This window comes from Ornithorhynchus anatinus, chromosome 11, assembly GCF_004115215.2.
Source record: "Ornithorhynchus anatinus isolate Pmale09 chromosome 11, mOrnAna1.pri.v4, whole genome shotgun sequence".
Classification (NCBI taxonomy): domain Eukaryota; kingdom Metazoa; phylum Chordata; class Mammalia; order Monotremata; family Ornithorhynchidae; genus Ornithorhynchus; species Ornithorhynchus anatinus.
Genome location: NC_041738.1, coordinates 2,048,839 through 2,162,223, shown reverse-complemented (window position 1 = coordinate 2,162,223; position 113,385 = coordinate 2,048,839). Strand labels below are relative to the sequence as shown.

General features: G+C 54.4%; 6 protein-coding genes across 12 annotated transcripts; 4 read left to right on the top strand and 2 right to left on the bottom strand.

Annotated features, from left to right (window-relative positions):
- Window positions 1–3,157: 3,157 nt before the first annotated feature.
- Window positions 3,158–18,401, bottom strand: UBE2D4 (ubiquitin conjugating enzyme E2 D4 (putative)). Of its 4 annotated transcripts, none has more exons than XM_039913456.1 (9): window positions 18,274–18,401; window positions 13,380–13,443; window positions 12,327–12,358; window positions 12,131–12,208; window positions 11,761–11,866; window positions 10,760–10,853; window positions 8,775–8,834; window positions 7,689–8,171; window positions 3,158–4,783 (listed from the first exon to the last, which is right to left on the bottom strand). In XM_039913456.1, exons 1-8 carry the CDS (start codon window positions 18,295–18,297, stop codon window positions 8,126–8,128), a joined length of 504 nt encoding a protein of 167 aa, XP_039769390.1. In that variant the 5' UTR covers window positions 18,298–18,401; the 3' UTR covers window positions 3,158–4,783; window positions 7,689–8,125. The 4 variants fall into 4 exon arrangements, with proteins under 4 accessions (XP_039769390.1, XP_028931221.1, XP_028931222.1 ...); XM_029075388.2 differs by having other exon boundaries at window positions 3,158–3,307; XM_029075389.2 differs by lacking the exon at window positions 8,775–8,834 and having other exon boundaries at window positions 3,158–3,307; window positions 18,274–18,399.
- LOC100075609 (upregulator of cell proliferation) lies at window positions 18,220–33,337 on the top strand. The gene is given in 8 exon segments (XM_029075392.2): window positions 18,220–18,320; window positions 20,918–21,018; window positions 24,640–24,732; window positions 26,364–26,422; window positions 28,141–28,200; window positions 28,496–28,552; window positions 29,252–30,539; window positions 30,541–33,337. Coding segments are annotated over 6 exon segments (2,829 nt in total). The 5' UTR covers window positions 18,220–18,320; window positions 20,918–21,018; window positions 24,640–24,715; the 3' UTR covers window positions 31,889–33,337.
- Window positions 33,338–40,008: 6,671 nt separating this feature from the next.
- MRPS24 (mitochondrial ribosomal protein S24) lies at window positions 40,009–43,420 on the top strand. Its single transcript, XM_029075391.2, has 4 exons — window positions 40,009–40,271; window positions 40,344–40,391; window positions 41,569–41,680; window positions 42,994–43,420. The coding sequence occupies exons 1-4, from the start codon at window positions 40,233–40,235 to the stop codon at window positions 43,275–43,277; spliced, it is 483 nt and encodes a 160-aa protein (XP_028931224.1). The 5' UTR covers window positions 40,009–40,232; the 3' UTR covers window positions 43,278–43,420.
- Window positions 43,421–55,394: 11,974 nt separating this feature from the next.
- Window positions 55,395–68,671, top strand: SLC20A1 (solute carrier family 20 member 1). The gene is made up of 11 exons (XM_029075343.2): window positions 55,395–55,570; window positions 56,018–56,618; window positions 56,916–57,056; window positions 57,692–57,777; window positions 60,374–60,470; window positions 63,261–63,380; window positions 64,882–65,145; window positions 65,270–65,828; window positions 66,033–66,218; window positions 66,857–66,941; window positions 67,470–68,671. Exons 2-11 carry the CDS (start codon window positions 56,279–56,281, stop codon window positions 67,629–67,631), a joined length of 2,040 nt encoding a protein of 679 aa, XP_028931176.1. The 5' UTR covers window positions 55,395–55,570; window positions 56,018–56,278; the 3' UTR covers window positions 67,632–68,671.
- Window positions 68,672–81,668: 12,997 nt separating this feature from the next.
- On the top strand, window positions 81,669–88,241 carry LOC100084371 (cytosolic purine 5'-nucleotidase). 2 transcript variants are annotated; one of them, XM_039913530.1, is made up of 14 exons: window positions 81,669–81,720; window positions 81,923–82,016; window positions 82,198–82,251; window positions 82,399–82,482; window positions 82,813–82,854; window positions 83,374–83,481; window positions 83,681–83,747; window positions 83,916–84,086; window positions 84,481–84,532; window positions 84,864–84,918; window positions 86,110–86,286; window positions 86,426–86,530; window positions 87,130–87,214; window positions 87,816–88,241. In XM_039913530.1, the coding sequence occupies exons 2-14, from the start codon at window positions 81,957–81,959 to the stop codon at window positions 87,833–87,835; spliced, it is 1,080 nt and encodes a 359-aa protein (XP_039769464.1). In that variant the 5' UTR covers window positions 81,669–81,720; window positions 81,923–81,956; the 3' UTR covers window positions 87,836–88,241. The 2 variants fall into 2 exon arrangements, with proteins under 2 accessions (XP_039769464.1, XP_028931732.2); XM_029075899.2 differs by having other exon boundaries at window positions 84,858–84,918.
- Window positions 88,242–88,600: 359 nt separating this feature from the next.
- On the bottom strand, window positions 88,601–103,597 carry CKAP2L (cytoskeleton associated protein 2 like). 3 transcript variants are annotated; one of them, XM_029075896.1, is made up of 9 exons: window positions 103,547–103,597; window positions 101,213–101,279; window positions 99,397–99,448; window positions 96,919–97,907; window positions 94,908–95,115; window positions 94,112–94,267; window positions 92,422–92,485; window positions 91,132–91,303; window positions 88,601–89,331 (listed from the first exon to the last, which is right to left on the bottom strand). In XM_029075896.1, exons 1-9 carry the CDS (start codon window positions 103,578–103,580, stop codon window positions 89,100–89,102), a joined length of 1,974 nt encoding a protein of 657 aa, XP_028931729.1. In that variant the 5' UTR covers window positions 103,581–103,597; the 3' UTR covers window positions 88,601–89,099. The 3 variants fall into 3 exon arrangements, with proteins under 3 accessions (XP_028931729.1, XP_028931730.1, XP_028931731.1); XM_029075897.1 differs by having other exon boundaries at window positions 88,601–89,328; XM_029075898.2 differs by lacking the exon at window positions 103,547–103,597 and adding an exon at window positions 103,076–103,199.
- Window positions 103,598–113,385: the final 9,788 nt, after the last annotated feature.

The following is a 113,385-nucleotide window of genomic DNA, read 5'->3' as shown; positions in this document are numbered from 1 at the left end:
TCATGTGGGACAACCTGATTACCCTGTATCTACCCCAGCGCTTAGAACAGTGCTCTGCACAGAGTAAGCGCTTAACAAATACCAACATCATCATCATCACGGTTAATCCCCATTTTCCAGATGAGGTCACTGAGGCACAGAGAAGTGCAGTGATAATGTTGGTATTGGTTAAGCGCTTAATCTGTGCAGAGCACCGTTCTAAGCGCTGGGGGAGATCCGGGGTCATCAGGTGGTCCCAAGGGAGGCTCACGGTTAATCCCCATTTTCCAGATGAGGTCACTGAGGCACAGAGAAGTGCAGTGATAATGTTGGTATTGGTTAAGCGCTTATTCTGTGCAGAGCACCGTTCTAAGCGCTGGGGGAGATCCGGGGTCATCAGGTCGTCCCACGGGAGGCTCACGGTTAATCCCCATTTTCCAGATGAGGTAAATGAGGCCCAGAGAAGTGAAGTGACTTGCCCACAGTCACACAGCTGACAAGTGTGTGGCTCAGTGGAAAGAGCACGGGCTTTGGAGTCAGGGCTCATGAGTTCGAATCCCAGCTCTGCCACTTGTCGGCTGTGTGACTGTGGGCAAGTCACTTCACTTCTCTGGGCCTCAGTTCCCTCATCTGTAAAATGGGGATGAAGACTGTGAGCCCCACGTGGGACAACCTGATTCCCCTATGTCTACCCCAGCGCTTAGAACAGTGCTCGGCACATAGTAAGCGCTTAACAAATACCAACATTATTATTATTATTATTATTAAGTGGCCGAGCCGGGAGTCGAACCCATGACCTCTGACTCCCAAGCCCGGGCTCTTTCCACTGAGCCACGCCGCTTCATTCATTCAGTAGTATTTATGGCGCGCTTACTATGTGCAGAGCACTGGACTAAGCGCTCGGAACAGACGGTTCGAATGATGGTATTTGATAAGCACTTACTAGGTGCAGAGCGCCATTCTAAGCGCGGGGGGAGATACCGGGTCATCAGGTGAGGCTCCCAGTCTTCAACCCCATTTGACAGATGAGGGAACTGAGGCACAGAGAAGGGAAGGGACTTGCCCACAGTCACACAGCTGACAAGGGGCAGAGCCCGGGATTCAAACCCGTGGCCCCTGACTCCCAAGCCTGGGCTCTTGCCACTGAGCCACGGTAATAATCATGGTGGTATTTGTGAAGCGCTTACTATGTACGGTGCGCCGTTCTAAGCTCTGGGGGATAGAAGGTCATCGGGTTGTCCCCCGTGGGGCTCACAGTTTTCATCCCCGTTTGACAGATGACGGAACTGAGGCTCAGAGCAGTGAAGTGGCTTGCCCAAAGTCACACAGCAGGCAAGTGGAGGAGCCGAAGTTAGAACCCACATCCTCTGACTCCCAAGCCCGGGCTCTTGCCACTAAGCCACACGGCTTCTCTCATTATTATTATTATTATTGTTACGGTATTTATTAAGGGCTTACTATGTGCCAGGCATTGGACTAAGCGCTGAGGTGGATACGAGCAAATTGAGTCGGACACAGTGGTACTGGCTGAGCGCTTACTATATGCCAGGCAGTGGACTAAGCGCCGGGGCAAGCAAATTGGGTTGGACGCAGTCTCCGTCCCACTTGGGGTCCACAGTCTCGCTCCCCATTTTACAGGTGAGGGAACTGAGGTGCAGAGAAGTGAAGTGCCTTGCCCAAGGTCCCTGTGGGACCTGATTACCTGGTGCTTACCCCAGCTCTTAGTACAGTGCTTGGCACATAGTAATGCTTCACAAATACCACCCCCAAAAAAAATAAATTCAAATCGCAGTGGCCTCGCTAGGGCAGAGTGGCCTCATCCGAGGTGCCGAGCCCCATCCCACTCCCTCACCCGCTACCCGGTGGCAACTAGCTGTAGAAGATGGGTCTCCCTCTATCACACATTTATCCAGCCCCTTGCTGGAGTGGGGAAACTCTCCCCTCATAATCCACTACCCCAGGACTCTCTCGTTCCCTCGCCGAAAAATAATAATTGTGGTATTTCTTGAGCGGTTCCTATGTGGCAGGACCTGTATTGAGTGCTGAGTACAAGGTGATTGGGTGGGACACAGTCCCCGTCCCACATACGGCTCAGTCTCATTCTCCATTTTGCGGTTGAGGTAACAGGTGTGGAGACTTGCCCAAGGTCACACAGCAGACCAGTGTGATTTATTATATCTGTAATTTATTTCAATTAAGGTCTGTCTCCCCCTCTAGACCTCGTGTGGGCAGGGGATGTTTCTGTTTATCGTTGTACTCTCCCAAGCGCTTAATACAGTGCTCTGCACAGGGTAAGCGCTCCATAAATACGAAAGAGCGAATGAACGGGATCAGAACCGAGATCCTACTGACTCCCAGGCCCGCGCTCTATCCACCAGGCCACACTGCTTCTCTCAAGCCTGAACGGGTCCTGCTCCTCACGCTATCGCTCCTCTGGATTAAGGAAACGTCGTCTCCACATGACACGGCCACAGGCAGCGGGAAGACGGCGACAGCAGGCCGTCCGGCCTGGCGTGTCACCATCAGGAGAGAGGCTGCTCTCCTCAAGCAGAGGCTTCAAGAACAGGCGGACACTACTAGTAGAATCTTCTCTGTGTACGGAAATCTTGCCGTAGCTGCCCTTCCTACTTGAAGAGGTCACTCGAGGATGAAATTGGGGCAAGGATCCCTGTGTAACGAGAAAGTCCGGTGAGGGACACACGCCTATGTCCACGCTTCCCTGCCTGTGGGTCTCCTCCGCCTGGAGTCAGGGCACAAGTCCCAAATACTCCCCATCGTTAACCGTGCCACTTTCTTACATCTTTCCACCCCGCCGTCTCCCGACCTTTTCAACCCCTATGCAAGCTGTTCCATCCCCTTGACTGTCCTGGTTGCCCTCCTTCCTACCTCCCGAACAGCTCTATTGTGTCCTTCCTTCGACGTGACAGCCAGAACCAGCCCTGGTATCTCAGGGGGAGGACTCGGGTCTTAGATTTTCTATCTTTAGATTCTCCCCCTTCCTATTTTCTCCCCAACCCCGCTTCTTGGGGCTATTCCTTCCATCTGGAGCTCAACTTGGCAGGCTCCACTCTCTCCCGTGTGTTCCCAAGCCCGGACTCCCAAAGGCCTCCGCTCCCGGGAAGCCCGCCACGCTGAGGGAGCACGCGGAGGCTTGGGCCGAAAGGCGAGACGAAGCGGCTACGAAAGGATCACCGTTTATTTCATTTATGCACCAACAGAAGATTCACAGTTAGCGAGAACATGATTTTGGAGGTGGCCGCCAGGATGAAGTTCCCCCGCTGGAGCCGTCGAGTGACCACGGTCCCACAGAGGCCACGCCCTTCCTGCCCTACAAAGGAAACACACTCGCGTGGCCAACGGTGCGGTAAACAGATTCTTCACATCTTGAGGGAAGATGGAAACCGTCACAGTAAGGGACTGGCTGGGTTTCGGGGCGGGGGGCTGAGCCGGGCGACGGGGAGGCCGGGAGCGGAAACAGACTTAAACTTCCCACCTGCCCCTGGAAGAAGGCTCGCCTGCAGGCTGGCCCGCGGCCACCCTGGAGACCACCGGGTTGGGTCTGGAGGGCCAGCTGTGTCGGTGCAGAAGGTGCATTCTGGGGGGAGGGGGGCCCCAAACCAGTCGGCAAAAAAGGGGTCCGGAGTCCCTCAACTCTCTCAGGCAAGGGCCTCGTTTGCCTCAACACAATCCCGTGGGTGCCCAGCTCCTCCACGTATCCTCCGAATGCCCACCTGCCTAAGGGAGGGAAGCTGGGTGGCCCGAGAGCGTTCGGTAAGGAGACGGGTGAACCCAAAGGGGGCCCGAAGCGGGCGACGAACGTGGGAGCCGAAGACCTTCGAACCCAAAGTTCCGAGGAACTCCTGACCTCTTTTGAAGCCGGGAGCAAGCTACACGGGCCTGGGCTTTTCCTCGAGCCGGGCCGTTACTTTTTCCATTTTCAGGACTTGGGGTCTGGAGGGGCAGTCCGGTAACCAAAGCGGCGGGGCCACAAACCTCCCTTGGGAGGTAGCCCTGATCTGTTTTCTGCTGGCCCATCTCGGTGAGCCTCCCAGTCCCCACTTCTATGGCCCTCTCTCACCAAAGCCTTCTCGTCCCAAAATGTTATCGCTCCTCAGGTGCGCAAGACACCATCCCCCACCTCGTCCTTGCAGAAGCAGGGCCGAGAGGAAGAGCCGGGAGATGAAGAGCCCCTTGAGGGCAGGAACCGTGGCTTTTGCTCCTGTTTTACTCTCTCAAGTGCTTGGTTTAGCGTTCTGCACACAGTAGCCGCTCAGACTGTAGGGTGTCCTCTCTCCGGGTCAGCTGGGTTCCCGGCCTTGCCCATCCCATGTTTCCGATGAGACCCGAGAGTTTCCAATTAGGGCTGAAAAGAGCCAAAATGGACCCATCCCTGCCTCCCCACTGGCACCTCCTGCTTGACTGACTAGGAGGCGGGCGGGAGGTGGCGAACAGGAAGGGGTCGATCGATAACTGGCCCGCTGAAGACTTTAGACTTCCTCTAGATTAAGTTTCTTGTGGCCAGGGAACACGTGCTACCAACTCTGTTTTACTGTTCTCTCCCAAGCGCTTAGTACAGCACTCTGCACACAGTAAGCGCTCAACAAATACCACTGATTGAGGACCCCCTACCCGTCCCAGACAAGACCCACATTTCCAGAGGCCCGAGGAAGCCACAACAGACAGGAAGTCTGACCAGTGCTCTGACCTGCTCACTGTTCCTGGGCGAGCCAGGCGGCCGGAAGGTGCCCGGGGGGCAGCCCAGACCCCGGGGCTGGCCGTCTCGGTGGCACGGTCCCTTCGGAGCCTGGGGGGGGGGGGGGGAGCCAGTCAGCCCATGCGGAGGAGGAGTACGGGGCCTCCGGGAGCCCCCAGCCTCGCCCTCTGCCCCGAATGCTACTTGGGAGTCTGTGTCCAGCCCGAATCCTGCCAGGGGTCAGCCTGTTCACTCCTATAGGGGAGGATGGGAGACCTGGGGAAACACGACTGGCCGCTGGCCAGACACAAACGAGCTCAGTAGGAGGAGGGGTCCACAGCCTCGCATTCTGCGAACAGCCTGGCCTTCCTCCATTTGGTGTTGGCACGGCTCCGGGTTGGGGGTGAGCAGGTCGGCCCCGCAGCACCTTATCGGCCACGGGAACGGGCTTGCCGGTGACTCTGAAGAGTGTGTGGGGGGGGAGCGGAGGAGGATAGAGGTAGGGCCTCTGCCCTTAGGAAAGGAAAATGAGGTAGCCTGAAGCAAAACTGCATTGGTGTCAGCTTTAGAGGAGGGTGGCAGGGTGGGGGACAAAAGGGAAGGGTGTCCAATGACAAGGTTGGACTCAAACACCGACCCTCGACCTCTCCTCCAACAGGAGGTGGCTCACGTCATCACCGCCCAGGTTGAAACCCGGAGCGAGGCCCAGCCCGAGCCACAGGGCGGCCGGACCGTACCCACCCTGGCATCTGGAGCCGGGGAAGTCGGGGGCAGCCAACGGGGCTACCTGCACCCGAGATAACGGGCACGCCCCGCGGTCTCTGAGGCTCCCGGGAGTTCCCGGACTCCAGCGAGCACGTTCGCCCAGCTTCCCTTGCTGCGCTAACGCTCCCGGCTTTAGGCTCGGCTGAGAACGCGACGGGCCCTTCTGAATCAAGGTGAAAGAAGGTGGTGCAGGTCTCGCCCTGAAGACCTCCGAGCTCCGGCTTCCAGCCAGCAGGAAAACACCGCGGGGTCCGGCCTGGCATCCGGCTCCTGCCCCGGTCACCCACCCGCCAAGGAGAGCAGATGCGAGCCCGCCCTTTTCCCGGATGGATCCCCCACTGATCCCGCTATAACGGGCCCGATTCCCTCTCCGTTCCTACCGGCCCAGGCGACAGGGCAGCCCGAGGAACTAGCGAGACAGCCGACGGGATACCGAATGGCAGGTGCACCTCTATAGCTGAGTTTACACAATCTTGCAAATAGCTACCAGCCCAGGGGGTGCGGCGCCTCCCCCTAGGTACACAGAGGAATGGCCGGTTTGGTTTATGGCCAGTAAACATTCCGGACTCGCCCCGGTGAGCCCAGGATCCCGGCTGGAAACCCGTGGACCTGCGAGGAATGGGTCTCCATCCAGTCCAGTCTCTGCTTAGCTGGGTGACAAGTCTGCCCCTCTACAGTCCCGGGCTCACTTCGGCCCCTCCCCTGGCGGCATTCTCCTTGAGTTGTAACTGTAAAGTGCGTTGTGATCCGCGGATGCCCAAGGCTGGGTAATGAAACACAGGAGCACCAAAGCACCGTGTGCTAGATTATTGCCTCTTACCAGCTCTTTACATTGATTTTTCTCACTCTACACAGCAAGGCCTTATTAATAGCAGGCTGTGGTCTTAACACTCGATATGTTAAGGGGTTTTTTCTGTTTCCTTTCTTTCAAAAGAATAAAAAGGGGGGAGGGGGGAGGGGGTGAGATCAAAGGGTAAGACCTCTCCCCAGATAAAGGGTGGAGGGCACAACTTTTTCACCGGGGGAAGGGCCAGGGAGGACCGAACCCCACCTGCCTCGGAGGGATGCTTAAGGGGCATTTTTCCTCACAGCAGAAATGGAAAAGGCCATGTCCGGCTGCTTTTCCTTCGGGAATAAACGACCTTTTGTTTTCCTTCCGAGAAATCCCCAGCCAACTCATCGGCGGCAGCTGAGCTCGTGGATCTTTGAGCCAATTGCTTGCCACCCTCCAGGCCCGCGGTTTCGCCCGCCGGGCAACGTTTTTGATTTTTAGTTGAGGGGGGCGCTCGGGACGGCCTCATCCGCACCGTCGACGGCTGCTCCGCCCCCTCCCCTTCCCTGGCCTCAGCACCTGCAGGGGCCTCAACACGGGTCGGGCACAGCCACCGGACCGGTGCCGGGGTCGGGGGGGGGGAGGGGGGCGAGCCGTCGCCAGCCTCTGGGTCCACTCAGTGGAGATCCAGCCTGACGCCATCGCCGTCTCTCCTTCCCGCCCGGCTCCGGCGCCCCCCACCTCTGCGGCACGCCAGAGGCTACCCGCGCCCCCCCTCCCCCTCAAGTCCTCGGCGTCGGCACCCGAGAGCCTAACGGCCGTCACCCCTCCGCGCCGCCTCCCTCCTACCTCGGCTTCGCAAGCTGGCAATCCCCACGCCTCGCCTGCCGTGACGCCCGTGGCCCCGAAAGCCGAGAAACCTTCTCGAGAGATGAACAAACCCGTTTCCGGCGGGCCGGGGGAGGGGGAGGGCTACCATTTTTATTTACAACAAGGGTCGCTCCCTTCAAAGTGCCGTCTGTGCCCTCGGCCCCTCTCCGCCATCCCTGAATGCGCTTAAGAACCCTTCCCCTTTCTCCTGCCCGCTTTGCGAACGCTCAGGAAGGGGAAGAGGGGGCGGGGTAGCCACTCTGTGGAAGCCACAAAACCTGAAGATACTCTAGGATTCGGGGTTCTCTCTCCACGGGGCAGGGCAGCCCAAGCCGGGGAGCGATGCCGGGTTTGGGGTGCGGGCTCCCCAGGGGCTGAACGTCTCCCATCGTGCCTCTGAAGCGGGGCGATCCCCCCCCGGGGTGGAGGGAGGCGGACCCACCGCCCCTCCCCGCCCTCTGCTATTTACGGGGGCCCCCCTCCCGCTTCACCACCCTGCCGGCCTACTTCCTCGGGCCGGTCGAGGGGCTCCGCCTGAGGCAGCAGGCCGAGGACTGTGGGAAACGTTGCCGGTCCTTCCCGGGGACGCCTCAGACTATTGCTACTTACTCGGTTCTGCCAGGCCCGGGCCGATGCGTCGGGGCACCCAGCCAGGTCCTCCTGGGCAGCATTAAGGACACGAGCGGGCACCGTGAGGCAGTGAGGCTGGAGCCGGGGATGCCCGTGTTTGGGGGTGAGGCCCGGCGGGCCTGAGAAGAGGGGCCGGTTCCAGTCTTCTCCGGACGGCTGGAGCCCTCAGCGAACGGTGGCGCCTGGCTGATCCTGGCTTCCCGGCCACGACGCTGACGGGATCCGGGGGACGGCAGGGGAGCGTCGGGGGAGGGGGCTAAAAACCGGTGGGAGACCAGTGTCCGTCCGGAGTAGGAGAGCCTTCGTGAATGGCACAAGCCGCGGAGGAGACGGAAGACGGCCAAGAACTTCAGCGAGGGGATGTCGTCGGCCGGTAAACTTCGGATCCAAATGCTTCCCTGGCGATCTTTGGGCACTCACATAGCGTATTTCTGTGTCCATTCTCTGGCTAATCTGTTGTACCTGGAAGAGAGGTTGTAGAGTCAAGAGAAGAGCTCCGAGGCGAGGGGCAAAAATCACGGAGGTCCCAAGTCCCGGAGTATGAGACCAGTACTCTCCCATGTATTTGGTACAGTGCTCCGCACACGGTAAACCCTCGATTCTTCTGACTGACTCCTGAGCGGTGTCACTACTGGATCACAGCCACGGTCCAGCCCGTCCACGACTCTGCCTCCGACAGCAGCACCGGGATGCTTAGAGGAACTGGGTGCCGGTTGCCCCTCCTATACACCCACCCTCAGGGTTAGGGAATGGACCCTCCGACAATCCTGACTCTCCCCCAGTGACCCAGCACAGGTCATCTAACACCCCTGCCTCTCCTCCGGTGACCCGGCACGGACCGCCGGACGCCCCCGATTCTCCCCCCGGGGCCCAGCACGCACCAACCGACACCCCCGAAACTCCCCCGGGCACCCAGCACGGACCGTCCGACACCCCTGACTCTCCCCTCTCCGACCCTGACTCTTCCCCCGGGGACCCAGCATGGATCTCTGGTCCATGATCTCTCCAAACCCCTCTGGACCCTGCCGATATGCTTGTGGATATGGAGTCCCCGTGTGGGCTCACTCCCCGGCGAGGTGATCAAGTATCTCTTTTTGTATTGAATCTTCTGCCTTCAAGCATGACCTAGTGGAAAGAGCAAGGGACTGGGAGTCAGGAGACCAGGGTTCTATTTCCAGCTCTGCCACCGGTCTGATTTGTGACCTCGGGCAAGTCGCTTAACCTCTCTGGGCCCCATTTTCCCTAGCCGTAAAATGGGGATGAGATGCTTGCTCTCCCTAAGGCTTAGGTTCTGAGCCCCATGGGGGACGATGACTGCGTCCGATCTGATTACCTCGCGCTCCCCACGGTGCTTAGCTGCCACTAAGTGCAGAAGGCCCATAACCAACTCAGTGGGTGACCCAAATCCTCGTGCTGACGGATCGGGTTAGGCTGTTTTTTCTCCCCAACACTCGCTACCCGGCCTCTCTCTCATTTGCCCGTTCGCTAAGGCTCTCGCCCCGGCGGCCCCCTTCCCTCCGGGAAGGGCAGGCCCCCGTGTGGAGGATCAGTCGGCCAAGGAGTCTTGATTTCCACCCCAACCCTCATCCCGGGGACGTTAGAGGAGAACGGGATGGGGCGTCACTTCCATAGCCAAGTGGAAAGAGCCCAGATCTGGAAGTCAGAGGATCTGGAGTCTAAATGGGTTCTAAATCTGCCTCTGCCACTTGCCTGCCACATGATCTGGGGCAAGTCACTTCACTTCTTGGCCCCCCCAGTTTCCTCATCTCTAAAAAGGGGATTCACTACCCGTTTTCCCTTCCACTTACACTATGAGCCTCATGGGGGAAGGGACTGTGTCTTTCTGATTACCTGATATCTACCCCAGGTAATAGGAATACCACAATTATTATTATTATTGTCTTTCCCAGCCCAAGTTTCAGAGCCAGTGTGGGAATCACCCACTAGAACCTCCGTGTTTCCCAAATCCCTAACGATGCTGTTTCTGCTTCTCTCATTTCCCCCAGATCCCAGTGTTTACAGAGAAGTGTTCACCCACACGGCGCTGGGCCAGAAGGGCGGGAGCTGGGGCTCTCTCTCGACAGAGAGGGGAAACAAGAGACCACAATAGGGAAGAGACTCTGCCAAAGAAGAACTCTGCCAGGGCCGAACTCTACCCGCTGACCACTCGCCCCATGCTTCTGGGCCCACGCTCCTCCCAGGACTCCCAACAAAGACCCTAAGGGTTTGTGTGCGTGCGTGTCTGTAACGCGGGGAGAGAGGAGAAGAGGAGGAAGTCTGGACCACAGTCCCCTCTGGCCCGGCCTGACTCGAGCCTGGACAGGGTTTCTGCCTCCTCACCACAGATCAAGAGAAGGGGACCACGCCATTAGGTGTCTTTGCTGCCAGGCTGGGGAGACCACTGCTGACCCAGGCCACCCTGTTGTGTCAAACTCTGCATCTCTCTCCACACTCGCAGATCACACCCCCGTTTCTGGGGATGCCGGCTCCAGGAGAAAGTGATTCTCCCTCAGAGATCCAAATCTCACTGATGACTCCCGTAGGGTCAAGAAGCCCACCCACCTCACCCTCAGGTTTGGGCCGGTAGAGGCTCGGCCTCCAAAGAGTAGCTCAACATTCCTGTGCCCGGGAAGCTGCCTGGGGCTCTGAGCCAGATGCCCATATGGGGAGGTGCGGGTGGGCCTTTGTTCTTCTCCCGCCCCCGTGCTGGAGCAAGAAGACCAGGGGGACCTGACTTCCTGCCACGCGGACGGGGTTTCCCTCTAGACCTCTCACGGAGCTGGGGTCCGGCTGGGGAGTTTGGCTGCTCCAGGACCCCTTGGTGGGCGGCCCTCGGGGGTGCCACTCCGCTCGGCCCACCCCGCTCGGCTCCAGCTAGGGATTGGGGAGCTGCTCGCTCTGGGCCGGCCAGGAACCTGCCCTGGCTGCTCAGGCCCTCTTAGGACGCGATGGCTTAGGATGCGATGCTGGGGGGGTGGGGGGGGCCCGTCCCCTGTGCCGAGGGCCCTCGGGCCAACCCCCGCTGAGCCCCGGGAACGCGGCGGGCTCACTTCTCTCTGTCTGCCTTGTAGGTGTGGGCAATCTCCGGCACCAGAGGGTCGTCCGGGTTGGGGTCGCAGAGCAGGGAACAGATGGACAGGAGGACTGCGAGGCAAAGAAAGGACAGATTAGCTTCGAGACCGGGGACGACCAGTCCCTCGACCAAGGATCGTCATCGTCAACATCATCGTGGTCTTTGTGAAGCGCTTACTATGCGCCAAGCACGGTCCTGAGGCGCTCGGGCAGGTACCAGACCATCACGTTGGACACAGTCCCTGTCCCACAAGGGGTCCACAATCTAGTTGATAGCGAACAGTATTTCCTCCCCAGTTACGGATGAGGAAAGAGGAACGCCTGCTAGGCACAGAGCCCTGGACTAAGCGCTTGGGAGAGAACACCGGCATTAGCAGACACGATTCCGCCCCCGAGGAGCTTAGAGTCTAGCCGGGGTAGGCAGACACTAAAATAAATTGGAGATAGGAGGAAGGAGGAGAAAGATATACATCAGTAATTAATCGTTGTGTTTGTTAAGCGCTTCCGATACGCCAAGCACTGTACTACGCACCGAGGTAGATAATCAGGTCCCGCCTGAGTCTCACTGCTTAAATAGAAGGGAGAACAAATATTGAATCTGCACTTTTGCAGAAGAAGGAAATGAGACCCAATGAAGTGACTTGCCCAAGGTCACACAGCAGGTAAGTGGTGGAGCCGGGATTAGAACCCACGTCCTCCTGACTCCCAGGCCCGTGCTCTTTCCATGAGGCCACGCTGCTCCAAGGTATGAATCTTAAGAGCTACGGAAGGTTGTGAGTTCCCAAGGGTTTGGATGTCACGTGGGACACCTGGCCCTCTCGCTGGGCTGGTGGACTGGGCGGCCCGAGCGCCCGAATGCCCGATCCGCTCCTCCGCTCTCCCCCAGGTCCTGGACGGGGGGCGGGGGGATCCCCCCCAAGACCCGGCCTGGGCGGTCTGCCGGAGGCGGACGAAGCCAACGCTTCATCCTCAGTCCTACCTTTCGAAACCGTCAGCGCCGGAGACCACTGGGACCTCAGGATGTCGAGGCAGATGCTGCCGTTGCTGTTGATGTTGGGGTGATAGATTTTGGTGGTGAAAGCGACCTGCGGGGCAGGGGGGCCAGGGGGAGGGTTATTATTGTTCCCGCTTAGTGAAAGAGGGAAGTGAAAGGCCTGAGAGGGGAACTGATTTGGCCCGGGGCCCCGGCCCAAACCGCACGGTAGGAACACGGTTGGGCCTGAATGCAGACGCGTTCTCGGGAGCCCCGGAGGCCCCTGCTCAGGGAGACCCCCCCACTTCAGGGATGAATCTGGGCACCCGGTCCCCGACACGCTGGGAACCCCCGGGGGACCCCCGGCCGGCCTCACCTTTGGGGGCTTGAAAGGGTAATCTGTTGGGAAGTGGATGGTCAGGAAGAAGACGCCACCTTGGTACGGGCTGTCGTTCTGGAAGGACAAAACGCCGGATTAACGGAGGGTGGTGGCGGCCAAAACTGAGATGTGAAAGGAAACGGGATAGGGGCGAGGGGGGTCGCCGAGGTGGCCGAGGTGGGACGCTACGTACCGGACCCATGATGGTGGCCTGCCAGTGGAACACTGAAAGACACAACGGGGAGCGGAAATGTGGGAAATGCAGGAAACGAGGGAAAAGCCAGGCGACCAACCCACCCCGAAAGGACCTGCTCCCCCAAGAATGCTTCCCGCTGCCCGGTCCTTCCTCACCAGGACAGTCCACCTCGTCTACCACCCACTGACCCCAGACCCCATTTCTCCCTTGCTTCCTTCCCCCGGTTCTCCAGAGCTGACTGGAGGCTCCCTGAGGGCGGGGGCCAGATGCTCGGGGGCCAGTTTGCCCCAGACTCCTCATCTGGGGCAGCGGACCCTCTCCCCCGCCCCCTATGGCAGTTTGCGACTCCCCGGTCGGCTGTCCCGGAGAGGAGGACGGAGGGGAGGACGGAGAGGAGGGTGGAAGGAAGGTTGGAGACGAGGACAGAGGGAGGAAGCCCCATCCCCTGCAGGTACGGGAGCAGTTCCTTCCCAAACCACTTCTCCGGCCTGCTGTGGAGGAGTAGAGGGCGGTACCGGGGGGCCAGCTCCTCACGACCTTTGCGCCTCAGACCCCGGCACCGCCGGCGGCCACGGAGAGGCTGGAGAAGACTGGGACGGGGGAAACGGCCTTTCCCATCTCCATTCCAAACCCACTCAATTCCATTCCATTCCAATTCCACTGTCCACTCAGCTCTGGTCCCTCGCAAGGCCTCCACAATCAGCCAATCCCTCATCAGTACTGACGGGGCAGCTAATGGGTGCACAGCACTGTATTAAGTGCTCGGGGGAGTCCAGTGTCATCAGTAGCGCTGACCTCTGCCCCCAAGCTTTCCCGGAGGCCGGCAGTTGTCCCCTACAAACGGCCCCCTATGCCCTCCCGGCCTGGCGAAGGCTCATCTGCCCGTCAGGGACCGGCAGCGGCTCGGGTCCCGGGATAAGGTTGGGAAGGTGCCATCTGGGACCCCGTTACACCTGGACACCCCCTGGCTGAGGCAAGCACTGGCTGAGCACGGGGTGGGAGGCGTGGGGGCGGGCATCCTCTCCGCCCGTGGGAGGAAGCGTTACTTACGGTCGTCCCCGACGGGCCCGGCGGAACACTGGGCCGGGGGGTCCCTTTGCAGGTCCGTTAACTCCTGCGAACACGAGAAGGGGAGTTCAGGGCCTGGCGGGCCCAGCCCGCCGGCGGCCAGCCTCCTCAGCCTCTGGCTGGCTCCTCCTCCCATCCAGGAAATTTTCCACAACGTACGGACCGCTGTCTCCATCCCTGGGCTCAGTGTGGTGAATGGGGGAGTGGGGGGGCGGGGGTGGAGCGGGAGCGGGACGCTTTGGCTCTGGGGGGACTCGGCCACTGCAGGCAACGGGTGCGGACGGATCGGGGTTGGGGAGGTAAGGGAAGGGGCGGCCCGGAGCAGGGGAGCAGTGACGGTCTGACGCTCCAGGCTCCGCCCGCTTCTGCGCTGCCCCCGGGACCATCCCCCCTCTCACGCGCCCTCGCTCTCTCCGCCTGGTGCCCCCTGGCAGGGCCCTCCCTGAGCCGGTCCCGCAGCTGTAACAGCGCCTCCAAAGAGGTCCTTGTCACGGCCACCGAGCTGGGCGGGAGCCATCCGAAGGAGTCCTTTCCAGAGAAGGCCAGACGCAGCCCGTTCCGAGGGCGAGACCCTCTTCCGAGCTACCCTGGGCCCACGCCTCCGACGCCTGGCCGCCGGGCTTCTGAACCTCGAGCCGAGCACCACCGCCCAAGGGAGACACTCGCTCCGGTGAGGAACCCAAGCCGGGGGACGGTTCTGCTCCCAGAAAAACGCAATACGATGGTGTCGGCTCTGACCGGAGTCTCCTGCTGCGGCAAGCCACCGTTCAGTCGCATTTATTGAGTGCTACTATGGGCGGAGCACCGTACGAGGCGCTTGGGAGGGTACAGTACAACAGAATTAGCAGACACCTTCCCTGCCCATGAAGAGCTTACAGTCTAGAGGAACTTATTAGCGTCACGGAGCAGGCCAGGGGCAGAGCCAGGTCTAAAACCCAAGGATTCACACATTCCTTCATCCTTCAAATCTCACCGCTTCCCTGGAATCAGTCATCAACATGTCTCTCAAAGCCGCCCGGCAACCTGGGGTTGACCCTGATGGGGAATGGTCTATATCCGATAAGTATCAGAAGACGATTATCTAGTCAGTCAGTCAATCGTATTTACTGAGCACTTACTGCACTAGGCGTTTGGGAGAGTACAATGTAACAATCTCAAAGACGCATTCCCTGCCCACAACGAGCTTATAGTCTAGAGCGGGAGACAGAGGTTGATATAAATAAATTAAATTACAGATAGGTACCTAAGTGCGGGGGGAGCTGGGGAGCGGGGGATGAGCAGAGGGAGCAAGTCAGGGTGACGAAGGAGGGAGTGGAAGACGAGGAAAGGAGGGCTTAGTCAGGGAAGGCCTCTTGGAGGAGGTGGGCCTTCAATAAGGCTTTGAAGGTGGGGAGAGTAAGTGTCTGTCGGATATGAAGAGGGAAGGCGTTCCAGGCCAGAGGCAGGAGGTGGGCGAAAGGTCAGTGAGAAGGTTAGTATTTGAAGAGGAAAGTGTGGGGGCTGGAATTAGAACACAGGTCCTCAGACTCCCTTATCCCCGGCACCTTCCAAGTTGCCTCTCACCCTTCCAGCCACCTCTAGCATTTAGACATTTATTTATACTGCCCTCAGCATCTGCGAACCTTTACAAATGTTCGATTCTTGATTCTGATATTTCTTTCTAGCGTACCAATTCAACTCTCAGACCCCTTTTCTTCCTACTGCTTCCACGATTTCCAAGAAAACCGCACGCCACAGAACCCTTCTGCACAGACGCAGCTCAAAACGGCAAGTCACCCGGAGAAGTTAATCCGCAAGGAAGGAGACCCCAAAGGCCACGGCACAGAGGGCTTCGAGAAAGAAATATTATCATTACGGCATTTAAGTGCTTACTAGGGGTCAAACACTGTCCTGAGCGCTGGGGTAGGTGGAACTCGATGAGACCAGACGCAGGCCCCATCCCACACGGGACTCACAATCTAAGTAGGAGGGAGAACGGGCACTGAATCCCCATTTTACAGATGAGGTTAAAGTACTGAGAAGTTAAGTGACTTCCCCAAGGTCACCCAGCAAGCAAATGAGAGCCGGGACTGAAAAGCAGGTCCTCTGACTCCCGGGCTGGTGCTCTTTCCACCAAGAAAGAGCAGCTCCTACTCCTCTGTCACCAACAGTACATAATGGGCGCAGAGCACTGTACTAGACGCTTGGGGGGGGGTCAAACAAGAAGGATAAGCTATGATCCTTGCCCGCAAGGGGCTTAAATCTGAGGAACAGTAGCAATCTCAAATTTTCCAGATAGCGGAGTTGAACAGGTGAGAGAGGACGTAAAGTGCCCGGCCTAATGGCAAGAACACGGGGTTGGGAGTCGGAGGGCGTAGGTTCTAATCCCGACTCTGCCGCTTAATAACACTAATAATGTTGGCATTTGTTAAGCGCTTACTATGCGCAGAGCACTTTCTAAGCGCTGGGGCAGATACAGGGTAATCAGGTTGTCCCACGTGAGGCTCACAGTCTTCAACCCCATTTTACACAAGACGTCACTGAGGCCCAGGGAAGTGAAGTGACTTGCCCAAAGGCACACAGCTGGCAAGCGGCGGAGCCGGGATTAGAACCCACGACCTCCGACTCCCAAGTCCGGCTCTTTCCACTGAGCCACGCTGCTTGTCTGCTGCGTGACCTTGGGCAAGTTCATTCATTCATTCAATAGTATTTATTGAGCGCTTACTATGGGCAGAGCACTGTACTAAGCGCTTGGAATGGACAATTCGGCAACAGAGACAAGTCAATTTGCTTCTCTGGGCCTCAGTTACCTCCTCTGTAAAATGGGATCGGGACTGTGACCAACCTGATTATCTTGGGTCTACCCCAGCGTTTAGAACGGTGGTGGGCACACAGTAGGTGCTTAACAAATACCATAATTTAGTATCAGGAAAGGGGAGAAAAGAGTTGAGAAGCACCAGAAGAACGCTGGGGTGACCGGGGTGGGGGAATTAGTCCGGGAAGGCCTCCTGGGGCAGGAAACTTTTCTCCGTGAGGGGCCGAGGAGAAGGGGCGGGAGTCTGGACCAGGAGGTGAGGGAAAAGGCGGGGAGGAGGCTGAGGGGAAACCACGATTCTGCCTGGGGTGGGAATAATAAGGACGGCATCCATTAAGCGCTTACTATGCGCCGAGCACTGTTCTAAGCGCTGGTGGGGGGAAACAAGGTCATCAGGTTGTCCCACGTGGGGCTCACAGTCTTCATCCCCCAGAAGAGGCCCAGAGAAGTGAAGTGAGTGGCCTAAAGTCGCTCAGCTGATAGGTGGTGGAGGCGGGATTAGAACCCACGACCTCTGACTCCCAAGCCCCTCTTTCCACTGAGGCACGGGGGGCCTCGGGGCAGGTCAGAGAGGCGGAAGTGGTCAGCCTGGGGAGGTCGAGCGAAGGTGACTGGATTTGGGGAGGGGGGTCCTCATCCCCAGGGAAACGCCAGCACGCACCCCCGTCCCCCTTCCTGGGACCCCCACGGAAGCAGCGTGGCTCAGTGGCAAGAGTCCGGGCTTGGGAGTCAGAGGTCATGGGTTCGAATCCCCGCTCTGCCCCTTGTCAGCTGTGTGACTGTGGGCAAGCCACTTCACTGCTCTGTGCCTCAGTTCCCTCCTCTGTCAAATGGGGATGAAGCCTGTGGGCCCCACAGGGGACCGCCCGATGACCCTGTATCTCCCCCAGAGCTTGGAACAGTGCTCTGCACATAGTAGCAGCGTGGCTCAGTGGAAAGAGCCTGGGCTTGGGAGTCAGAGGTCATGAGTTCGACTCCCGGCTCTGCCACTCCTCAGCCGTGTGACTGTGGACAAGTCACTTCACTTCTCTGCGCCTCACTTCCCTCATCTGTAAAATGGGGATTAACTGTGAGCCTCACGTGGGACAACCTGATGACCCCGCATCTCCCCCAGCGCTTAGAACAGTGCTCTGCACGTAGTCAGCGCTTAACAAATACCAACATTATTATAATAAGCGCTTAACAAATACCAACATTATTATAGTAAATGCTTAACAAATAATAATAATGTTGGTATTTGTTAAGCGCTTACTATGTGCCGAGCACTGTTCTAAGCACTGGGGTAGACACAGGGGAATCAGGTTGTCCCACGTGGGGCTCCCAGTCTTAATCCCCATTTGACAGATGAGGTCACTGAGGCACCGAGAAGTGAAGTGACTCGCCCAAAGTCACCCAGCTGACAAGGGGCCGAGCCGGGATTCGAACCCCTGACCTCTGACTCCAAAGCCCGCGCTCTTTCCACTGAGCCACGCTGCTTCTCTAAATACCAACATTATTATAGTAAGCGCTGAACAAATACCAACATTATTATAGTGGGCGCTTAACAAATACCAACATTATAGTAAGCGCTTAACAAATACCAACATTATCAGTATAATTATGCGAGAGGGTGTGTGTGTGTCACTCAATGGTATTTCCTGGGCAGCTAAGTGTGTGCAGAGCACTGTGCTGAGCGCTTGGAAGGGACGATTCGGCAACAGATGGTCGGGGGGCGCCGGCGCGGGAGAGCGCCCCCAAGAGGCCGCTGGAAGCTTGACACCTCCCTCCGGGTGACGCGCCCCGCCCCCCCCCGCCCTCCCCTGGCTCGCGCGCGCGCCTCCCACGTGACCGCCGCCTCCCCTCCGCGCGCGCACCCCGCCCCGCGCGCCGCGGCTCTTCCCTTTTAAGGCAGCGGCGCGCGGAGGCGCCGCCTCGCGCTTTGGCAGGTGCCCCGGCCTCCTCCCCCCCCCGTCCCCCCCCCCCGCGTTCTGCGCCTGCGCCCGCCGCCCCGCCTCGGCTCGCTATGCGGCGGCGGCGGCGGCGCCGGGCCCCGCCGCTCTCCCGGCCGCGGACGGCGAGCGACGGGGTGGGCGGGAGATTTACCTTCTGGATCCGCTTCAACGCCATCCTTCTCCCGCCGCGGGAGGCCGGTACGGCCCGGGCCGGGGGGCGGCCACGGGCGAGCGCAGCCGGACTCGGCCGCCGCACAGCTCTGCAAGGGGAGGAGAGCGGCCGTCTGCGCAGGCGCGGCGCCGAGCCGCCGCTAGGCATGCTGGGGGTTGTAGTTTCGGGCCGCCCCGGGGGCCTCCATTGCCCCAGGCCCGGCCCGACCCTCGGCCCGGGGATCCGGTGGCCTCCGAGGGACCAGCCCGACCAGGGGGCCCGGCCAGGACCGGAGGGAGTCGTGCCTTGCCCCCGGCGACCGTCCTGCCCCCGTCCCCCGCGCGGGTTCCCTCCGCTTTGCTCCCCCCGACCCCTGAGCCTCGAGGTGACAGGTGCGAAGGGATCCCAAATACCAATAATCGGGGTGTTGGCTCTGTACTGAGCGCCGGGGAGGGGTGCGCAAAAGCCGGTGGGGCCGGACCCAGTCCCTGTCCCGCAGGAGACTCCCAGCTCCCCATTTTGTTCATTCATTTTTCAGAGAAGCAGCGCGGCTCGGTGGAAAGAGCCCGGGCTTTGGAGGCAGAGGTCGTGGGCTCGAATCCCAGCTCTGCCCCTTGTCAGCTGGGGGACTGTGGGCAAGTCACTTCACTTCGCTGGGCCTCCGTGACCTCATCTGGAAAATGGGGATGAAGACTGGGAGCCTCATGGGGGACCACCTGATGACCCTGTGTCTACCCCAGCGCTTAGAACAGTGCTCGGCACATAGTAAGCGCTTAACAAATACCAACCTTATTATTATTATTCACTTAATAGTATTTATGGAGCGCTTATAACGTGCAGAGCACCGCACGGAGCGCTTGGAATATAGTGGGCGGCATGGCTCAGTGGGAAGAGCACGGGCTTGGGAGTCAGAGGTCGGGGGTTCGAATCCCAGCTCTGCCACTTGTCAGCTGGGGGACTGTGGGTGAGTCACTTCACTTCTCTGGGCCTCAGTGGCCTCAGCTGTAAAATGGGGATGAAGACTGGGAGCCCCACGTGGGACAACCTGATTACCTGTATCGACCCCAGCGCTTGGAACAGCGCTCTGCACATAGGAAGCGCTTAACAAATACCAACATTAAATAGACAATTCGGCAACAGGTAGAGACCATCCCTGCCCAGTGACGGGCTTACAGTTTTAGGGATGAGGCAACTTGAGTCGAAGGGACGTCAAGTAATAATAATATAATGTTGGTTGGTAGTTGTTAAGCACTTACTAGGTGCCAAGCTCTGTTCTAAGCGCTGGGGGAGATACGGGGTAGTCAGGTTGGCCCACGTGAGGCTCACGGTCTTCATCCCCATTTTACTGATGAGGTAACAGGTTGAAGAGACGTCCAGTAATAATAATAATGTCGGTTGGTATGTTTTAAGCATTTACTTGGTGCCGAGCACTGTTCTGAGCGCTGGGGTAGATACAGGGTAATCAGGTTGACCCACCTGAGACTCACGGTCTTCATCCTCATTTTATAGATGAAGGAACTGAGGCACCGAGAAGTGTTCCAAGTCACACAGGTGGCAGTGGGGATTAGAACCCATGACCCCTGACTCCTAAGCCCGTGCTCTTTCCACTGAACCATGCTGTCGAGTGACTTGCCCAAGGTCACACAGCTAAGGGAAAGAACCGGGATTAGAACCCATGACGTGCTGACTCCCAGGCCCGTGCTCCATCAGTGCTTAGAACAGTGCCTGGCACATAGTAAGCGCTTAACAAATACCCTCATCATTGTCCTCGTCATCATCGCTACTCCATGCTTCTTTTGCAAAATGGGAGGGGGGGAATTGGGGTTAGGAGGAAGGCAAAGTGGAAAAGACAGAGACAGGAATGGAGAAGGAGGGGGAGAAGCGAGGGGAGAGCTGGGGGAAACAGCAAGAAGGGAAGAGAGGGGGAAACGGGGCCGGGGGGAGCTGGAGGCAGAAATAAAAGAGATGGGGGGGACTGTTGGCTCTGCATTCCGCTTCCCCGGCTGCTTCTCCCGGCTCCTCACTGCCAATTCAGAGAGGCAGATGCACAAGAACATTCTTCAGACACTCCTTCGTGGGGAGCTTGGGGAAAAAAAAAATTAAGATCTGATAAGACGCTTCCTGCTGCTTAACTGCTGCTATAACCCTGTCAGGGATTTGAAATATCACTCCCTCCCCACCTTCTTCCGGACCTCTGCTGGGCCCTCGGTAATGCCCCCCCTCCCCCCCTTCAGCCCTGGGTCCGTTTATCCCGGGATTCTGTCTCTAACAGCGACACCGGGAAAGTTGGGGGGAATTGTGTCCATCCCTGACTTCCTTCCCGGCTTGGGATGGACCATCATCCAACCCTCCTGACTCTGTCTTCTCCATCCCTGACTCCCCCTCATCACAGACCTCCAGGCCCTCTTGAATTGGTTGATATTCAAAGTCCAGCTTGGGACCGAGCCGGACCAGAAACGAGTCCCAGCGGCACCGGTAGGGCCCAGATCTCGTTTCTCGGCACCCGTTGCTCAGGGCCGCCGGGCGTTATAGTCCCACCTGCCCAGGAGACAACTGAACCCGGGCAAGGTCACCCACCTGTTTGATAGCACGCCCCAGGAATGAGGCCTGTCTCCCTTTGTCTCAAGCCAGGCTTCTCTTTCAGCCTGTCATCACTCCAGTTGCTGTACCGCCCAGTTCAAAAGAGTTAGGAAGGTGGGCCTGCAGGGGCAGCTGAGGAAGTATCCGAACCCAGCCGAAACACAAGTAAGTTTATCTTTGCGTCCACCTGATCGGACCGCAAGGGCTGGGGATTTGAGGGCCCGGACCAGACCAGGCAGGACGCTATAGAATCGCTTTGGCCAACTCACGTCACCCCCTGTTGATCTGAAAATGTTAGGATGGGAGATCAGGGAGCCAGTCGGTCGTAGAGTTTCCTCACGTGTGGATCCGGGTTGATCCAGGAGTTCACACGATTGACAGCTGATGTCTGGGTGCTGGCCGTTCCGTCCTGCTTCCCATACTTTCCACCATCCCGGCGATCGGTAGAAATAATAGTAATAGCTGTTGTTGATGTAAGTGCAGAATAAAGAAATGACATATTCTTTCTTTCTTTTTTCTTTCGGTATTAGGCACTTAGTAGGTGCCAGGCACTGTAAAAAGCACTGGGGTCAGTGCAAGCGAGTCAGGTTGGGCACAGTCCAGATCCCACGTGGGGCTTACAGTCGATTCCCATTTTACCGATGATGTAGCCGAAGCACAGAAAAGTTAAATGACTTCCCCAAGGTCAAACAGCGGACCGGCGGAGTCAGGATAAGAACCCAGGTCCTCCTGACCCCGCCGCATCCCCAGTCCTGTGCTCTATCCACTAGACCACACTGCTTCTCAAGCAGGGACACAGTCCTCCATCCGTTTGGATACCGTCTGCTACGACTGATTCTCCCTCCTATAGGCCTAGGATTGTGAGGGCGATGTCTGGATCTTGGTGGCGGTTGCTTCCTGGCTTCACGGAGAAGCGGCGTGGCCTAGTAGATAGAGCACGGGCCTGGGAGTCAGAAGGATCTGGTTTCTAATCCTGACTCTGCCACCAAGCGCTTAGTACAGTGCTCTGCACATAGTAAGTGCTCAAAAAATACTATTGAATGAATTTGTCAGCTGTGTGACCTTGGGCAAGTGGCTTCAATTCCCCGTGCCTCGGTTCCCTCATCTGTAAAATCGGGGATTAAGACCGTGAGCCCAATGTGGGCCGGGGACCGTGCCCAACCCGGTAACTTATATCTGCCCTGGTGCCTGGCACATAGTAAGTGCTTAATAAATGCCACAATTATTATTTTTATTCCCTTAATTCAAGGAAAACTAGAAAAATTCACCCTGGGCCTGAAGTGCCCCATGGTGGTACCTAGTAGTTATTGCAGGAGGCCCGAGTTGCAATAACTTGGCAAACAGAGCCTTCTAATAATGTTGGTATTTATTAAGCGCTTACTAGGTGCCGAGCACTGTTCTAAGCGCTGGGGGAGATACAGGGTAATCAGGTGTCCCACATGGGGCTCACACACTTTAATCCCCATTTTACAGATGAGGGAACTGAGGCACAGAGAAGTTAAGTGACTCGCCCACAGTCACCCAGCTGACAAGTGGCGGAGCCGGGAGTCGAACTCATGACCTCTGACTCCGAAGCCCAGGCTATTTCCACTGAGCCACGCTGCTGCTTCTAGGGATGTTGGCGAATCGTTTCAGGCCGGGGGTCGGTCCCCCTAGATTTGGGACTTCGATAAAGAATTCTCCTATAACGGAGGGCCCTCTTGGCCTCGAAGGACCTCATGTTATGGGAAAACTCTGTAATAGTGACCATTGGTTCAGTGGGAATTCACCGGTTGGGGGGCAGACGGTTCAAAAATACTCCCGTACGTGAACACGGGCGCCGAGGATGGATAGCAGTCGATCGGTCCATCGTCTCGGTATTTTATAAATAACACCTCCGCGCCAGAGGCAGCTGTAGGTTTCGCGTGACTCGGAGGGAGGGAAATCTATAGGGCTGTTGGAGGAGGTGAGCGGCTGAAGGTAGGGTAAGGCTAAGGACCGGCAGGTTTAAGGTGGGGGTCCTAGGCCAGCCTGTCTGTGAGCCCGTCACTGGGCAGGGATTGTCTCTATCTGTCACCGAATTGTACGTTCCAAGTGCTTAGTACAGGGCTCTGCACGTAGTGAGCGCTCCATAAATACTATTGAGTGAACGGATGAACGGAAGGGATCGGAGACAGGTGAGACGAGAGCGGGGTACAGTTCGGAGGAGCGAAGAGTGCGGACTGGGGAGTCGTAGGGGAAGAGAGCTGTGTGTAAAATGGGAAGAGCTGCTTTCTGAAAATCTGGAGTTTTTGTTGATGTGGTGATAAGCAAGGATTGGAAGTTTTGGAGTGTGTGCCAAGCAAGCTTTCGGGAAAGTCAATCAAGTAATGGTACTTATTATGCTCTTAGCGAGGGTGGAACACTCTAGTGAGCTCTTGGGAGAAGACAATAGTGTCGGTAGGCCCAATCCCTGATCTCAAGGAGTTGTCAGTCTAGTGGAAGGTGATTCAAGCAACCTTGAGGAGCCCGTATTGAAGGGGGAGTGACTGGAGGTGGGGATCCAGTGAGGATAAAGACAAAATAAGGACCGGATCGGGAGTAGCAGTGTGGCTTAGTGGAAAGAGCGCGGGCTTGGGAGTCAGAGGTGGTGGGTTCTAATCCCGACTCCGCCGCTTATCCGCTGTGTGACTTTGGACAAGTCGCCTCACTTCGCTGTGCCTCAGTTACCTCGTCTGTAAAATGGGGATGAAGATCGTGCAACCCAAGTGGGACAACTTGATAACCTTGCATCTTTCCCAGCGCTTAGAACGGTGCTTGGCACATAGTAAGCGCTTAAGAAATACTGTCGTCGTTATTATTACGTAAGGATGAAAAGTCAGACTAAATAATTGGATGTGCAATTGAGTATGCAGTAAGGGCTGTATATCGAATAAATGCTAGGGGCAGTTGTCGGGTTGGCACAGTTCAGAGGGTTGGAAAAGAATTGGGAAAGCCCTTCTAGAGGAGCTGGGATGAGAGAGTCTGTGGAGATACACACTGTGGCCTAGTGGATAGAGCACGGGCCTGGCGGTCAGAAGGACCTGAGTTCTCATCCCGGCGCTGCCACTCATCTGCTGTATATGACCTTGGGCAAGTCACTTAACTTCTCTGTGCCTCAGTTCCTCTACTTGTACAGTGGGGATTGGGAGACCGGGAGCCCCATGTGGGACGTTGTGTCCAGCCTGATTACCCTTTAGACCAGCACCTGCCATATAGTAAGCGCTTAACAGCGACCAAAAAACATGTTTTAAAAAGTTCCCCAGATGGTCGCATCCCTTATATTAGGCATGTAGGGTGCTCAGGAGCCTTGCCCGCGCCCACGTTCTGCTGTGTGACGGAGGTAAGAATGTCTCCATTGGCCCATGGCCATGCGTGATTGACAGCCGCTCCCCAAAGATTCTGAAACTGCCGATTCTCCTCGCCGCCCCCTCACCCTGCACCGGTCCCCAACCGCCAGTCCCGCCGGACTTCGGGATCTGCTCTGGGGTCCCCCCCGGGGACAGCAGTGGGAGAGGATAAGCTAACGTCACTCTTGCGGGTTTTGGGTCAGGAGGAGGGCACCCCAGGGCCTCGCGGAGCAGAACGGGCCGACGGTCGTCCGAGCCGGCAGCCTGTAGGTGTGGGAGAGGCAAGGCCAGGGCACGGGAGCGGGGGGCCGAGTACCCTGGGAGCCACGCAGAGAAGGCCCCGTGCCGCTCGTGGCAGCCAGCCTTCCTGGAGTAGTGCCCGTTGAGCAATCCCTAGTTATCTTGGGGGTCAAACTCCACCCAATGGTTTTCCTTTCAGAGACAGAGTGACTCACCCTCTCGGCCAGGAGGAAATCAGAGCAGCCCAGGCCAGAGCCTTGCCTCGCCTGGTTCCGATGGAGGCTCCTCCCGGGTGAGTCCCGTCCTTTCTCCTCCCCGATCGCCCGTTTCTGCTTCCCTCCCCCCCCGGGGTCGGGGCCCGGCGGGGCCCGGATGGAGAGGCCCGGCGGCCTGCTGAGGGGCGGGAATGCTCGGGTGAAGGGCTCTGGTTTGCGTTAGCCGTTGAGGGGAATTTAATCCCGCCGGAGATTTCCGAATCCTCAGCTGGAAGAGCCTGAGAACGTCCGGTGATTTTAACTGTTTTCCTGCTGGGGAGCGGGTCGCGGCTGGGCGAAGAGGCTGCCCCAGTGACGCTCCGCCCTCTCCCCGCTACACACCCGGGCACCCTGCCAGCTGTTTGGTCTCGGGGGCGGGGGGCACGCCGACTTTCTACAGCCTGGGCTTTTGGGGGGCCCAGGTTGGTGGCCGGAAAGTCAGTCCCGGGGTCAAAGTAGGGCAAGGAGCCAGAGGCTTCTGGCGCCCGAGGAACTGAGGTGGGATGGGGGCCTCCCCTACCGGACGATGCCGTCAGGATTGAGGTCTCCTGTCCGGGGTCCCCTCAGGCAGATCCACATTGCCAGTTCCACGCGCGACCCTTTTAACCGGGAGCCGAGGTGATTTCTGTCCCCGAGACTGATTACTGACAAGGAAAGTTCTCATGGGTAAGGGCGCTGATGGCCTCTCGTGGGCACCTTATCGTTTGACCTTGAACCGATCCCTTCCCTACTCTGGGCCTGGACTCCCCGTGGAGAAGGAGCGTCGTTCAAGTGCGGACTGTCAGCGGGACCCTGTGACCACCACCCCCGTGGGGAACGCTCACCTCGGCCCCGACATCCTTTCCGGAGCCGTGCCTGGGAGAGGAGGGGATGGGGCCCGGGGGAGAGGTCAGAGGTCTCACTGGACACCCGTCCCCCTGACCGTTTGCCTAGGAAATAAAGCCCAGGGTTCTGAAGGGGGTGGGGGAGGGGGCAGCCCCTTTCTTGGGCTCATTCTTCGTAACCGCCCTGGCTCTTCTGTGCCACGGGAAGGGGAAGGGAGGTCCTCACCACGGGACACCCACTGTCCTAACCCCCTTCCCTCCAAAAGGCTTCAGCTTCCAGGCTCTCCGCCAACCGTTCCCCCCCTTAGTCACGGCTCCGTTCTCCCAGTCTGGCCCGGCTCCTTCTCTGTGCTCCTCCCCAGTGCATCATCTAATTCTTCCTCATTTGCGACTCTCATCTCCAAATCACTGCTCACCCTCTTTCCCTGCCTGGAACTCCCCCTGCCAACAAATCTGCCAACCACGTTCCTCCCTCCCTCTACGCCCCTTAGAATAAACCCACCTCCTCCATGACGTCTTCCTTAACTGACCCCCAACCCCCAACCATGGCCCCGGTCCATCCTACCCCATCAGCCACCTCAGCACCCTCAGCGTACCGCCGGGGTCGAGGGATTGCAACATCGGCTTACAGATGGTCCCGATCGGTGATGCCATGCCTCCATTCGGTCCGCCCCGCCCACGCCTGCCTCATCATCTGTGGTGTTTTTTGAGCACTTATTGTGTGCCGAGAACTGTACTGAGCGCTTGGGAGAGGCCTCGTCCTCTGGAGCAGCGTGTGACCCGGCCCCGGGCTGGGAATCTGTCCTCCCAATCCTGATGTCATCTGCTTTCTCATATTGTTTCAGACCCTCGGCCCCAGCAGACGAGACCTCTGAGGCGGCGCGGGCGGCGGAGGAAAATGCAGGTAGAGCAGACGATCTGAGAGGGGCTCCGACCCACCGGTCTTCCCCCGAACACCCCCTCCCCCGCCCCCCGCTGGGCCCGTCTCTTGCTCCCTGACCTCCTTCATCTCCCTTATGCCAGGGCTTTCTGGGCTGAGATGAGAACAAAGCCCACCTAGACCCCTAATTACACCCCAGGTCTCTTGACTCAAACTCTTAGTACAGTGCTCTGCACACAGTAAGAGCTCAGAAAATATCCTTGAGTGATGGATTGACTCCCAGACTCATGCTCAAGACCCTCAATCTATTGTGTGCACTCTACTGAGTGCAGAGCACTGTACTAAGAGTTTGAGAAAATACAGAGAGTTAAAAGACATGTGCCCTGCCCACAAAGAACTTACGCTCTAGCATTTCAAATTTTTTCCTGTAATAACCCCTCATGGACTCTCATCCACGAGGCAGCGTGAACCTTTCCTGAGCCTTGTTGCATCCTAATTCTCACCCCTGAATTTGTCCAAATTTGTCTTGAACCTGTTGATATTCTCCACTTGCACAGTGTCTCATGGTAGGGAATTCCATCTGCTGCGTTCCAAAGTTCTTTTATTGGTTTTTGAACCCACTCCTCCCTCTGTATGCTTACTTAGCCCATGAGCCTGGGTAGGACAGGGACTGGGTCCAATCTGATTATCTTGTGTCGACCTCGGGATTTAATAATAAAGTGAAGCCAAGGCAAATAGTAAGTGCTTAAGAGATATCACAATTATCATTATCATTATTAGTGTCATCATCATCACTCCCTAGGAGAAGGTCTGATGAAAACAAATGTAATGGTCTGATCGCTGTTTGCAAAGTTGTTGTTATCTTTTCCCCTTTCTGGGGAATTCTTTCCCCTGGCCAAATGGGGAGGAGGAGCCATTGAACACTGTCTGCTGTGTGACCTCAGGCAAGTCACTTAAGTTCTCTGTGCTTCATCTATTACCTCATCTGTACAATGGGCATTAAGACTGGGAGCCCTAAATGGGGATTATTTTATTTTGTGATTATCCTGTTTCTACCCAGTGCTTAGTACAGTGCCTGGCACACGATAAGGGCTTAATAAATACCTAAAAGAAAAAAGGGTGGGGGCTGAGACCTATTCATCTGGGGAGGAAATCTTGGAGACTCTTGTTTCACGATATTTTCCTTCTTCACCTAAAAATAAGTTTCTCACCCCATAGTTAGAAGCAGACTCGCAACACTGATTTCTATTGCATTTTAGTTTGGGGGTCTCCTCAACCAATCCGGCGAATCATGGTATTTCCCGAGTGCCTTCTGAGTGGACTGAGCACTGAATTGAGCACTTAGGAGAGTTTAATTGAAGAAGATGACAATATCCGTACCCTCAAGTCGCTTACAGCCTAGCGGGGAAGACAGACAAGAAAATCTATTACGGATTGGAGGAAGAAAGGAAAAGGGGACCCGTACCTGATGGTGCTTAAGTAATAGGGTACTTTGTGCCAAGGTCGGGCTGGTCTCTGGTTTCACTGTCTGTCGCTCCACATGTCCGTTCCTGGATTAGAACTTCTCAGAACCGGGAAAACAGATCCATCCACTTGGGAGGAAGGGCCGGCGGCCTGGGGGACGCATTTAGCTTTGACCTGTAGCGTCAGCTCCACCAGGAGCAGAGACTCAGGCTGTCCCGAGGACCCTGTCATTTAGCCGTAACCGAGAATTCCCTCGCTTCCCCCTGCTTCCCCCGCAGATGGGACGGATCGACTTCTTCAGGGGACTAGAGGGCCAAAGGAGTCGGACCGCCTCTCAGGTACAGCCTTTAATGATAATCATAATAGTGACTGTAATAACTGCGATATTTGTCAGGTGCTTATGTCCTGAGGGCTGAACTCATCTTCTGGGTTAGGTAATGAGATCGCCGGGTTGGACCCAGATTGGGAGGCAGATATCGATTCCCCGTTTTCCGGATGAGGAAACTGAGGCCCGGAGAGGTGAAGTGACTTGCAGCGTCAGCTCCACCAGGAGGAGGGACCCGGGCCGTCCCGAGAACCCTTCATTTAATTAGACCTGAGAACTCACTTGCTTCCCCTCTGCTTCCTCCACAGACGGGACGGATCAGCTTCAGGAGACCAGAGAGCCAAAGGAGTCAGACCTTCTCTCAGGTACGACCTTCAGGAATAACGATGATGATGATAAAATGATAATAAAGGTACTTGCTGAGCGCTGACTACGTGCCAGGCGCTGAACTAAGCTGCTGGCTCTACACAGACTGGGAGACCCATCTGGGAGAACAGACGGAGAGAGAACAGATATTGAGTCCCCGTATTCCAGATGAGGAAACTGAGGCTCAGAGAGGGGAAATGACTTGCCTGAGATCACCCGGCAGGCAAGTGGTGGAGTCGGGATTAGACCTCGGGTCCGCCAACTCCCAGGTCCTGTGCTGTACTAAGCGTTCTGTTTTTTAATGGTATCTGTTAAGCGCTTACTAAGTGCCAGGCACTGAACCAGACGCTGAAGTAGACGGAAGATGATCAGGTTGGACACTGTCCCTGTCCTACGTAGGGTTCTCAACCTTAACCCCCATTTCACATCTGAGATAACTGAGGCACAGAGAAGCGAAGTGACTGGCCTGAGTTTACGCACCAGCCGGGTCGCAGAGCTGGGATTAGGACCCAGATCCTCTGACCCTCCCCGGCCAGGCCTGTGCTCTTTCCACTAGGCCACGCTGCCTCTCTCTCTCTCTCACTTGGGAGATACCACAGAATCCCGGGACACGTTTCCTGACCGCCGAGGGAAGAGACAGAGGCCGGGTTGTTCTCTGCTTCGCAGGTGTGTGCTCACGGCTTCTCTGCTCCCCACAGAGGCCAGCCACAGGCTCCAGAGCCTCCTGTCGCTCGTGGGCCTGGAGTCCCGGCGGGACCGGAAGCTCGGCCTCCAGGACGTCCGCCGGATCAGCTCCGGCAGCATAAGGAGCTGGGCTCCCCAGGGACCCAAAGACCTGCCCTGGAGCTTCCTGCGGAGGCTGCTGGCTCTGGACGGGTCGGCCAGGGACACCACCGTGATGCCCGGGTCGCCCCTGGGAGCCGGCGCCGGCGGGGGCCCGCCCGCTGCCGGGGAAGAGGAGGGCCTGGCGGGCGATGATGACATTTACTCGTTCTCGGAGCTGGCCGTCCCCGAGGTCCCGCTGAGCCCCCTGGACCTCCTGTGCGTCGTGCTGCTCTGCTCGGACAGTCTCCTGCAGCAGGAGATCCTCCTAAAGATGGCCCTGTGCCAGTTTGCCCTGCCCCTGGTGGTTCCGGACGCAGAAGGTGGCAAGCCCACCTTCTTGCTGTGGGCCATGAGGGACGTGGTGAAGGCGTGGGGCCCTCCCGCTGGAAGAGAAGCCGGGGGCCGCAGGGAAGAGAGCGTGGTCCGCGCCAGGATGCCGACCATCTCCTTCGTGCGGATGGAAATCAGCAGCCACTCCAAGTCCCAGATCCTCAACGCCGTCCTCGGGCCCGGACAGCCGCCCCACGACACCTTCGTCCACCGGGACATGGCCCTGGGGGGGATCTCCCGGGATATCTCGGAAGGGTTGGTGGAGATCTCCTGGTACCTTCCCAGCGGGAAGGGGGCCCAGGACATCTTCCCGGAGCCCCTCGCGGTCACCAACCTCCGGGGGGACGTCGGAAGCCACTGGCCACAGTTCCGGCTCCTGACCGAGGTCTCCTCGGCCGTGTTCATCCTGACGGACAACGTCGGGGTCCAGGAGTACGAGCTGCTGAGCTCGCTGAAGGAGTCTCCCCCTAACTGCTACTTCATCCTCAGCCCCTACCGGGGACGGCGCCACGCCAACCTGCGCTTCCTTGGCAAACTGATGTCCGAGCTGAAGATCGACTACTCCCACGTCCTGGTGAAGGTCAGCGGCACCGACCGGGCGGGCTTCGTGCGGAGGCTGCGGTCGGTCATCAGGGGCGTCGTGGGGGCCCCGGGCGTCCGGCGGGCGTCCTTGGAAGACATGGCCCGGGCCGCCCGCCAGCTGGGGATGTGCGTGGACGAGGACGGAGCGGAGTGTCAGAGGGCCCGAGAGTTGGCCGAAAGAGCCACCGGGGGAAGCGGAGGCCGGGGGCCGCCCCCCGGGGAATCGCCGGAGCTGCCGGGAGGACCCCGGAGGCGGGGGGGCGGGCAAGGGGCTGGGGCCGGCCGGCCCGCGGGGGCCCGGGGAAGACCCCCCCGGGGGGCAGAAGTCCGAGCCGGGCCAAGGGCCGGCGGCCGGCCGGACGCAGCGGGACCCGAGGGGGCTGCCGGGAGACCTGCCGGGGTTTCTCAAGGGGCTGGCGGACACCTCCCCGAGGGTTAGGGGTTATTTTCTCAAATGGCTGAGTTACGGACCGGGCCGCCCGACCCCGGGACATCTGACCGAACTGCGAGCGGCAGCTTCTCCGCCCCCCGGGCCTAACCCCGGTGGGCTGGAGGCGCTGGGCCAACCCCGGGCGGCCTCTTCCTTGGGGGCGGGGCCCCTCCTCAGAGAGATGGGGCGGCTTTACGAGGCCGAAAGCGGCCCCGGGAAGGCGGGGAAGGTGCCGGGGCCCCGGGGGCCATCTGCCCACTTCCCAAGACTGGCCGCCGAGCTGCTCCTGGCCGGGTTTCCCCTGGGGCTGGCAGACGGGGACGCCGGCGGCCTCCCCCTGCGGTGGGTGGCGGGGGTCCTGACGGCCCTCCAGGCCCGGCTGCGGGGGAGGTGCCGCCTGCTGGTGCTCTCGGTGCTGGGAGCCCGGGGCGTGGGGAAATCCACCCTCCTCAACACCATGTTCGGGCTGCAGTTCGCCACCGGCGGCGGCCGGGCCCGGGGAGACGTCCTGCAGCTCGTCGAAGTGGCGGAGCCCTTCAGCCGGGACCTGGGCTGGGACTTCCTCCTGGCCATAGACTCGGAGGGCCTGGCGGGCCGGGGCCGGGCGGCTCCGGAGGGCGGGGAGGAGGGCGACGTGGACGAGCGGGACGTGGCCCGGGCCACGCTGGCGGTGGGGTTGAGCCACGTCGTCCTGGTCAGCGTGACGGACGCCGCGGACGTGCCACCCGCCGTGCCGCGGGCCTTTCTCCGGATGGAGCGGTTGGGGCATAGGCCGAGCTGCCAGCTGCTGCTGCACCAGGGCCCCGGGAGCCCGGCCGCTGCCCCCTGGGACCCGGCGGAGGGGGCGGGCCCCTTGGGGCAGCGGAGCGTTGCCGCGGCGGGGTTGGAGAAGCGAGGACCGGGGCGGACACCTGGCCAGGCGGCCTTCCTCCCCACCAGGGGCCACACCTGGCACATTCCCGGGCTGTGGCACGGCACGCCCCCCATGGCCCCGGCCAGCCTGGCCTACAGCGAGGCCGCCTTGGAGGTGAAGCGCTGCCTGATCGAGAACTTGCGCAACGGCCCGCCCGACCCCGACCGAAGCATCTCGCAGCTGATCGAGCGGGTGAGGCGCCTGGGAGCGCCAGGGAGCAGTAAGGCGTCAGCCCACGTGGGACCGCTGTCCTGAGGGAGAGGCCGCTGAGAGTCGCCCCCCCCCCCCGAGCGTTGGGAGAGGAAGCGGCCATCCTCCGGGGCATTGTCTTGGGGTCGGGGCCCGCGCCCGGCCCGGCTCTCGGGGAGAGGCCCGTAGAAGGCCCGGTGGAAGAGAGGAGCCGGAATCTCCTGACGGGCAGCAGGGAGGCCCGGGCACCCAATTTCCCCACGCCCCCGGAGGCGGAGGTGGTCTTATCGGGCAGAGACAGAGAGAGTTTCAGGCACAGCTGGTCTAAGGAGGTCTAAGGAGGTCTTCGGGGCCCCAGGCGGCTTCTCAAGCATCTTTAAGCCCCTGAAATCCCATCCCAAGCCAAGCGCTCCCGGAGCGGAGTGCGGCGGTCCCAGATCCCTCTCCGAGAGGGCTTCCGGGACCCGAGGGAGAGGGGATGCTAGAGGCAGGGAGTCGGAATGTTGCACTGGAAGGGAGCCGGGGTCAGGGGTCGTCGCTCCCGTTAGCATCGCGGACCCTCCCGGGCCCCGGCGTTAAATCCCGCTGAGCGTTCGCAGGCCGGTGGCCCTGGACCGTGGGCCTAGAGTTCGTGTCGACGCTGGTTCTCGGTTTACCCTGGGCAGGTCTTTGCTTCTAGGCTGCGGTTTCCCACCCTCCCGAGGGATTTCAGGAATGGAGTTTCCCGGGGAGCGTGAACAAAAGTCAACCAGCAGTAGAGCAAACTCCCCAACCCCCAGCCCTCGAGAAGCCACCCACCGTGCCCCACTCCTGGCTCATGAGGGCCTGATGTTGGGGGAGCTTAATGTTCCTTAACCCTTCACCCCGGGATTCAGTCCCACGACCAAGTCAGGCCCCTCTAGAAGTCAGAGGTTTGGGGAGCATCTCTGGTAGCAAAGAAGCTTGGGGATCTCCACGTCGCCGCTCCCCTTGCGGGGCCCGCCCCATCTCCGCTCAGTTCCCGTTCGGGTCGCACCTGGGAAGGGCACCATAAAAATGTCACTTTATGGGGGCCAAGGGTCGTTTTCCTCCCCAGACTGTTCTCGGGAGGATGGGTAAAGAGTAGCTTGAGCGCACTTTAATACCCGTTGCACGGCAAGCAGCTGAAGTCAGTAAATGCCCGGGTCAGCAGAGGCCCGGAGGGTGGGACTCCAGGCCCGGCGCTAGGCCTAGAGGGGCCTCCAAAAGATCGGAGCCCTGGGCCCCCAGACCTGGCGATTTCTGGGGTCACACGGGCTCTCTCCCTCCCACGGCACCTCCTGGGGTCTTTGCGCTCAAAGAGGCCTTTCAACTGTTTTAGAAACTAGATCTCCGCAGGCTCAAAAAAGCCCTGCCCTCACACCACCACAAACAGAAGCTTGTACTGTGGAGGTTGAAGGAGTCAGAACCGTCTCAACTTCCCACTAAGGCATGTGTGGGAAGTTCAGCTCTTCCATTAGAGTGGAAGCTCCTCGTGGGCAGGCAGCATGTCTTGTACTCTGTACCTTCCCAAGCATTTAGTACAGTGCACCACGCTCAGACGGTGCTCAATAAATGCCATTTCTCCTATCACTAGTATTATTTTTACTGCTGCTTCTCCTAGAGGGACCCTCCCCTCGGGCCAGGATACGAGCGGCAGTTTCCCAGAGGGAAGGGGGATAGAAAAGAACAAGGCTTTCCTTTTTCCAACTGCAGGACCTTCTCGTTCCTAGAATCGGCAGCTGGAGACCAACAGAGAGAAGTGACCAAACTGTTCTTTACGTTCATACAAATCAGGAAGAAATAAGATTCCATTAGCCCAATTTTTTAATTCGGAAGGATCCTGGGGGAAGCCACGTATAGAAATTGAATACTGTATCCTACTTTTAACTGCCCTTCTCTACAGAAGCAGCGTGGGAAAGACCCCAGGCCTGGGAGTCAGAAGACCCGGGTTCTAATCCCGGTTTCGCCACCAGCCTTCTGTGTGACCTTAGGCAGATCACTTAGCTTCTTTGTGGCTCAGTTCTCTCATCTGTAAAATGGGCATTAGATAGATGCCTGCTCTCCTTCCTAGAATGCGAACCCCTAAGCAGCGTGGCTCAGTGGAAAAAGCCAGGGCTTAGGAGACAGAGGTCATGGGTTCTAATCCCCGGCTCCGCCAGCTGTCAGCTGTGTGACTTTGGGCAAGTCACAACTTCTCGGTGCCTCAGTTACCTCATCTGTAAAATGGGGATTAATAATAATAAATAATAGTGATGGCATTTGTTAAGCGCTTACTATGTGCCAAGCACTGTTCTATGCGCTGGGGAGATACAAGGTGATCAGATTGTCCCACGTGGGGCTCACAGTCTTGGCACAGTGCTTGGCACATAGTAAGTGCTTTACAAATACCAACATTATTACTGGGGACTGTGCCTGAGCTGCATATTCTGTACCCCAATGCACTGCTTAAAAGAGTGCTTGTCACATGGTAAGTGTTTAACAGATACCGCCGTTATCAAGCCCTCCAAAGAGCAAACAATCTAGAAGGGGGACGTAGACCCCAAAATTCATACCAGATAGAAGCAAGAAGGAAAAGAGGATATGGTTATTAGTGCTTAGGTAACGGAGTAGGTAGGGTATGTACATAAATGCTACTGGACTTCCTTGTTCATCCTTCAATAGTATTTATTGCGTGCTTACTGTGTGCAGAGCACTGTACTAAGCGCTTGGAATGGACAATTCGGCAACAGATAGAGACGATCCCTGCCCACTGACGGGCTTACAGTCCAGTTGAGGGAGACGGACAAAAACAAGACAACTTAATAGCAATAAATAGAATCAAGGGGATGGATACCTCATTAACAAAATAAATAGGGTAATCAAAATATATACAAATGAGCCCAGTGCTGGGGGCGGGGAGGGAGGGAGAGGGGAGGAGCAGAGGGAAAGGGGAAAGGGGGCTTAGCTGAGGCCCTGATTCCTGATTCCTGCTTGCCCTCAAGTCATGCTGTGGTCGCTCTTTGAGCCTCAGTCTCTCCATCTGGGAAATGGGGCTAATACCAGGATGACCACGGGTCTGGGGGCTCAGGAAGGATATAAATTTAGCTTCTTTTTCAGACAGGAAAAGGACACAGCTCAGGCCCACCTCTGATTCCCATCTTGAAACCTCGATCCTATCTTCTTTAGGAGGGCACGGAAGCCATTAACTTCCCCCAGTGCCTCAGAAACCCTCGGTTACAAATGCAGCCAATCAATCAGTCGTATCTGTTGCGTGCTTATCTCGTGCAGAACACTATTAAGCTCTTAGGAGTACAGTATAACCTTATGCCCAGTTGGGAGGCAGGATTTATAGACTGTAAGATTATTGGTGGGCAGGAAATGCGTCTGTTTATTATTGTATCATGCTCTCCTAAGTGCTTAGTACAGTGCTCTGCACACAGTAAGTGCTCGATAAATACGATGGGCTGACTGATTGACTTGTCAGGGCACCCGTGAGCGACCCATCTGAAGAAACCGACCGAACCGGGGACCGCCAGCCCAGAGAATCCACCGAGATGGCCTGTTTAGAGACTTGATACGGCAGCCTTCTCCTGCCTGCCGTTCCCCCGTGCTGATAACTTCCCTGTCCGACATCTTTGACTGCTCTGACATTCGCTCCTTTCCGGCCATTCATCACCAACTCCTGCCAGGTCTTCCCCGGAGCTCTTCAGTCGGTCGGTCAGTCGGGGGTATTTATTGAGCGCTTACTTTGTGCAGAGCGCTGTACTGAGCGCTTGGGAGAATACAACAATTAACAGACACATTCCCTGCCCACTGTGAGCCCACCGTCTAGAAGGGGAGGCGGATGTTAATATAAATATATGTGACAGATAGATACATAAGTACTGTGGTGCTTGGAGGGAGATGAATAAGGGGAGCAAGTCAGGGCGACGCAGAAGGGAGTAGGAGAAGAGGAGGGCTTAGTCAGGGAAGGCCTCTTGGAGGAGTTGTGCCTTCAATGAATAATAATAAATAATATTGTTGGTATTAAGCACTTACTATGTACAGAGCACCGTTCTAAGCGCTGGGGTAGATACGGGGTAATCAGGTCGGCCCACGTGAGGCTCACAGATAATCCCCATTTAACAGATGAGGTAACAGAGGCACAGAGAAGTGAAGTGACTTGCCCACAGTCACACAGCTGACAAGTGGCAGCGCTGGGATTGGAACCCATAACCTCTGACTCCCAAGCCCGGGCTCTTTCCACTGAGCCAGGCTGCTTCTCAAGCTTTGAAGTGGGGGAGAGTCATTGTCATTTCATGGCTTTGCCCATTCCTGTCTGCTCCTCAGCCCCCGCCCCGCCGCAGAGATCAAGTCCTAATAATCTCATGCGCAAATTACTGCAAGTGCCTTTTGTGCATCTTCCTGCCTCCAGTCTCTGCCTGATCCTGCCTCGTTTACCCACCACAGTCAAAATTGCTTTTTCAATTGACGATAATAGCTGTGGCGTTTAAGCACTTACTATGGGCCAAGCACTCTTCTAAGCATCGGCGGAGATAGGAGTTAATCAGGTTGGACCCAGTTCCCGTCCCACACGGGGCTCGAGACCAGATGTTGAATCCCCATTTTACAGATGAGGCACAGAGAGGCAAATCACTTAAGCCAAGGTCGTACAGGTCAATCTGATGTCATTGCCCTTCTCAAAACGAGGGCTTTCTAAGCAAATTAAAATTCCTTATCACGGGCTTCAAGGCTCTTGCCTCCACTTGGATCCTCCTTACCCAACTGCCCTCTTTTATTGACCCTGCCCCGGTGCCAGTGCCATTGACCCCACCCAAGTAAAACCAATCAATCAGTAATATCCACTCCATGTCCACTGTGCGCAGACTACAGTACCGAGCCCATGGGGAGGGTTCGATAAAATTAATGGACAGGATCACTGATCTCTATCAGGAGTATTTATTGGATGCCTACTGGGTGCAGAGCATTGTACTAAGTACTTGGGAGAGGACACTGAAGCAGCGTGGCTCAGTGGAAAGAGAATGGGCTTTGGAGTCAGGGCTCATGAGTTCGAATCCCAGCTCTGCCACTTGTCGGCTGTGTGACTGTGGGCAAGTCACTTCACTTCTCTGTGCCTCAGTTCCCTCATCTGTAAAATGGGGATTAAGACTGTGAGCCCCAGGTGGGACAACCTGATTCCCCTATGTCTACCCCAGTGCTTAGAACAGTGCTCGGCACATAGTAAGCGCTTAACAAATACCATTATTATTAGATACAAACTCTGCCCTCGAGGGGTTTCCAGTCTAGCGGAGCAGCTTGTGGAATAGCCTCCCTCCTCTGCTTCTCCAATCCAGGTATCTCTTCCCCCTTCAAAGCACTCCTAAAAACCCACGTTTTCCAGAAATCTTCCCAGATAACCGCTTCCCCACCCTCAGGCCCCATTTCACTTTAGCCACTTATGTATAGCTTTGGAGATCCTAACAATATTTATTTCTTGTTAAAATTTCTTGTTGCATAAATTTTATGCAATTGATATTTGTATTTTTTTTTATTTAATTTAAGAAATGCTTTCCTGCTTGTCTTCTTTCCCTCCACTAGATTTTAAATCCTTGAAGACTGCTTCCGCTGTCTTCTCTTTTGCAATTCTCCAGAGTGTTTAACACAGAACTCTATTCACTGCAGGGGTTTAACAAATATTGTCCCTATTGCTGTGCAATTTGTGACAGTGGGGAAGTGGGATTATCTGAGAAAATACTTCCAGGATGTTTTAGATGTCACTTCCTCCTTCCATAAATTCTTTTCCAGTTGAAGGAATAAATTCACATTTTTAAAATAGCAATAATCTCAAGTCTTTCCATAGCTAGGAATCTTCAAAGAAGATTTCTCCCCAGCATGCAGCGAGATCCTAAATTAGAGAAGCAGCGTGGCTCAGTGGAAAGAGCATGGGCTTGGGAGTCAGAGGTCATGGGTTCGAATCCCAGCTCTGCCACCTGTCAGCTGTGTGACTGTGGGCAAGTCACTTAACTTCTCTGTGCCTCAGTTACCTCATCTGTAAAATGGGGATTAACTGTGAGCCTCACTTGGGATGAACTGCTTACCCTGTATCTACCCCAGCGCTTAGAACAGTGCTCTGCACATAGTAAGCGCTTGACAAATACCAACATTATTATTGAGGGTTGTAGGGGGATGGGAGGGGAGGTGTGAGGATCTGTGTGTGTCCTCAGACTTCCCTGGTGGGGAAGGGCTAGGATAGGAACTAAATCTTCCATTTTATGGTTATCACTTGCCAATCCTCTTTACATTCCCCCGGGTCTTCTCTAGGGAGGGGTGATTGCTCTCACGGTCTGTAACTGCCAAAAAATTCATTAGATTAAAAAAACAAACAAGGTCGCAAGTGATAAAATCAAAAGGGAAATATTTAAAAGCCAGGCATACAGATGGGCCCTAAAATGGCTGATAAGGTGGCATAAACAGGAAGGGGTGGGGAGGGGGAAGGCAGCGGGGCCTAGTGGAAAGAGCAGGGGCCTGGGAGTCAGAGGACCTGGGTTCTAATTCTGACTCTCCCATTTGCTGGCTGTGTGACCTCGGGCAAGTCACTTAACTTCTCTGTGGCGCCTCAGTTTCCTTAACTGTAAAATGGAGATTCAATACCTGTTCTCCCTCCTTCTTACACCTTGAGCCCCATGTGGAACAAGGACTGCGTCCAACCTAATTAACTTGTGCCCACCCCAGAGCTTAGAACAGTGTTGATGCATAGTAAGCACTTCACAAAAACCATTTAAAAAAATGAGGTCACTGAGATACAGAGAAGGGACCTGTCCAAGGTCACGCAGCAGACGAGTGGCAGAGGTGGAATTAGAACCCAGGTCCTACGGACTCATAACAGAGTGCCAACAGTGCTCTGCACACAGTAAGCGCTCAATAAATACGCCTGAATGACGCCCAGGCCCGGTTTCTGTCCTCTAGATCACGCTGCCTCTACAAATATTCCTACCCAAATAGTTAGGCGAGGCATCAGAGGCATCGTTTAGACTGTGCACCTGTCGTTGAGCAGGGATTGTCTCTATCTGTTGCTCAATTGTCCATTCCAAGTGCTTAGTATAGTGCTCTGCACATAGTAAGTGCTCAATAAATACGAAGAAATGAATGGAATAGGGGTAGTCAGGGCTTAGTCAGGGAAGGCATCTGGAGTCCAACTGCTAAAATGAGCTCTCCCTCTTGGGCAAAAAGCTTATTGTCTCCGGGGCCTTGTTAGCCGAAGGGACATAGGATGCGCGCCATGGGCCTTTCTTGCTCTTCCTTGGTGCCCCTTCTTCCCTCCCTTCTTTTCTTCAGAAGCAGTTTGGCTTAGTGGAAAGAGCCCGGGCTTGGGAGTCAGAGGTCATGGGTTCGAATCCCTGCTCTGCCACTTGTCAGCTGTGTGACTGTGGGCAAGTCACTTCCCTTCTCTGAGCCTCAGTTCCCTCATCTGTAAAATGGGGATTAACTGTGAGCCTCACGTGGGATGACCTGATCACCCTGTATCTCCCCCAGTGCTTAGAACAGTGCTCTACACATAGTAAGTGCTTTTGAGTTCAAATCCCAGCTCTGCCACTTGTCAGCTGTGTGACTGTGGGCAAGTCACTTAACTTCTCTGTGCCTCAGTTCCCTCATCTGTAAAATGGGGATTAAGACTGTGAGCCCCACGTGGGACAACCTGATTCCCCTGTGTCTACCCCAGCGCTTAGAACAGTGCTCGGCACATAGTAAGCGCTTAACAAATACCAACATTATTATTACGTGTCAGCTGTGTGACTGTGGGCAAGTCACTTCCCTTCTCTGTGCCTCAGTTCCCTCATCTGTCAAATGGGGATGAAGACTGTGACCCTCACGGGGGATGACCTGATCACCCTATTTCTCCCCCAGCGCTTAGAACAGTGCCCTGCACATAATAAATGCTTAACAAATACCAACATTATTATTACTTGTCAGTGTGTGACTGTGGGCAAGTCACTTCCCTTCTCTGTGCCTCAGTTCCCTCATCTGGAAAATGGGGATGAAGACTGTGAGCTTCACGGGGGACCACCTGATGACCCTGCATCTCCCCCAGCGCTCTGCACATAGTAAGCGCTTAACAAACACCAACATTATTATTTTCCTCTCCCCATCCTTCCCCCCCTTTTTTCCGAATTTGGTCTCGCCCTCAGGGCTCTCCCGCCTAACACTGGACCGTACCTAGTAGCGGGCCGGGGAGGTGAACCTAAGCGACGGCCGGGCCACCCGAATTCTCCCTAGAGATTCGACGGGCGGACATTCCCCGGATCGCTTCCCTCGTCAAGCTCTTCACGATCCACACCCTCTCCCTGAGTAGAAGAAGTCAGGGACGGGAGCTGGGTTTCCTTTCCTTCGGGCCCCTGTGGTGGTACAGTCCTTAGGGTCCCCCTCCCGCCTTTTTCGCGTGGAGTGGCCCAAGATGGCGGCGGTCCTGAGGAGAATTCGCCTCAGCCTGAGGGTGAGCGAGGTGGAGGGGGTGGAGGGGGCTGTCAGTGGGGCTTTATGTGACATCTTTCTCCTTCCCCTTCAGGTGCTGTCCGCCTCCCGCTCCATCCACACCACTGCGGCCTGCTCCAAGGTAGTAGAGGCCGGGACTGGGCGCCATTGCTCCCCCCCCCCCCCCCCACTGATGTCAAGACCGAACTCCCAGCATCCTTCACTCAGGGCCTCCGACCAGGCCCAGGACTTCCAGTAATAATAATCATGTTGGTATCTGTTAAGCGCTGACTATGTGCAGAGCGCTGTTCTAAGCGCAGGGGGGGGGAGGCAGAGGAGTAGCGTGGCTCAGTGGAAAGAGCACGGGCTTTGGAGTCAGAGGTCATGAGTTCGAATCCCAGCTCTGCCACTTGTCAGCTGTGTGACTGTGGGCAAGTCACTTCACTTCTCTGTGCCTCAGTTCCCTCATCTGTAAAATGGGGATTAAGACTGTGGGCCCCAAGTGGGACAACCTGATTCCCCTGTGTCTACCCCAGCGCTTAGAACATTGCTCTGCACATAGTAAGCACTTAACAATAACCAACATTATTATTATTATTATTATACAGGGTCATCGGGTGAGGCTCACAGTCTTCATCCCCATTTGACAGATGAGGGAACTGAGGCCCAGTGAAGTGACTTGCCCACCGTCCATCAGCTGACAAGTGACAGAGTCGGGATTCGAACCCGTGATCTCTGACTCCCAAGCCCGGGCTAGAAGCAGCGTGGCTCAGTGGAAAGAGCCCGGGCTTGGGAGTCAGAGGTCACGGGTTCAAATTCCGGCTCTGCCACTCGTCAGCTGGGTGACTGTGGGCAAGTCACTTCACTTCTCTGTGCCTCAGGTACCTCATCTGGAAAATGGGGATGGAGACTGTGAGCCCCACGGGGGACAACCTGATGACCTTGTATCTACCCCAGCGCTTAGAACAGTGCTTGGCACATAGTAAGCACTTAACAAATACCAACATTATTATTATTATTAAGGGCCTTGCCCGACATCACACAGTTATCAGGTGGCCAAGCCGGGATTAGAACTCATGACCTTCTAAGTCCCAGGCCCATGCTCTGTCCGTTAGGTCACGCCGCGTCCCCAGGGGTCTCTTGGGGGTGGGGGCTGGGGGAGAAGCCGCATCGGGGTCTGACTGTAAGCTCGTCGTGGTCAGTGATTGCGTCTGTTGTGGTGTTGGTCTCTCCCAAGCGCTTAGTACAGTGCTCTGCAAACGGTTATTGCTCCATAAATGCCATTGAAAGAATGAATGAATGGCCTTGCTGTCCCACAGAACCGGGCAGCCCGTGTCCGCGTGGGGAAAGGAAACAAACCGGTGACCTATGAGGAGGCGCATCCCCCCCACTACATCGCCCACCGCAAGGGTTGGCTGTCTCATCACACAAGTGAGTGGCGCTGCCCCTGGACCTTGCCTTTCCTTCTGCCAGGGGTTTGTGGTTCAGTTCCTTCGGATAATAATAATTATAGCATTTGTTAAGCGCTTACTCTGTGCCGGGGACTGTACTAAGCACCGAGGTGGATCTAAGCAAATCCGGTGGGACACGTGAGACTCACAGTCTCAATCCCCATTTTACAGACGAGGTAACCGAGGCACAGAAAAGTGAAGTGACCCTCCCAAGGTCACACAGCAGATAAGTGGCAGAGCCGGGATTAAAACCCAAAACGTTCCGTCTCCCATGCTGCTTTAATCCTCTGAATGGAGCCCGTGACCGCTGCTGAGGTTGCCAGGGCTCCCACGAGCTCTGCCCCAGGTGATCTGAGGCCTCTGGAAAGGAAAATGGTGTCCTTGGGCCTGGAGCTCGTTGCGGGCAGGGAATGCGTCTGTTTCTTAATTGTTGTATTGCACTCTCCCGAGCGCTTAGTACAGTGCTCTGCACACGGTAAGCGCTCAATAAATATGATTCAGTGAATGAATGAAGTTGCTCGTGGGGGGCCCAGGTTGAACCTCATGACCACCAGGAACCTTCAGGCTTCAGGGAAACCCCCTTGGGCTACCGATACCCCCGGTGTCAATTTGGCTGAGTGGAAGGAGCAGGGCTGGGGAGGCGGATGATTCGGGTGTTCATCCTGGTCTGCCCCTGGCCCCGCTTAGCTAAGTCACTTTGCTTCCCTGTGCCCCGTTTCCTCCTCTGGGTAATGACAGTCTTAATACTTGGTGCTCCCTACCTTACAGGGGTGGTGAGTGGATTCAGTGAAATAATTCAGGTAGCACTGCTTTGGAAAAACCAAAAGGGCTCTAAAAATTCAAGGCGTGACCCCAGTTCAGGAATTCTGATGGGTAGCTGGGGCAGTCCAGTATTCTGCTCACTTCACCCCTCTTTGGGGTCCCAGAGAGGACTGGACCAAGGCAAGAGACATTTGGTTGGATCTGTACCCTTTAAGCACTTGATATTCCCCTCACCCACAGCCCTCATGTACGTATCCTGAATTGATTTTAACGCCTGGCTCCTCTAGCCTGTAAGCTGTTTGTGGGCAGGGAACGTTTCTACCAGCTCTGCTGTATTCTCCCGAGTGCTTATTACAGTGTGCGGCACAGAGTAAGCAGCAAATACCATTGATTGACTCAGTCCAGGTGGACCCCCACTAAGGTGCCTGGAGCGGGTCCCCTGAAGTTCCCTCCAGAGCGTGGCGGAGCAGGCGACCAGCAAGAAAAATGTTGTGGGCAACTGGGATGTTGACCGTCCTCTGCCCCTTACAGGCAACCTGGATGGCGAGGGCGGGGTGGCGGAGCGGACCGTGGAAGACGTCTTCCTGCGCAAGTTCATGCTGGGCACCTTCCCGGGTTGTCTGGCCGACCAGCTGGTCCTGAAGCGCCGGGCCAACCAGCTGTTGATTTGTGCCCTGCTGCTGCAGCGGCTGCCCCCTCACAAGCTCTACTTCCTGGTGGGCTACAGCGAGGCTCTGCTGTCGGCTTTCTACAAGTGTCCCGTCCGCCTGCACCTTCAAACCTTGCCAGCCAAGGTGGTCTACAAGTACATCTAGCGTGGCGCCCCAGACCGGGGCTCAGGACGCGGCGGGAAGGTGGAGCAGGGCCTCTGAACAGGTTTGGGGGAGCTCTACCCCTCGGGACTGGTGGGCACCGCCTCTGGGGCACTAGCCAATAAAGAACTCTGGCTAGCGCCTGCCGTCCTGCTTGATGCTTCCGGATCTCTGAGGAGAAAAGGTCAGCCGAACAGGGCAGAGGGCTGGCCACTTGGCTCCCCGCCAGCCCTTCTGGGTGGGAAGGGTGGGATTTCCACTCCTCGACCACCGCCTCCCTCGGTCCTCTTCCACGGGTCCCGCCGACGGGTGGACGGCTGGCGGTGTACCTGCCCGCCCCGATCGCCGGCTCTGGGTTAGGGCAAGCTCGGGGTTTCTAAATGGTGCTGGGGGGAGGCAGGGAGAAATGAGGAAGGGTTCTGGGACCAAGGGTTGGGTTGGTGCCACCCCTCAGCATTCCTCCGTCCCATTCAATGGTTGTTGAGAGAGGGCTGAGTTTCTGAAAGAGATAAAGACTCGTTCCAAGAGTGAGATATGTATTGTGGACAGGTGTCCAGTTGAGGGTCGACATCGTTTTCTCCAGACTCCTAGCTGCTGGACTCCCAGCAGGATTATTCTCCTTTTACTGGTCCTTCCCCCATACCCCTTTCCGTATAGAAACCAGCCATAACTCCCACCCTTCCCCGTAGAGGGTTCCCTAGTGCAGGGAGTTGACTTGTTTCATTCAGTAGTATTTATTGAGCGCTCACTATGTGCAGAGCACTGTACTAAGCGCTTGGAATGTACAGATCGGTAACAGAGACAGTCCCTGCCCTTTGACGGGCGCACAGTCTAATCGGGGGAGATGGACAGACAAGAACAATAGCAATAAATAGAATCAAGAGCAATAAATAGAAACAAGTTTCCTTTCCATCCTTGCCATCTGGGGTCAGTTGGAGGGCCTTCCCCCCTTCATGTCCATCAAAGGGTGAACGCAACACCGGTGCGAGGAAAACAGGATGAGCCAAGCACCTCAAAGGGGGCTTTGTGTTCCTCATCGGGTTCTGGAACTGGATCAGCTCTGCCCAGACGGACGGTCGGTTCTGTTTCCCTGCTGCCTCCGGTATATGAACTTTCCTCCCAGTTCCCTAGGGAGCTTGTCCCTCCCCATCGCAAGCCTGTTTGCCTTGAGGTTCCTGTCCTTGTCCCCCCACCCCGGGTGGCCGGCCGTTGAGTAAGCAGGCCACCGAGAGCCGTGGAAACGTTAATCAGTTGTGAAGGCTTCAGCCTCCCACCGCAAAGCAGACCCGATTACTTCACTCACCCCCGGTCCATCTGGGGGAAGGCAGGCGGCCCTAGGAGATGGACACTCCCTCTCTGGAGTGAATCACTGCTTCTGGGAAAAGCCTGTGGGCAGCCCGGCCCCCGCTGGCAGCCCCCTCCCTTCCTATTGCTTTTTCCAGTGGTTGTTGCCACTTCCTATTCCAGGTCTTCACCCCAGTCCCATGGTGGGGAACTTTTCCAGCTCCTTTTCTCCTTGCTTGGAGTAAAGCAGGGCAGCTGGGGGCCCGAGGGTTGTGTGTGTGTCCCCAGGGGTCCCCTCGTGTCCCCCCTTACCCCAACCCCGCCACAGGCATCGCTGGGGCAGCCTTGATCCTCTCTGCCTCTCCATCCAGCGGGAAAATATTCCTCAGTCCAACGGTGTGACTTCATTTTGAGAGCCAAAACAAGTGGTAGGGATTTTAGGGGGAGTAGAGATCGATGGGCAGAGGGGAGGACAGAGTTCAAAGAGCTAGCAGGTCAGAAAGCCACCATTTTGGGGCTCTTGTAAGAAGCCTGGGAGGAGCAAGGGGGGGACCCCTGCTCAAATCTCACTCCTGCGGCCCGGGTGCCAGGGCCTTTGGACCTCGCCAGCCTCATAAATAAACTTTCGTCCAAACCAAGTGGCCAGTCAGCTCTGTTGCTGGCCAGCTCTGTGAAACATGGCTGCTCGGACACTGGGGGCATGGTGGGACAGGCTGAGATTTGGAAGTTCCTTGGGGTAGGGAGTGAGGCTGGAGGCTACCCTGGTGGGCCCCTCGTTTGGGTTTTGACCTAAAATGGAAAAAGATTTTTAAATCTCCTCGCTCCCTCCTCCAAATTCCAGAAATGCCTCAAGACTGGGAGGCTACACCTAAAACATTCAGAGCCTGAAAGTGGAAGAGGGGCCAGGTGGCAGGTCCTCTGAGGGGGGTGGGGTCCTTTGTCAACTAATGGCAATGATAATGGTTTTTCTAAAGACCTTATGACATGCCAAGTCCTCTACTAGATACGAGATAATTAGATCAATAATAATAATAATAATGTTGGTATTTGTTAAGCGCTTACTATGTGCCGAGCACTGTTCTAAGCGCTGGGGTAGACATAGGGGAATCAGGTTGTCCCACGTGGGGCTCACAGTCTTAATCCCCATTTTACAGATGAGGGAACTGAGGCACCGAGAAGTTAAGTGACTTGCCCAAAGTCACACAGCTGGCAAGTGGCAAGATCAGACCCAATCCCTGCCATCATGGGGCTCACAGTCCAAGTAGGAGAGAGAACGGATGATTAATCCCCATTTTACAGATGAGGGAACTGAGGCCCAGAGAAGTGAAGCATCTTGCCCAAAATCACTCAGCAGGCAAGTGGCGGAGTCAGGATCAGAACCCAGTTCCACTGACTTCCAGGCCCAGACTCTTTCAGAGAAGCAGCGTGGCTCAGAGGAAAGAGCACGGGGTGGGGAGTCAGAGATCATGGGTTCAAATCCCGGCTCCGACGCTTGTCAGCTGTGTGCCTTTGGGCCAGTCACCTCCGTGCCCCAGTTACCTCATCTGTAAAATGGGCATTAAGACTGTGAGCCCCCCTTGGGACAACCTGATCACCTTGGATCCTCCCCAGCGCTTAGAACAGTGCTTTGCACATTAGTAAGCGCTTAACAGATGCCATCATCATTATTATTATGATGATTTCCACTGGGCCATGCTGCTTCCCACCTGACAGGGGGTACCACGCTCCTGCCATCCCCGCTCCGCTGTGGCGCTGGGAGTCCTAGCCGGTGGAAACACCTGACTGGAGCACCTGATCTCGGCTGCAGAGCCAGCTGGGCCGAGGTGTGACGAGGAGGTGTCTGGGCCAGCCGCTGTCACTGAACTCAGGTCTCCCCCTCCTCCTGGGCCCCCTCTTCTTCACCTCAGAAAGACCGGGGCACCTCCAGGCCCCGCTCTGTGCCCACCCTCCCTATCCCCTCGGGTGTGACTGGTAGCTCAGAGGCCTCTCTGTGACTGCAGTGGGATTAGTGGGAGGGTCAGGCTAAAGTTTCCAGATGAGATCATCCCTTTCCGTCTTTGCCGGCCGCTCTCCACACCCCAAACCGTTCCGCCTTGGATCGGCACCTGGGAGCAGTGAGCAGAACTTGCCCGAAGGACTGAGAATGTCATCGGGCCCCGATCCCCCGGGCAGGCGGACACAGAGCTGGGCCTGTCTGAGGGCTCCAAGCATAACCAGACACAGGATGTGGACACGCGGAGGGACTCATGGGCGGGGGGAGAGGCTGAGGGAAAGTGAGTAATGCCAGGGAGAAGAAAGTAAGGAGGGATTTAGTCATCGGTCGTCTTTGCTGTGGGCAGGGAAGTCAGATTTCTCGAAAAAAAAATCCGGATACTTGAGTTTGGCAGTCGCTCCCTAGCCTCCCCCTTCCCCTTGCTCTCAGCCTGTAGCCCCTGGCCATGCCAGCGTATCCCCTCCCTTCCCCCCGGAGGTGTTGGTGCACTAATTTTATTAATCGATCATATTTATTAAGCACTTGCCTGGGGCAGAGCACTGTACTAAGCATTTGGGAGAGTAGGATATAACAGTTACTCAAATTTTTCCCTTTGCAAAACAGATCTGGCTGCAAGAGCGGCAGATCTGGGACCTCCAGACTCCTGTCTGGATTGGGGAGGGGGTGGGATATACAGCACATGGGCAGGAGGGGTTCTTGGAGGGCAGAGCGGGGTAGGGTGTGGCAGGCCTGGGGTTGCTCTGAACAGAATGAGCCCTGGCCTGGAAAGTGGCTTCTTTCCCGTCGGGGAAGCCAGAGACGGGGCATAAATGCAAACAGCAAATAGCCCCGGCAGCCCTAACCCAAACGGCTGGAATGGTTGATGCCTTTCTCCCACTGTTGCTTTAATCCATTTCCCGGCGTCTCTCCGGGCTCTGAGACAGACCACCAAAACCAGCCCGTCCAGGAACCCTCGCCCCAAGTTCCAGAAAAACTTCTTGTAGATGTTCGAGTCCTACATTTCCTAACTTCAAGAGCTAAAGCTGAGGCCCTAAAAACTCATGGCATCCACTACAGTGCCATGATCAAGTCCCTGATGACAATGCCAGTTGAGCAAGAAACTCAGTATGCAATAAGGTGCAGGTAGAGGCCGAGGAGCGAGGCCCACAGCGAACTGCAGACCGTGCATGTGAGGGTGAGCGTCAGTTACTGTGAGGCACTTAAAGCTGCCCTTCGCCCAGCATTGCCATGTAGAGTCAGGCCAGATCAGGGTTGGCAGTGCCAGACAGAGTGCCACTCGGTCGATGCCCGTGACCCCATTGAAAGGCAAGCACTGGAGCAAGGCAACGGAAAGGCACCGTGGCCTAATGGAAGGAGCCCAGGCCTGGTAGTCAATCAATCAATCAGTGGTATTTATTGAGTGCTTACTATGTGGAGAGAGCACTAAGCACCTGGGAGAGTACAATACAACAGAAATGGGGATACGTACACTCCCCTTAATAAGCTTAGACTCTAGAGGGAGATACCAACATTAAAATAAATCGTTTATAACGTATAATTTTAAAATACGTACACAAGTGCTGTGGGGTTGGTGATGGGGTGAATATCAAATGTCCAAACGTCAAAGTTCGATCTCGCCTGTCTCGCCGACGTCGACCCCTGGCCCACGTCCTGCCTCTGGTCTGGAACGTCCCTCCCTCCTCAAGTGCACTAAACAATCACTCTTCCCTCCTTCAAAGCTCTACTGAAGGTGCACCTCCTCCAAGAGGCCTTCCCAGACTAAGCCCCCTTTTCCTCAGCTCCCCCTCCCTTCCGCGTCACCTCGACTCCCTCCCTTTGCTCGCCCCCCCGCCCCACTGTACTTATGTATATATCTATAATTCTACTAATTTATATTGATGTGTGTTTACTTATTGTGATATCTGTCCACCCCCGTCCCCGCCCTAGACTTTAAGCCCGGTGTGGGCAGGGATTGTGTCTACTGCTGAATTGTACTTTCTAAGCGCTAGTACAGTGCTCTGCACACATTAAGTGCTCAATAAATACGATTGAATGAATGAATGAAGGATCCATGGGCATAGACAACGAAGAAGGGAGAGCGAGCCGGGGCAAAGGGCTTAATTGGGAAAGGTGTCTTGGAAGACGGGACCTTAATAATACTCTGAAGGTGGAGAGAGTGGTGGTTTGGCACATATAGAACAGAGGGACTAGGGAGAGGACATGGAAAGAGGTCAGCAGAGAGATAGATGAGATTGGGGCATAGTGAGTAAGGCAGTCAGTTGCGTTTATTGAGTGCTTACTTTGAGCAGAGCACTGTAGTAAGTGCTTGGGAGAGTAATATAGTAGTAATAAACAAACACATTCTCTGTCCAAAACGAGTTTACAGTCTAGAGGGGGAGTCAGACATTAATATAAATAAATTACAGATATGTACATATGTACATATGTATGATGTGGGGCTGGGAGTGGGGGTGAATAAAGGGAGCAAGTCAGGACGTTGCAGAAAGGAGTGGAGAAGAGGATTAATAATTGTGATATTTGTTAAGCCTTTACTATGGGCCAGGGACTCTACGAAGCTCTGGGGTGGATTCAAGCAAATCAGATTTGGCACAGTCACTGTCCCACGGGGCTCACAGATGTAATCCCCATTTTATAGATGAGGTAACTGAGGTGCAGAGAACTGAAGTGACTTGCCCAGGGACACGCAGCGGATAAGTGGTGGAGCTGGGATTAATGGGAGAAGAGGAGACAAGGGGACAGCGAGACGCTGATGGAACATAAGCTCACTGTGGCCAGGGAACGTGTCTACCAACTTTATTGTACCCTCCCAAGCGTCTAGCACAGTAAATGCTCAATAAATACTACTGATTGATCGATCAATTGACCGCTTCCCCATCGAACCTCCTCTTGGGGCCAGCTCCGGCCCAGCCCCAGCTCAGGAAAGGGAAGGAAGTTAGGTTGCCAAGAAGCTTCAATCTAATTAGGAGCCATGGAAGGAGTGGAAGAGGGGGCAGATTTCTCAACTCAGGAGTGGGGAAAGAATTTCCAAGGAGGAGGAACTGCAAGTTCCCCTCCCAATTGGGCCCCTAGGTCACTGTTGGGCTGGGTCAGGGGTCACCGACTGCCCCCACAGTCGACATCCCACTGCCTCGGTGCCCTGACCCACTTCTTGGGAAGACGTGGGCCCGCCGACCTCCATGTGCTAATTTTTTCCTTTTCACCGAGATCCCCGATGCTTCCGTTTTCCTGTCTTCCCTCCCTCCTTCCTGCCTTGCAGAAGAGAAGAGGGTCACAAGATTCCTTCGGGACCCTTGACAGGGGATGCCGGTGGCCAGGGAAGGGAGCTCCAGGGAGGAAACAGACTGGAGAAGGAAGGAAGAGGCTTTGAGGCTGACCCGGTTTCTCGAAACCGAGCGGAATGAGTACATACAATAAATACGACTGACTGACTACCGGAGGGAGCGCGGACTCCCTTATCAGACAGCCCAGAGACAAGGGAATAGAGAGCAGCACCATCGAGAAGCAGCGTGGTGTAGTGGATAGAGCCTGGGAGTCAGAAGACCATGGGTTCTCATCTCGGCTCTGCCGCTTGTCTGCTGTGTGACCTTGGGCAAGTCACTTTACTTCCTCTCTGCCTCAGTTACCTCATCTTTAAAATGGGGATTGAGACTGTGAGCCCTTCATTGGACAGTGACTGTGCCCCATCTGATTTACTTGTACCCACCCAAGCGCTTAGTTCAGTGCCTGGCACATGGTAAGCGCGTCACAAATACCGTAATTATTATTACTATCAGCTGGGATCAACCGATCAATTATTGAGCGGTTACTGTGTGCTTAAGCGCTTGGAAGAGTACAATATAACAGAGTTGAGATGTTTGCTCTTCACTTGCACTGGAGTGGGGAGGGTAATCAAAACTGCCGGCATAACCTGGTGACGGTTTGAGAATTTAGCTTCAACCTAGACTCAAGTTCAACAGAGCCACATTGCTGACCACCCTCCTGGAAGGGGCCCAGTCTCGGACCCGCCACAGACCCCAGCCGAGCCAATCCCCTACTCAAGACTCATTTGGGCATTTGATACTTGCCCCATCCACAATCGCTCAGCACTTTTTTATATATCTGTTCAATACTTATTTACGTTAACGTCTGTCTCCCCCTCTAGACTGTAAGCTCGTTGTGGGCAGGGAACGTGTCTGCTAATTCTGTCATATTGTACTCTCTCAAGCACATAGCACTGAATCTATACCATTGAGTGATTGACTGATCGATCAAGATCTGACCACCCTTCAACCCAGCTTCCCTGAGGGAGGCGAGGGAGAATGGATGACGGCAGGCTCCCCGAACGATTGCTCGAAGGTGAACTGAAATGAGGCGACCCTTTAAAGAGGCTGTGAAACGTGGTCTCGGCCAACACGACGTGACAGATGGATGCCGGGAGACAATGGCGCCGGGCACATCAGCCTCTCGTGCTGCGACGAGGACAGGATTGGATTGGAGGAGCGCTTCGAACCGAAGCTCCAGAGGATCGCGGGATTAAAGAGTGAAATGGCAAATGGCACCAGGCACCAGCGAGCGTGTCGGCACAACAGGGGCCGTCAGTCCGTCGGTCATCCATGAGCCTTTTAAGCCACTCCTGCACCCATGGGTAAAATTCACCCCCGATGGCGTCATCCTTGAATACGAAGGACAAATAAATATAGAGTTACCTGCCGGCAAGGCCCTTCGATCCTTTGAGAGCTCTCTCGTGCTAAATGGTACAGCTCTTAAGCCTTAGAGCTACTGGTAGAGCCAGAGCTCTCGACTTGGTGCCAAGCCCAACCGGGGTCTCAAATCAAAACACTTTCTTGCCCATTCCCCTTTTCACTTCCTCACGTTTTAACCGGCCAGAAAGGACAGTCATGAGAAGCAACGTGGCCTAATGGTCAGAGCACGGGCCTGGGAGTCAGAAGGACCGTGGTTCTAATCCTGGCTCGGCCACATGTCTGCCCTGTGACCTTGGGTAAGTCATTTAACTTCGCTGGGCCTCAGTTGCTTCAGCTGTAAAATGGGGATTAAGAGTGTAAGCTTCATGTGGGACAGGGACTGTGTCCAACCTGATCAATTTGTATCCACCCCAGCATTTAGGACAGTGCTTGGCACATAGCAAGCGCTTAACAAGTACCATAATTATTACTATTTTGATTCCCCAGAAAAGGCTTCCATGGGCTCCGCAGTTCAATATTTAGCAGTCTTCTCTGGCTGGTGACTTGCTTCTGACCTCTTATCTCTCAAACTGCAGCTTAGAAACCCATCTCTAGGCGCCCCACCTCCCCGTCGGCAGATTCTGCAGAATTCTGATGTCGAGGCGGCAGTTCCTGGTTAAAGAGGACCCAGGGTGAATTGGATGGAGATGGGACAAAAGGGAAAGTTGAGTGTTATCCACTCACAACTCCCCGTATATGGTAATTGAATAATAATAATAAAAATTACAGTATCTATTAAGCCCTTACTCTGATCCAGGCACTATACTAAGCATTGGGATAGATAGATACAGCCATAGCTCTGCACCCTCAAAATCTTGGAAGGGAGAAGGAGTTGTTTTCTCCATTTTACTACTGAGGAGATCCGGGCTTAATGAAGGGGGACTTTCATCAGTGGAATTTACGGAGCGTCTCTGAGATGCTGAGAGAGTGGCAGACGATCAGGCCGCAGTCCTTGCACTTGAGAGGTTTACGGTGTAATGAGAGGAAGAGGACAAACCAAGAAACATAAGCATACATAAAAGCCATACGAAATCAGGCAGCTGTCACCCAGATGACTGAAACGTGCACTTAGCACCGATATATTTATATCTATCCTCAGGACTTAGAAATAGGCAATTATGAATCCGATTTTGGCATTCATCCTCCTCCCCACTGTCCTCTCATTCTTCCTCTCGCTCCCTCAGTTTGTGAATAATTTAAGTCCGACGGTTTGCGTTAGATGGCGAGCTGCTGGAGGGCAGGGAATGTGTGCTGGCTTCTGTCGGTCAGTAAATATCCTGGTCCTTCCAGAGTGGCCTGAACATCTACTTCAGACACAAACCTGAAGATTCCTGCTGCGGGGGAAGCTGGGGAAGGAAGTCTGACCTTGCCTCCCCAAGGACACAGCTGGACTGGGCACTGTCCTCTGAGTGTGACACTCTAATCCCTGCTTCCAGGGAAGTATCGCATGACTCCAGGGACATGATCTCAAACTGAACTTCCTCTTCCCTCTCCCTGCTTCTGCTGGGAGGTGCCAGCATTCCAAGGTACAGAGGCCAGAGAGTGGGCAACAGGGCCTTGGGAAGGCCCCCCCCCCCCCCCAGTCTGGTCTTCTCCAAAATTAGAATATTAATAGCGATATTTGTTAAGCCCTGACGATATGCCAAGTATGTACTAAGCCTGGGGTAGAGACAAGATAATCAGGTCAGATCAGGTCCCTGTCTCTGATGGGGCTCAGAGTCTAAGGGGTGGAAGAACAGATAATTTAATCTCCATTTTCTAAATGAGGAAACTGAGGCACAGGAAAGTGAAGTGATTTGCTGAAGGTCATCCAGCGGGCAAGTGGGAGAGCTGGGATTAGAATTCAGGTTTCCCGTCTCCCAGGCCTAGGTTCTCTCTACTAGGCAAAACTGCTTCTCCGAGGACATTTATAGAGAGGGGTTGGAGTGGGGGGCCGCCTCCTCCCATCCCCCCAATCCAGGTAGTGCCTTGGGAGAGAGGTAGTGTGGTCTAGTGGAAAGATCATGGCCTGGGAGTCAGGAGACCCCGGTTCCGCCATGCGTCTGCTTTGCCTGACCTTGGGCAAATCACTTCACTTCTCTGGCCCTCAATTTCTTCATCTGTAAAATGGGAATTAAATACCTGTTCTCCCTCCTCCTTAGACTGTGAGTCCCATGTAGGACGAGGGCTATGTCCTACCTGATTATTTTGTATCCACCCCAGTGCTTAGTACAGAGTAAGTGCTTAACGAATCCATCAATCGGTGTTATTTATTTAATGCTTACTGTGTGCAGAGCATTCATTCAGTCATATTTATTGAGCACTTACTGTGCGCAGAGCACTGTACTAAGCGCTTGGAAAGTACAATTCGGCAACAGATAGAGACAATCCCTACCCAACAACGGGCTCACTTCACTCAGTGCTTGGGAGAGTAGAATATAACAGAGCTGGTTGACATGTTTCCTGCCCACAACGAAGTTACAGTCTAGACGGGGAGACAGACATAACTAATGCTATATACTAATATTATACTAATATAAATAATTTACGGTTATGTACGTAAGTGGCAAGAAAGTAGCCTGGGCCTAGTGGAAAGAGCATAGGCCTGGGAGTAAGAAGGACCCGGGCCACTTGTCTGCTGTGTGACCTGTGTGACCTGGGGCAAGTCACCTTAACTTCTCTGGGCCTTGGTTACTCTAAATTGTGATATTTATTAAGTGCTTACAATGTGCCAAGTACTATACTAAGTGCTGGGGTAGAACAAGATAATGGGCCTCACAGCCCAAGTAGGAAGGAGCACAGGGATTGAATCCCTATTTTGCCTATGAGGGAACTGAGGCACAGAGAAGTTAAGCGATTTGCCCAAGGTCACACAGCAGGTAAGTGGTGGAGCTGGGATTAGAACCCAAGCCCGTGTTCTTTCCACTAGGCCACACTGCTTCCTTCATCTGTAAAAGGGGGGTTAAGACTATGTCCCAGGTAGGACATGGACTGTGTTCAACCTGATTAACTTGTATCTACCCCATAGCTTAATAATAATAATAATTATTATTATAATGGTATTTGTTAAGTGCTTACTATGTGCCAAACACTCTACTAAGCCCTGGGGTACGTACGTGATAATCAGGTCCTTCTTGGGGCGCACAGTCTAAGTAGGAGGGAAAGCAGGTATTGAGTCCACATTTGGAAGATGAGGTAACTGAGGCCCATAGAAGTGAAGTAACTCGCCCAAGATTACTCAGCAGACAAGTGGTGGAGCAGGAATTGGAACCCAGCTCCTTCTGACTCCCAGGGTCGTGTTCTTTACACTAGGCCATGCTGCTCCTCAGTGTGTAGCACATAGTAAGCACTTAATAAATGCTATTTATTGATTAATTAATTAATTTTTTTTTTTTTAAAGTGCTGTGAGGCTGAGGGTGGGTTGAAAAGCCCAAGTGCCCGGGTGTCCATGAGAGATTGGGGGTCGGGGAAAAGAGGAGCGGTGTCGTCTTAATCACCTTTATTATTACTACCAATATTAAGATTCATTCATTCAATCGTATTTATTGAGTGCAGACTGTGTGCAGAGCGCTGTGCTAAGCGCTTGCAATGTGACAATCCCTGCCCGACGACGGGCTCCCAGTCTGAAAGGGGGAGATGGGCAGCGGAACAAAACAGTAGCGTCAAAATAGATTATTATTATTAATAATGATAAATAGAATCATAGCTGCATACAAGTCACTTTACTTCTCTGTGCCTCAGTTACCTCGTCTGTAAAATGGGGATCAACGGCGAGCCTCACGTGGGACAACCTGATGACCCTGTTTCTCCCCCAGCGCTTAGAACAGTGCTTGGCACATAGTAAGCAATTAACAAATACCAACGTTATTATTATCATTAATAAAATAGAGTAATAAATGATATATGGAGATGTACAGGAGTGCCGTGGGGCGGGGCGATGGGGAGGGCTGGGCGGGAATTCCGCGACGCCCCGGAAAGCGAGGCTCCGAGGACCTCCGGAAGGGGGCGCTAAAGCGATGCCGCCGGCGCGCAGGCGCGTTGGAGGGCGGGGCCGATCCCGCGGGCCAATCGGAGGACTCGAGAGGGAGGCCGTCACGTGACCGGGCGGGGGCCGGGCGCGCTCCTGGGCCAATAAAAGGGCTCCCGGGGCGGGCGGCGTGGCGCGCATCTGCAGCTGACGGAGCTGTCTTTGGGGGGCTGAGAAAGGAGGAGGCCGCTGGACCCCTTTTGTCGCCGGCTTGGGTGCGCGGGGAGGAAGAAGAGAAAGCCCCAGCGGGTCCGTCAGGCCGCCTCCGCAGCCTTCGCTCCTCTTCCTCTTGGTGAGTCCGGCCGCCCCCGATGGCCTTTTTTTTTAAAAAAAAAAATAGAGCGAGGAGGGCGCGCGACCCCCAGGCCGCCGCCCTCGGGCCCTCGCCTCTTCCCGCCGCGGGGAGGGAGGGAGGGAGTCTTTTGGCGCGCGCGCGCGCGCGCGGGCAGGACCGTTTTCCGGAAGTGGAGCGGGGTTGCGGGGAGCCCGCGCGCGGGAGGGCGAACAACGGCCCGCGCGCCGGGGTGGGGGGGGGGGCGCGTGCGAGGGCGCGCGACGCCGCCGGCCCCGCGCGCGCCCTCCATCCCCCCTCCATCCACCCCGCCCTTGGCGCGCATGCGCGTCCCTTCCTTTGGGCCTCCATGTGCCCGGGCCCCGCGCCTCAGGGCGTCGCAGGAAAGGGGGGAGGCGTCGAGGCTTCCCCCTCCTCACCTTTGTCGTCGTCTTCTCTCCCCCACAGGATGAACCCCTCCTTTCTGGGCTCCGCCATGGGATTCCTCGCGCCGCTTCCAGCCCCCCGGAGCCAAAGAAACTGGAGACCAGAGCTGCCCATACGCAGCGTATAGCAGTAACCCCCTCCTCAGCCCCCCCCTTCCTCGTCGTAGTTTACAGTATTTAATTTTATACAGTATATTATTTATTACCGCGCCCTCATACCTCACGTCCCGTTTACACATCCCGAGAGGCCGCCCGCGTCATCGGCGGGGAAAGCGCCGAGGCAATGGAAGCGACGACGGCGCTGGCGACGGGCGCGCTGGCCGCCCGGCCGCCCGGTCCGCTGGTGGACTTCCTGTGGATGCTCGTCCTGGGCTTCGTCATCGCCTTCGTCCTGGCCTTCTCCGTCGGGGCCAACGACGTGGCCAACTCGTTCGGCACGGCGGTGGGCTCCGGGGTGGTGACCCTGCGGCAGGCCTGCGTCCTCGCCAGCGTCTTCGAGACCGTGGGCTCCGTCCTGCTGGGGGCCAAAGTCAGCGAAACCATCCGGAAGGGCCTCATCGACGTGGAGACGTACAACGCCACCCAGGAGCTGCTGATGGCCGGCTCGGTCAGCGCCATGTTCGGTACGCCGCCGGCTCGGAGCAGAGGGAGGTCCAGCCGCGGGCCGGTCGCCCTCTTCGGAGCGGGGGGAAGGTGACCGTGGCACGCCGGAGGTCGAGGCGCGGTCAGTTACGTCGGCCAATCTGGTGACCCCGCGTCCACCCCAGCGCTCGGAACGGGGCCGTGCACGTAGTAAGCGCTTCGCGGATGCCAACGTTATTATTAGATTGGGGGAGGCACGTTGCGCCGCCGCTGCACGAGGTGAGTCACCTGCAAAGCTTGCACGAGGTAAGTCACTTTCTCCAAAACTCGCCTTTCAGGTTCCGCCGTGTGGCAGCTAGCGGCTTCGTTTTTGAAGCTTCCTATTTCGGGGACCCACTGCATCGTGGGCGCGACCATTGGCTTCTCCCTGGTGGCTAAAGGACAAGAAGGCGTCAAGTGGTCAGAGCTGCTAAAAATCGGTAGGTAGGCGTCGACGCAAACGCTCTGCGGGTTGGCGACTGCGTAGGTACATTCTCTGGCTGCTGTAGAAAACGGGCTCGGGGGAATGTTGGGACGGGCTTTTCCACCTTAATAATAGTGATGATGGCATCTGTTAAAGCGCTTACTATGTGCAAAGCACTGTTCTAAGCGCTGGGGTAGATACAGGGTCGTCAGGATGTCCCACGTGGGGCTCACAGTCTTCATCCCCATTTTATATATGGCACATATCTCTGAGGCACAGAGAATAATAATAATAATAATGTTGGTATTTAAGTGCTTACTATGTGCAGAGCACTGTTCTAAGCGCTGGGGTAGATACAGGGTCGTCAGGATGTCCCACGTGAGGCTCACAGTCTTCATCCCCATTTTACAGGTGGGTTAACTGAGGCACAGAGAAATGAAGTGACTTGCCCAAAGTCACACAGCTGACAGGTGGCCGAGCGGGGATTTGTACCCGCGACCTCTGACTCCCAAGCCCGGGCTCTTTCCACTGAGCCACGCTGCTTCGCAACTGCACCTTGACAGTTGGACTGTGATACCTTGTATCATAGACTCACCTGCATAACCTTGCTGAGTTGTGTTTTCTTTTTTTATTTTTCTTTCCCCCACCCAGTGTTGTCTTGGTTCATCTCTCCTCTTCTTTCTGGAATCATGTCTGCAATTTTGTTCTTCCTTGTCAGCACATTTATCCTTCACAAGGTAAGCACCACATTGCTGGTGTCATCTTTCAGTTTACTTTTTGAAGGGGGCTGTACCAGTGCCGAGCACAAAATGAACCAAAACATTCCAAATTTTTAAAGCTCTAATGTGGTGGGAGAGAATAGTGAAATTTTCTGTCGCTCTGTTTCTGCATGACTCCTGACCAAAACCCATTTTCTTGCCTTGGAAAGGGTCTCAAAGTAAGAATCAGCTAGGACAGAGATGTTTGGAAGCGCGCTCAGAGATTTAAATGCTTGAAGTTTATGGCTTTTGTAGCCTGTCCACGTCTTTGAGGCTACCAGTGACCTAAAAGAAATTGGGGTTATGATGTTCCTCCCCCTCGACACTCTTTATCCTTAGAATGATTGCCTCCAGTTGCCCAGAACTGGGGGGAGGTAGCTTCTGCTAGTGAACACTGAAGCAACCATTTTGTTTTCTAAACTGAGAAGTCTTTGGAAGAACCTGAGGGAAAATAGGGTAGGATTCTGATGTAGCGCAGTTACAGTGCCCAGGTAAAAGTGTGCGTGCCCTGCCATACTACCCAAATGCCACCTTATCTTGTTTCGAGGTGAATGCTTCTTAGGGCTCCATTGTAGGGCTCCAAAGCAAAGGAAATCAGAGATGGAAAAATCCTTATTAGGTCATCTAGTCCCAGAGGCAGGAATGGAACCGCTTCCTGCCTTTAATGTTTTGTTCTTTGTCCAGTCTGGTTCAAAATGTCTCTAGGGAAGGATCCTCTCTCCTTTCCCTCGTGAATTTTTCCCCCCCGCGCCATTTCCCCCATCCCCCCCCCCCGGTCAAGCTACATTTGGTAGCTGTGACTTTATTTCCTGCATCTGTATGCGTAGGATGGTGTAGAATTGCCAGATATGGTACTGACCAACTTAATACCAGTATACTCAGGTTAGCCCTCTTAAGTGGTCCCATGAAAGTTTTACCAGAAAGCACTGAGGTTTAGTCTCCTAGGAATATGTAAAGAAAGTGTGGTTTCCCAAATGCAAAACAAAGTGAATTCATTCAATAATGATTTCAAAAATAACGCTCAACTAGCAAAATATGTACCAATATTGAAAGATTTCTTTAGAGTACTTGTGTGATCCATATCCTGTTCAAAAAAAGCACATCGCAGCTTTTATGTGGGACAGGCATTTTCTCTAACCTGATTATCTTGTGTCTGTACTAATCTTAGTATAGTACACAGCACATAGTAAGTGCTTAAACTGTATTATTTTCAGGTCTACCATTATGAAATGGGCTTGAATCACTCTACTTTTCCACTCTACTTCTCTACTACTTCTCTACTTCCCTTCCCACCCCCACCCCCCCCTTGTAAGTTGGAGTTTGGCTGGAAATGTGAAAATTCGGTAATGGAAGATTCGGCTGCACTGCAGAGCTACTAAACCTCGGGAAAAACTAATGCATTTTCATAAATGTCTCCTTCCTACAGCCAGCCATCTGACCGTAGTAAACGATGAGCCACTAAGCAGTCCCTGGTGACTCTTTAAGCTCAGAGAATGGGCTAGAGTTTTCCCCCTGAGTTTCTTCCCCTAGAATCAGGGGTTTGTCCTTCCGGACAGCAAGACACCCAGACTTGACTCTGGAACCTTTCTAGTGAGTCAGAATAGATCTGGGAAGCTCAATTAGCATAGCCAAGACTATCTCCTTTGCCTCTGAGTTCTAGCTTGAGAAGTACAAATGTACTTCTTGCTTTAAGGGAACATGAATGGCTATCAAGCTTATTGTGAGGAGGGTGGAATCTTTTTGGGTCTTTTTGCTAATGCTATTTAAGCACGTATTAAACACGGTTCAGTGAGATGTAGGAATGGAATTTCCACATCATTTCTGAGAAGAAAAGGAAGTGAGTTAAAATTAACCAAAGATTTGGGATGGCAGTCATGCTTTAGCCTGGTCCAAGTTCATCTTCTGTCCCTTAAGAAACTTTGGCTTTAACCAGCCCATTCTCCTCAGAGACTAAATACTTAGGTATAGCCAACTCAGTCTTTAGAGGCTAATTCCATTTCTGGACTGTTCGTGATTCTTCCTTCTCCTTGCTGCTCATCAGTAGCTCCATGACAGCAGAGGAGGAAACCTGACCTGACTCTAGCAGTACTTTAGTGCTCAAAAGTAAAGGTTAGGGAGTACTAAAGGGTTTTGGATATCAGCTGGCCATGATCTTGCGGCCCCAAACTTCTAAAGGCAACTTAAGCTGGTTTTATGTTCCGAGTCGGAAAAATCGCTAGTGGGTGTGGCCGTTGTTAGAATAACACAAAGGGAACCCGACCTTCCAAGTAAAATCCAGCTATTAATATAGGGGCCAGAGGCAAATACTGGGGACAAATACAAGAAGAGGGCAGATTGAGAAGGAGTAGTAGAGAGGGTGACCAGGTGACTGCAGGACTTGTCCAGCTAGTTCGGGTAGCCCAAAGGTTTGAGGTGGTTTCTTCCCTTTTATGGACATCAGAGTGGTTCTTCCCTGTCTGCTCCGCAGAACGCTTAGTTTTGGCAGTCTGGGCTCAACGCCTTTGATAGAGGAGGGCCTCGACTTGCGCGGGTCTGCTGGAGGGATTGCAGATTGAAGGGTGTGTGTCTTTTTCAGGCTGATCCCGTTCCCAATGGCTTGCGAGCTTTGCCAGTCTTCTATGCCTGCACAGTTGGAATTAACCTCTTCTCCATCATGTACACTGGAGCCCCTTGTAAGTAAACGTTAAAATATTGAAATGTGAAATTTTTGAGCAATTTAAAAACCTTCATTAAATGCCCAATTTACCCCTTTTTGCTTTACAGGGCTGAAGTTTCCTAGAAGGTGGCTGGCCTGTGCCCATTACAGAAGGCTGCAGGCTAGTGTACGCTGTTAACCTAGATAGCTTTCCAACCAGAGGCCGGCTCAGACTCTTAAAAATCACTACAGACCTTTCCTCTTTAGTCCTCACAGGAAATACAGATAACATGATCTTCTCCTTGTCCTCCTCCTCCTCCTCTTCCTCCCTGTCCCTCCCTTCTCCTCACCTGTGATGACCCTTTTGGAATCAGTTGGGGACCCGACTGCTGGAAGAGGCTTTTAGCTTTATACTGCTCCAGTAATGTGAAAACCCAGCCCGGAGTCTGACTGCTGTTGGCCCTTACTTTTGCTCCCTAAATTCTAACATAATCCCCCCCCGAGTCGGCCTGGCCAAGGATGGTCTCAGCTGGCGGGAGTGCACTCGGAAGAGGAGGTCCTGCAGCAGAGCGGAAAACTTGGGACATGGAAAAGATTGTCATGTTACCTTAACATTGGGTTTGGGGCAGAGTGTGGATGCTGGGAATATTGCGTATTGTCTTTAGATAGAGGAACTGCAGTCTCGGGGTGTGGGAAGAGCAGCACAAAGACTTGTGATGAACTTCTTGATAGGTCCTGGATCAAGTGACAAAGTTCTTTTGAGGAAGTTACGTACAATAGCTCAGTTGTTCAGGGTTCAGTGGCTCACGTCTTGGATTCTGAAGAATCGAGTTCACGCCCCTTTCTCTTGGGGGTACCTCAAGGTAACCACAGATCGGTTCCCCTACCCTCAGGGTTCCTCTAGGGCGATTCACCAGAGCAGATGGAAGTAGATGTCAGGGAATCCTTGAAGAGCACCCCCAAGAGAAAGGGGCGTGAGCCGGAGAGCCCTCCAAGGTGCCTGCATCACCAGTATGTCACCAAAATGAGTTTTCCAGAGAGATGGGAGTCTGCCAACCCTAAGCAAACTGACCAAAAACCTCTCCGACTCTCACCAGGATCTCTGGCAAGGGGTGCTCCCTCCCAACTGTGGCATTCAGTGCTTCCCACGCACCAGGCAATACCGTTTCCATTCTTTCAATGATATTGCCCCCTTTGTTTTGAAAAGGCTGCCATGTTCCCCAACTCTAAAATGATCGGTGTAATGGAGGAAGCAAGTTTTGTAGATTCTGAAATTGATGGCTATGAAAATGTGACTAAGATTGAGAAACAAGCCTTGTGGTTTCCTTCAAGAGTCTGAATCCCCAAACCCATTAAAAAACTTAAATAACTGGTTCTTATCCCAGTGGGCTATAGAGAAAAGCTAATGTTTTGGGTGAGGGGGCAGTTTTAAACTTCTGACTCACATTGGTTGTCAGGAAAAAAATGTTAAAACAGGAAACAAATTCTCTGGGTACATCTTCCTCCTGCTGGACTGTAGTGGGCTTCCTTCACCAACTCAGAACCTATTTATAATCTTCCATCATATTAAATCTGGTAATGTAAATATTCATCCTTAGAGAAATGAGATTTTGTATTTTGACTGGTTAGCTAGGGCAAAATAATGTGAACTTTGCATCTTGGATTTTTTCCCCCCCTGCATACCCCACCAAAAAAACCTGGCCTGTTTTCTCTTTAAATTCTGGGGAGCTCAGCTGTGTTAAAACATCATCAAAACTGTCTACATGACCTATGACTACATAGAATATGCCCAATCTAAAACAGGACTTTGCACATAAGTGATCTTTGTGCAGCTAAAATGGAATCAATAAAACTGCTTTAGGGGTAGTAGGCTTTACCATAAATTAAAACTCGAACAGACCTTGAACCAGAATGACAAACAATCGATCTTGCCAAAAACCAAATATAATTAGCTCAGCAGAAGCGGCAGGTTAATGCCTTCAACAAAAAGCGAAGTAGTGTTTTCCTCTGCCGCTTGGATTACTGATAAGGATGCAGGGAGGAGTAGATCTTGCTGGAGCATATTGCAGATAAGAGTCCATACTGATGGCCCCAGAGCTAGAAAACAGGTTAAGATTTTTCAGTGTGGTGAATAGAGATTCTTGGCTCTTCAAAGTGGTCGTGCCTGCTGTATTAGTAAAGCTTGAAACGACCTTCTGAAAGTTTGCATGGGAAGGGGAAAGGACTGCTTCCCAAACCAACATTTTGAGAGCTTGGGGAATGCCGACCAAATTCGGGAATATTAGCCTTTTAAAACTGGTCCCTACCATCTTCTCTCCCCCCTCCCCCTGCCAACACCTTTTTTCCCCCAAGTAAGTATCAGTTCAGGTGTCCCAGTTCTACCTCCTTACACTGTTATTTGGGTCAAATGCAAGGAAAACAGGCCGCTGTAGCAATTTGCTTTTGATACTGAGTTTGGTTGGGGCATCAACATGTCCACTGAGGTCTAGATTGGGGAAGAGGATAAGACAGTGCTTACAACCCTCGTTAATCTGTTCTAAATAGGGAAAGGAAAAACCAACATGTGAAAGAGCTTAGCTTCTGATGGTGACTTCATCTGGGCACCTCTAAAGTGGGTTAAGCACTTCAGATTTTTATGAATGATCATAGGATTTTCATCAAATTGAAGCTCAGGTCTTTTGTCATAAGGGCTGATGCTGGGCCTGGGAGGTAGCCACTAAACTCGAGGGCCTGAGAAACACATGGAAGAGCTCCTATGAGGGGGAAATGTTACGGGGCGGGGGGCTGTGGCCCTGGGGTTTTCAAGATCGATTATTTTATTTCCTAGTGCTGGGCTTTGACAAACTTCCTCTGTGGGGTACCATTCTCATCTCGGTGGGATGTGCAGTTATCTGTGCCCTTTTCGTCTGGTTCTTTGTATGTCCCAGGATGAAGAAGAAAATCGAGCGTAAGTAAATCACTTTTTTTTGCAAAATCTAAGAACTACCATGTTGTATAGATCTTTCCTAGTTTTTCCTATTAAAGGCATGGGGGAGAAGAGGGGGTTTGGGTGGGATGGATTAGGGCGCCCCTGGCCCCCACTTAATGGGGTGCTTAAGAAGGACTTCATTCAGGGGGCTTATGGACCTGGGAGGTAGTACCGAATTTTACCAAATTTCCCGGCCCCGGAGAAAGAGCCGGGGTGACGCTCATCCCGTTTTAATTAATGCACATGCTCATTGTGATTTGAGCTCTAGTAGCTCAGCCGAGATCAAGGTTGGCAGCAACAGTCACTAAGCTTGAAAATGATTTCTTTGGAAAGTTAACCATGGGGTGACATTCTTGACTGCAGGGGATGTTTGTTGCCATAATATTTGGTTGAAAGGCTTGCAACCTTCAAATGTGCAGGACAACAGTCCTTGAAGCCCCACTCCCAGTTTTCTCCTTTTTCAAATGCAGTGAGATTTCCCAGGTCCGGTGACAGTTTTTGGAGTGTGGGGTTGCCTTTTTTTTTTTTAAAAAAAAATGGCATTTGAGGGAATAATTTAGAATGAGTTATGCCAGTTTAATAACATGGCTAAATGCTTATCCCATTTTGCCACCTTAACTTTTTTTTTTTTTGCCTGAATCATGTGCCTCCCTTTAGCTGCCGAAATTCTGACAGTGAGCAGGTTTCCCCCTTCCTTAACTTTGCCAGGTTCCCAAAATCTGTTACGCGGTTGGATTTTATCCTGTACAGAACCTGAATGACGCAGACTGCAGTAGTGTGAGCAACCTCACGAAGGACTGCGTCATTGCAGCAGAGCCTCAGTCGGGCTCTCTGCTGGCCTAGCTGAGCGGGGCCGGTTGTTAACGGGAACTACAGAACTTTCCAGCCCTCCTGCCATTTCTCCCCCCACCCGCAGTAGTCTTGCCGTGAGGCATGGTCACGGATCAGACGTGTTCTAATCGTGAAGTTGGAAACGTCCAGAGAATTGATTTTTTTTTTCTTTTTTTGAAGTACTTAACCCCCCGAGTGAGGTCTAGCTGAAGAATTTTGTACGGTTATTTACCGTATTAGTGAGGGTATTTTGGGGGGCTTGGTTACTCGGTTTCCTAAACGACCGTTGTGAAGATTGGTGGCGGGTGGCCTATTTTAAAATAAACTGTACTTCAACTACCCAATAAAACTTTGAGGCTGCCCCACCCCATGGCATTATTAAATTATGCAGGATGTACTGTTTGTTTAATTTTGTTGCCGAGTGAAAGGTGAGTATTTTACTGGCTGGCTTTCTCCGAGGATTATTGACACCTGGATGGGAGACATCTCACGTAGTGTTATTGAACTGGGGGTGGGATCTCTTCACTCAGCCAGATTTGGGGAGGGGACGGTGGGGTGGGACTGGCCTACTGAAAGAGCTTTCAAAGAGAGAAGTGGATTTGGAGGCAAGTGAATGAAGAGGTGTGCTTAGATTGCCGGTTCTTTATAGGAGAAATCAAATGCAGCCCCTCTGAGAGTCCCCTGATGGAGAAAAAGAGCAGTTTGAAAGAAGACCCCGAGGAAACCAAATCATCCCTTACTGCTGAGAATAAGAGTCCCGTTTCTGACGGGAGCTCCGTGGCCCTCCCTCTGCGGGCAGCTGTGGAAGAAAAAACCGTCTCTTTCAAGCTGGGAGACTTGGAGGAAGCTCCAGAGCGGGAGAGACTTTCAAGTGTCGACTTGAAAGAAACCAACATAGACGGCGCAATGAACGGTGAGTGAGTCGTGTGATCGGTCAGAAGCTGGGGTGGATTTTGACTCCCCGATTAGGGGACGTATGTTGTTTTTAGACCCAGATTTTTCCTGAATTGTAGTCAGTATTCGTGCTTTCTTGGTAGGTGCCGTTCAGTTGCCCAGCGGCAACCTCGTCCAGTTTAACCAAGCAGTCAGCAACCAGATGAACTCCAGTGGCCATTACCAGTACCATACCGTTCACAAAGATTCTGGCTTATATAAAGAGCTGCTCCACAAGCTACACCTGGCCAAAGTCGGAGACTGCATGGGAGACTCTGGAGACAAACCCCTGAGGCGCAACAACAGCTATACGTCGTACACCATGGCGATTTGCGGCATGCCTTTAGATTCATTCCGTGCCAAAGAAGGCGAGCCGAAGGGGGAGGAGATGGAGAAGCTGACCTGGCCAACCGCGGACCCCAAAAAGAGAATCCGTATGGACAGCTACACCAGCTACTGCAACGCCGTGGCCGACACCCACCCGGCAGCCGACGTGGACGAGAGCGTGAAGGTGGAGATGGGCCACGGAGACAGGAAGGGAAGCAGCGGCTCCCTGGAAGAATGGCACGACCAGGATAAACCCGAGGTGTCCCTCCTCTTCCAGTTCTTGCAGATCCTCACGGCCTGCTTTGGGTCGTTTGCCCACGGCGGTAATGATGTCAGGTGAGTTGGTGCGTGTTCCCAACCTGAACTGGCGCATTGTGGGTTTTGGCCTCTACAGTGCACCAGTAAATATCTGGGCCCCTGGCCGATTTCATTTGATCCAAAGTGGAATTTGGCACCAGACTGACTTGGTGGTTCTGGTATTTCCACCTGGCTGGATTAATGGCCTCTCCTCCCACTCCCCCATCTCTGTTTGTTTTCCAGCAATGCTATCGGCCCGCTGGTTGCTCTCTACTTGGTCTATGAAACTGGAGATGTTGCTTCTAAAGTGGCCACCCCAATTTGGTTGCTGCTGTACGGTGGTGTTGGCATTTGCATTGGCTTGTGGGTCTGGGGAAGGAGAGTGATCCAGACCATGGGGAAAGATCTGACTCCAATCACACCCTCAAGGTAAGTCGCGACAAGAAGGTAACATCTCGTTTAGCTTCTCACCTCCACCTCCACCGTCCTCTTCAGTGGATGGCTAGCCCTCAATCCCTCTGAGGATATTTATCATGCTGTTGCCTGCCTCCCCGAGGCTTATGGGCAGATGGATGAGTTGGTTACAGATAGACCACCCCCCAAGAGCTTTTGGTTTCGTGCGATATGGCGGTTCGGGATGGGCGCCTGATTCGTTGGCCATCTGCCACCGTGAGCTTTCATTGAGCGTTTGGGCCAGGATGCCGCTAGGAAGTTGGAGAGGTCATCTGCCGCCATCCCATTTGGCTACAGCGTTCCGTGGTTGGGAGAATAGGGTTCGTGTGAATGCGGCCCCAGCTTTGGACACAGTATTGCACACGTGTTCCTCAGTGTCCTCGCAACAAGACGGTCCCTAGGCCTGCCAGGAGAATGAGTGGGAGGGCCATTCAGCTAGGGGCCGGGGATTCCCTTCAGTACTGAATGAGCAGCTGAAGCAAGTCTCACGCAAAAGGCACAGTGTCCGGCGGGATTTGAAGCTTTTATTGACCCAGAGCTGGCTAGCTTCCGTCCTCCCCCTCCTCACAAAAGCATGGCATGCTGACTTCTGGAACGCCATCTTGCCCTAACAGTGGCTTCAGCATCGAGCTGGCATCGGCGCTCACTGTGGTAATCGCTTCCAACGTCGGCCTTCCCATCAGTACGACTCACTGTAAAGTAAGTGACGCCCGTCTCCTTCCCGTTTGTGTGGTTTGCACGCTGCCGGGGTGGAGTGAACTGCGCCATTAAAATGAATTACAGAATTACCCCTGTCGACTCCGGGCGTTTTCTCCAGTATTTGCTGGGAAACTAATTTCCTAGAACTTCCTCGGCTTAAAACGTTTCATTTATCGGGAGTCTTGTCGATTCCCGGAGTCCCGATGGGCTGAGTTCAAGGAGGCGTGGGAGGGAGGAATAGAGCCGGTCCCTGCTGCTCAAATGAGCATCAGAGGTGGGCTTCTAAGGCAGGGCCAAGGTCCTCAATTACTGCAGCCACTATGATTGGGCTCTGCTAGGGCCTTAGCCTCCCTCGCCCTTTCTCACGTGTAGGGGTTAGTAGGACTCCCTAAGCAGTAATTACTAGGCCGTGTGAACGTCGACTTGGCACGCGGTTCTGGGAAACTAGAAGACGGGTGGTGGGGACGACGACCTACCTAAAAGCGAGGCTCGAGGACTAACTCCCTGAACGGTTTCTCATCCTCCAAGGTGGGCTCTGTGGTCTCGGTCGGCTGGCTCCGCTCCAAGAAGGCTGTGGACTGGCGCCTCTTCCGCAACATCTTCATGGCCTGGTTTGTCACGGTGCCCATCTCTGGAGTCATCAGTGCTGGCATCATGGCACTCTTCAAATATGTCATCTTGAAAGTGTGACGCCATTAACGCTAGGACCATACCTGCACATTCCTATCCCCCACAGAGTGGCTAACAGTGTTCTAGAGGGCTCTAAAAAATAAGCTTTATTTTTCAGAGTTCTCGAGTAGCAGGAGGAAAAGTTTCCTCGTGCTAGAAGAGCTTATATGCTAAATATGACCTGTCTCGAAATTAGCTGTATAATAGCTGGGTCTCCACTGATAATCATTGAGGTTCCATTTCCTTCTGGGCTGTGAATTACTGTACATAGTTCTTCTTTTGTATCAGGCTTCAATTCCATTATGTCTAATGTTGTCGCTGGAAGATAATCCCTTACGACGTCTGTTGCGGACTTTCAGGCTGGTTGACGGCAAACAGATGGGGGTCATTTGCTTTGCTAGATTCACCAGCCTCTGCTGAACTGCACAGGGGCCACCTATTTTTTTTTTTTATTTTTAGTTTTGTTTTGTTTTTTTAATACCCAAGTCTCCCCAAAGAGGAGATGGGGGTGTCCTGAGAGCTGCAACATGTATTTCACACCACTTCCAAGCAGTGACAGGTTGCCCCGTGTGCAAGTCCACTCCTGAAGGCATTCTGGGGCCGGGAACAATGAAGTGAGCTGCAATCTGTCCAGCTTTGCCAACATTTCTTTCACTGAATGTGTTGTTACTGCTGGGGTTGGGGAGGAGGGGAAGGGGGAAGAAAAAAAAGCCTTATGGCAATCTTGTGTCCTTTCTTAAAATGTAAAATCCTAGTTTTAAGCCCTAATTTAGGAGGTGAGGGGGAAGGGAATGGGGAAACAAGGGCCTGGGGCATCTCCATGGGCCATAAATGTGTTCCTGGTCTTGAGTTTCTCACCTGACTGCAAGATTGGTCCTTGGAAGATGGTGACTGGTGCCATCCCCTCCTGTCCCTCTTTTCCCCTTGGCTCTTGTAGCTTAGTGAGGTGGGTGAAAGGAGCAGAGTGTAAAATTCACACATTAAATGTGAGACATTACAGCCTTCCGTGCTCATCTGTCTACCTCTAAACAAATAAAAAAGCCTACCTTTTCTAGAAACAATTTAACTGTCAGTTTTTTTTTCCAAGTGATCTGTGGATTTTACTCTGGTGACAAATATTTCCCTGCCACTTGGGGTGGAGTCATGAAGGCTGTGGGAGAGTAAAGACTAGCTAATTGACCTGGGGGTATCAATCCCCTTAGGTTTAACACTTTCCGGGGCCATGGTTTCAATCTTGGGTCCTAGCCACTCTTGGACTTGCCAGTCTGACAGCCCCCGAAGTTATTTTCCCCCCAGAACGGTAGCTGGCCTGGGGTAAGAGCGGGAAACATTGAAATGTAATCAGTGGGTCACCTTTCCCTGTGACCTTTAGGGAGGCCCTTTGTGTCCCTGCTGTACTGAACCTGCTCTTGGCTGTGATCTTTTCAGCCCCAGGCTAGGTCAGTGCCTAGCTTGTTGAGCTGAACTGAATTCTTTCAGTCTCTTCCTCACTCGGTCAAGAATTACGTATGGTAAAAAAAAATCCCCAACGGGTTGTTGGGGCGTGGAACAAAAGCAGCATGCCTAATGGACAGAGCAGGGGCCTGGGAGTCAGTAGGATCTGTGTTCTAATTCTGACGCTACCACTTGTCTGCTGTGTGATCTTGAGCAAGTCACTTAGCTTCTCTGTGGCTCAGTTCCCTCATCTGGAAAATGGGGAGTATGACCGTGAGCCCTACGTGGGGCAGGGACTCTGTCCAACCCCATTATCTTGTATCGAGTGCTCAGAACAGTGCCTGGCACGTAGTTCTTAGACATCGTTATTGTGTTATTTTCAGGACTGGGTACCCATTGATGCCTCCTGCAGTAGGAGGGCTTTGAGCAGGTTTGGAAACCTGCAACCCTATTCTCATCCACCCCATCTCCTGCACAAGTAAGGGTTCGGGGTGATTCAGTTGTATTTACTGAGCTCTTACTGCGTGTGTGGACCAGTGTACTGAGGGTTCGGGAGAGTGTAATATAAAGGAGTTGGTAGACCCGTATCCTTCCCGCAGGGAGAAGCAGAAAGCTTTCCCCGCCGAGCCGTCTGGGACTCGCTGCAGCAGTGGAAGCGTGCCAGAGGGGAGGCTGTTTGGGCCTGGGCCAGACTCACAGCCTATCTGGAACCGTAGGCCAGTGAGCAACAGTTTAACAGGACTTTACTGTGCACTTATTCCCCCTCTTCCCCTCCTGGTGACTTTGAGTCAAGCTGGCTGGTCATCCCATGGACCATTCTCACATCTGCCATATAGAAAACCGGCAGCTCCGGCCAAGCGGGCAACACAGGACAGACTGTTCTCTCTGGTCCAGATGAGTTGGCTATAAATTAAGACTAAAGCCTGAGAGAGGCCAAGGAGAGCTGCCAGTTACATAACACTCGTGGGTCTCCCCGGCTGCCGCTTACCTTGCTGAGAGGAGGAGGCTTAAAACAGGCTCACTCCCTACCTGGCAGGAAGTGAAGTTGGTTATTTTCATTCTCGATCTCACCCCTCACCTCCAGGTGATGCGGAGGTGACAGTCACAGCTTTAAATACTGCTCATTAAGCTGGATTTTGGCACACCCAGTCATCGGGGTGGGAGGGAGAGGAAGCGTGTGTGCCTTGTGACTGGACTCAAGCCCGGTCTGGGTACAATGAATTAGGCCACTCTGCGTCTGTCAAAAACATCTTATCACACTTTCCACCCGCGGCTCCCAAGGACGAAGAACCTTTCCGCGGCCACCAGAGCTTAACCTGAGGAGCAGGTTACCAATAAAAGAAGGGCTTTCCTTTTAGTCCCTGTTCGCAAATATTTCTCTTGCCCCTTTCCCCCTAGTGCCTCCTTGAATTCTGGGGCAGTCAATAGCATTTTTTTATTACTTTTTTGAGCTTCCACTATGTGCAAAGCACTGGAGAGTGCCAGGGATAGTTAGTCGATATATAGGAGGGAATGGAGTCTACCCTATCTCCATATAGCAGACATATACCTGCCTTCAAGAACCTTATAGCCTAGCAAGGAAATCATACAATAAATTCACAGATAGGAGGAAGGTAAAGTGGATATGTGGATGAGTGAATGGGTAAGTGATGGAGTTTTTAAGTCGTCGTTTGGTGGTAATTGTTAATAATTATGGCATTTAAGTGCCTACTCTGCCAACCACTGTAGTAAGCACAAACAAATCAGGTTGGACACAGACAGTCCCTGTCCCACATGTGGCTTACAATCTCAATTCCCATTTTACAGATGAGGTAACTGAGGCCCAGAGAAGTGACTTGCCCAAGATCACACAGCAGACAAGTGGCAGAGCTGGGATTAGAACCCACGACCTGACTCCCAGGCCCGAGAGCCAATACAGAAGAAGCAGTGCGCTTACTCTGTGCCAGATACTGTACACAGAGCACAGACTTGGCAGTCAGAAAGACCTGGGTTCTAATCCTTGCTCCACCACTTGTCTTGCTGTGTGACCATGGGCAAGTCTCTTAACTTCTGTGCCCGTTACCTCATCTGTAAAATGGAAATTAACAGTGAGCCCCTTGTGGGACATGGACTGTGCCCAACCCGATTAGCATATATCTACCCCAGTACAGTGCTTGGCACATAGTAAGCGCTTCCAAATACCGTTAAAAAAGCCAAGATGGTAGTTGGAATGTATCTGAGGGAGAAGGGATAATCATCGGGGAGGGCTTGGAAGACGTGGGGAGCTGAGATCTGACGAATGTGGATGGGGAGGGAGCCCCAGGCATGAGCAAGGGGTTGTCAGAGGCTGAGCCAGGGGAAAAGTTCATGGAATGACTGGGGTGGGGCATTCGATTTGGAAAGCAGAACAGTCTCTAGTCCTTCAGCCCAGGCCCATTAGAGCTGTTTTTCAGCTGGTAAGTCCCTTCAGGAGTCTCCCTCAGCAATAATTGATCCTCACCATTTTGGTGCCCCAAGCTCTTGCTACCGCCCAGAATTTCAATTGTTTGATTACTGGGAGAAGAAACTCAAGTTGCTCAGTGATTTGGCTGGAACCAAGTAATGTCAAAACCCCCTCTGTCCAAGTCCGTGAGCCCCATACAAGGTGCCCTTTGGCAAAGGAGTCAGTTTTCTTTCAGTAAAAGGACCCTTGGGCAAAGCCAAGCTACCTGGCCTTCAGCAGCCCTGGGAAAAGTGCCCCCCAATCAAAATATAGTCATCCCGTAGAAGCCACTTGTGAGTCCTCCCTACACCGAGCAGGTGCAGTGATACCAAATCTGGGGTTATGTTTCTGTACTTGGTCTTTCCTCAGGGAAGAATCGCACGGCAGCCAGTAAAGGAAATGACCTCCGACGGCAAGTGTACTCGAGTGACAGAGATGCAAGGGGCTTGGAGGCACATCCCATGAGGTCCGTAGCTCAGTCTGCCGGCCAGGTGGGTTCTAGACCCGGCATGTGAATTGATGATCTGCTTTGGTCGAGTAGTGGTGCCCTGAACTGAGATTTGAGCTTCTAAGGATTCTGTCCCTAGTTTCCTCACCTCCTCCAGCCTCACACTTGGGTGTGATGTGAGACACCTTTTCCCTCTTTGGGCCTGAATTCCCCTTTCCCCCTTGACCTCCCCGCCTCCCACAGAACAAGAGAGTAATTTTGACCCGAGTCCCTCTAGAACCTAAGCTCCTGGTGAGCAGGGAACGTGTCTACCAACCCTGTTGTATTGTTCTCGTCCAAGTGCTCGATAAATACAATTAATTGATCCTCAGGTTGAGATAAACCGAGCAGGCCACAGTGCTTAGCTTCAGTCTCGTGGTTCCCTAGAGGTGACCCTCTTTATTGGCCTCCTGTGGCCAGAGCTTCTCAGGGTGCTAGGCCAGAGGGGGTGCCACCTTTCTGACCGTTTGGGATCCGAGGCTGGACCTCCATTTCCTTTAAAAGGTGCCGAGGAGATCTCCGTTGCCTACTGCAGCTCGGGATGAACTCACAATCTGGAAGACTGGAAGACTGGACTGGAAGACTGCAGGACCCGTGAAGGCTAACTGGATTGTTCAAGGTCACTTGGGTCAATGACCTCTGGACAGTTGATATTTGCCTCACCCTCAACCCCATAGCATTTATGACCCTATCTTTATATATTATTGTTAATTCCTTATTAATGTCTGTCTCCCCTTCTAGATTGTAAATTCCTGTGGGCAGTGAATTTCTCTGCCAACCCTGTTGTTTTGTACTCTCCCAAGCTCTCAATCTAGTGCTCTGCACATAGGGCTCAATAATTACCATTGATGATGAATCGGTCAGTAGTATGGATTGAGCCCTAACTATGTGCACAGCACTGCCCTAAGCACTTGGGAGAGTGCACTAGAATTAACAGACAAGATTCCTGCCCTCAAGAATCTTACAGTCTAGTGGGAGAGACATACTGAGAAGAGAGGGCAAGGGAAGGGGAGAAAATAGAAAACTGGGAAACTTGGACAGTCTCTCTTGAATCGAGACACCCCATAAAGCGGATTTTAGTTCTCATCTCCTGGCCCAATAAATTATGTCTGGCCCCGGCCAGCTGAGTAGGTCTTGGCTCTGGGCTCTATGGAACTGAGACCAATCTGGTCCGAGGATGGGTTGGCAGACAGTTGGTGTGGATCCTTTAGCCCAGGGTAGGGGAGGTTAGTGCCAACAGAGGAAACTGGTGACTTTATGATTTAATTTTACAAAAGGGATCTGTAGAGTTTTCACCCAAGACTCCCTGGCAGATGAGACCATGATAAAGAAAGAATCGAGAGAGGTGTGGATGATAATAATAATAATTGTTTTTGTTAAGCACTATGTTTCAGGCACTGTACTGAACGCTGGGGTGAATGCAAGCATTTGGACACAGGGGCTCACAATCTCAATCCCTATTTTATCGAAGAGGTAACTGAGGCCCAGAGAAGTGAAATGACTTGCCCAAAGTCACACAGCAGACACGTGGCGGAGCACGGATTGGAACTCATGATCTTCTGACTCCCAGGCCCATGCTCTATCCACCTCACCACGTGCTGCAGAGAGGGGGACGGTAAGATGCACTGGGGTTTTCTCCCTGTAGAAAATCCATCAGTCACTCACTGGTATTCACTGAGCACCTACCGGGGACTGAGTGCTTTACTGAGCTTTTGGGAGAGTCCAACAGAAGAAGAGACGTGGTCCCTGCCCTCGGAAGGCTTTCGATCTAATAGGTTGTAAAACTGTGAGGAAAGACAGTTCAGTGGGCAGTTTGGGGGGCAAGGTGGGTCAAGTGTGGCTCAGGGCTGAGGTGGGAAAGGAGACCTCGGGAATGAACGGCGTTGAACGGTCAGGAGAGAAAGATGTTGGGGCCCCTGGGAGGCCAGCAGGCTTTGATTCAAGAAAAGGGAGGTTCCTTGGGAGAGGATGTGACCGGATCCCTTTTTAGGCCCTCTCGGGCCCGGTAAATAGAAGAAAGCAGGAGGAGAAGGACAAGCCCTTAGTTTGATCCCACACCCCAGACTGTCTTCCCTCGTGCCACCAACTGCACTCCTTGCACCGGTCAGAACTGCTTTGTCACGGAAAAGCCATTCCCTGCCAAGTCCTGTGGCTTTCTGCCCGTCTGTAGAGTTGCAGTCAGCTTCTTAGGAAGGTCAGGAGCTCGGGCCAGAATCTAGGAAGTGCAGCCGCCACCAGGATGTCACCGAGGCACACTTAAATCCACTTCTGCTAAGGGCAGATCGCTTCTTTCCCTCCTGCCCTCCTCCTTCCCCATCCGCTGGCACATGCAGCCGTATAGCAAGTTAGAATCGGTTGGTGGGCCATGAGCACACCCGTAGGGCATCCTGACTCCGTAAGGTAATGGATGTTGTCCCCCCGGGGAGGTCGAGGGACCCCAGCCCTTGCCCTGGAGTGAGCTCAGTTCCTCGGTCAGGAGATTGGTGTCCACCTGCAGACAGTCGGCCTGAGACTGGGGAGTTTTCCAGAGTCCATTCTGCCACTGGTTGGGGGGACCTGCAAGGTCCCCTGAGGGGAGGCTGCAAAGTCTTGTGAATGGTCATGTGACTCAGAGCACAAAGATAGCCCCGGGCAACCCAGCCGAGAGAAAGGGCAGATGTAGCCTGGCCTCTCCTCTCTCCACAGACCGGAACTTTGGATGCTGGGTTACACCCTGAAGGCCGGAGGCAGGATTGATTTAATTCTTCCTCTATTTCATCATCAGGCTTCCTGGGCTAGTGGCGAGGGACCCTGTTTCCGTAGCTGAATGATTCCGAGCGACCGAGGGGAGGTGGGAACGACGGGTGCCCAGAGCTGCCCACCCTCTCCATAGGAGTGAGGAGGGGAGGAATGATGCTGGCTAAACATTTTCCTCAGGTGATGCCTAGGGAGAACACCCACTACCTGGATGTTAATTTGGACCAGGTCTCCTGCCCTCTGGCCCCAGGTTGCTCCAGATCTAGCAGTCACGCGCCCTCAGCCGAGGCTTCGGGAAATCCGGAAGGCCAAGAAGAAGGTAGGTCTCAAGATAGCCATGTCCGCTGCAACAGGTGGGTGCATTGAAACCAGCCAAGGGCTCTCTTTCCAGGGTCAGAGGAGCACCAGTCTGCCCACGCCAGTCTTGTACACTGAGGTTGGATCTCCCTGGCGATGGCGTCACCTCCCAAGGGTGGCTTCTGATTCACGTAATTGCCTTCTATGTTCTGAGATGAACTTCAGCTGTGGAAATGACTGGAGAGCCTGTTGAGGGGCTGGCAACCTTTCTCCCAGGAAAGGTGGCCTTGGGCTGGACTGGGTCTTTGCCACTTGCGGGCCTGAAGCCCGGTTCGCCATCTGCCTCCTGTGTTAATGAGGCTTCCCTGGCCTGGCCCACTGTCGGCTGAGTATTTCCCATCCCTACTCAGCTGAACGATAACTGGCCCTCGGGCTCCGTGCCACACGGTCCTGGGGCCCTGCTCCTTCCCCTCGAGGGCTCTTGCCTGGTAGGAAAGAGGCTGATGCTCAGGCTGGGGGAAGAGGGAAAGAAACAGCATAGCCTATGGATAGAGCACGGTTCTGAGAGTCAGAAGGAACTGGGGTCTAATTCCGGCTCCGCCGCTTCCCTGCTGTGTGACCATGGGCAAGTCACTTAACTTGTCTGTTCCTCAGCTACTTCCTCCCTAAAATGGGGATTAAGACTGTAAATTAAGACGGACTGTGTCCAACCTGATTGTCATGTATCTATCCAGGCAGTTAGTACAGTGCCTGGCACATAGTAAAAGCTTAATAAATACCATAAAAAAAAGAAGGAAAGAAGAGCGGTGGGTGGCAGGGGCAGCTGGGCAGAGAGGAGAAAGTCCCGGCAACAGAACGAGATTTGGGTGGAGAGACTCATCCAGCTTTTCAGGCCCTCCGTTCTCGCCCACCCCCCAACCCGGCCTGGGACCCCCCACTATCATTATTGAGCGCTGACTGTTGCCGAGCACTGTATTCAGCACTCGGAAAAGTACGGTAGAGCTAGTAGATGTGAGCCCTGACCTCAAGGAGCTGACAGTCTAGCAGGGGAGACCGGTGGTAAAATAAATTCCAGCTAGGAGGATGCAGTGGAGTATAAAGATATGTACCTAAGGGGAACAGGTGCGGGAGTGAGACCCAAACACCTAGGTGAGGCCGAAAGCCCGAGTGGCAGTGGAAGAGAAATAGTATGGGGAGATGAGAGATTAATGAGAGAAGGCATCATGGAGGAGATGTCATTTCCAAAGGGTCTCGAAGATGGGGAGAGCAGGGGTCTGCCGGCTGAGAAGGAAGAAGGAGTGCCAGGTAGAAGGGAGAGTGTGAACAAGAGGTCAGTGGTGAGAGAGACGAGGAGACACGTTGTGCTATGTCCTCCTTTCTGGAGTTCCCCATCCCCACCTGCCGGTACTTTCCCCAACCCCACCCACACTGCGTCACAATTCAGGCCCTTCTCCAGAAGGAGTCTGGCATGGCAGGGGATGCTCTCATCTCTGGGCCGGGAAGGGCCAACCTCCAGATGGTGGGGAGATGGTGCGGCTCTCAGAGTTTATCTGGCTTCCTTCCTACTATCGGGTCCAGCCATCCCCGTCATGACGGACACGCTGACGTCTGTCCCCCTCCCCCTTCCCCACTCCCACACCCCTTCCCCTCCCCACCTCAAGCCTTACTTGGACTAGCCCCCGGAGTGTTAGGGGGGATTTGAGTTGGCCCACCCAACCCGGTTTGGGGCCTCTCTGGCCCACAGAGGCCAGGGGAAGAAACTCCCAGAAAGCAGAGCGGCTGTGATCTGCCCTGCCGCCGCGTATGTGCAAAAAACCTGCATAAGCATAGGAACCTCTGTGCACTTTGTGAGGCTACAATTATAAAAAATATTTATAATACTTAAGCGCTTACTATGTGCCACATGCTGCACTAAATGCTGGAGCAGAGTCCCTGTTCCATCTAGGGCTCACCGACTACGGAGGGAGTAGGATTTGATCCCCACTTTACAGATGAGGAGACGGGCCAGAGCAGGTACGTGACTTGTGCGAGGTCACACGACAAACATGAGTTGGAAGCGGAATGAGGTGCCAGGTCCGTGCTCCTCCCGTGAGGCCACAACTGCCTCCCAAGTCCCAGTAGCCCAGAAGGGCAGCCCCACATGTCCGCTGGACTGTGGGGGTGCCTCTTGCCTCTGTCAGAATTGAGCTCTGACTCTGGGGGATGGGTTAGGGGCCCAAACCCATTTTTAATCCTGGGGCTTGGTTCCGTCCAGGCTGGCACCTCAGGGTTTGAGCCAGAGGAGAGCCTTCCCCCTCCACGTAGGCTTTCTCGTGCCTCTTCCCGCCCTCCTCCAGGGCCACGACGGTCGCTGCTGCTTCACAGACACCCACCCCCATGGTTCATGTCTCCAAAGACTACAGGATTGTTCTCGATTCCCGGCTCTGCCACTCGTCAGCCGTGTGACTGTGGGCAAGTTACAACTTCTCTGTGCCTCAGTTACCTCAACTGTAAAATGGGGATTAACTGTGAGCCTCACGTGGGACAACCTGATTACCCTGGATCTACCCCAGCGCTTAGAACAGTGCTCTGCACATAGTAAGCGCTTAACAAATACCAACGTTATTATTACAATCCCCTCGGTAAGACTCCGATGCCTCCTCAGGAATGGCCCTGCGCCCGGCTGACTGCTCCTTCGACCGCTAACGCCTCCTCGTCAGCCAGCTTGGGTCAGCCAGTCTGAGCCGTTGGCACCCGCACAACCACTCCAGCCCTGGCAGCCAGAGCCAGAGCTGGGCCTGGTGGAGAAGTAATGACGTCTGAGCTGTCTGGTGTGTAGGCTGAGAACCTGGCTGATCGCCCTTCTCATCTCCATATGATCTTGGACCCGGTGCAGAGGTGAAGTCAGAGCCAAACGGACGAAAGTAAAGTGGAGCCGTCATGGCAGTGGGATGGGGCAGGCTGTCTAGGCGAGGACCACCCTCACCCACTCCACACCCACCTCCTGCTCTAACCTGGGGACCCTGACCTTGGGCAAGTCACTTTACTTCTCCGGACCTCGGTTAACTCTTCTCTAAAATGGGGATTGAGACGGAGCCCCAGGTGGAAAAGGGACTGCGTCAAACCCGATTTGCTTGTATCCACCCCAGCGCTTAGTACAGTGCCTGGCTTGTAGTAAGTGCTTTACAAATACTATAATTATTTTGGTCCCGACAATTTCTTCCCTTCCCGTATTTAGGCTCCTATCCCAGCTCTGTCCCTCGAGGCGTGCCTCACCCTGGTCCCGAGGACTACCCTTGACACTCCCAGCTCTTCCAGGGCGCTCTAACCCTGTTTTCCCTGGGTCTCGGGAGAGGAGAGGCAGTGTGGCCCAGAGAGAATCCGGAGAGCTGGGTTTTAGCCCCAACCTCTCAGGTGAATGACTTCAACTCTCTGACCTTGGTTTCCTCCTCTGTGGAAAAAGGGAGGATTGACGCCAGCCTCTCCCCACCTCCCAGTGAAGGTGTGAAGGTGCAAGGAGAAAGCCGACAGAAAGACCCAAGCCTCGGACTCAGAAATCCTGGGTTTTAATTTTGGCTCTAATCATTAACAACAATAATAATAATGGTATTTTTTAGGAATTTACTACAGGCCATGCATTATAGTAAACGCTGGGGTAGATACAAGATAATCAGATTGGACACAGTCCCTCTCCCACGTGGGATCACAGTCTCAGCAGGAGGGAGAACTGGTAAAATCCCCATTTTGCAGATGAGGAAATAATAATGATGATAGTTATTAAGTGCTCACAGAGAAGTTAACCTGCCCAAAGTCACACAGCAGGCAAGGAGCAGAGTGGGATTAGAACCCAGGTCCTGTGACTCCCGGGCCCATGCCCTTTCCACTAGGTATGTTGCCTGCTCTGCCACTTGCCTGCTGGGTGACCTTGGACAAGTCCATTTATCTGTGCCTCAATTTCCTCATCTGTAAAATGGGGATTAAATACCACTCCTCCCTCCCCCTTAGACTGTGAATGCCATGTGGGAAAGGGACTGTGTCTGACCTGAACGTTCTGTACCTGGCCAGTTGGTCAGTGATATTTGCCGAGTAGTAATTGTGTGCAAATCACTGTCCCGAGCTCTAGAATGAGTCCAGTATATTAGATTTGGAACACCCGAAACCTGCTGTCGAGGAGCTTATAAGGAAGTGTTTTCCCCAGTGTTAAAGTACTGTGCACAAAGTAAGCACTTAAAATATGGAGGGGGGAGGTGCTGAGGTCGAACACACAAACACAAGCGTGTGCATGCTCTGGGAGTAGAGGAGTCCTACTGGGCTCTTGTCCCCTGAGTGTCCCCTGCCCGGCCGAGCTCAAACAGTGGCCTGGGTTTGTCCCTCCGGTAGGGTCCGGAGCTTTATCTGGAGCCAGGCGGGAGAGCCCTGACTCAGCATTGCCTCCGGGCGCTGAGGGGGCCCCAAGCTGGGTTCCCGGAGAGAGTAGGGGGTCGGGCCCCTCCGGCCTCCACCCAGACCTCTGCCTCTCTGGCCTGGGGCATCCCAGCCTGCCCGTTGCCGAAATCAAAGCCCCTCCTAGGTTGGGCGGTCTGGATCTGGGCCTCCCTCGAGGATTTGCAGTCCCATTCTGCCTGCCCGGTCCTGACAGCTGGAGGGGACACTGGGACCTGTGGGTCCCGTTCCTCATTCTTCCTGGCTTCCCAGCCCTAACCCCGGCAAAGGGGCCAAATCTGGGCAAGGGACAGGCTTGTGTTTGGGGCCTCAGCCCCTCGGGGACTGCCACTGGGGAAGGACTATGGGTGTCTGATGGAGAGGTGGCGAAGTCCACTGGATAGATTCTCCCCCACGTTCTCATACAGGCAGGAGTCTGAGACGGGAGAGTGGGACCCTAGGGTGGGTGGGAAAGGGGTCCAAGTCTGGACCGGGCACCGGACTCTGGCAGAGGCTGCCCTCATTGCCCAGGCAGCTCTTCCCCGAGGGGGCTGGGGGTGGGGCTTGGTGGGCCAGCTCTATTTAAGGCCTCTGAGGAGGTGAGGGCCTGGGTCCAGCTGATAGCGTCCAGGCAGCGTGCGGAGGGGTCTGCACCCTCTGGGGTCCCCGGCGGCAATGGGCGGCGTGGGCCGGGGCCGGCAGCCGGCTGCGGGGAGATCGCTGGAAGGGCCGGAGGCCCCGGGCACCCAGGAGCTCAAGTTGGACTGGCACAAGTGGTGAGGATGGGAATGTGGTGGGGATCGAGTTGAAGGTGGGTTAGTGGGGAGTTGGGGGACTAGGTCAGGCTGGGGGCGGAGGAGGAAGGTCTGGATTCCCTTCTAGGTGCCCTCTGCCCCATCCTCTTCCAGGATTTTCGTGAACCGGAGCTTGGCCCTGGGGAAGATCCGATGCTTTGGCTTCGACATGGACTACACCTTGGCGGGTATTGGGCAGACGGGGCTGGTGGGAGCTACGGGGGGCTGGCTGGGGTGAAGTCCGCTTCACTCGGTTCTCTCTGTCAGTCTACAAGTCACCCGACTATGAGGCTTTGGGCTTCGAGCTGCTCCTGGAGAGGCTGGTCTGCATTGGCTACCCCCACGAGATCCTGAACTATACGTATGACCCTTCCTACCCCACCAGGTAATGCTCTACCCCCATCCAGTATGACCTGTCCTACCCCACCAGGGAATCCTCTGCCCCTGAATACAACCCCTCTTACCCCACCAAGGAATGCCCGCCCCCCAATCCGGTGTGGTGCCCCACCCCCATCCAGTACAACCCCTCCCACCCCTTCTACCCAGGTAACCCATCCCCCACCCGCCACCAGCCCCTACCCACCTCCAGAATGGCCCTGCCCAGTCGCTCCCCGCCCACAGACGGTCCGGGGCATGGATTCCCAATCCCTTGGCTCCTGTGGGATTGAGATCAAAGGGGAAGGTTCTTCCCAGACCTGTGACATCTGGCACTGTGGGGATCCACATAGGGAACCCAGCTCTGCCTCTGAGTCCCCTTCCTTATCACTCAGAATCTCCCGCAACGGGAAGTGATGGGGGAGGGTTTATGCTACACTCCTACTCCCATCCTGTCCCCGGCCACGTCCCCTTCTGTGCAGCTCCCATCCAGTAGTCCTTCCTCTCTGTGCGTGCTCTCCTTCCAGGGGCCTGGTGTTTGATGCTCTCTACGGGAACCTGCTCAAAGTGGATGTCCACGGGAACGTCTTAATGTGTGCCCACGGCTTCCGCTTCCTCTCTGAGTATGGGGGCCGGGTGTGGGACCAGGCCTCGGGAACTAGGGGTGAGGGATAGGGACTGGGGTGGGTGGTCCCTGAAGGTGGGGTGAGTGGCTGGAGGTATAGTTGAGGTTCTGGGCAAAAACAGGGCAGGGGTCTCCCCAGAAGTCTCCCAGGCACAGCCCGTCCCCCAACTCCAGGTAGGCAAGGTGGAGGTGAGTGGGAGGGACTGAGCGTGGGAGCGGGAGATGGCTTCAAGCCAGGCACCCCGGCCTGGGCCCCTCCCCGCAGGGCCGAGCTCTGGAGCTATTACCCCAACAAGTTCATTCAGCGGGATGATCTACTACGCTTCCATATCCTCAACACCCTCTTCAACCTGCCTGGTGAGGCCCGGGGAGATCCAGAGCCGGGGAGGAGCCTCCTTATCCCTCCCACCGAAATCCTGACCCTGCTTTGTCCTCCCCACAGAAACCTACCTCTACGCCTGCCTTGTGGATTTTTTCACCAACTGCTCCCGCTACGCTAAGTGGGTTCTTCAGTCGGGCCTCCCCCAACTCCCAACCCCTGAGCATCTGGGGGTGCGAGGGGTTCGCTTTCCCCATCAGAGGCCGGTAGTCCCCTTCCTGCTTGGATCTGGTGGTGGGGTGGGTATTTAGGCAGTGATACGCTCCCTACCCCGATCCCATCATCCTTCCTGTCTCTCTCCTCCGCCTCCCACCTCCTTCCAGCTGTGACACCGGCTACCAGCACGGAAATCTCTTCATGTCCTTCCGCAGCCTCTTCCAGGATGTGTCTGATGCCATGGACAACATCCACCAGTCGGTGAGACTCTCTCTGCCTCCTTGGCTGGGGCCCAGCCTCCCCTGCAACCCAAGCCGGGTCCTGGCCTCTCAGTCCCATTCTGACTCATCCATCTACCACCATCCTGGCACCCTTCCCCGGGAGCTCACCCGTGGGGGGGGGGTCCCTCCCTCTTGACACTCCCTCAACCCCCCTGCTTCAGGGCTGCCTGAAGGAGAAGACGCTGGAGAACCTGGAGAAGTTTGTGGAGAAAGATGTGAGTGTCTCAGAGCAGGTCCCGGGGCCTCCCCGTCTCTGTCTCAAGCCCCTTCAGCCCTTGGCAGCCAGAGGGGATGTCCAGCGGGTCCCCCTCCCCCTGCCATCCTGACCTTGACTCTGTTCTTCCTTCCTCCTCCACCCCCAGGGCCGGATTCCCCTCCTGCTGGGCCGCATGAAGGAGGTCGGGAAGGTGTTTCTGGCCACCAACAGCGATTACAACTACACTGATGTGAGCCTTGGGGGCTGGGGACCTCTCCCCTCCTCCTAGACACCATAACACGGGGGAACCCCAGGGCCCTGGCTGCCGGAAGAACTGCAGGCTGGGTCCACCCTTGGGGAAGCGCCATCAGGGTTTTCCCTGGAGAAGCTGGAAAAAATCCAAATTTTCCCTGAATTTCCCTGGGGGATCACCACCAGTCATCCGGCCAGTGAATAGCACCCTGTGCTGGGAAGCCTGAGGAGTCCAGCGATGGCTTTAGGGGACCGGCAGTGGGTCGTCTGGGTTGGGCTGACCTGCTTGAGCTCTGTCCCTTCCCTTTCCCTGTCCCTCTCCTCCCAGGCCATCATGACCTACCTGTTCGACTCTGGTGAAGAGCGTCATGTGAGTGCCAGTCCCTGCCTTTGGGACGGGGTAGAGGAAAGGAGGGGAGACAGCTCTGGGAGTGGGACAATCCTGGCCATTCTCCACCAAATCCAGCTGGACCAGCCCTGGGGACAGAGCAGCGGGATGGGCGGGACACGCTGGGTGCGCGCCGCCAAACCCACGCGATTTGGCCATCCCATCCCCGGGGCGGGGAGGACTGGAACAGGGGGCCAGAATCCCAGTCTCCAGAAGGATGGGCCACCGTGTGTCTTCCGACAGCCAGGGGGATCCCGGTGTGTCCACCTCATTGCCCCCGAGCAATGCCCTAGCCCCTCCTTGCCCCAACGTGACCCAAGTAAGGGAAGGGGCGGGACCACCCAGGGCCCAAGTCTACAACCAGCTGGATTTGGAGGAACGAGCCTGGCCCCATCCGGCCTGTGGACTAGTTGAGCTTAGGAATTCCATCCCTCACTGCTCTGGATTGCCTCTATTGGCATATGTGCGTGTGTGCGAGTGTCTCCGCGTGCCGTGACCCAGGCAGGGACTGCACCCCGGCCCTGGAGATCGTACTTTGACCTGGTGGTGGTGGACACGCAGAAGCCGGGCTTCTTTGCGGAGGGGACGGTCCTGAGGCAGGTTAACACGGTAAGGCCGGATGGGTGAGTGGGGAGGGGTAGCGAGAGGCCTTGGGGGAAGGGTATCCTTGGGGACGGGAAGGCTTGGGCCCCTTCTGACCCAAGCTTCAGGCGAGATGGAGAGAAGCCGCCGCTGGTGCCAGGAGACGCCTACTGACAGCACCCTCCGAGGGACAGCCAGAGACCCCCACCTTCCACTCTGCCCACAGGACACGGGGAAGCTGCGCATCGGGACCTACACAGGCCCCCACCAGCACTGTGCCGTCTACTCTGGAGGTAACGGTTCCCTCTACCCCAGCACTGCCCTGCTCTGTTCTCCCAGACATCTTCCTGGCCCGCAACTCTAACCTCAGCCCCCTGCGACCTATAACCCCACTCTCTCGTGGGGGGAAGCACGGGGGGAAGGGCTGGGCTCTGAGCGGCCACCTCTGCGGTCCGGGCCAGGATCTTCGGACGCCGTGTGCGAGCTGCTCGGGGTGAAGGGGAAAGACATCCTCTACCTGGGGGACCACATCTTTGGGGACATCCTCAAGTCCAAGAAGCGGCAAGGTTGGCGCACCTTCCTCGTGGTGCCCGAGCTGGCACGGGAGCTGCGGGTCTGGACTCAGAGAAATGGTATGGGCATAGTGGTTCTTCTTGGTCTGGGGGTCTGAGGGGGTGCAGGGTGCAAGCAGGGGCAGGGAGGGATGGCCCAGGATCTTCGCACCGTGGCCTCTGGCTGTGTGATGGGACGTCAGGGGAACTGGGACGTCTCACGACTTGGCCCGCTTGGAGCCGGGCAGGAATCAATCAGTCGATCGGTAATGTTCATGCAGAGCACTGTACTAAGCTTTCGGGGGAGTACAATACTGCAGAGTTGGTCGACACGATCCCTGTCCTCAAAGTGTTTATCAGTGTCCTGAAGTCAAGTTTCTGGGTCTGGGCTCTGTACCCTGAGCAGAGTTGGGCCCGGGCCTCAGTAGCTGCAGAGGAAAGGAGCCCAGGGCCTGACACCTCCTCTCTTTTCCAGAGTTGTTTGAGGAGCTGGGAAAGCTGGACGGGGTCCTCGCCGAGCTGTACCAGTAAGTGCCCAGGGACGCGTCTGGGTGTGGTGGGGTGAGAGGGGAAGCTGAGGCACGGTTGCTTCTCCCTGGCTGCCCTCCTCAGGGTCCGCAGGGGCCTGGCAGAGGGCAGCTGGTGGGGTCTGATGAGGGCTGGGCTTGGCTGGGCAGGTGGGCCGGGGTCTACTTGTGGTGGGTGACTCAGTTGTGTGCTCTGGGGGGGGCGTGGGTATGGGAGCAGGGGGAGCGGAGCAGGAAGGACCAAGGAATAAGCTCGCTAGGGCCCAGTCCACCCTGCCCGGTTCTGCCCCTCCCTGCCCCCCTCTGCCCAGCTCTATTCTGGCAGGCGCAGGGACTGCAGGAGCCGGGAGCAGCCGGACATCAGTGCTACCAAGCAGCAGATTGAGGTAATGCGATCGGCGTCCAGGCCCGGGCACAGCTTCTAATCCCAGGGCCGGGGTGGGCACGGACACCCTCCGGCGCCTCGACCTTAATCTGAGAAGCAGGGTGGCTCAGAGGAAAGAGCCCGGGTTTGGGAGTCGGAGGTAGTGGGTTCTAATCCCGACTCCGCCGCTTGTCAGCAGGTGACTTTGGGCAAGTCACCTCACTTCTCTGGGCCTCAGTGACCTCATCTGGAAAATGGGGATTAAAACTGTGAGGCCCCACGTGAGACAACCTGATCACCCCCAGAGCTTAGAACAGTTCTTTGCACATAGTAAGCGTTTAACAAATGCCATTATTATTATTATTATTATTAATCCCGCCCAGCGATGCAGCCGCCGGTCTGTGCTGCCCCCTCCTGGTCCTGGCGCTAAATTGCACCTCTCCTAGCTCCATTCTTGGGTCGGAGATTCCCTTTGGATCTGAATCTCCCAAAAGTATCTATTGAGCTCTCACTGTGTGCACAGCACTGTTCTGACTCCCTGTAACAGACCTGGTAGACACGTTCCCCGTCCACAAGGAGCTTAGCGTCTAAAGGGGGAGAGAGACATTAAAAAACATTACATATGTGAAGTTAAGTGCTGTAGGGCTGAGGGTGGGGTGAATAAAGGGTGTAAATCAAAGTGTAAAGGCAACACAGAGGGAGAGGAGTAGGGGAAATGAAGGAAGGCCTCTCGGAGGAGTTGTGATTTTAATCAGGCTTTGAAGGTGGTTATCGCGTACATGAAGGGAGAGGGAGTTCCAGGCCAGAGGCAGTAGGTGGGCAATGGGTTGGCGGTGAGATGAGACTGAGGAACAGAGAGTAGTTTGGTATTAGGGGAGCTAAGTGAACATCCTGGGTTGCAGCAGGAAATCAGCAAGGTAAGATAGGTGAGGGCAGGGAGACAGAGCTTTAAAGTCGACAGCCGGGCAGGCCATCCCATGGGGCAGGCTGGGACTGTGCTAGCCATGTCTAGGGAGAGGAATCCCAGCTGGCTAGGGACACCTTGGCACCCAGAGGGGGGACTTCAAACCCCAGGACAACACTGTCCCGGCAGAGGTCTTTCAACCTCTCCCTCTGTCCCGTGGCAGCAGCTGGGGCCGGGCTGCAGGAGGTTCTGGCGGGATCCTGGGGCTGGTGTCTGGGCTCCCCTTACCTGGCTCGGGTCTGGATGCAGAGAGTGACGCACGAGATGGACCTGTGCTACGGCAGGATGGGGAGTCTGTTCCGCCGCGGCTTCCGACAGACGCTTTTTGCCAGTCAGCTCACGCGCTACGCCGACCTCTACGCCGCCTCCATCGCCAACTTGCTTCACTATCCCCTCAGCTGCCTGTTCCGTGCTTCTCCTATGCTGGTGAGACCCCACCCCCTGCCCCCAAGCCCCCCTCGCCTGGGAGCAGTCTCCCCTTTTAAAAATAGATTCTTCGGTCCTCAAGGATGGGCAGAGAGGCACCCTCCTTGGTCACCAAGTTTCAACCCTCTAAAACTTGCAGATGCCCCACGAGTTGGCAGTGGAGTCCCCTCAGCTAGAGGCAGCAGGAGAGTCGGGACCGAGCCTGGGGCGAGCCCTGCGCCAGAACACCAGCAGTGGACACGAGGTGAGAGATCAAGGAAAGGACAGTCACAGGGAGGGTAAAGGATAAGGTCTTCTCACTGGGACCAGAATTGAACTCTTCTTTCCTGGTCCCTAAATCAATTCAGCTTATCCTGGCCCCCATCGGTGTTATTTATTATTATCATTTGCTCTGGCCCGGCATTGTACTGCCCACTTGAATGACCACTCATTCAATTGTATTTATTGAGCACTTGTGTGCAGAGCACTGTACTGAGCACTTAGGAGAGTATAACAGTAAAGATATATTCCCTCCCCACAACAAGCTGACAGTCTAGAGCTTCCCTCAGAAGCTTGAGGCAGGTCCTACTAGGAGTCTCTGTCTAAGATGTGCCCCTCTGGCACTCATTAGCAATGGGCATCATGAAAGTTTAGGATCAACATACCCCAACGCTCCATCTGGACTCTCTACAGCCCTCAAAATGGGTAGGGAGACTCAGATGGAGCAATGCTGAGGACTGGGGTTGGTTCGGGTGGCTAGAAGGCACTTAGTCTCCTTCGAGTACAAGGGTGGGACCAGGGGAGGAGGGAGCCGGACTGCACCGGATTTCGGGAGGTTTCTGACTCGTCCCTTGGGTCTCTCAGGAACAGCAGCGAGGTCGGCAGCCGGGGGATCAAGTCAAGGAGGAAGAAAGAAGACCCCACGGAGATGACCGAATAAATAATGAGGGTATTTATTACGTGCTTACTCTCTGTCAAGTGCTGGGGTGCTTACAAGATAATCGGAGTGGACATAGTCCCTGTCCCTCTACAGGGCTCACAGTATAAGAGAGCAGTTATTGTCCCCATTTTACAGATGAAGAAACTGAATTGCAGAGAGGTGAAGTGACTTACCTCAAGTCACAAAGCAACCTAGTGGAACTGGGCCTAGAACTCCCCGGCTCCTGATTCCCAGGCCCAGGCTGCCTCCTTAATAAAGGAATCCTTAGGGACTCCTTCTCAGGCAGACACCTTTTCAGTCGGAGGAAAATATTATTTGTACTATTGATATATTTTAAGCACTTACTATGTGCCAGGCATTGTACTAAGCGCTGCGGTGGATACAATACGTTCTATTATGGTACATGTAAAATGCTTACTATATGCTAAGCACTGGAGAAGTTACAAGATAATCCGGTTGGACATAGTACCTATCCCAGATGGGCCTCACAGCTAAATTCAGGGGAGCTGAATTTAATCCCCATTTTACAGATGAAGTGAGGCAAAGAGAATTGAAGTAACTTGCCCAAGGTCACACAGCAGGATTAGAACCCACATTGTTTGATTTCCAGATCCAGGCTCTCTCCATTAGGCCACCCTGCTTCTACATGAGGAATGGAGTAGATCCAGTTGAGTCTTCTCCAACACACCCACTCTGTGGTCCGAGTCATCTTCAGAGAGGACGGTGAGGCCTCCTGGTGTGCCAGCTTTGTCTTGGTCACCTGCCAACACCACAGAGCCAGCAAACTGGAGTCCTGGAGGTCTTCCTGGAGGAGGCTGGGCCACCCAAACCACGACCAGACATCTCACCTTCACTACATCAACAAGCAGCAGGAAGAGCTCACCGGACCCACCACGGCTTTCTGCTCCAACCCCGCGAGGGCCCAGCTTGCCCTTCCACCCAACCCTCACCCCGGCTCATAAGGTGCTTTAGATTCCTCTTGCCCCGTGCCTTTAATCCCCCCCTGCAGCCCCACATTACAGTGAAGTGTGCTTTATCTGCCCCCCATCTAACTTTATTTTCACTGAACTTTTCCTGTCGACGAGATTTTGTTTTGGGTTAAGATGGTACGTTTGGTCTCGCACTCTCTGACCTGACCTTTGCTTCAGGCCTGAAGAGCCAGGGTTGGTGGTGGTGGTAGATTGGAGGCTCACTTCTAAGGGAGGAGAGGATCCCACCAGGTAAATGTGCAGCAGAAATCAGTGGTGTCACTCCAGGGGGAGAGATCGGGCACGTCCTAGGGCTAAACTCCATTTACGTGGCGGTTGGTAGTCGCTGAGCGCCTAGGAGTGTGCACTCACAGCCCTACCCTCCAGGTGTTTTCACTATTAAGGCTTCCAAGGGGCTTCCCCAGGCTGCCAGCTGCCAACATTTATTGCGGGCCTAGAGTGAAGAGGAAGGTTCAAGGTTCCCGAGTTAGGGGCCTGGATATCACACGGCCTCCTGGCATTAGGGAAGCGGGTGGGTGGAGGTTGGGTTATTGGTGCGCCTGGGATCCAGGGAAGCAGGGCAGGGGCAGGTGGGGGCAGCGGGGTGGAGCCGCCCCAAGGAACCTCCAGCTGCACGTTTCTGCCGGAGGGCAGGATGAGGAGGAGGTGGGAGAGTCGCCGAACATCTGCTAGGTGCTGGGAGGGACGTGACTGCAGGCGGGAGGACCATCCATCTATTGCTTAAAGCCATAGTACTTCCCATCCTGCGTAAAATCCACAGCCCGCAGCCCCCTGGGGTCAGACCCCTCTAATCCTCAAGGAGGCCGTGGGCCAGCTCCCAGGCCTTGGGCTCCATCCACCAGCAACGCTGGCTTGGGTGGGTCTGAGAAACAGCAAGGCTCCCTTCTACGACTCCCCCCGTGCAGCTATAAACCAAACACGTTCAGCCCCACGTCCTCCGGCAAAGCCTCGTTTTTGCGGTAAATCAAGAGGTCGACGTCATCCACTTCCGCTAGTTCGTCCAGAGAAGCCACCACCGTGTCGTGGTCCTTAAGCATTTCGGGGTAGCGGAACAACGCCTGCTCGATCCTCAGAGAACGCCGCACAGGAGTCAGGAGCTTCAGATCGTGGGTCGGGGCCGCCCTTTCTGTCATTCTGCTGGAATCACAAGAGAGAGAGGGCTTGAACTTAGTCCCGGTAATACTTATTGAGCATCTCTGGGAGGGGTAGAGCACTGTTTTGAAGTTTCAGACACGTGGGAGAGTACAAATCAAGTGAAAGGCAGGGCCCCCGCCCTCGAGGAATTTACAATCTAAGGGAGGAATCCATTTCCGAACTCTGAGAGCAGAAAGAACAGATGCACCTGGAGGGGCTAGAGAGGCAAAATAAATAAATAGGAGGATGTGTCACTAGATTTATAGGGCCTAAGGGTGGTTTTTGAGAGGAGGCGACCTGAGGTGGGGGAACATTAACTAGGGAAGGGTTGCTGGAGGAAGGGGGATTGCAGGAGGCTTTTGAAGATGGGGCAAACGGTGGTCTGGCAGATCTGAAAGAAGGGGAAGGGTACAAGCCAGAGGTCAGAGGCAGGGGAGTCGAGAACGAGGCACGGTAACTAGTAAGGTGAGCTGGGGAAGAGAGCTAACCTGAAACTACTGCAACGGCTGGGGCTTCAAAGGAGGGTAGGCATGTGTGAATGCGTGAGTGTTTGCGTACATGCACATTTAAAGGAAACGGCCAGCCCCACGGTGTGTGTCCTACTAAAAGAGAAAATGAACACAGACACCCAGGATTCGACTGTGGGGGAAATCATCACAGATTAGGGAGTGCTTCGGGAATGAAGAAAGAGACGTGCGTGCGGACTGGAGGAAAGCAAGTCAGAGGGAAGGGCAACTGGGGGCTGAGCGCTTAATATGGTGCTCTACACCCAGCAAGTGTCAACATACCACCGGAGGATCCTGGGAGATATTGACCCAGACACTCTGGTTTTTCCCTTTCCAGACCACGGCAGGAATGTAGCCAAGAAATGCACAGTAAGAGGGATTTCAGGCTCTGGGAGCCTTGATGACTTTCTATTCCAAGCACGCCTAAGATGGGAAAACTTGTCCTGCCTGGACCGGAGCCCATTCTGAGGCCCGTTCAAATGAAACCGTCCAGAAAGCCGAGCCCTGTGGCGGGGAGGAGGGCCATGTGGCTTCTCGCCTCCCCAAGGCTCAACAACCTCACGCACCCAATCGCCCCCACCGTTGAGTCTCTCAGAACAGCCCCTCCCTGGACCCTCAAAGGTGAAAAGCAGACTGGCTGCCCAGCCCGCGACTGCAGAGTGTCTCGGTCACAAGTCACAACTGTGGGGAGCAGCGTGGCTTAGTGGATAGAGCACGGGCCTGGGAGTCAGAAGGACCTGGGTTAATAATAATAATGTTGGTATTTGTTAAGTGCTATGTGCCGAGCACTGTTCTAAACGCTGGGGGAGACACAGGGTCATCAGGTTGTCCCACGTGAGGTTCACAGTCTTCATCCCCATTTGACAGATGAGGGAACTGAGGCGCAGAGAAGTGAAGTGACTTGCCCACAGTCACACGGCTGACAAGTGGCAGAGTGGGTTCTAATCCCGGCTCCACCCCCGGTCTGCTGCGTGACCTTGGACAAGTCACTTCAGTTCTCTGTGCCTCAGTTTCTTCATCTGTAAAATGGGGGTTAAGACCGTGAGCCCCATGTGGGACAGGGACCGTCCAACCCGATTTACTTGTATCCACCCCAGCGCTTAGTACAGTGCCTGGTACATAGTAAGTGCTTAACAAATTACCACAATTATTATCATCATTATTCAGTCTGGTCTTCGGCAGTACCACTTGGATCTGGGGGGAAAGGGATGAGGAGAGACGCCCCCCAGTGCACCAGACCCCCAAGGGGCAGCAGGAACCGAGCCCGCTTGCCCTTGGCCATCGTGATGGCTCTTACCGGGGGATCGGCGTGACGTGTAACTTGATAGAGGACATGGGGTTGTTAACCCGGCACCGCGGGACCGTCTGAGGGGTAGCCAGCACCGGTGGCCCCTCTCTTGTGGGGAGCAGTCTGGGTTCCTGGGATGTGGTCTCGGCGGCCGTCTCACTCCGTGCCGGAGGGCCGGCGTCTGCAAGAAGAGGTCCTGGGTGAGTTCGAGGTGGACAGAGCCAAGAAGAAAACCAACATTCTACAACCCCCAAATCAACAAAACCATTACCGTTCAACTCTACTGAACCCCCGGCCAGCTCCAGCACTTAGGCATTTATTTACGCCCATCCTCAGCCACTTATTTTGTGTGTTTATTTTGTAAATATTTCTATTTAGCTTTTCTCCGTTAGATTGTGAGCAGTTTATGGGCAGAGAATATGTCCCTTTTCTGTTTGGTATTTCAAGTGGTTAGTACAGTACATTGCCCTTGGCTACTTGAGAGGGAGCAGGGCCTAGTGGATAAAGGCCGGGCCTGGAAGCCAGAGGACCTGGCTTCTGATCCCAGCTCCAGCACTGTGTGCCCTGGGGCAAGTCACTTAGCTTCCCTGGGCCTCAGTCTCAACTTTAAAATGAGGATTCAATAGCTCCCTCCTACTTAGGCCTTGAGCCCCACGAGGGAAAGGGACCGTATCTAACCTGACTGACTTGATACCTACACCGGTGCCTCACACATGGTAGCCTCTTAAAATACCATAAAAAAAAAATTACCTTTACTTCTATTACTACCACAGATGAGAGTTGGAAGGGCATCTCTGTGGATTAAAGGAGCAGGGCACTCTAGCCTCCAAGCAAGTGCAACTGAATTTCACACAGGGATGTGTTCCGGCCACTGATTTTCTTTGGGAGACGGGAAGCCAAGCCCGACTAGGGAGCAGCTAACCTCCCTGAAGTTCCACTTTCGGGAGGCTCCCATCCCCAGCAGTCAAAACCAGACTGGGAATCAGGAGAGCCGAATCCTAGTTCCGTCCCGGAGCCGCTGGAGGGAATCGAGTCGTTCCGCTCCCTGGCGACCCGAGAGCCTTCACCTGCTCCCTCTCTGGCTGGCAGGGCCGCCCCAGCTTGCTCCCACCCGGTCCGGTTTAGCAGCTCGCGAGGAGTCCCGTTCTCTGGCCGTGGCCCGCCTCCACCCTGCCAGCTGCCTGAACGAGACCCTTCACCTTCTAGGAATCCACAATCTCCAGATAAGAAAGGGAGACAAGTCCATCTAGCAAAGCTTTACAAACACCCCCCGCCCCCTTAACCCCCAAATGCTATTACCTTCAGTTTCTCTGTTTGTGTTTTTCAAGATATCAAAGATGACTTCTTGCAACTCCTGGATGGGCTGGGAAACAAACACAGAAGAACCCACATAAGGAGAGGCTTTGAGGGACAGGGTGTGGCTGGCCCTAGAAATCGCGCCTGCCTCCCACCGACCTGGAAGATGACATTTCATCTTTACGGTTGTCTTCCGAGATGGGGTTGCAAAATTCGGAGTTCCACAGTTGCCTGTGCACCCTAATCACGGCTCTGTCGTTTGCCCAATACGAGGCCTCAGGCAAGTTACGTCACTTTCCTGTGACTCAGTTTCCTCAACTGCAAAATGGGGATTCAAACCTGTTCTCCCTCTCACTTAGATTGTGAGCTCCATGTGGGACAGGGACTGTGTCCCACCTGATTATTTTGTATCTACCCCACTGATCAGTACAGTGCTTGGCACATAGTAAGCACTTAACAAGTACCATTATTATTAATGTATCCGGGTGAGTGCTTAGTAAGTGTTTGGCACAGAGTAGAAGTTAATAATAATATTTGTAATCAATACTAAATGTCAAAAATCACAGAAAGGACCTAGGTTCTAATTCCAGCTCTGCCCCTTGTCTGCTTGTGATCTTCAGCAAGAAGCTTAACTTCTCTGTGCCTCAGTTATAAAGTCAGGATTAATACTGTGATCCCCACGTGGGACATGGACTGTATCCCACACGATCAGCTTTTATCTACCTCAGCGCTTGTACAGTGCCTGGCACATAGTAATTATTTTTTAATATTGAAAAAAACAAACGAGCCCAAAACAAGCAAACAAAAAAAGTGCCTTTTTTTAGCAGAGGCTTTGTGATGCCCAGGAGTCAGGGACACGGTTGAGAAGATCGGCGGCCACAGCACGATTAAACTCTGCCTTTCTAGGGGCACAGTGAGAGCTGCCTGAAACGTGCTGGTTTCCCCTGCCACACCAATCCCCAGATCACGGGCAGCGCTGTCTCTATTGAGTCGGACTGAGTCCTCTGGGGTGTTTCTCCTCCCCTACCAGCCCCATCTCCTCAGTGTCCTTTTCCTCTTTATCCTCCAAGACCCTGGATAGAGCGGGATCACCGTAGTCCCTGGGGCTAGATCGGGGCCCAAGAATTTTGACCTTTCGGGCTTGACCAACCCTGCTGAGGGCACCTGCCCATGGCATCTCCCCCAAGGACACGCCCCAGCCCCTGGATGATTCTTTGTCACACGGTCCCAGTCTCCATCTCTCTGTTCTTCTGGGGAGCCGGGGCAGAGGGGACACAAAGCTCAGGCTTGACCATCTGAAGGCTCAATTCCAACCCTGGCACGCTCCCCGAGGGCAGCCAAGACCATTCCCTCACGTTGAACTAGAGATGCGGCGAAGATCGAATGACTGCATGGCATGAATGGCTCGGGAAACGCCAGCAAGACCCTGCACTTCTCCAAGAATTCAGCTCGCCCCTCGTCCACCTGCAGCCCAGGACCACAGTGCTACCAGCTGTGGTCTTGCGATGCTGTCTGGCCACTGTCCCTCTAGGAAGTTTGAGGGGGCACCCATCCATCATCCTCACTCCTGGGCATCAAGAAGATGGGACCTGGGGAAGAATGCTCGGCCAGAATTACGGTCCTGGCTGGCCTGGGTTGTGTCCAAGGACTCAAAAGCGCCGAAGCCTTCCGCGACCGCACCCCTAGGACTCACCACGGCCCCGCTTTGCACTGCTGCTTCGTAGAGCCCAATCACATCGAAAGGGCCCTGTCTGGCTAGCAGCTTTGCTTTGCACACCCAGAACTTGGCAAACTTCTCCGCTTCCGGGATGCCGGACAAAATGGCCAACAGCTCTTGAGTCTGGGAACCCTGTGGAAACCAGAAAAGCCCACATTACCCAGGGCTTGGTGTCCCGCTCCACGTTTTTCCAGATGGCGGGCTTCCTGGCGGGTTGGATGGGGACAGGGATTCTGGAGGAGACTATAACTTTGGGTCCACCACGCACTGGCATAAATTTGGGCAGTGGTCTCACTGTGACAGGGTCACTACATCAAGCATTTACCCACGCTGAGACCTCCAGTCTTTCCAACAGGTGCTCTGGAAGGCTAGACAGTCATCCACAGATCTCCAGGGAGGCGCATCAAAGAACCTCCCACTGCCTACTGTCTGAGGGAAGCAACAAAGGAGAGGAAATGGGCGGGAGGGCTAGGGTTAGGGAAGCAGGACAATCACAGGGAAGGGGCAGATCGGCCCAGAGGACTGTGGCGGAGAATAGAGTTCATTACTAGGGTCTAGTCAAAGTCCGAGTTTGAGGTTCCAGTCTGGTCTGGCTACTTAGAGCTAGACGGCAGATGGGACACCCAGACCAGGGGGCTGTGGTTAAAGAAAGTGAATTAAATTTCAAGTGAAATTTAAAACCCAACAGGGGACTCGCGCCCTCCCTCTGAACTCTCTTTCAGGAGAAGCAGGCTTCACTCATCAGACTGTGGGAGTCTGTCGGCATACGTACCCCTTCGATGAGTTTCAGGCACTCGCCGAGGACGTTGTTAATTTTCTCCACCAATTCCAGCTGGGCTCTCTTTTCTTCCTCTTCTTCTTCCATCTTCTTCCAGAAGGAATGGTTCAGATTCTCTAGGGTTCTTTTCTTAGCTGGAAACCCCATTGGAGGGCGCTTGTAGGTCTTGCCCTTCGACTGTTTCCACTCCTCCAGTTTCCTCCTGGGACGGATGAGAAAAGATGCTGCTTCCTGATCGATTCCCGCCGCGCTCTAGGCAACACGGGTAAGATGGAGTGAAATGATGGCCTCTTGGGGCACGGAGACTAGGCTCAGACTTGGGGACTGGTTCCCCTAATCCTATAGTCCACCCTGTTCCCTGGGTGCCCTTGACAAGCGTAACTCAAAGGGGCAGTGGGGGCCACCTTAGGCGCCATCTTGGAGGCAAGGGAAGGGAGAGAGGCAGCTGTAGGGAGTGAGGAGGGAACCGTTTCTGGGTCTCTCCAGCTATTACCTCATCTCCCCGCTCCCAGGCCCCTCCAAACTACTCAAAACCCATGTTTCAGCGGCCGTCTTCCCTTCCTCTCCGCCAGCTCTCCTTTCAACCCCCACTCTACAATTGGGTTTTTCCTTCCTTCGCTCTCTCTCCACCTCACCAAGTCCAATGGACTCCACCACCCTCAACCTTGACCCCTCAGCCGCCTTCAAATAACACTGTTTCTTCCCTGCTCTGGGGAACACTGGATAACTTTGGATTCACCCCCACTGTCCTCCCCTGGTTCTCTAACCTTGTTACCGCTCCTCCACATCTCATTCTCTGACTCTGGGCGTCCTTTACCTTTCAGCTTTTATACTCTTGGGGAGCTCATCTTCTCACATGCCGCAATTTCACAGCTACCACCTATCTGCATAATGTCCAAACCTACCTCTCCAGCCCCGGCCACTCTCCCGCTACACAAGCTCAGGTTCCCTCCGGCCTCCACGACATCCCCACCTGGATAGCCAGCATCTGACAACTGGACTTTTCTATTATTTCCGGACACACCGTCACCCATCTCCCCGTTTCACGAGCCCTCGCCTTAAGTGTCATCTTCGTCTCCTACCTTCTAACCCTCCTAATCAGTCTGTCGCTAAATCCCGCTGGTTCTGTTTCCACCAGACTTCTCGGCACCACTTTGGTTCAAGCGCTTGTCTCCAGTCTATCAGACCCCTCTTCAGTCTATGCTATGCGCCTCAGCCTGGGGCAGCTTCCTGTTCTGCTCATCCCTCCCCTCCTCTCAAATCTCCAGTGGTTACCCATTTCCCTCCACGTCAAGCCAAGGCCTCCCTACCCGTGGCTGAAAGGTCTCATCCTATTTGTCTGTCCTCTCCTCCCGCTAGTCCCCAGGCCACAATCCTCCCAGGTCGACCTTCTCCTCATCCCTCTCTCTCTCTCCCCTCTCCCAAGTCCAGCCCCTTGGCCTTGCCCCGCACCCAGCCTGGAACACTTTCTCCTTTCCAATCCACCAGACCTCTGTAAGTCAGTCAGTCCATTGCATTTACTGTGTGCTTACATTGTGCAGAGCACTGTACTAAGCACTTGGGAGAGTATAACAGACATGCTCTCCGCCTACAGTGAGCTTACAGTCTAGACCTCTGCCCTTCCCATCTTCAAAGCTGTCTTGAAATCATACTTCCTTCAAGAGCTTACCCTGATTTCCATCTCCCTGGGCCTTAACCTCCCACCTCAGCACATGGACACTCACAGGCACTTGAAGCATTTTGCTCCTAGCGATTTACAGACTCATTGATTCAACCATCCATCTTTCCATTTTTAATTTCCTCTAATTTCAAAACGATTGTGTGTCCTCCCGACTTGACTGGAAGCTCCTCGAAGACAAGGATCGTGTCTTTTTCCTCTATTCCGCTCACCCAGGTAGTTAGTACAGCGCTCGGCACGCAAAAGGTCTGACCACTGACATCATGATGGGGTTTACCCGCCAAATCACCCTAGAGGCAAAACACGGTCTGAAGTGCGGTAAAATACCTGCGATCGTTCTCTGCGCCTTTTGTGCCGGTGGTCGGGTTAAGTGGGGGCCCGGTTGCCTCTGGTGAGGCAGGGTTCGGCCATCCTTCTCTCTTCGCAGTAGATGTGGTCAAACTAACATAGGGGACTTGAGCGGCGGGGGTCACCCCAGCCCTGGAAACGCTCCTCCTGGATTTCGCCCCCAAAATCCGGGTCACTTTCTCGACATCTGCATTGCACAGGTTTCCTCTCGCTGTGCTTTTTCTTTCACAAGGGGGGCCAGGCCTCCCGTCAGATGGGTTTTTCTTCTGTCCCGTCACCGTGGCCGACCTTGAGACTCCACTCCCTGGCCGTTCCGAACCGACATTTGCGGGCCGCCGGGGTTTTCCCGAGGACGCCAGGGCCTGTGGCCTGCTGACCGACCTCCTGTTGCTCTGGTCTCTGAGAATCCTGCTGGTCTTCCAGTCTCTGACCAATGCTTGCTTGAGCCCCAGTCCGCTCCTTCCGGCATGGCTGGCACTCGCCTTTGGCTGAAGGCAAGCGCGAGAGTCGGGCTCCTGTTTTCTCTCGGCCACGGACGAAGGTGGGTTCTCTTTGCCCGATCCCTTAGGAGAGTGGGCCCTGGGGCGGTCTTCCCTCCGGGGAGCCGGCTTAGCGTTTCTGGGTTCAGCCCTCCCTCGGCTGACCCTCTTGGGCTGGACGGATCTCCTCACCTCCCGGGTCCCTGGCGGAGGTCCGGGTCTTCCCGGCTGTTTGCCTGCAGCGGGGTCTTTGGTTCTGACCCCCAGCTGGGAAGGGGCCGTGTTACCTGCAAGCTGCTTTGGGCCCGGCTTCGAAGGCCTGCATCTTGCCGTTGGTCCTTTTCCCAGAAACGGTGGGGGAGCTCGTTGGGACGGGGGAACGTTGGAGGGTTTAGATTGAGGCAGGGGGCCTCTGGCCTTGGGGACTGGGCAGGGCAAAACCACGTTGGAAAGGGAACGCTGAGCGGCATCTTTCTCGGGTCTGGTTGTCTGAATGGGAAAACGAACGAGACTGAGAACGGAAGTCAACCGCCCGTTTCTCACCACCCCCTTTTTTAAATGGTATCTGTTAAGTGCTTACTATGTGCCAGGCACTCTACTAGACACTGGGGCAGATACAAGCAGATCGGCTTGGACACAGTGCATGTCCCTCATGGCAGTAGAGGAGGCTAAGCCCTCGATCACCAGTCTGAAGAGAACTGTTCCACACCCCAAGACCACTGGTTCGTGGGGAGTAGCCTACTCTGTCTGGAGCCTGGACGAGAGCGCTATCCTCTCCCTGATAATATAGGGATTCTGAAATACCGGCCAGATAACAATAATAATGATGGTATTTGTTAAGCGCTTACTATGTGCTGAGCACCGTTCTAAGCGCTGGGGTAGATACAGGGTAATCAGATTGTCTCACGTGGGGCTCACATTTTTTAATCCCCAGTTTCACAGATGAGGTCACTGAGGCAAAGAGAAGTAAAGTGACTTGCCCAAGGTCACACAACAGATAAGTGGAGGAGCCGGGATTGGAACCTAAGACTTCTGACTCCTGAGCCCGTGCTCTTTCCATTAAACCACGCTGCTTCTCTATCATATCACTCTCTTCAAAACTAAGATCCCCTGTAACCACTCATGAAAAACCAAGGCTCTTGACCTTGTGCTTGGTACACAGTAAGTGCTTAAGGAATATCTCAATTTTACTATTGTTGGCAGGGAATATGTTTCAGGTGCTTAGTAGAGTGCACTGTACTAAGTGGTAGCTCAATAAATGCTGCTTGTCAATCAACAGTATCATCAAGCATAAAGCACTGTTCTAAGCGCTTGGGAGAGTACAATCCAACAGAGTTGTGGGGTAGCACAGCCACAGGAAGCAGTGTGGTCTAGTGGATAGAGCCCAGGCCTGGGAGTTTGAAGAACCTGGGTTTTAATCCCAGCTCCACCCCTCGGTGTGACCTTGGGCAAGTCACTTCTCTGTACCTCAATTACCTCATCTGTAAAATGGGGATTAAGACTGTGAGCCCCACGTGGCACAGGGACTGTGTTCAACCTGATTAGCTTGTGTCTACTCCAGTGCTTAGTACAGTGCCTGGCACATAGTAAGTACTTAACAAATACCATTTAAAAAAAAATAGTCGATAGGCATGATCCTTGCCCACAGGGAGCTTACGGCCTATAACTACTATGACATATCATTCTCTTTGCTTGGATTCCCCTCATTTTGGCCAAACTGTATAAAATCTCTCTTACTAAACTCCTTCTACCTAGAAAGCTTCAAGCTTCACCTTGCCTCACGCCTGCACATATTTACCACCTTATTCATATACTTCTGTTCTTTGTATGTCATTTTGTTAGGTAAACACCCCCTCAACTAAAACAAGACTGGGTTCTCAGCGGGTAAAGGATAACAATGAGCCTAACCAGGTGGCAAGGAAAGCTCTTTAACACCGGTGCTTTATTAACGAGCAATGAGAGATTCGAGTCTACTTACAGATTTTGAAGGTGGAAGATTTAACCGATTATTCTGGTCTCTTAGATAAGGCCTAAAGAGAAGACAAGACAAAAATCAACCAGCGAGGAAAGGGCAATAACTAATAGATGCAGTCTTTTGGGGGGGGGGGGGCAAAAATGGGCCCCAATTGAGGCTTTGAAGGAGTAGGCCTGGTTGGAGAAGCACCCGGTATCTGAGCACCCTGCTAGAGAGGGTGTGGGGGGCAGGAGAGGGTCTCAGCTGATGACCGAGCCATGTCGCACTACGGGGCCAAGAAATCACTTAATGAATATCGTTATAGGTTTAGTAGCTATCGAGACCTGAGTAGCAAGTCTGGACAGCGTAGGGACGGTCACTTCAGCTTTTCTGAACCACCTAAGCACTTCAATTAATCAGTTGTATTTGAGCATTTAACTGTGCAGAGCACTTTACTAAGCGCTTGGGAGAGAAGAGAGTTTGTAGACCCTTCCCTGACCACAGAGAGCTTAAAGCCTAGAGGGGGAGGCAGCCAATATCAACAAATAAATTACAGATATGTACATATGTGCTGTGGGATTGGGGGGGGGGGCGCGAATAAAGGGTGCAAATCCAAGTGTGATACAGAAGGGAGGGAAAGAGGATGTGAGGACTTAGTCGGGGGTCTCACGGAGATGTGATTTTAATAAGGCTTGGAAGGTAGGGAGAATGAAGGTCTTGGATGGATATGAAGGGGGAGGGATATGAAGGATAGGTTGGATATGAAGGGGGAGGGAATTCCAGGCCAGAGGCAGGAGGTGGGCGAGGGGTCAGCGGCAAGATAGATGAGATCAAGGCACAGTGAGTAGGTTGGCATTAGAGGAGGGAAGTGTGCGGGCTGGGCTGCAGTAGGAAATCAGAGAGGTAAGACAAGGGGGAGCAGGGTGAGAGGTAATTCCTGTTTGTTGTGGAAGTGGACGGGCAACGACTGGAGGTTCTTGAGGAGAGGGAAAACAGGGGCTGAATGTTTCTGTAGGAAAATGATCCAGGCAGCAGAGTGAACTACGAACTGAAGTGGGGAGAGACCGGAGGCAGGGAGGTCACCAAGGAGGCTGGTTTGGAAATACAACCGTCTGCAATTCTTGCGTACCTATCTTTCTATTACATTACATTCCCCCATCTGTAATTTATTCTCGTGTTTATCACCCTGGCTAGACCGTAAACTCTCTGAGGATGGAGATCAAACAGTAGGCACTCGATATGGACTCCTGATTGCCTGGAAGGGAAGAGCTCGGCTAACGGCCTTGTCCATCCCGCACTGCTGGACTGGTACAACAGTCCCCAAAGTCTTCGATCAGCATGGTGATGACTGTGTCCAACCCGATTTGCTTGTATCCCCCCCACCCCAGCGCTTAGTAAAGTACCTGACACGTAGTAAGCGCTTAACAAACACCACCACCATCATCATCACGATGAAGAAAATTATAAAAATGGCTAGGGCAGCAGCACGGGTAGAAATCTGATCATTCTCATGGCAGTGGCCCCGCTGACCTTACAGTGACACTGGCAAGCAACGTGTCCATTTTTAAAATACTCCTCACCAGGGGAGGAAAGTCTCACTTACCCACCCAACCACTCACGGGGCCCTGCTGTTTTCTCAGATGTTACCCAGCTTTACAGATTTGAGAGGCAAAAACCGGGTAGGACTGCCAAATCTGCGCCTCTGTGCACGCCCCCGGATAAAATCCTCAAAAAATCACCGTGCGATGGGCAGAGACGGTCACGGGTGGAAATGCACGACTTTTGCGGGGTTCCCACCAAGCCTCGGAAGCTTTTTCGGTTGACGGGCTGTCACACTCACTTGGGGTTTTGACATTTCAGCTTCCCCTTGGCAGCCAAGTACTCCTGCAGCTTTTTCCGCCGCTCCTCTGAAAGGGAAGTGACAGAGAAGCCTCAGACTAAGAGTTCTGGGTTGAACCTGACCCCCTCCTGCAGCTGTCGGGTTTCTAAGAGAAGCAGCGCGGCTCAGTGGAAAGAACCCGGGCTTGGGAGTCGGAGGTCCTGGGTTCTAATCCCGGTTCCGTCACTTGTCAGCCGTGTGACTTCGGGCAAGTCACTTCACTTCTCTGTACCTCAGTTACCCCATCTCTCTGGCTCAGTTACCCCATCTGTAAAATGGGGATTAAGACTGTGAGCCCCACGTGGGACAACCTGTTCACCTTGTATCCTCCCCAGCGCTTAGAACAATGCTTTGCACATAGTAAGCGCTTAACAAAGGCCGTTATTATTATTATTACAAGAAGATGAGCTCTGCCCAGACCCCCCAAGGGCATTTCCCCACCAATACAACCGCTAAGCAGCCTGGACTCCCGGCTTTACTTGGCAAATACGAATCCTCCCCTATTAGCCCAAAGGCTACAAACCAGCAAGGTGTACTGGATAGAGCACGGGCCTGGGAGTCAGCACGTCATGTGTTCTAATCCCGGCTCTGCCACTTGTCTGCTTTGTGACCTTGGGGAAGTCACTTCACTTCTCTGGGCTTCAGTTATCTCATCTGAAAAATGGGGAGACTGTGAGCCCAAATGGGACAGGTACCGTGTCCAACGCGATTTGCTCGTATCCTCCCCGGCGCTTAGGATAGTGCCTGGCACACCAAGCACTTAATACCACAATTATTATTATTATTAGTTGGCCCACTGAAAGGACTGCAAAGGGTTCCCGGGGAAAGGGTTTGAGGGAAACCCCAGTCCCACGGCACTTAGGAACACATAATAATAATAATAATGATGGCATTTGTTAAACATTTACTATGTGCCAAGCACTGTTCTAAGTGCTGGCGGGGGGATGCAAGGTGATCAGGTTGACCCACATGGGGCGCACAGTCTTAATCCCCATTTGACAGATGAGGTAACTAAGGCACAGAGAATAATAATAATAAGCTTGGTATTTGTTAAGCGCTTACTATGAGGGGAGCACTGTTCTAAGCGCTGAGGTCGGTACAGGGTCATCAGATGGTCCCACAGTGAGGCTCCCAGTCTTCAACCCCATTTGACAGATGAGGTCACTGAGGCCCCGATTGTCCCACGTGGGGCTCTCAGTCTTCATCCCCATTTGACAGATGAGGTCACTGATGCCCCGAGAATAATAATAATAATAATGGCATTTGTTAAGCGCTTACTATGTGCAAAGCACTGTTCTAAGCGCTGGGGGGGATACAAGGTGATCAGGTTGTCCCACGTGGGGCTGTCAGTCTTCATCCCCATTTGACAGGTGAGGTCACTGAGGCCCAGAGAAGTGAGTTGACCGGCCCAAAGTCACCCAGCTGCGGATGGGGATTCGAACCCACGACCTCGGCCTTTCCTTCTCTTTCCACCGAGCCACGCCGCATCTCCGTGATTTCTTCCTTTGTATGGCCGTCTGCCTCCCCCACCGGGGGTGGGAAAGGAGCGGGGTCTGCAGAAGCAGCGTGGCGCAGTGGAAAGAGCACGGGCTTTGGAGTCAGGGCTCATGAGTTCGAATCCCAGCTCTGCCACTTGTCAGCTGGGGGACCGTGGGCGAGTCACTTCACTTCTCTGGGCCTCAGTTCCCTCATCTGGAAAATGGGGATGAAGACTGGGAGCCCCACGTGGGACAACCTGATTCCCCTGTGTCTACCCCAGCGCTTAGAACAGTGCTCGGCACATAGGAAGCGCTTAACAAATACCAACATTACATTCTTCATTACCGTTCATTCATTCCGATTTATCGCTCGCTTCCCGGAGGCCGCGGACGCCCTCTCCCCAGCGTTCAGCACAGTGCTCGGCCCGGAGGAAGCGCCCCATGAATACGATCTGAATGAAGGACCGGAGGAGCAGCGTGGCTCAGTGGAAAGAGCCCGGGCTTTGGAGTCCGAGGTCATGAGTTCGAATCCCAGCTCTGCCCCTTGTCAGCTGGGGGACCGTGGGCGAGTCACTTCACTTCTCTGGGCCTCAGTTCCCTCATCTGTAAAATGGGGATGAAGAGTGCCAGCCCCACGTGGGACATCCTGATTTCCCTGTGTCTCCCCCAGCGCTTAGAACAGTGCTCGGCACCTAGTAGGCGCTTCACAAATACCAACATTATTATTATTAGATCCGAGGGCCCGGGTGGGGGTGGCAAAGGATGCCGGGAGAGAGGGCGCGGGGGAAACTGAGGCAGGGGGCAGGAAGGGACTCACCCTCGGCGCCCAGCGCCCCGCCGGTGCCCACCATCGCCTCGCTGCCCTTCCAACGGCCGCCCGGCAACTGCCGGCGCCCCGCCCCCTCCGCCGCTCCCCATTGGCCGCCGTCCCTTTGAATCGACCAATCGGAACCCTTATTTCTTAAAAAAACCGCCCCCACCCGCGACTGGGCGGGGCCACGGGCCCCGGCCTCGCTTGCGGATTGGCTCCTCGCTCCCTGACCACGCCCCCGGAGCCCCGCGATTGGACGAGGGGCGGGACGGCTGGGAGGCGGGGAGACCCCACCCCGTCCGGATACCCGGGGGCGCTCCGGATATTTGGTATGGTTGTTGGTATTTGTTAAGCGCTTCCTATGTGCAGAGCACTGTTCTAAGCGCTGGGGGAGACACAAGGGAATCAGGTGGTCCCACGTGGGGCTCACAGTCTTCATCCCCATTTTACAGATGGGGTCACTGAGGCCCAGAGAAGTTAAACGACTTGCCCACAGTCCCCCAGCTGACAAGTGGCAGAGCAGGGATTCGAACCCATGACCTCTGACTCCCAAGCCCGTGCTGTTTCCACTCAGCCAAGCTGCTTCTCTAATAATAATGTTGGTATTCGTTAAGCGCTTACTATGTGCAGCGCACTGTTCTAAGCGCGGGGGGAGACACAAGGGAATCAGGTTGTCCCACGTGGGGCTCACAATCTTAATCCCCATTTGACTGATGAGGTAACTGAGGCACAGAGAAGTGAAGTGACTTGCCCACAGTCACCCAGCTGGCAAGTGGCGGAGCCGGGATTCGAACCCATGACCTCTGACTCCAAAGCCCGTGCTCTTTCCACTGACCCACGCTGCTTCTCTTTCTGGTCGAAATGTGGTGCCGTTTATTAATAATAATAATAATAATGCTACTTATTAAGCGCTTACTATGTGCCGAGCACTGTTCTAAGCGCTGGGGTGGATAAGACTGTGAGCCTCATGTGGGACCACCTGATGACCCTGTATCTCCCCAGCGCTTAGAACAGTGCTCTGCACATAGTAAGCGCTTAACAAATACCAACATTATTATTATTACAAGGTAATGAGGTTGTCCCCCGTGGGGCTCCCAGTTTTGATCCCCATTTGACAGATGAGGTCACTGAGGCCCAGAGAAGTTAAGCGACTTGTCTAAGGTCGCCCGGCGGACAAGTGGCAGAGTCGGGATTAGAACCCGTGTCCTCTGACTCCCAAGCCCAGGCTCTTGCCACTAAGCCACGCTGCTTCCCTATTGCTTGTGAGAAGTCGAAGCGCCGGACTCAAGTCCCGCCCCCCACCGTATTCATTCATTCGATCGTATTTACGGAGCGCTTACTAGGTGCAGAGCACTGGACTAAGCGCTCGGAATGGACAACTGGGCAGCAGTTAGAGACCATCCCCGCCCAATGACGGGCTCACGGTCTAACTGCGGGGAGACAGACGGCAGAGCCAAACAGAACGAAACAAAACACAAGACAACATCGCCAGGCCCAAGGCGGTGTGGGTGGGAATTAGCTCCAGGGCATTATTATTATGAATAATAATGATAATTGTGGTGATTGTTAAGCGCTTACGAGGTGCCAGGCACTGTTCTAAGCGCTGGGGTAGATGCAAGCTAATCAAGTTGAATGCGGTGCCTGTCTCACAGCCTTGAAATCCCCATTCTACAGATGAGGTCACTGAGGCCCAGAGGAGTTAAGTGACCAACCCCTCCTGAAAAGCTCGGTTGCCCTGTGGCCTTTTTTATATTGGGCAGGCCATCTTTTTTTAAACGGTATTCGTTAAGCACTTACTACGGACCCAGTGCCAGAGTAGCTACGGGCTAAACAGGTCGGCCCCGTTCCGTGTCCCACAGAGGTCTCACACTTTTAATCCCCATTTTGCGGATGAGGGAACTGAGGCACAGAGAAGTTAAATGTCTTGCCCGGGGCCACGCAGCAGACAGGTGGCGGAGCCGGGATTAGAACCCAGATCCACTGACTCCCAAACCCTCGCTCTTTCCACTGGGTCGTGCCGCTTCTCTAGCCTGGCACTGGCTGGTAGAGGTACAGAGCAGCTGAGACCAGGCGGTGCCCTTCGACAGCCCGCCGCACCGGGCGGGTGGTAGGCGGGTTGTCGTTTCCCCATCCCTGCCTGGGATTGTGCTCGGAACCAGGGAACCAGCATGGTATAGGGGATAGACCATGGTCCTGGGAGTCAGAAGCTCATGGGTTCTAATCCTGACTCCACCACTTGTCTGCTGTGTGACCTTGGGCAAGTCGCTTCACTTCTCTGGGCCTCAGTTACCTCACCTCTAAAATGGGCTTCTGGTGTCCTGAGAGTTGGTCCAGGATCTTCCTCCCCTGCCCCCGCCGGCAACACCGCCCCCCCCCCCCCCAAACTGGGAACCGATCGGCGAGATCAACTGTTAACCTTTCCAGGATGAACAACGGTGGAGTTTTATTATGATTTTAAACAGTTAACGTAATGACAGCGCCCAGGGGCTGTCTACACATCATGTAATGGCAGATTTTTATCAGTGACCCAGTTGAAAATTAATAAATAACAATAAATACAAATAAATACGTAAAAATAACATCTGGCCCCGGCGATCGGGACCCAACAGACGGCTGATGACGGGGATGGTGATTCAGCCTCAGCACCGGTTTCAACTTTGACTCGTGGGCCCTGGAATTGAGGGAAGTTACATTCCCCAATCAGGAGGTTCTAGAGCACAGTTACTGCCCCACTCTCAAGCCCGACCCATCTCAGGTCGGTGGCCGAGGGCTGATCGTGGGGAGAGCGGGTGACTCCAGATTGCCGAGTCCTCAGTCCTCCTCCCCTTCCCGTCCCGGGTAGGGTTGGACTGGGCGGGGAGGAGACCGCGGGGCAGAACGCCGTACTAAACACTTGGAAAGTATAACTCAGCGACAGAGAGAGACAATCCCTGCCCACAGTGGGCTCACAGTCGAGAACGGGGGAGACAGATATCAAAAACAACTAAATAGGCGTCAGTGGCATCAATATAAATAAATAGAATTATAGATATATATACACATCAAAACAGGTAAACAGGCATTAATATAAATAAATGGAATTATAGATACGCGCATATATACCCAAGTGCTGTGGGGCGGGGAAGGCGGGGGGCGGGGTAGAGCAAAGGGAGCGAGTGGGAGGGATGGGGGGAGCTGAGGAAAAGGGGGGCTTAGTCTGGGAAGGCCTCCTGGAGGAGGTGAGCCTTCAGTAGGGCTTTAGAGGGGGGAAGTGTGATTGGCGGGTTTGAGAAGGGAGGGCATTCCAGGCCAGAGGTAGACATGGGCCAGGGGTCGACGGCGGGACAGACGAGAGCGAGGCACAGTGAGAAGGTCAGCACCAGAGGAGCGGGGTGCGCGGGCTGGGATGGAGAAGGAGAGATGGGAGGTGAGGTAGGAGGGAACAAGGTGATGTTCCGCTTTGAAGACAATAGTGAGGAGTTTTTGCTTGATACGGAGGTTGGTAGGCAACCACTGGAGATTTTGGAGGAGGAGGGAGGTGACATGACCAGGACGTTTCTATAGAGAGATAATCCGGGCAGCCGAGAGAAGTATAGACTGAAGTGGGGAGAGCCAAGAGGTTGGGAGATCAGAAAGGATGCTCATGCAGTAATCCAGTCGGGACAGGACGAGTGATTGTACCAATGTGGTACAATCGCCTTCCCCTTTCCCCCGGGTCTCACAACAGCCTCTTCAGTCCCACCCAGCCTCTGAGCTCAGCACCATAATCTTCCAATATGAAGAACAACAATGCACACTATTGTGTAGGATGACAGTTCAACAACAATTTCAAAAATCCCTCACGAGTCGAGGGGGCGGAATATGAGCCGCTCTTCCGAAACGGCGCGTCGCCCCGACCCTCCTGAGAGCTTCGTCCCAAGAATCTCAAGCATCTTCTCCTAACTCCGGTGAGGCAGCAGGAATGAGAGAGAACGTCTTCTTCCCCTATTAAACCGAGGCTCCTACGGGGTCCGTGAGGCGTCGCAGAGGGGGCTGAGGGTGCCAGAGTGACTCAAGAGGCTAAGCTACTGCTGAGAAGACCTGAGGCATTCAGTCCCCACCCTGTCTGCCCTGAGTCACCTACTAGATCTAAGCATCACGTGGCGAAGCAAATTCCATCCGTTTCTTCATGGTGGGCACAGTCCCAGCCTTGAAGGTGTGGATCGGTCACTGGTATTTCTCATCAACCTTGAGTCTGGCCTGCTCTATTTGGGCAGCCAGAGGATGGGACGGCTTCTTCCTCTGAGCCTCACGAGTGCCTGATTTGCAGTGGGAATGATCAATCTGGCCTGGGAGCAACCGGGAGCTAGTGGGGCTAGAGGGTCGGCGTGAGGCGTCCCTGTCAGGTGAACACCGAGGTCAGGTGACCTCTCGTGAGCGTGTCCGTTTTTGAATGTGACGCAGAGATTGTCTTGTACGGGAGACTTCGCTCCCGCTGGGGTGGGCTCCGTGACTCCAGATTTGTTTCTTAATCCCTCAGCCCGTTAGACTGTAGGCCTCCTGAAGGCAGGGATCGAATCTAACGCTACTCTACTCCGCCAAAGTGCTTAGTACAGTGTCCTGCCCGGGCACTCAACCCATACTCTCAAGTAATTGATTTGAGTAACCTCTCCCGGCCTCATTTAATCCTGGGGGAGAGCGATAGTGGTGACAGTGTTTATTAAATGCCTCCTAAATTAAATTAAATATCTACATGAGGAGCAGCGTGGCTCAGTGGAAAGAGCACGGGCTTGGGAGTCAGAGGCCGTGAGTTCTGATCCCGATTCCGCCACTTGTCAGTTGGGTGACTTTGGGCAAGTCACTTAACTTCTCTGGGCCTCAGTGACCTCATCTGGAAAATGGGGATGAAGACCGTGAGCCCCACGTGGGATAACCTGATCAGCTGGCATCTACCCCAGCGCTTAGAACGGTGCTTGGCACGTAGTAAGCGCTTAAGAAATTCCATCATTATTAATATTATTACTCTGCGCCAAGCACCGTACTAAGCACTGGGAACTAAGTAGACGGGTGAGATCGAGACAGACCGCCCCCCGAAGAGCTCACGATCGCAGTTCTCAGCTGACCAATGGATGATCTAAAATTACTAAGCCACCACAGGTGTGATAAATCAGCGGATCTTCTAGATCCTGCCCCCCCTTGACGAGGGTAAAACTCATGGAGTATTATGAAAGCTCCCCCTTCAAAGCCATGTGAGTGGCACTGAGATCCAGGGGGAAGGGTCCTGGCCTTCGTGTACTTAGTACATACCACCACTGCTCACCAGCAGAGGTTTCGGCCCCCCGGGCTTCAAATGTAGAAGTCAGTGATGAACTCCTCGCCCCGATGGTTTGTCACGAGGAGAGGCTCGTTTTCTTTGTAAGTCCCGAGGTACCAGTCGGGGTAGGCGGCCGAGGCGAAGTTACTGGTGGTTCCGCTCTGGCCCCAGAGGAAGAGGTGGTTTTCGTGGCTGCCGATGGTCTGCGGTGGGCCTGGCATTGCCTAGAGGGAAGAGAGCAGAGGCCTGTTGGCGGCCGAGAGGGGGCCGGAAGGGGAGGATTCCTGTGCAGGGAGGTCCCCTGGACCGCTGGGCTCTGGACTGGGGGAGTCCGGCCAAGAGACCGAAAGCTCAAGGCCACCCCCTCCTGGAGCCTGGGGACTGTTTTTAGCCGGACCAAGGAGCTCGGGAGAGGTCTGGGGAGGGATCCTTTTAGCCCCAGGGGGTCCCCTGGGGGCCACGGGGCCGGGGGAGGGGCGGTGGCTGGCCCGGCAGTGGGCCCGGCCAACGGTTCACTGGTCCCGCCTGGTCTTGCAGGAGAGTGAGGTCAGTCAGTCAACGTTATTTATTGAGCGCTTACTGTGTGCAGAGCACTATGCTAATCGCTTGGGAGAGTACGAAATAACCATAAGAACAGTCCCTGCCTGCAACAGACTTACAGTCTAGAGGGTAGGAGACCAGGAATAGTCATTCAAGTGAGGGTGGAAGGGAGGCTGAAGTCAGAATTCAATATCCCCTCGCACATGTCCAAGCCGACATCGCAGCTCGCGTACTTGTCCGGAGTCGGCCGGGGGTCTGCTCACCTTCAGTTCCAGCTTCTTGGTGTCCTCTTCATCCTTCACACTCAAGAACAGTTGTTCATTTCTCTCGGGGCCTTGGACACTGAGAGTCACATGTCTAGAGGCCTCAACAGGCATGTAAATGGCCATTTCAAATTTCACTGGGAAGAGAGAGGGCAAGAGGCGAAGTGAATCCACCCTATCGACTACTGTTTCTAATTCCTCATTTATCTCCCTACTTCCAGCCTCTCCCTTCTTCAGTCCATACTACATTCAGCTTCCCGGATCATCTTCCTGAAACATTTTTTATTTATTTATTTTTAATGGAATTGGCAAAGTGCTTACGATGTGCCGAGCACCATTCTAAGCCCTGGGATAGATACAAGTTAATCAGGTTGGACACAATCCCTGTCCCACACGGGGCTCACAGTCTTAATACGGGGAGGGTATGATTTAATCCCCATTTTACGGATGAGGTAACGGAGGCACAGAGAAGTAAAGTGTCTTGCCCAAGGTCACAGCAGAAACGTGGCAGTGCTGGGATTAGAACGCAGGTGCTCTGACTTTCAGGTCTGCACTCTTTCCACTGGGACACTGTTCAGTATAAATGTCTCCACTCCCCCCAAACCTCCAGTGGCTACCCCATTTCCCACTGCATCGAGCTGAAACTCTTTGAAACTCCTGCTCTGTCCTTCCTACATATCTGCTCTCCTCACCCACTATTCCCCAGCTCAAGTTTTCCACTCCTTTCAAACTAACCTCTCTCTAGACTCTCACCTCCCCTTTCTCTCACTCTTCCCCCCTGCCTGGGACTCCCCTCTCCTTCAAATCCACCAGAGCCCATTCGTTGTCCTCTTCAAGGCCCTTCCAAAATCCCACCTCTCCTTGAAACACTTCCCAGTGAATTTCCACCACATTGAATCTGGTTAACCCAACAGCTACTTGTAGCCTTTGGAAATATACTGATCTCCTTCCACTACTTATTTATTCACCCCTTCGCCTCTTCTTGCGAATAATTTCCGTCTTCCCATTTTAGACCGTCAACTCCGAGAGGGTAGGCACCGTGTCTCTTGTTTGCGTATGTGTTCCCAAGGACTTAGGTCAGTGCTCTACCCATAGTAAAAACTATTATTGGGCTCAGAGGAAGGTCCTGACAAAAGAGGGAGGGAATATCAAGATGGAAAGACTTTTCCCTGTAATGTATTTATTTATATGAATGTCTGTCTCCCCTTCTAAGCTGTAAGTTCGTTGTGGGCAGGGAATGTGTCTATTATTGTATTATACTCTCCCAACTTTTAGTACGGTGCTCTGCACACAGTAAGAACTTCATAAATACAACTGACTGTTCTTCAGGCACCTGTCTGCTCTTCCCCGCTCATTGCAGTTAACAGAGACTAGAAAGGAAAGGGTGAGAACTTCAGTGTGCTGGGAGGCAGGGGCTTGGCTCCCAGCAACTCACGTGGGCCAAGCACAGCAATCCCCCCATCCCAGGGGTGTCTGCCTCTCTGCTTCTGGCCCGGTCGAGGGAGGAGACGTGGGAGGGAAATGTCTGTGAAAGACCTCTCACAGCAGTGCTGAACGCCGCCAAGTGCTCCGGGGTTGGGCTCGTCGGCGGGGTCACATGGGAATTCCCACTGGCAGACCTACCTCATTTGCCCACTTCCCTGGAGAAATCCCGGTTTCCCTAAGCTTCCTGTCGAGGCTGGAAGCCACTTCCTTCCTGGGGTCTTCCTTCTCTTGACTGATGGACCCGGGGCCTTCTAAATAGCCGGAGGACGTAGCCACTGGGTGGAGGTTCCCTCTCTTCCGGAAATGGAACCTTCTTAACAAAGGATTGAATTTATTCACGGGCAAACGCTTGGCTTCACTGTAGAAAGCCGAGGCTGGTGGCGGGGGTCGTGGGGCTGGGGTGAGGCATGGAGAATTCCGGGAAAGCCGTTTATTATCTAACTTCCTGCATCCTCTCCCCTGGACTCAGGGAAAGGGTAAAGCCAGGGGCCAGCCTGAAGAAAGGAAAGGAACAAAGGCAGAGGATAGGGGGTGGCGGCCTTACCTTTCTGGGTTTCGCCTTGGAAGCTGTGAACAATGAGATCGGGAAAGTCGAGGTACATGCTTCGACCGTCAGTGTCGGTCAGAGTGATGGATTTCTTTCTAAAGAACGTCAGCTCATCGGGGAGGCTCCGGTAGGTGACGGACCTTAAGGTATAGTCAACGGTCTCTGAAACACGAACGTACACACCAGTCGATACCCTTGAGCAGTAGAGGCCATCAGTTGCACCGAGATCACCCGGGACTGGTCCTGTCTCCCTCTGAACTATTCCTGGCTCTGTGAATGACTCTGTTCTGTCAAATGCCATTCGGCGATAATTGACCAGGGGTTAGGGAAGGGGTGGAGAGGGGAGAGGTCGGGATGTGCTGATCGGGCCACTTCTAACTCTGGAGACAACCAGTATATCGTTCCCCCAGAGGTCCTTTGGCCTCTGTCAGAGACAGAGTCTTGGACAGAAAGGAGCCGGGAGTGTGGCCCAGTGTGGTCTTACACAATGTTCTTGTGGACTAAAAGATTCCACCAAAACCCCCCTCCTTACCTTTCCCAACTTGTTACTGACTGTAATCTAGACTGTAAGCTCATCGTGGCCAGGGAATGTGTCTACCGACTCTTGTATTTTACACTCCCGAGCCCTCAGTGCAAGTGCTCTGTGCACGGTAAGCACCCTTTGATGATGATGATGATGATGATGATTAATGCATTTGTATTTGTTAAGTACTTACTATGTGTCCCTCACTATTTTAAGAACTGGGGTAGATACATGTTAATCAGGGCAGACAGTCCTTGTCTCAAATGGGTCACACAGTCAAAGCGGCACGGGGAAAACGCATAGAATCGCCATTTTTACAGATGAGGAAACAGAGAGACAGAGAAGTGAAGTGTCTTGCCCAAGATCACACAGCAAACAACTGGCGGAGCCGGGATTAGAACCCAGGGCCCCCGACTCCCAGGCCCTTGATCTTTCCAGTAGGTCAACTTCCTAGCCAACCCATGATTCCAGAGGAACATGTCCTGGGAAAGTGTATAAGAACCCACCATCCCCTGGGTCTCTCAGATTGTGCTCCATTTTCTCGGATGATTGCCTCCCTCAAGTAATGCCCCACCCGCTTTTCAAGGAGGAAATCAAAGATGATTCTCTTGCCGCAAAGCTACCCCTCCTTCCCTCTGACCCGGTGGCTCCGATTGTTAATGCTGCGGGCTCAGTTTTGCTCCCTCTTCTTTCCTTTTCCCTCACCGGGTCAGCTAGTGGCTGGCTGGTTTTAACTACATTCCAGACTAAATATAGCCTTTGTCCTCCATGGCAGTGGAAAAAGTCACCAGGCCGGTCAGCCGACTTCCTCGGAGCCACCCGGACCGTAGGGCCGGCGGGAGCTAGGAAGTAGCGTGGTCTCCGGCTGTGTGGGTCAGTGCGGCCGAGGAAGGAGCCGGTGAAAGTGGTACGGCGACACGGGGAGGACCCTAGTTTCGCGGCCTGCCTCCTCTTTCCTTCTCCAGAAGATGAAGTCAGAGCAGCTGGGGAGATCACTGTGTATGAGTCCCCCCCTCGAGGGGCGGGGGAAATGGGTCAGTTGGCCGAGCTCTCAGAGAGCTGGGATCCCGCAGGTGATGTGCCTCCGTGGACGTAATAATAATAATAATAATGTTGGTATTTGTTAAGCGCTTACTATGTGCCGAGCACTGTTCTAAGCGCTGGGGTAGACATAGGGGAATCAGGTTGTCCCACGTGGGGCTCACAGTCTTAATC

Bases quoted from the DNA above. Each gene is read 5' to 3' on its own strand.
- CKAP2L (XM_029075896.1), bottom strand. From the start codon at position 103,580: ATGGTGGGCACCGGCGGGGCGCTGGGCGCCGAGG. The intron at 92,486-94,111 runs GTGAGTCCTAGG...TTTGTTTCCCAG, and splicing joins CAGTGCAAAGCGGGGCCGTG to CCCATCCAGGAGTTGCAAGA. The intron at 91,304-92,421 runs GTAATAGCATTT...CTCTTCTTGCAG, and splicing joins CACAAACAGAGAAACTGAAG to ACGCCGGCCCTCCGGCACGG.
- SLC20A1 (XM_029075343.2), top strand. From the start codon at position 56,279: ATGGAAGCGACGACGGCGCTGGCGACGGGCGCGCTGGCCGCCCGGCCG. The intron at 57,057-57,691 runs GTAGGTAGGCGT...TCCCCCACCCAG, and splicing joins GTCAGAGCTGCTAAAAATCG to TGTTGTCTTGGTTCATCTCT. The intron at 65,146-65,269 runs GTGAGTGAGTCG...CTTTCTTGGTAG, and splicing joins CATAGACGGCGCAATGAACG to GTGCCGTTCAGTTGCCCAGC.
- UBE2D4 (XM_039913456.1), bottom strand. From the start codon at position 18,297: ATGGCGTTGAAGCGGATCCAGAAG. The intron at 8,835-10,759 runs GTGAGCCCGCCG...TCTTTCCACTAG, and splicing joins TACAAGGCAGACAGAGAGAA to GTCATGCTTGAAGGCAGAAG. The intron at 8,172-8,774 runs GTGAGCCCACAC...CCTCTCTTCCAG, and splicing joins CTTGATCACCTCGCCGGGGA to GTACAACAGATTAGCCAGAG.
- LOC100084371 (XM_029075899.2), top strand. From the start codon at position 81,957: ATGTCCTTCCGCAGCCTCTTCCAGGATGTGTCTGATGCCATGGACAAC. The intron at 82,252-82,398 runs GTGAGTGTCTCA...CTCCACCCCCAG, and splicing joins AGAAGTTTGTGGAGAAAGAT to GGCCGGATTCCCCTCCTGCT. The intron at 84,533-84,857 runs GTAAGTGCCCAG...CTATTCTGGCAG, and splicing joins GTCCTCGCCGAGCTGTACCA to GCGCAGGGACTGCAGGAGCC.
- MRPS24 (XM_029075391.2), top strand. From the start codon at position 40,233: ATGGCGGCGGTCCTGAGGAGAATTCGCCTCAGCCTGAGG. The intron at 40,272-40,343 runs GTGAGCGAGGTG...CTTCCCCTTCAG, and splicing joins GAATTCGCCTCAGCCTGAGG to GTGCTGTCCGCCTCCCGCTC. The intron at 40,392-41,568 runs GTAGTAGAGGCC...GCTGTCCCACAG, and splicing joins CCACTGCGGCCTGCTCCAAG to AACCGGGCAGCCCGTGTCCG.